The sequence below is a fragment of the Lynx canadensis genome, chromosome X (assembly GCF_007474595.2).
Source record: "Lynx canadensis isolate LIC74 chromosome X, mLynCan4.pri.v2, whole genome shotgun sequence".
Lineage (NCBI taxonomy): Eukaryota > Metazoa > Chordata > Mammalia > Carnivora > Felidae > Lynx > Lynx canadensis.
Window position 1 is genome coordinate 12188216 of NC_044321.2, and position 144179 is coordinate 12332394.

A 144179-nucleotide genomic window follows, 5' to 3' on the forward strand; every position below is an offset into this window, starting at 1 on the left:
GGTTTCTAAAATGCAATTTATAGAAAACTTCTTAGTTTCACAGGGCATAGCTAAGTTGAATTGGAACATGGCAAACCCATTTAATTTTGCTGAAAATGCATTTAGAAACTGAGTCTTTCTGCTAAATGCTTGTGCATAGTCCCAAAGGTCATTTTTTCTCTGTTGAGATAAACTCTCAACGTGGCCCTAACGATGTAGATGAAATGGGGATTTAAATCTCAGTTTTCCATTTCAGTTGAGATCTGTACCTTGTTTCCCTTTGGCTAGAAAGACAAAATGGAAAGCCCATATTAGCAAATGCTTTCCTCTTTAGGTACTGCTTTGCCATGAGGGATCTGGCTTAGCCCTTTTCAAACATTTTAAACACTTCTGAGACTCATCTATCTCAATGCTGTACTTTTATGCTGAACTCTCTTGAAAATTACTATCTTCTGTATATATTCACCAACCAAAGAGATAAAAGCAAAAAAAATTTTTCTTTTCTAAATATAAAATCATACTCTATTAAGTATGGTTTTACCAACTGTGCATGCCTCCCAGGTATTGTGATTCACCCATGTGGAAATGCACTGCCCTTCCTCAGTCATTTTTTAAGCCCTGTCCCAGACTACCACTGAAGCGGTCACTGTCTGTGCCTCACCCATGTCTAGTTGGGTCTAAGAATTTTAGTGGATGGATCTGATTTCTAGCTGACAAGATCTCATCTCTTTTCCTGAGAACTGTCTCTGGCCACTGCAGCCCTCTCTGACAATTCACAAGGCAGGCCAAGAAATTATCACCCCTCCAGCTCCCCTAGCAGTCTTCAAGCAATGTCACATGGGAATTGGTGTGTAAATAACACAGCTCCCTTGCCCTTCCAGTAGGATAATTCTGAGCCATGTGTTCTACACTGGCTCCCAGACTTCCCAGTGTGATTGAGCTCGTCACCCACGGTGGAAAGTTGCTTGGTAGTGTACCCTTTATTCATTCCTTCCCTTCCCTGACACACTTCCCCACTCACCTGCCAGAACTTGCTTAATTATCTTACAAACAAATTATGTGCACTAAAATTCACGTCTCAGGGCCTGCTCCTGGGGAAATTAAACTAATCAGGTAAGATCAAGAAACACATTACATCCTGATAACAGCATCGAGTAGGATATTCTGGACACTGGGAGTACAAAGATATAAAGGATATGGTCCCTACTCTTATGTTGTTTAGAGTCAAGTTGGGGAAAGATTTGATATATATTAATAGAGGTGTTATATAGGGTCTAGGGACAGTTTCATTTCAGCTCTGTGACCTCAGTTTTGCCATCTGAAAAATGGGGCATTGTGAGGATTAAATGAAACAGTATATATAAAATGCCAAGATGGTACCTGTCAAATGGCAATGATTAAATATTGAATTCCTAAGTCATGCACTAAGGTACCCTGGCACACTGCAGTAAATTCACGAGAGTACAGCAGGATAGTTTGTCTATTTGTTTCCAAGTTTATTGAGGATTCATTGACAAATATAATTGTATATATTTAAAGTGCACAATGTGATGATTTGATATACATATACATTGTAGCATGGTTACCAAGATCGAGAGAACTAACAGATTCATCACCTCACATAGTTAACTCTTTCACGTATGCTTGTGTGTGAGTGGTGAGAATGCCTTATATCTCTTTTCCACAACTTTCAAGTATACAATACCATTTATTAACTGTGGCCACCATGCTGTACATTAGATCCTCCGAACTTACTCATCTTATAACTGGAAGTTTGTACCCTTTGACCAACATCTCTCCATTTGCCCCTTTCCTCGGCCCCTGACAACCACCACTCTATTATGTTTCTATGAAATTAGCCTCTTTTTTTTTTTTTGGTTCTACATATAAGTGATACAGTATTTGTCTTTCACTGTCTGCCTTATTTCACTTAGCATAATCCCTCCCAGTTTCATCCATGTTGTCACAAATAGCAGGCTTTCCTTCTGTTTGATGGCTGAATAATACTTTCGAGTGTGTGTGTGTGTGTGTGTGTGTGTGTGTGTAGTATGTGTATACATTATATATAACCACATTTTGTTTATCCATTTATCTGCAAAAGGACTTTTAGATTGTTTCCAGAGCTTGACTGTTGTGAATGATGCTGCAGTGAACATGTGACTGCAGATATCTCTTTGAGATACTGATTTCTTTTCCATTGGATATATACCCAAGAGTGAGATTAGTAGGATATTTTAAATTTTTGAGGGAAACTCAGGGCTGTGCAACATCTTTTGGACACTATGCAAACTAGTACCTTGAGTTAGTTCACAGTTTCAACATTAGATCTGGTGACATCACTGTTGAAAACATGATGTCTTTGCAAACCTGGGTGTTCAACAGTTGTTGTGGTAAAAACCAAATAAATACCAAGTGAAAATCAATGTAGAGGGTGGTGATAGCCAATCCGATTCCAAAGTCTGAGAAATTGTACAGTGCCCAGCAGGTGCACATATCCCATTTGGAAGTAATTGTGGTTACTTAATACTGAAATTTTCAAAAAATTATTTATATGCATTATTTTTTTTCCAAACAGCTGCTAAATTGTTAGGATACAAGTATTTAATAAGTTATTTGGACTTAACTACTTAACAAATGGAATTGTTAGGTGTTTCTTTTGGCCTAGAAATCCCATGAAAAATTACAGAGACACAGAGTACTGTGAACTGAAAATATTTTGGAACCTCCAGTGTATTATATTTTAGCTATTTAAATACCTAATTGAAAACTGAAGTGAATTAAAAATATTTGGCACATGTAACTCTAACTGTATCAGTCTACTACTTAAAAATCTCAGTGTCTTTGCATGCTTACCAAGAAAACACCAAATTTCTCAGACCATTATTGTAGACCTCCCATGTTCCCCACCCCCCGATGTACCTTTTAGGTTTAATCTTCCATCAGTATCATCTGGCTAAACCAAAATATTCATCATTCCTGGAGTTATGACTTGCCCTCTCTACTACCCTCTTTGCCCAAAATGCACTCTCTTTTCTGCTTATGGTATTCTGCCAATTATTCAAGAATCTTCAAACCCAAAATAAATTCTGTCTCTTGAACTGAAGAAATTCATCTTTCTCTTCTGCCAGAAGAATTTCTCATGCTTAGAACATCTATAGTCATATTATACAGCTCTTGGGAACATTTATCTCATATTCCCTCTTATTTTCTTTTCTCCCTATTAAATGGAAAGTTCCCATATGGTAAGGACCATTTATTCCATGTGTTTCTATGCACTGTAATGTTACTACCTCTCAAGGTATCATTGGAATGTATTGGTGAATGGAAGGATGGATGCATGGGTAGATGAATGGCTGGATAATAAACTGATGGATGGATAAAAATATTGATGCGTAGATGGAGGATGGTGACTAGTAGATGGTAGATGAACAGGTAGGCGGATGAATGACTGGATATGTGAATAAATGTTACAGCAGTTTGAAAATCCATTTTTCCTAATATTTTAGTCCCTCATAGCCATAAATTACTGAGGGATTATAGTCAATTAACAATCCTTTTACCATTCCATGCCTTATTAGAACTCTAACATCTCTTCTCATCATATCATGAATTAGAACAAATCTCTCCTACTCACCAATAAGATTTACTTCTCCCAGTCAGATTTACACATCTCCCAGTCAGTTCCTTTATCAAATCATTTGATTTGTCTGTCCAAAAAATAAGTATATAGATTATACATATAATTTTTATTATATATAATGTATTTTGTATTATAGCCACATAAAGGCAAGGTGATTATAGAGAAAAATCAAGTCTCCCCCTAAAATGTGGGAATTAGCTAATTTCATACAAATATGGTTCAAGAGACTATAATGGAGTGGACGATAAATATCAAACACAAAATTTGACAATGATCTTGGGAAAGGGAACCACTGTTTATTGAGCCTCACTATGTGTTATTTCATTCTCACAACTATCTTGTGAATTAGAGGTTATTATTCCTATTTTCTAAATGATAAAATAGAAATATAGAGAAGTGGTGAATCTAGCGCAATGTCACACATTTTACATATGGGGGAAACAGTTTTGAGAGTTGCACAGTTATTACCAATTTAACATGGCTTAGACCCATGCTTTTGACCCCTCGCCATGTCGGGGTGCATACATGGATACCCAACAGTGAGAACTAGGAAGAAAGCTTTAAACAGAGAAAAATTGGTATAGATTTGTCCTCTATTCCCCAGTCTGTACACCCTAATAACATCGACAGCTTGAACCCAGGAGCCATAACAATTATAGTTTTCCACTTTGCATTTCAGAGAATCAAGGAGTAGAAAGGGGAGCAAACTGAGGCGAGAGGAAAATGAAGAGAATGGAAGACAAGAGGGTCCTGGGAAATCTGCAGAATTAATGTTACCAATGGCAGAAGCAAAGAATCATTCCTTGTCACCTTTCCCCCACCAGGCCTGTTGAGTATATTGATCAGACTTTATTCCATGGCCTCAGTTCCAAAGTTAAAGTGGATCTTGAAGGCACTTAACAGCTGGAGGTTCTCGGCTAACCATACTCCTTGTAGCTGAACAACACATCTGAGAAGTTCATTTCCATGGATACCATGGTTCTTCTGATGAAATGTCTCCTAGGAAAATGTCATGGTTGGGAAATGGAAGAAGAGAAATAGGTAAGCTCATAGGAGACCTGATTTCTGACTGAACCCCAGTCAACATTAGTTTACTGTGACCATCTCTTAACCTCTCTGGGTCTCAGTTTTCTCAGCTAAAAAAGGGCGGGATTCTATTTTAAATCTAAGAAATATTTGATTCCAGGTAGCACGAATTCTCATCTGGAAATCCCATGGAACTAACATGGTATTAAGAGCCTGGACTCTAAGGCAGATTGCCTGTGTTTGAAATCTGGTCATAGCACTAATCTTGGGTGAATTATGAAAATCCCTCTGGGCTTTGGTTTTCTCCTCTTTAAAATGGGACTAATAATAGTGCATACCTACCTAATAGGAGTGAAAATCAAGAGAAGGAAGCATTTAGAATAGTGCCTGGCACATAGTGACTACTCAGCAAATGCTAGTTATAACTCCCATCCCCTAGCTGCACATGTACCCACATACAAAATCCTCGTAAAAGGACCCGAAGCTTAGGGACGCCTGGGTGGTTCAGTTGGTTGAGTGTCTGACTTCGGCTCAGGTCCTGGTCTCATGGTTGACGGGTTCGAGCCCTGCATCGGGCTCTGTGCTGACAGCTCAGAGCCTGGAGCCTGCTTTGGATTCTGTGTGTCTCTCTCTCTGCCCGTCCCCAGCTCGCACTCTGTCTCTCTCCGTCTCAAAAATAAAATAAACATTAAAAAAAAAAAAAAAAAAAAAAGGACCCAAAGCTTAGAGTGAGAATTTAAGGAGCAAATGGTTCCAGGTTAGGCCCAGCAGCAGCTGCATCCAAGGAAGAACTTTAGCCCTGCTTTTTGTATACCCTTGTTTCTGAGAAAGGATAGAAAGCATTTTTCTCCCAGAGTACAGTTGGTGTTGCTTCTGGATTGCCTAGTAACAAAAGCTTCTCCTCATTCGTTCTCTGATCTGATTGTTTTCACCTCAGTGATTTTTTTAATTGAAGGTTTTTAAAAATTGTTAATTGAGTTCTGCTCCTCTAACCATCTGAAGTCACTGAATCTCAAAGAAAATGCTTCAGAAGCCCGTAAACGTCATCATCTGCTACAACCTGCTCAGAGTTATTAAATTTCTATTCTTTTATTTTTTGGATGCATGACAAGCAGGCTTTCTTTGCTGTGGCCATAATGAGGTATCACCAGTAAGTCAGCCGCACAACCTGGCAGGGGTGGGGGGAGGGGAGCGGGGAATCTGGCCAATCTTTTATCAAAGGTGAGTCCCCATATTTTTAGGCCTTTGATTAACGAAAGAGAATGTGCTTCAGAAATTGAGTCCCGTGATCCAGACCCCAAAGAGCAAGTCTATTGTCCATCATAATCATCAAACGTGGAGTTTACAAGTGAATGAATAGTAGCGCATGTTTGGATGACTGGAGTGAGGTCTTTCTAATCCCAATAGAACAGCCGAGCTGTTCCTTTTGAAAGGTGGCATCCCCCCTGTTGGCAAAGGGATGCAGAAGTGGAATTAGGACAGGAAGGAGGATGTGTGAGGAGGAAATAGAAAACAACACATCAAGCCTTGCTCTGAGCCTACAAGTAGCCTCTTTGCCATGATCAGAAATGGGGAATGTTTGTTGTTGTTAAGAGTCAAATAGAAGGCACCTGCCTGGCTCAGTCAGTAGAGCTTGTGACTCTGGATCTCAGGGTTATCAGTTCGAGCCACACATCGAGTATAGAGCTTACTTAAAAATACAACCTTTAAAAAGAGAAAGAGAGTCACCAGGAAGCATGGCAGTGCTTTCAGCAAAATGGTGCATAATTTGCTTTCTGTTTCCATGAAGATGTTTCATCTTGCTTATTGAAAGAGGAAGCACAGTTGAGGTCCTGATATTAAAGAAATGTGACTGTAGACATGAGACAGGAACTGAGCATCCTGTTTGTTTCCCTAGAGGCAAAAAATTAAAAACCCCAAAACAGAAAAACAAAATACAGGATGCCATTGCTGAGGAAGAAATAGAAACCATAGCTGCTGGACTCCGTGTTTTTTCCCCCTTCATGTTTCAGCTCCCTAATTATTTATCCCTGGTTTCAGCACACTTTTCCCCCTTCCTATGTGTCCTTTCACCTCCCAGGAGAACTCTGAGGTCTCTTTGGTTCTATCCTTTGTCCCCCCAAATGCATGCAGTCTTGTGAAGTACCCAGTTACCAGAACACACTTCCTAGCCATGTAAGTTCAGGCAAACTGTTCCCCCTCCTTGTTTCCTCATCTGTAAAAAGGATGTAAACAGCCCTATATCATAGAGTGGTTGTAAGCACTTCTTGGGGGCACACACACATAAGGCATCTTAATGACTATTAGCTCTTTCTATTAGATATCCCCTGTCCTCACTCCCTCCCATAAATCTGGAATCATTCATTAAGCAGCAATTTAGAGGAAAAGGAAGGGAAAACTGGAACAGAACAGAACAGAAAATTGAGTGCTGGTAGTAGTTTTCAAGCAGGGGGGAAATGGGAGTGTTTAGCTGTCACTGAAGTATGAGAAAGCCCTCTCTAGAATTTTTGCATAACGGTGTAGAACAACCATTTGAGCCTATATATGTCATATAAGAAAAGAGGGATATAGGCAAAGCCATTTCTAGGTTCTCTGAGCCCATGATAGAGAGCCGTGTTTAGCACACCTCGTCTTAGAATTTGGATGAAACATTGATCTCACTCTTTTGGCTTCTATAGGACACAAGCAGAATTTAAAATACACTAATACAGCTTCAGGGAGGAATGGTAAAGGATGAGACAGAGAGGATAGTAAACAAAGCAAATCGGTCCATCTCCCCACCACATCTAAGAGACATTCTCCTAGGCTGACAATCCACTGAAATCAATTCCACCCCAAATCATGCGCGCCCCTTGGCACTTCAATCTCGGGCCTCCAGATTGATGCAGAACAGAAAAAAGGCATATGTGAATGGCCAGAATCATGCTGCCAGCCTCCCAGGAAGCTCCAGTTTGTGCCACACAACCGAGGCCTTAAAGATACGTGGGGAGTTACTTGCTTGGCATCACGAATCCTGTCAATACTAGATTCAATTGTAGACATTGTACAAGCTTTTAATAGTGGAAGATTTAAGACATACAAAATAGACACATGCAAAACATGAACAGCCACATACCCTTTCTCTGTCTTCTGCAATTATCAGCTCAGGACCGATTCTGTTCCATTTTTACCCCTACCCACTTCTCCACATTCCATAGGATTTTCAAGCAAATCCTGGCTATCATATCGTTTCATCAACTTATTTCAGTAATTTTCTCTGAAACAGAATTTGGCAAACTCTGGCCCATGGATCGGCCTCCTGTTTTATCAATAAGGTTTATTGGAATGCAGCCATGCCCACTGATTTGCCTATTGTCCACTGCCTGCTTTCCCAGAGACCCGATGGGCCATGAAGCCAAAAATATTTACTATTTGGCTCTTTAAGAAAAAGTTTGGGGGCGCCTGGGTGGCGCAGTCGGTTAGGCGTCCGACTTCAGCCAGGTCACGATCTCGCGGTCCGTGAGTTCGAGCCCCGCGTCAGGCTCTGGGCTGATGGCTCAGAGCCTGGAGCCTGTTTCCGATTCTGTGTCTCCCTCTCTCTCTGCCCCTCCCCCGTTCATGCTCTGTCTGTCTCTGTCCCAAAAATAAATAAACGTTGAAAAAAAAAATTAAAAAAAAAAAAAAAAAGAAAAAGTTTGATGACCCCCCCCACCCTCCCACTCTAAAACATAAAGACTTTCGGGGGCGCCTGGGTGGCTCAGTCGGTTGAGCGGCCGACTTCGGCTCAGGTCATGATCTTGCAGTCCGTGAGTTCGAGCCCCGCGTCGGGCTCTGTGCTGACAGCTCAGAGCCTGGAGCCTGTTTCGGATTCTGTGTCTCCCTCTCTCTGACCCTCCCCCGTTCATGCTCTGTCTCTCTCTGTCTCAAAAATAAATAAATGTTAAAAAAATTTTTTTTAAATATAAAGACTTTCAAAAACATAACTAGGATACTGTTATCACACCTCAAATAGTAATAGTAGTTTACAACACAGTGACTTAAAATTATTTAGAACTTTATACCTTTTGAAATGCCTTCATATTTGCTATCTCATTTGAATCTGCAACAACTCTGTAAGATAAAGATGGCAAACTTTAATGTCATTTAACCTTTTATATATGAAGAAAAATGTAAGCATAGAGAACTTTAAAGTGATCTCATCGAGGGGCACCTGGGTGGCTCAGTCAATTAAGCATCTAACTCGGTTTCGGCTCAGGTCATGATCTCACGGCTTCGTGGGTTCAGGCCCCACATCGGGCTCTGAGCTGGCAGCATGGAGCCTGCTTGGGATTCTCCCTCTCTCCCTCTCTCTGCCTCCCCCCCAATCACGCTGTCTCTGTCTCTCTCTCAAAATAAATAAATAAGCTTTAAAAAAGTGATTTCATCGAAGGCAGGCAGCTAATAAGCAGTTTGAAGAGGATTCTGCCTCTGATACGTTGGAGTAGACACAAGGGGAAGTGTGATTTGTGCAATACGTGAATGATAAATCCCCTGTGTACTTCTCAGTTGTTCTATTTGAGCAAGCACATACTTGAAGAACCTGCTGTGGAATATATATTTCAGACGTGACTTGGAGTTAATTTAAGGTGAACCTCCTTCAAGCAGTAGAAATAACAGAGTTTTTATGCCGAGTGTGAGTTCCCATGGAACCACTCTGAGTTTGAAGTGCTCCAGTGGCGTCTGGAGAAAAATCTACGGGTAATCCTGTTTCCTAGCATCTTCCTTAGAGAAGAACATGGTGTATTATTTTACAGGCCAAAGAAAAAGGGCGAAATGTGAGGTGTGGAAATCCACTTTCGTTACACGAGCACCCAGCATCTGGGGGTGCTTCTCAGCTTCTTCTGTCCCATAAAACTAGCTGGAAACAAAATAAAAGCCAGACTTTCTCATGAGAAACCTGATGCTGTATTTATTGATTTGCTCGTGAGATAATACTCCACCTTTGGGAAGAAAATCCAAGAGAGCATATAATAGTGGAAAATAGTCACAGAAAACTCCAATTATACTTCAAATTATTTTCCATTTTCACATGACCTGAAACTCTCTATATAATCAAAGGTCATCACTCAAGCACTGTCCAGATTATTTAAAATGAAAGCTGGTTTATGTTTATAAACTCACTTTATTTAAGAAATCAAAAATGTTGTCCTAGTTAGACAATTAGCTCCTTAAGAGTAGGGACCATTACACTGCCTAGAACTGGGTCTGGCACCTAATGTAAGTGCTGTTGAATGACTACACAATGTCAACATCATTACATTATGAGCACTTCTGCTCATACTTCTGGTCGTTAAAAGGAACCCATTCCCCCAAATAATAACTTTACGGTGGAGACTCCTGGTAGATACCACCTTAACCAAGCAATCAAGGTTAACATCACCACTGATAAATCATGTGGATATCATATAGCCTGTGGTAGGCCAAATAATGGCCCCCAGTGATATCCAGGTCTTGATCCCTGGATCCTGTGACTATGTTCCATGGCAAACCTTATGTGACAAAAGGGACTTTGCAGTTGCAATTGAGATGGGGAAATTATCCTGGATTACCTGGGTGAGGCCAGTGTAATCATAAAAGTCCTTATAAGAGGAAGGCAGAGAGAGGTTTGACTATGGAAGAAGACAAGGCAATGTGATGACAGAAGCAGAGATTGGAGTGCTGTAGCCGACTGCCAAGGAATGCTGGGAGCCTCCAGAAGCTGGAAGAAGCAAGGAACAATTCTCCCTGGAGCTTCCCAAAGGAACCAGACCTGTCAACTTTGATTTTAGCCCTGTAAGACTCATTTCAGACTCCTGGCCTTCAGAATCATAAGAGAATAAATTTCTGTCATTTTAAGCCTCTAAATTCATGGTAATTTATTACAGCAGCAACTAAGACATACTCTTAGATATGATGCGATGAGAAGAGCACCTCACCTCCGTAAGTTTCTCTCCCCTGCCTTATAATGAAAAGACATCAGACAAACCAGAATGGAGGGATGCTCTATAAAATGCCTGACTAGTACCCTTCAAAAGTGTCAAGGTCATGAAAAACAGGAAAGTCTGAGAAACTGTCACAGATAAGAGGAAACTAAGGGATCATAATGACTGAATGGAGTGTGGTATCTTGGACTGGAGCCTGGAACAGAGAATGACAGTAATGAAAGACTGGTGATATCTGAATAAAGTCTGTAGTTCAAATAGTAGAATTGTATCCATGCTAATTGTCTTCATTTTATAGATGCTGACAAGAGGAAGCTAGGGGAAGGGTATATGAGAACTGTTTTTTTTTTAATATTTTTTTAAGTTTATTTATTTATTATTGAGGAGAGAGAACATGAGCTGGGGAGAGGCAGAGAGAGAGAGAGAGACAGAATTCGAATCAGGCTCCAAGTCCTGAGCTGTCAGCACAGAGCCTGATGCAAGGCTCAAACCCACAGACCCACAGACCACGAGACCATGACCTGAGCCAAAGTCAGACACTCAACCGACCGAGCCACCCAGGTGCCCCATGAGAACTCTTTGTACTATTGTTGCAAATGTCTGTAAACCTAAAGTTATTTCAAAATAAAATGTTTAAAAAGGAATCCATCCCAGTAACATTTATCATGTCAGATCTGCTATTGGAGGGATAGTACAGGGATGTGTTTTAAGGAGTCTAGGGTTATGCTGATTGGATTCTCCTGGAAGAAAGGAAGAAATAACAGGAAAGAGAGATGACTGAGGGTAGCGCGAAGCTGCCACTCTCCATTGCATTAGGTGCCACTGGGTGGTACTAATACCTCAGGTTTTCCTGGAGCACAGGCAAGGGGAAAGTGTCCCTGTATTTTACGGAGGGAGAGTTAATGACACAGAACAGTTCAGTGGCATATAATGTTCATTGAATTAACTTGACTTGCCCAAGCTCACTGAGCAAATAGGAAATGGAATATAAATTGTCTGATTTCCAGGTATATGGTGGCTAGATAAGAAAGTACAGTTCATTTACAACATTTAAAAAATACATATATTTTATCCAGATAAGAAGCTTTGGTGTTACCAAATAACAAATGGATTTTAGTCTCCATAACTTTTTTAGATTTGACCATAATTTCTTTTTCCCTCATACCCTGTCTGACCACTCAAGGTTCAATTCAGGTTTATAGCACTTGCCTTTTCTGGTATTTCTTTTCTGTTTTATTTTGTCTTTTTGGTGGTTTTCTTTTCTCACCTTCTCTATCCATTCTGCTTACCAGGTGTTTCCTATTGCTACATAACAAATTACCATAAAACAGTGGATTAAAATGAAAAAATTTATTAATTCACTGTCTGCATAGGTCAGGAATTTGGGTGTGGCTTGACTGGGCAGTTCTGGCTCACAGTGTCTCATGAGGTTGCAATCAAGATGTCGGCCAGGGCTGCAGTCATCTGAAGGCTCGACTGAGGCTGGAGGATCCACTTCCAAGAGAGTACACTCACCTAGCCCTAGACAGGAGGCCTCAGTTCCTCACCATATGCACCTATCCATAGGGCCACTTGACACATCCTCACGACATGGTGGCTTCCTTCAGAGCAAGTGATTAAAAGAGAGTGAACAGAGGAAGCTGCAACATCCTTTGTCATCTAATTTTGGAAGTTACACACTATGACTGCTGTTTCGTTCTGTTTCCTAGAAGCTAGTCACTAAGTACAGCTCACACTCAAGGGGAGGGAAATTGATCTTCACCTCTTGAGGGAAAAAGTACCAAGAACCAAGGATATATTTTCAAACCACCACACCAGGTATTGCCTTGGCTCTGAGTTGGAGTTTGATATTCTCTGCTAGGCTTTCTCTGGGTTAACTGTGTTTCCTTCTGCAGCTTTGTGTGGCTCAAAATGAAATTTGACTCCTTTCAGTAGACTCCCCCCATCTCCTAGGTTTCCAAGCCCCATGAAAAGTCACAGAATGCTAAGAAAAGAGAAGGGAACTTGAAATGATCCCAACCTTTCAGGATCTGGATATAGTCATCTGTCTCTCTGGTCCTTGCTGCAGCACTAAAATGTGACATCTCTGATTCTTTTTTTTTTTTTTTTTTAATTTTTTTTTCAACGTTTATTTATTTTTGGGACAGAGACAGACAGAGCATGAACGGGCGAGGGGCAGAGAGAGAGGGAGACACAGAATCAGAAACAGGCTCCAGGCTCTGAGCCATCAGCCCAGAGCCCGACGCGGGGCTCGAACTCACAGACCGCGAGATCGTGACCTAGCTGAAGTCGGACGCTTAACCGACTGCGCCACCCAGGCGCCCCGCCATCTCTGATTCTTCTCAAGCAAGGGTTGCTGCAGCCTTCATCAGCTTCTCAATGGTGCTGCCACTGCATAACATTGAAGTTGTGTTCAGTACCCACTGACTTTCACCATGTGACCTTGTCCTTGAAGCCTAAGTTCACTTGATTCTTGGCAAGTCTTTTTCTATACACTTGTACTATTTGGCATTCAGCGTGTTAGTTCTCAGGAAATCCTCTTAATTAGTTAATTCTTTGACTTCAACCTTCAGCTCTCATTTCTGTTGACGTCCTTACTTTCCCTTGTTCAAATAGTGAATTCAGTATACCTAAAACCAGATTCAGCATTTCTCTCCACAGTGGCTTCTCCCTGACCCTTGCTCTTTATTCCCAGAGTCACAAGACTAAAAAGAAAAATTCACCATCTTGGGCTTCTCCATTGCCTATATTCCCTGTATTTGTGATGAGATTCTTGCCCCTGTATTGTGGCAAAAAGAGCTTATCTGCCATGAAGTCTGGGACAGTTCCTAGCCATCCTCAGCGGTATCAGAAAGCCTCAATTCAGTGGTTCTTCATTCAGCTTCAGATTGGTCTCATTGCTGGTTCCATTCTGAACTTGAGATTCCAGTTTCCTATCTGTTACCACCTCCTGCCCTGATTTCTTAACCTTTTCTGCCAGATCTCCCTAACACCTAGATTAGCACTTCTCAGACTATTATAATGTGCACGTGAATCCCTGGGGTTCTTGTTAAAATTTAGATTATGATTCATGAGGTCTGGGGTGGTGCCTGAGATTCTGTATTTCTTTTTTTTTATTTTTTAATATTTATTTTTGAGAGAGAGAGAGGGAGAGAGCACAAGCAGGAGAATGGCAGAGAGAGAGGGAAACACAGAATCCAAAGCAGGCTTCAGGCTCTGGGCTGTCAGCAGAGAGCCTGATGTGGGGCTCAAACTCACAAGCCATGAGATCATGACCTGAGCTGAAGTCGGACACTTAACTGACTGAGCCACCCAGGTGCCCCCGAGATTCTGTATTTCTAACAAACTCTTGGGTGATACTCATGCTGCTGGCTCAAGGACCACACTTGGTAGCAAGGGCTCATGGCAAAAATCTCCTGAATGTGCTTCCTCACTCACCTTCTCCCTCTTTCCACAAAGTGGAAAACACAAGTGTTGTCATGTTGCCAGCCTTTCTGGATCTCACACTACCAGCATCATTGGTCCCCAGCATAGGAGAGTGTTCAGATCCCCTGGAGACCTCATACTGATTCTTAATTTATCCCCCTGGAGATTCTTACTCAGTAGGTCTAGGGTAGGGGCTCAGAATCTCTATTTTTTGAGAAGTGCCCCAGGTAGTCCTGATGAGGACCAGTGTCTTATAGGCTAAAGTCCAATCTGCAGCCTTAAATACAAAGTCTTCCCCAGCAGATCCAGCTCCTTTATTTCTCATTTATTACTCCCCTCCAAACCTTTGTTCCAGGCAGGCTGTCTCTTAAAAAGACTCAAAGCATTCCCTTCTCTTTACTCTGACTCCACCTACAAATTCTACCCACTCTATAATTACTTTATCTTGTCTGTGTATGTTCATTGTCACTCCACCAAGAATACCAGCTACTGGAAGACAAAGTGCCATGCACATAGCTGGTAGGAAGACTTTGTCTCCACTCTCTTTAGCCCTGTCAAGTCCATCCATCCACCCGAATTCTACCAAGTCACTACTCCTACTCCCACTTGACATAGTCAAGTCCCATGGGAAACCCACTTTTCTGGAAGAATGGAAAATATGACTCTCTTGACTTAAATAGAAGTGACACCCTGCCCTGACACATACAAAGGATGCTGAGTCACACTCCAATTCTATCTGGAAACAAGTGTCTGAGGACAGGGACTTTGTATTATATTTGTTCTGTGTCCTTTTCCTAAGTCAAAAGCATCTCATGTTTGCCATTAAATGAAATGCTAAGTAAATGTCTGAGTATGTTTGGTAATCTGCCAGAAGGTGACACATAATGGTAGGGATGGAAAGAGTCATTATGGATAATTAGTTGAAATGACATAAAAATTCTCTAATTAGCTTTTTAAAAATCCTTGCTCCCAGAGAATATTAGGTGTTGAACCTCAATACATATTTACTCCTATAATATCATTAGAACAGCCTGTAGTGCCATGGAACACATAAGGCTACCATCAGCCATGCGAAATTGTATCTATCAACATCAGCTTAACTTATATGGGAAGAAACACTAACAGCTCAGTGGAATTAAGAAGTGAGGCTAACTCAGCACCCAGGGGTGTCTAAAGAAAGAAAGAAAACAACACCCAGGAGTCCTCCTTGTGAACCAAAAATATATTCTCTGTACCAAACTTATCAAGAATATACAATTTATCATGTTGCCACCCAAACTTGCCTCTAGCTCATTCCCCAGCCCCTCTCTTCTGATCCAGGAGAACTTTCTGGACCTAAAGCTGTCTCCTGCTCATTGCCGTGCTCCTTCTTTTATACCTTTATTCTAGGCACACTGTAATTTCTTTGTTCAAAAGACCCTGCCACACACTTACTCCACCTTTAAGATCAGATGTCACCTCCGGAGAAAAGGTAGTTGCTTCATTCTAGGGAGGGAATGGGGTCTAAACGGATGCGACTTTTTTTTTTTTTTTAAGAAGCCAGAGTTTATTTCTATTTAAACAATACTCAAGCAATTTTCGGAAGGTAAAAGGTCCCAAAGATAAGGTTTAGTATAATATTATAGTCAGGCACTGACTGTTGCTGCCTGTTTAGAAATCTTCAGGACAACTCTGAGCACTAAGGTCTGACTAATTCTCCCAGTCAAAAAGTGGTGAATTCCTCTGAATTTTGCATAGTTCAAGGCTATCCCTACAGTAATGATGACCAAAACCAATGCCAAAAGTAATCATTGGCATCGAGAGAAAGAAAGGTAAAGGATGAGAAAAGAAACCCACCATAGCAATTTCAAGAAGAAAAATTATTTTTTATAGTATAATTTATTGTCAAATTGGCTTCCATAAAACACCCAGTGCTCATCCCAACAGGTGCCCTCCTCAATGCCCATCCCCCATTTCCTCATCTTCCCCACCCCCCATCAACCCTCAGTTTGTTCTCAGTACCCAAAAGTCTCTTATGGTTTGCCTCCCTCCCTCTCTGTAACTTATTTTCCCCTTTCCCCTCCCCCATGGTCTTCTGTTAAGTTTCTCAAGATCCACATATGAGTGAAAACATATGGTATCTTTCTCTGCCTGACTTATTTCATTTAGCATAATAGCCTCCAGTTCCATCCACATTGCTGCAAATGGCCAGGTTTCATTCTCTCTGATTGCCAAGTAGTATTCCATTGTATATATAAACCACATTTTCTTTATCCATTTATCAGTTGATGGACATTTAGACTCTTCCCATAATTTGGCTATTGTTGAAAGTGCTGATCTAAACATTGGGGTACAAGTGCCCCTATGCATTAGCACTCCTGTATCCCTTGGGTAAATTCCCAGCAGTGCTATTGCTGGGTCATAGGGTAGTTCTATTTTCATTTTTTTGAGGAACCTCCATACTATTTTCCAAGGTGGCTGCAGCAGTTTGCATTCCCACCAACAATGCAAAAGAGTTCCCCTTTGTCCGCATCTTTGCCAACATCTGTTGTTGCCTGAGTTGTTAATTTTAGCCATTCTGACAGGTGTGAGGCGGTATCTCATTGTGGTTTTGGTTTGTATTTCCCTGATGATGAGTGACATTGAGCATCTTTTCATGTGTCAGTTGGCCATCTGGATGTCTTCTTTGGAAAAGTGTCTATTCATGTCTTCTGCCCATTTCTTCACTGGATTATTTGGTTTTTGGGTGTGGAGTTTGGTGAGCTCTTTATAGATTTTGGATACTAGCCCTTTGTCCGATATGTCATTTGCAAATATCTTTTCCCATTCCGTCGGTTGCCTTTTAGTTTTGTTGATTGTTTCCTTTGCAGTGCAGAAGCTTTTTATCTTGATGAGGTCCCAATAGTTCATTCTTGCTTTTAATTCCCTTGCCTTTGGAGATGTGTTGAGTAAGAAATTGCTGCGGCTGAGATCAGAGAGGTTTTTTCCTGCTTTCTCCTCTAGGGTTTTGATGGTTTCCTGTCTCACATTCAAGTCCTTTATCCATTTTGAGTTTGTTTTTGTGAATGGTGTAAGAAAGTGGTCTGGTTTCAATCTTCTGCACGTTGCTGTCCAGTTCTCCCAGCACCATTTGTTAAAGAGACTGTCTTTCTTCCATTGGATATTCTTTCATGCTTTGTCAAAGATTAGTTGACCATACTTTTGTGGGTTTAATTCTGGGGTTTCTATTCTATTCCATTGGTCTATGTGTCTGTTTTTGTGCCAATACCATGCTGTCTTGATGATTACAGCTTTGTAGTAGAGGCTAAAGTCTGGGATTGTGATGCCTCCCGCTTTGGTCTTCTTCTTCAAAATTACTTTGGCTATTCGGGACCTTTTGTGGTTCCATACAAATTTTAGGGTTGCTTGTTCTAGCTTCAAGAAGAATGCTGGTGCAATTCTGATTGGGATTGCATTGAATGTGTAGATTGCTTTGGGTAATATTGACATTTTAACAATATTTATTCTTCCAATCCATGAGCACAGAATGTTTTTCCATTTCTTTGTGTCTTCTTCAATTTCCTTCATAAGCTTTCTATAGTTTTCAGTATGCAGATCTTTGACATCTTTGGTTAGGTTTATTCCTAGGTATTTTATGATTCTTGGTGCAATTGTGAATAGGATCAGTTTATTTCTCTTTCTGTCGCTTCATTATTGGTGTATAAAAATACAACCGATTTGTGTACATTGATTTTGTACTGCAACTTTGCTGAATTCATGTATCAGTTCTAGCAGACTTTTGGTGGAGTCTGTTGGGTCTTCCATGTAGAGTATAATGTTGTCTGTGAAAAGTGAAAGTTTGGCTTCATCTTTACCAATTTTGATGCCTTTTATTTCATTTTGCTGTCTTATTGCTGATGCTGGGACTTTCAACACTATGTTAAACAACAGCGGTGAGAGTGAACATCCCTGTCGTGTTCCTGATCTCAGGGAGAAAGCTCTCAGTTTTTCCCCATTGAGGATGATATTAGCTGTGGGCTTTTCATAAATGGCTTTTATGATGTTTAAGTATGTTCCTTCTATCCCGACTTTCTCGAGGGTTTTTATTAAGAAAGGATGCTGAATTTTGCGAAATGCTTTTTCTGCATCGATTGACAGGATCATATGGTTCTTATCTTTTCTTTTATTAATGTGATGTATCACATTGATTGATTTGTGAATGTTGAACCTGCCCTGAAGCCCAGGAATGAATCCCACTTGATCGTGGTGAATAATTTTTATATGCTGTTCAATTCGATTTGCTAGTATCTTATTGAGGATTTTTGCATCCATATTCATCAGGGATATTGGCCTATAGTTCTCTTTTTTTTTGCTGGGTGTCTGTCTGGTTTGGAAATCAAAGTAATGCTGGCTTCATAGAATGAGTCTGAAAGTTTTCCTTCCATTTCTGTTTTTTGGAACAGCTTGAGAAGGATAGATATTAACTCTGCTTTAAATGTCTGGTAGAATTCCCCAGGGAAGCCATCTGGTCCTGGACTCTTATTTGTTGGGAGATTTTTGATAACTGATTCAATTTCTTCACTAGTTACGGGTCTGCTCAAATTTTCTATTTCTTCCCATTTGAGTTTTGGTAGTGTGTGGGTGTTTAGGAATTTGTCCATTTCTTCCAGGTTGTCCAGTTTGTTGGCATACAATTTTGTATAGTATTCCCTGATAATTGCTTGTATTTCTGAGAGATTGGTTGTAATAAATCCATTTTCATTCATTTTTTTTTTTTATCTATTTGGGTCCTCTCTCTTTTCTTTTTAAGAAGCCTGGCTAGAGGTTTATCAATTTTGTTTATTTTTTCAAAAATCCAACTCTTGGTTTCATTGATCTGTTCTACTGGGTTTTTTTTATTCTATATTGTTTATTTCTGCTCTGATCTTTATTATTTCTCTTCTTGTGCTGGGTTTGGGGTGTCTTTGTTGTTCTGCTTCTAGTTCCTTTAGGTATGCTGTTAGATTTTGTACTTGGGATGTTTCTTGTTTCTTAAGATAGGCCTGGATTACAATATATTTTCCTCTCAGGACTGCCTTTGCTGCATCCCAAAGGGTTTGGATTATTGTATTTTCATTTTCATTTGTTTCCATATATTTTTCAATTTCTTCTCTAATTGCCTGGTTGACCCATTCATTCTTTAGTAGGATGTTCTTTAACCTCCATGCTTTTGGAGGTTTTCCAGACTTTTTCCTGTGGTTGATTTCAAGCTTCATAGCATTGTGGTCCGAAAGTGTGCGTGGTATGATCTCAGTTCTTTTATATTTATCAAGGGCTGTTTTGTGACCCAGTATGTGATCTGTCTTGGAGAATGTTCCATGTGCACTCGAGAAGAAAGTATATTCTGTTGCTTTGGGATGCAGAGTTGTAAACATATCTGTCAAATCCATCTGGTCCAATGTATCGTTCAGGGCCCTTGTTTCTATATTTATTCTCTGTCTAGATGATCTGTCCATTGTTGTAAGTGGAGTATTAAAGTCCCCTGCAGTTACCACATTCTTGTCAATAAGATTGCTTATGTTTGTGATTAATTGTTTTATATATTTGGGTGCTCCTGAATTCAGTGCATAGACATTTATAATTGTTAGCTCTTCCTGATGGATAGACCCTGTAATTGTTATATAATGCTCTTCATCATCTCTTGTTACAGCCTTTAATTTAAAGTCTAGTTTGTCTAATATAAGTATGGCTACTCCAGCTTTCTTTTGACTTCCAGTAGCATGATAGATAGTTCTCCATCCCCTCACTTTCAATCTGAAGGTGTCCTCAGGTCTAAAATGAGTCTCTTGTTGACAGCAAATAGACGGGTCTTGTTTTTTTATCCATTCTGATACCCTATGTCTTTTGATTGGCACATTCAGTCCATTTACATCCAGTGTTATTATTGAAAGATATGGGTTTAGAGTCATTGTGATGTCTGTAGGTTTCATGCTTGTAGTGGTGTCTGTGGTACTTTGTGGTCCTTGTAACATTTCACTCACAGAGTCCCCCTTAGGATCTCTTGTAGGGCTGGTTTAGTGGTGATGAATTCCAAGAAGAAAAATGATTAATCAGGATAAAACAAACAGAAGCATTTGCAGAATCTATATGAAAACACTTCTTGCATTATTCTTTGAAACCAGGTGCTCTGACTATGAGCTAGAGTACCTGGGATCGTGAAGGATCTTGTAATAACATGTATCTTCATATTCTTTTTCTCAGGCTCTTGCACAATGCCTGAAAACTGGCAGATGTGTGATCAATGTCTTTCAAGTAAATGGAAGGGTTGCTGATTCACCTGTATGAATAGGACCTTTTGCCAGTTGATCCGAGGTCGATCACTCTTCTGACTTTATTGGGCTTTTCCAAAGGAAAACCACAACAATCATCTCTCTCAATCACCACAGTAATAACAGTGATAGTACTAGCAGCTGTTATTAATTGAGCACTTACTGTGTGCCAAATACTATGGAATCTTAACATGGATAATTTCAGTTAACTTCACAAATTATCCCCACTTTACAGATTAGGAACTTGAAGTTTAAGACACCCAGTAACTTGCCTACATAACTTGTTAAAGCATTACCTGAAGGAGCCAAGATGGAAGCACAGAAACCATATACTATATAAGGTATACTGCTAGCAACTAATCAACACCACTAGGCTCATGGTCATTGACTCATTACTGGTGACACTGATGTCCACCGAGTAGCTCTTCCTACTCCAGGCACGCAGCAGCAGATTCCGACTGCTGGCTGAGAGGAACGCCAGCCCTTTGGATTGTGGAGGAGCATGGCAGGCATCTCAATGTTGTTACCTGCCCCTGGAAGTCGCCATGACAACGTGCTTGGAGTCTTTCTTGGTGCACTCCGGCCTGGTGTTAAGTACAAGCTTCTTTACTCCTTATGGATCCCAAAAAACCAAACCTTCAATGACAGTGCCTGTTGGTAACTGGCTTCCTGTAATGTACCTGGAGAGCAGGCTCCACCTAAGTCTTAAAGATAAACCCTTGTGATGGATTTGTAAGTTGTTGGCTAAAGGTCTAAACTCAAATCTAGTTGTACCTCCTCAGTAAAGCCTTTTCTGGCCCCCCACCAAGTCTAAGTTATTTCTTTCCACTCCCCAGTTCCTTGGTACTCTATCTGTAAGTGCTTTTCAGTTAATTTCCTACTCAGGACTTAAGAGGAAAGTTGCTATTAAACATGGCAAGCATTCAAATAAAAAAACTTCAAATAACTGCATCAAAACGCCAGTTCATGTAATTTTTAGATCCAGTGAGAAAAATCCCGTTTTTCTGGAAAAGGCTACTGATATTTAAGAATGCAGCTGGCTCCTGATCTTATTTCCCCCTGGTAAAGGGAACAATAATGGCTTGCGAAAGCTATGGGAAAGGGCGCGTGTGTGTTCTGCTTCTGCTTTTCCCAGATGTCAGTTACTGAAGGTTTAAGGCACAAATCCTATGCCGACTGTTCCTCAGTGGCAGTCCCCATTCAAAGAGGCATTGGGAAGGCTGGTGGGACAGCTCACACGGGGACATCCTGTGCATCTGTGTGCATTTAATTCAGATACCGACCTCATTTTATAGCAACCCTAACATGTCATTCTAATGTATTGGTAAAGATGAGAAAATGGGATGTGAGTTTTATCTAGATTCACGGGCATGGATAGTATCAGCAAGATTTGCGGGGCCCCGCAGAGGGCTAGCAATGCTTATTAAATAACTGCCGTAGGTGCTGTATCATAAATGAGAAGCCAAGGGTGTCCGTTAAAGTCTGCAGGTGGATTCTCATCTGGGGAGCGCAGGCTACTGGGCAGTGATTGAAGTGTCCAGCAGGGGGCTGGCATTCTCTGTCTGTACTTAGCCCTGGTTCCTCTTCAGAGCCTCAGCTCAGCAGAGCTGCTGTTTGCTGGTTAAGTCAGTGACGTGCACAGCATCCTGCCTATAGGATTTGAGGCTTTCTCTGTGCAGTTTTTTTTCTACCCACTTTAAACCTTCAGGTTCTAAATATCAGGAAAGATAGGAAATGCCGTATGAAAATAGCCGGCCAAAAGTTCTTTGTAAACTGCAGCCAGGGAGACTCAGACTAGAATGGAGGTAGAAAGGGTTGGTACAGAGTGGGTTTAATTCTGAGCCCTTTCTGGCCGAATTTTTGTTGTTGTTTTGTTGTTAACTTACTGAATAGAGACATGTAGTACATTGGTCAAGTGAAGACCCCGGCAGCACCAGCGTCAAAATAGTGCCAGACAGTTCTGAATGCTATAGTGTATATGTACTCTGTTTTTATGAAAGAAGATAAAGAGCCCAGCATAGATTTTTATCCTCATCTTCACCCAACTGCAAAATCAAAGTTAAGCAACAGCATCTAAGAGCACTTTTCAGGTGGGAAAGAATCTAGAGGATGGCTCTAAGTGATTGTTTGCTTTTGAACTTGGAAGTGGACCACTTCTTGCACTGCAACATCTCCAGTCACAGTGCAGATGTCCCCATGAACGACGACTGGTTCCACCCGGGGATCCTGTATGTTATCCCTGCAATCTATGGGGTCATCATTCTGATAGGCCTCATCGGCAACATCACGCTGATCAAGATCTTCTGTACTGTGAAGGCCATGCGAAATGTGCCGAACCTGTTCATCTCCAGTCTGGCGTTGGGAGATCTGCTCCTCTTGGTAACATGTGCTCCCGTGGATGCCAGCAGGTACCTGGCCGACAGATGGCTGTTTGGCAGGATTGGCTGCAAGCTGATCCCCTTTATACAGCTCACCTCGGTGGGGGTGTCTGTCTTCACCCTCACGGCTCTCTCAGCGGACAGGTAAGTTCTGGAGGAAAGTCACATTCTCTCTGAGGGTGATAGATGCCTTGGTAAATGAGCCACCACCGTGGGGCAGACAGAGCTGCTTGCACAAAGGGAAGTTCTACTCACACTCCGATTCCCTCCCAGGAATGTTTTTCTTCTGGAGATTACTTCTCGAGTTTGACATACTGGTTTAAGAAAGAAAAGTCAGTGAGTGGTGGGACAGAAGGGGACAAATGAGAAAAAAAATATTCTGAGCATAAGATTGACGTTCATTTTCAGGAGACAAATCGATTTAGTGTTGCTTTTTCCTAATCTCTCCCTCCCTGCAAAATTAATTGAGTGGTGAGAAGAAAAAAAAAAGTCACACCTAATAGAGTTTACACCCCAGGCAAATGTTTCTTAGGAGCAATTCAACGTCATCAGAGAACAGAAAAGTCTCACTGAATTTCTTCCTCAAAATAGGCTTTCAGAAATAAACAAGAGGAGAAAATAAGCAGCATTTCCTTGAAATTTATTTTCCTCAGACTATTCAACTTTTCTCACAGCTGATTTTGTATTTGGCTCTCTTTGTAACCAGAGAGCTGGTTTTTCTAAGTATCTCTTTAGTGAAATAAGCATGATGTGGATTTTTTTTCTCCTTGAGAAAGCTCCATTCAAGTCTGATTTTGAATTTTAATATCTTTAGTGATGTACTTCCATATACGGTGCCTTTGGGGTTTTTTTTTCAGTGGGGGGAGGGAGTCCAGTGTTTTATTCTGGGAAATACTCATATCTGTGAACTGCATTTCTTGTGTGCACATGTTGCTTTCAAATTCACATGTATTCATTCTTAAAGATTCATCATCAGTCTTTGAACATTTACCAAGCATCTATTCTGTAAACAACTCTTGCTTGAATGAACCAGTCAGGAAATATCTGCAGGTTGTTCACATGTGTGGCTGCATATATCTTACATACCTCTGAGCTCTAGAAATCGGACCCAGTGATGGATAGACTCCAGAAACATCATGGAGCATATGGTCAAATGAAGAAAAACCGGAACATTGAGCCAGAGCCTATACATTTTTATTTTAAAATCCACGGGATGATATGGTGTTAAAGATACACACGCATTTGAGAGTGTACCAGGAAAGACAGAGAAGCAGCTCTTGAAAGTTTATACTCTGAAGAGAATGTCCTACATTTTAATACATATGATAGTGGATTCTCATTTTGTAGAGGAACAAACAGTCCCCAGGTGATCTGGCTTTGTCAAGTAATGGACAAATAAAGATAGTGTTATCAGTATTTGTAGACATGTGTTTAGACTTAGCTGCCTGAAGTACACTGTTCATTTTCAAAGGTGGAAAAATAACAGCCCAGAGACAAGGTTTGCACATCGGACTGGCCAGACAGGGTTTCTCCGTTCCTGCCGCTCACGTCCAGCTTGCTCTAACCTGAGCGTTTGCCCACCAGGTGCTAATGGCCACAGGCAGTTTCACACGTTGATCCAGGGGCAGGCAAACTCCCCAGCCGGCAGAAGGTCTGTCTGTGGCTCATGACCAAGGGCCCAGGGCACCTCGGGATGAGGGCCATTTTCTTGGAAAGAGGAGATTTTGCATTCTGGGTTGGTGGGTGCGGAGGTGTTGGGGGGGGGGGTGGGCAGGGAGAAAAGTGAGGGCGTGGAATGTACAAATGCAGCTGCAGGGAGCTTTTGAAGCAGACCATCGGCAGAAAGGCTCTTTCAAAAGCCGGTTTGCACCCTTTGGCAGCTCTAGTGTGCTCTCAGCAACTTTATAGTTACTGTGTGTCCAAGTTCGGAAATTTCCAATTTCCAAGTTCAGAAATTACTATAAGCTTCTGTGTAACTAACTTTTTGTGCTTTGGTAAAGGCTTGAGAAAGCTGATGGCTCACCTGAATCACAGGTACTGCATCTAACCAATTTCAACAAGAATAAGTATTGAGTGGGGCGCCTGGGTGGCGCAGTCGGTTAAGCGTCCGACTTCAGCCAGGTCACCATCTCGCGGTCCGTGAGTTCGAGCCCCGCGTCAGGCTCCGGGCTGATGGCTCGGAGCCTGGAGCCTGTTTCCGATTCTGTGTCTCCCTCTCTCTCTGCCCCTCCCCCGTTCATGCTCTGTCTCTCTCTGTCCCAAAAATAAATAAACATTGAAAAAAAAAATTAAAAAAAAAAAAAAAAAAAAAAAGAATAAGTATTGAGCTAGTTAAATAATATAAAACTATACTTGTCTATCTCGTTTTAAAAAGCTATTGGATGGAGTCTTATAATAACGTCATGAGGTTGGCAGGGCAAACACACACACACAATCTCTATTTTTTCTCAACAAGGTATGATCTATATACAGTAAAGTGAACAAGTGTATAGCTCAGTGTATTTGCACTGTCTTCATAGCAACGTAACCACCACCCGGCTGGAGATATAGAATATCTGGCACCCCAGGAGTTTCTTTTCTGTCTCTTTCCAGTTAATACCCACCCCCGGAGAGAGGCAATCACTATTCTGAGTTCAGTTAACATAGATTATTTTTGCCGGTTCGTTAATCTCATATAAATAGAATCATACTTCTTATGCTTCTCATGTCTGTGAGAGTCATCTATGTTGGTGCACATAGCAATGGTTTGTTCTTTTTAATTCTTGTGTGGTATTCCACCGTATGAATATATCTCGGTTTGTGTATCCATTCTAATACTGATGGACATTGGGTTGTTTCCAGTTGGGGGCTGCTAATAGCCTACTCTGGATATTCTTATTCATGCCTTTTGGGGTACATGTGTGTTTCTTTCTCTTGGGTCTCAGCCTGGGAATGGAGTCACTGGATCACTGGTGGCATATATTTAGTAGATATCATCAAAGAGTTTTCTAAAGTGCTAGTCTGTATTTGACAGGTTGGTAAAAGGATGAACCAGAGGACCCTCCACACTGGATGATCATCACCAATCATTGGAGAGCTCAAAAAACATACAGCTTCTTGGCTGCTACCCTAAATCTACTGAATCAGGGTTTCTGAGGTGTGAATGGGCATAGTGATAATCGTCCGTCCCTGCCCCCTGTAAGCTCACCAGCAGTGCCAGCGCTCGTTCCAATCTCCCTTCTACAGTCCTCCCTTCCCCCAGGCAAACTGGAATCTTTGTTAATATGAAAGGAATAACAGTTTTCTGGAAAAGTTGATACTGCTGCCACTGTGTCAAAGGCAGACTTCAAGGCAGTCCCAGAAACCAGAATTCTGGGTTTCACACAGCTGACCATTTGCAGATTTGCATTCAGGCCCCTTTACTTTTGGTCCCTGCCCTACCTCTCCTTTCATGGTTTTCTCCCCTTACACATGCACCTGGTGGTTAAACTGACGAGTTCCTGGCTCTGCTTCCTTGCTTATGCTTTTGTGCACATTCTCCAGAATGCTTTCTCCTTTCCTACATAGAAGATTCTACTCCCCGTGTGATGTATGGGCTGGGAATGGGTGTCAACAGTCCTGCCTTTTAGGCTTTTTGCTGCCATTACTGCCCATTTCAGGGAGTCGGACCAAGTCACTAACACTCTGACCTTAGTTGAATCATCTGTAAAGTAATAGAGTTGAGCTAGATTATTTCTAAGGTCTCTCCAAAGTTTTTCAATTCTGTCATCTTGCCTATCATTTGGAATTTGGCAAGCTTCCCCCTTAAAGCCCTAAGTGGGACCATTCTAGCCCAAAGTTCCTGACCCTACTGTAAACACAAAGTTCATTATCTGAGACATGAACTATCTTGTGACTTCTTTCATCTTCCTCTTTTGAAGTATTTCACTCATTTGTCTTTTTTTAGCCTCTTATATATTCATTGCTTTAACTTTTCAAGTAGATTATTAAGGATGCTGAGGGCAGAGATTTCTTACACATCCTTATATCTTCCACAGTACCTCACATGGTTCTTTGCACCAAATGTATGATCAGTAACTATTGGTTAATTAAAATTATGGTTAATTAATGCACACTTTTCTTCTCATTCTTATTATTCTTGTCTTTTGGAATTCATCTGAAAGCATACTCCTTAAAATGTTTAAAAACACGGTCACCGGCTTCTTACCTCTTCCTCTCTACTAAGCTGTCATTGTTTGAGTAAATGAGAGAAAAACCTTTCTTTCTGATTCTATAAATAGATTTGGGGGATGAAGAGATGGGTGGATGGATGGACACATGAACAGACAGGTGAATGGCTGAGTGGATGGGCAGATGGATGGACAGTGGTTGGATGGATGGATGTATTTTTCTGCATACTGCTCTTTCCTATCAGATGCCCATTTCTGTACTAGGCACGTCAGTATTATGTACATGGAATTTAAGACCTGAATTGGACCCTCAACAGGAGAAGGATGAGGAGAGTTCGTGTTTTCTTTTCCAGTAAATGTAAAGTTTAAAGCTATATTTAATGTTGACAGCATATAATGCCCACGTTATATTGTGCCTGCTTCAGTATTATTTTTCAGTGCTATTTCTGCTAGAATGGAGCTGGCAGAATGAATCCTAAGGGTAGATGTATACAGGAGTTCCAGTGTAATTGTGATCCTTCTTTGATCCCATGGAAAAGACCGTTCATAAGTTTTCCCCTCCCTTGTGATTTGGAATGTGGAAAGAAACAGGGAAGTGTTGCATTTATGCAAACGTCTTGAAGTACAGATTCTTCGCATTCATTGCAAGGAATTTATGAGATAATGTAGTTTTCAACCTTTCCTGATATCTCAAGTCACATGGTTGAACATGTTAGCCACTAATCACAGTGGTTATTCAAATTTAAATCTAGGGGCGCCTGGGTGGCGCAGTCGGTCAAGCGTCCGACTTCAGCCAGGTCACGATCTCACGGTCCGTGAATTCGAGCCCTGCGTCGGGCTCTGGGCTGATGGCTCAGAGCCTGGAGCCTGTTTCCGATTCTGTGTCTCCCTCTCTCTCTGCCCCTCGCCCGTTCATGCTCTGTCTCTCTCTGTCCCAAAAATAAATAAACGTTGAAAAATAAAAAAATTAAAATAAATAAATAAATTTAAATCTAATTTAAATAAAACTAAAAATTCAGCTCCCTAGTCACACCAGCCACGTGTGACAGGCTCAGTAGCCACATGTGACTCTACTGGACAGTGCAGATACAGAACATTTCCATCACTGCAGAAAGTTCTTTTGGAAAGAAGAGAGTTTGCTCTATGTCTTGGGGTCCAAATCTCCTTTCCAAGATCCATGCTAGCTGATCTCTCTCATTGAGAGTATCAGGGATTCCTCAGATGGGCAATTATCAAATGCCTCCTAGCTAGCTTACTAGCTCCTCTAGTAAGAGGACACTAACCACAGCTTGGGTGATGGGGTGATGTTTGAGCAGCAACAAGTAGAAGTCATCTTGAAGTTCAAACCCTTGTTTGACAGAGACCGAAAGATGGAATTTGACCTTGTCACAACAGGTTCAGAGTACAGACTATAATCCTGGCTTTCCTCGTTCTAAGTCCCAGTTCCTTCGGGGAAAATGGAACCTTTTCTTCAGAAACCATCAAAACACAGAGTCTGATTCCATTTCCCTTCCCTGGACAGCGGGAGCTACTGATCTCAAACCCTACTATTCTGAGGGAAGATAACCTGAGTGACTCCACGGTGGTGCCCTTCTAAGGGGATCCAAACGCTCCACTAATGTTCTAGAGGCCCAGCCTCATGGATTCCAGGGACATTGGCCTTTTTTTGCACAAGAGAAGAAAATTTAATTTCTTGCAAAGCATCTTTTCCAGAAAGTCCCTCTGTTGGGGTTTACATGAGCCAGCAGTCCATAACTTCTCCACAGTATGACTTTTCTGAAGCATACACTGCCTCTCTGGAAAGGAGACTCAACTTGTGTGTTCCCACAGTGACAGATCTGTGGCGTCTCCTGGCAGACTCTGGAGTGCCCGGGGCAGATGCAAGGCTCTTTGAACTGGAGTGCTGCAGATAGAAGGGCAAAAAAGAATTTTGACCTTGTCTCTTACATGTTATCTTTTAAAGTGTTAGACTTTTATGCGATTAATTATTATTTCTGGCAACTCAATATGAATGGAGGCAAAAAAAAAAAAAAAAAAAAGAAAAAAAAAAGCACAAACTTGATCATGAAACATACTGCATAGCCTGAAAGGGCTTCCTGGTGAGGTTTTTTGAACTGTACTTGTCAATAACATCCTTTGAAAATAGACTAAATTAGCATTTTTGCACTTGTAAACCCTCCTGGTATGTAGGGTTTGCATAAATTCTCTCTTATTTAAAACACGTTTTGCAGAATAAAAGAAAAAAATTTCTCCATTCCTCTCTTTCTATCTCCCCGTAATGGAACAAGGGATTTTGTTTACTACAGTCAACTTTGAAATTCTGCTGATTAGTATCTGATATTTGCTGCTACTTGAAAAGATCAGATTTGCCTAGGAACCTCTAAGAGGCTGCTGGTTCATTTTACACATTAAACATCAGTTTCTATAGGAGGTCTTCATTGGTCACTCAGTCTAAGGAATGACCAATGCTATTCCATCATCCGGTTTCTTTTTTGGGGTTGACTGAGGTGTAACTCACAAACAGTAAACTTTTAGGTGTACATTTCTCTGAATTTTGACAAACTTACACACCACCAGCACTACAGTCTAGATGTAGAACATTTCCATCACACCCAGATACTCTCCTGTATCTGTGTGGTCTACCCCCTTCCTTCCTCCACCCTCAGCTCCTGGAAATGACTGATCTTTTCCAAAATATCATATAAATGACATTATACAGTGTATAGTTGTTTAAGTCTGGCTTCTTGCAACTCATGTTGTTGCATGTATCAGTAGCTCATCCCTTTTTTTTTTAAGTTTATTTATTTTGAGAGAGAGAGAGAGCAGGAGACAGAGAGAGAGAGAGAGAGAGAGAATCCCAAGTAGGCTCTGTGATGTCAGTGTGGAGGCTGACATGGGCTTGAACCCATGAACTGTGAGATCATGACCTAAGCTGAAACCAAGAGTCAGACACTCAACAGACTGGGCCACCCAGGCACCCCCATTCCTTTTTATTGCTGAGGTAGTATTAAACTGCATGGATATACCACAGTTTGTTTATCCCTTCTTCAGTCAATGGGCATTAGGATTGTTTTCAGTTTTGGGTGATTATGAATTGAGGTATGTCTTCATTTCTCTTAGGTAAATATCATCCAGTATTATTTTCTTGAGAATTATTTTGTTCATTTATTTGCTTACTTGTTTATTGTCTATCTTCTACCACTAGAAATATAACCCCCCACACAAAATGGGAGGCTATCTCATTCACTGGCATATTCTCTGATACTAAAACAGTCCCTAACCTGTAGTAGATGCTTGATAAGTGTTTGTTGAATACCTGAGTGGATGGAAAATGAAGGAAGGAATAAAGAAATGAATGAATTCTGGTAGGTCTTACTCAGAGAACCAGAAATGCTGGATTATGGTTTGTGAATCATGTTCATTCCCTTTGATGGTTAACAAATGACTGCAGTAGAATAGTTATTCTAACTCTAGATGACAAGACCTTATCCAGGTTTTATGGGAACTGTTTGGAGGATGGTTTTTAAGAAAAAACAAGTAAAATTATGAACAAAAAGTTAAGTAGAGCAGTGAATGTTTGAAAATATTTAGAAACATGTTAGATTTGGAAATCACAGTGTTACAAATTTAAATAAGTTGATAAACTCAACAAACATCACAAAATCCAGAAAACATATCTATTAATTAACTGCCTGATACATGTCCATCACACTTCTTTTCTCAGATATTTTGACTTCATCCTCATTTGTCTCCTTTTAAAATCACAATGGTTTGGTGATATTCTTTCCTTTTTTTTTTTTTTTTAAGTCTGTTTATCTATTTTGAGAGAGAGAGAGCATGCACACATGAGCAGGGAAATGGCAGAGAGAGAGGGAGAGAATCCCAAGCAGGCCCCATGTTGTCAGCACAGAGCTCCACCTGGGGCTCAATCCCACGAACCGTGAGATCATCACCTGAGCTGAAACCAACGAGTTGGACACTTAACTGACTGATCCACCCAGGCGCCCCAGTGATAATCTTTTCTATAGAGAAATTAGAAAGACAAGTCAGACTTGTCACATGGTTGATTAAAATTGACTTTTTAAAAAAAATTTTTTGTAATGTTTTTATTTTATTTTTGAGAGAGAGAGCACTAGCTGTGTAAGGGCAGAGAGAGAGGGAGACACAGAATCCAAAGCAGGCTCCAGGCTCTGAGCTGTCAGCACAGAGCCCGACGCGGGGCTCAAGCTCACGAACTGCGAGATCATGACCTGAGCCGAAGTTGTCCACTCAACTGACTGAGCCACCCAGGCGCCCTGTAAAATTGACTTACTATTAATGAGAGGTTAGAAAAGTTTCTGGGTGCCTCGGTGGCTCAGTCAGTTGAGCATCTGACTCTTGATTTTGGTTCAGGTCATGATTTCATGGTTTGTGGGTTTAAGCCCCACAGTGGGCTCTGCGCTGACCCTGCGGAGCCTGCTCGGGATTCTTGCTCTCCTTCTCTCTCTGCCCCTCTCCCCTTTTCTCAAAATAAATAAGCAAACATTAAAAAAAGATAAAAGTTTATTTCAGCTCCATAACTCATTACTGGTTATGTCATGTATGTTTAGATTATTATAAAATGTTTAAAACTATTTGAGAAAGCCAGTATCAAATTTCTTTCCTATATGGGCCATACAATTTCACAGTATTTAAAGTTTTGTGCCTTGAGTAATCTTATAATACTCATTTAATTGATGATCCCCATTAACCTATTTGCCATGGATGCCTTTGTATTATGTTTTAAATTTTCTTCATCCATGTTGGTATTTTGTGGGTATGCATAACATGTGTGACTTTAAACAAATGTCTTTGCTCTTTGTAATTTGGCTACAGGTTTCTGTTCTATGAACACAGACACTCTGATAAATTTGACTTTGCTGATGTATCAGGATTTAAATCTACCTTGTTATTTGTTTTTTATTGGTCTCACCTGTTTCATTATCCTTTTTCCCTTCTTGCCTTCTTTTAAATTAATGAAATATTTTAATTATTCTACCCCTCCCCATAAGTTGAATTATATAAACTCTTCTTAGCATTCTTTTAGGAGCTACCCTACAGTTTACAACATGTATCCTTGACTTATTCGAATTTGCTATAAATTAGTACTTTCCCACTTCCTGGAGAATTCAGGGATTGCAACCCAGGGACACTTTATTTTAATTCCCTCCTGCCTTTTTGGGGGGGGGAGGGGAGGGACTATTTCTATTTTATATTTTAATTCTCTTTGTATTTTAAAACCCACAACTCATTATGTTTACTGTTTTACATACTTTTTGTTAGTTTTTTTACATTTACTTACATATTTATCTTTAAATTTAAATTTATTCCTATATTTACCTTTTCTGTTGCTATTTCTTCCTGCATCTCTGTGACTTCATCTGAGATCATTTTACTTCGGTCCAAAGAATGCCTTTCAATGTTTCACTCAGTGTTAAGTCTAATGGGGATACATTTTCTACTTTTGTGTGTGAAAATGCCTTTATTTGATGTAATCTGGGGAGGATATTTTCACCGGGCATAGAATTCTAAGCTGGCAGTTCTCTTTCACACTTTGAAGTTGCCATTTATTGTATTCTGATTTCTACTGTGATGACAGATGTCAGTTTTGTTGTTGCTTTTCAAAATTATTGATTTTTCTTTGATTTTAAGATTTTTTCCCGTATCTTTGGTTTTCAGCAGCATTGCTGTGATGCACTTAAGTGGTTTTCTTTGTATTTTTCCTGCTTGAGATTCATAGCTTTACTTAAATCTGTGGCTTGAAGTTTTAGCCAGTTTTGTAAAGTTCTCAACCATTACAACTTCAAATATTGCTTCTGTCTCATTCTCTTTTTCCTCTCCTTTTTTATGCTGTCTTCATATAAATAGGATACTGTAGGTTAACTTCAAGCTTTTCAAGTTTTCTTCCTCCTTTGGTTGTTTTTGCTTTTATTGAGGCAGAAAATTTCATACTAGGGTCAGGCCTCAGTTACTGGGAACTATTTTAATCACATTTTCGTTTCACCGTCTCACCATGTCCCATAAATTTCCTTCTCCTTTTTCCTTATTTTCCAGCCTTTTTTCTCACTGTACTTCAGTCTGGCCATTTTCAGCTCACAAATCCTCTCTTCAGCTGTGTCTAGTCTGCTTCTGAAGCTCCCATTTAATTATTAACTTCAGTTTGGGTATATTGCAATTCTAGAATTTCCATTTTAATTTCTTGAATTAGTCCCAGTATATTTTGAAATCCCTCTCTGGTAACTCTAGAAGCCTGTTTCTATTATTGATTTTCTTCTCCTGTGTTTTGGCCATCTTGTTTTGCCTCCTGGTATATGAGGCAATTTTGTTTGACTACCTGATTTTGTATATAATGAATTGTAAATAATTTGAGGCTCTGGATGTTATTATCATCCAGAAAAGATTAGCTCTTGCTTCTTGCAGGCAGTTAGGTGGCAGTATACCTGACCCAACTGGGGACCATGCAGATTGGAGGCAGAGCTTTGGTCTTTGTGAGAATTGGTTCATCCCTCCTCCTGGGGTCTACCCCTTTGGGAATCTGAACTGAAAGCCTGGGGTGTTTACCTGGCCTCCTCTCCTTGGTGGCCCTTGTACTCCATTTATTGACCTCCTTCCTTCTAAAACTGCTGGAAGCTCCACTCAGCTTTATGTCTCTGCTGCTGATTGAAACTTAACAAATGCTTTAAGGGGAAAATGATGCTGAACAATAGCTTCATTCCTTTACCCTCCTCTCCAGGATTTTGGCCCCTTGAATCCTTACTGCCTTGGTATTTCTCTGATGTTTTCAAAGAGATTTTCTAACTTTTATGTTAGGAGAGTTGCTCAGCAACAAGCTAGTCTGCTGTTATCAGAGGTGGAAAATCCCATACCACCTCTCTTAAAGACCTGGTCTGCTGCCCTCAAAACTCTCCATATCCCAGTTCCTCTAAAGAAGAGTACAGAACTCCCTAGCCAGACCTGTAGGATCAGCATTCGTAGCCTCAAATTAACTCAGCAATTTAGATTCAGAGAAGTGAGCTCTGGCTAACTTCAAAGTGAGTAAGTGAGGAGTCTCAGCTGAGGCCTGCAGCAGTGGGCCCTGCCAAATATTGTAGGGACATCAAAGCCTCTGGGATCTTTCAACCAAGCCAGGACTCTTAGCCCCAATATGCGGGAGCTAGAGCCAACATTTAGTTATGCAGTGATTGAGAACAGCTAAAATTTCGTGGGAAGGCAAGAGCCAAAATGTTCCTAGGTACATTTCTTTAAACTTCACTTCTTTATTACTTTTTCTTTTTCTTTCTTTTTTTCTTTTCTTCTTCTTCTTTTTTTTTTTTTTTCTTTTTTGGTATTGTACGCAGACCAATTGGCCAGTGGTAATAGGAAAGAGGTAGGGAGAAAATGCGAAGTGCAGCACATAAAGACATTTATTTCCAGTGTGAGAAGAACTTATTGTGACAATAATAATATGTCCATGTGACTCACTTATTTCTTTATGTTGTGTACATATAAATAGAGTAACTACAGGTTAACTTCAAGCTTTTCACGATTTCTTTTTTTCCCATTGGTGGTGTTCTTTGTTTGTTTTGTGTTGTTTTGTTTGATTATCAGGCAGTTTCATACCAGGGTCAGGCCTCTGTTATGAGAAATACGTTAAACACACAAAAAACAATACAAAATTGATGTAAAAACAAAATTACGGTTGTTTCTCCATGACAGCATATGGGAAATGCTTATTTCTTTCGAAAGAAATGGCAATCAAAACAGATTTTTAAGAATTTCATTATTTTCTTTTCCCTTTCCATGTTAAATGATTGGCAACACCACAGGAGAACAGAAAAATCAGAATTTGGCATCTTTTCTTTCCTAGCTTGTCAGCAGAGGTGAAATTAAAGGTTAAAATGATGGTTTGAGGAAAACATGTCATATGGGATGAAGAGAAGTGTAGTAAACATTTAGTTTTAAGCATCCTTTACTGGTGCTTTAAAAAGACCTGAGACTCTGAAGTGCTATCGTCAAGTATAACTAACTTGGGGATCCAGAGACCCAGGTTCTAGTCTTGGTTCTCAGCTAACCAACCATGGGACCTCTGTGGGCACTAGTTTCCTCTTCCATATGTGAAGGAAATGGGACTTGATGACTCCTAAGTTTTCTATTCCATAATTATATAGAAAACAGCTTCGTCCTTAAACATGTACTCATATGTCTGACCATGATAAAAGCACTTCATAGACTGACCCAGCATCGTCTATTCTGAGAGTGCCTCACAAAGGGGAATGTAATAGGTAAATATCATTCTATTGTTCTTTGAGGGCTTTACCTGAGTATAGCCTGCTTCCCCAACCAGAATTTTAAATCCTTAATGGTCACGGACTTTTATATCCATAGTGTCAGGCAGAGCCTGAGATACTAAATTTGTACTTACCTTGCTGATAAGGTCACTAAGCATCCTAAACAATGAGTGTTTGATACTGGAAAACCAACAGCAAAGGTCAGTGGCCTATTGTCTTCATTATCACAAATTAATAAGCCTAACAGGCAGAGTGCCATGCGAAATGGAAGACAGGCTCTCTCCTCCATTTAAAGAAGGAACCAACAATTTTGGTATGAACAGGCAAGAGAACAACAGAATGCTAGCCATGTTCACACATTCAGTGCACATAGGCCAGGTGCCAGTAAACATTTTTTTTTTTGTCAAGGGCCAGATAATATTTTCAGCTTTGTGGGCCATAAGGTCTCTGTTGGAACCACTCAACCGGCCATTATAGCATGAAAGCAGCCATAGGTATTATGTAAGTAAATGGGCATAGCTGTGTTCCAGTAAAAACCTATTTATTGACACTGAAATTTGAATTTCATGTACTTTTCACATGTCACAAAATGTGATTCTTCTTTCTTTTTCAAGTGTATTTATTTATTTTGAGAGAGAGAGAGACAGAGAGAGAGCAGGTGGTGGAGGGGCAGAGAGAGAGGGGCAGAGACAATCTCAAGCAGGCTCCGCACAGGTAGCACAGATGTGGGGCTCAAAATCACCAACTGTGAGATCCTGACCTGAGCTGAAACCAAGAGTGGGATGCTCAACCAACTGAGCTACTCACTCACTCCTGATTTTTCTTTTGATTTTTTCCCCAACCGTTTAAAATATAAAAACTAGGGCGCCTGGGTGGCTCAGTCAGTTAAGTGTCCAAATCTTGGTTTCGGCTCGGGTCAGGATCTCACAGTTCGTGAGATCAAGCCCTGCATTGGGCTCCGCACTGACAGGGCAAAGCCCGCTTGGGGTTCTCTTTCTCTCTCTCTCTCTCTCTCTCCCCCCCACCCCCCGCTCCTCCCCTGCTCACGTGCTCTATCAAAATAAATAAACTTTATAAATAAAATGTAAAAAGTATGCTTAGCTCATGGACCGTATGAAAACAAGCAAGCAGAGGGACAGATGTGGGCAGTAGATCCTTAGTTTGATGTCCCTGACGTAGAAGTGTGTGGGTGTTTGCTGAGGCAGTCACTCAGCAGTGGGTGTTTACTATTTTTTTTTACTTGAGTAGAGTTGGCACACAATGTTACCTTAGTTTCAGGTGTACAGCTTACTGATTTGACAAGTTTAAACATTATGCTGTGTTCACCACAAGTACAGCTACCCTCTGTCCCATTACGTCACTATTACAATATCAAAGCAGGACCTAGGGGAATCCATGACCCCTGTCCAGTCAGCCAGGACAGATTTCCAAGGGGATTTAATCAAGACAATATAATAAGAATCAGACAGCTGTGTGGTGCTTTAAAGTATGAGGCATTGTCATATCATGCACATTTGCTTTCAGATCAAAAATTGATCAAGATATGTGGTCAAACCAACCACATATCTTTAAGATATGTGTCTTTTCCAGTGTGCCCTGGGTCCTCTGTGATACTAACAGTTGTGTAAATGAAGAAAATGAGAGAGTTTAAAATCAAGGCTGAGCTGGATTCCAGCTCACATGGATAGTGGGCATGGGGGCAGAGGCTTCCCGCTGCTCACGGGGGAGTAAAGATGTGACCAGGCTCTGCTCTTCTCCCTACCTCCTCCGAATGTTTCACCGTCGCGCCTGGTGCTGCCTCCTCTAAGGTCTTTTCATGTAAGCAAGTGACTTCATGTTAAGCAAGTCCCTTTAAAAGTATTCAAAAGGGGAATTGTGCTCAGGGAGAATCATCTCCTCAGTACCTCCAGCAACTCTTCTGGGCTTGAAATGGTTAGAGAAATAGGAAGTGTTTGGGCCATAAGAGATCTCTTGGGAAAAGGCTGTTAGCACTTTTCTACTAAAATGTTTAACTGAAAAAAGTCATTCAAATGAACTGTCTAGACCACCTTCCTTGATGATATCTTTGCTGACTCAAAGCAAACTTTTTCAGTTGATTCTTAAGATGCCCCCAAAGTTGCATGGTGACAAACTTACAAATTTTTCTTCCCTCCTTCCGTCCCTCCCCCCTCCTTTTGCCTTCCTTCCTTCTGCTTGTTGTGGAAAAATATACATAAAATTTACTACTTTGATCATTTTGAAGTGTACAGTTCTGTGACATTAAGTACATTCACATGGTAGTGTGACCTTCACCACCATCCATCCCCAGAATTTGTTTCATCTTCCCAATCTGGAACTCCCTACCTATTAAACAGCAACTGTCCTCCCTCCCTCCCTTCCTTCTTTCTTTCATTGTATTTTTTTCTCTTTCTTTTAATTTTTGAAGGTCACATTTAGTGGAGCACTAGTCATAGTGAAGACAAATTCAAAAGCATTGAATTTGAAAAGATGTCTGAGGGGCACCTGGGTGGCTCAGTCAGTAAGCTTCTGACTTCAGCTCCGGTCATGATCTCACGGTTTGTGAGTTCGAGCCCTGCATTGGACTCTGCACTGACAGCTCAGAGCCTGGAGTCTGCTTTGGATTCTGTGTCTCCCTCTCTCTCTGCCCTTCCCCCACTCACACTCTGTCTCTCTCTCAAAATAAAATAAACATTGGGGCGCCTGGGTGGCGCAGTCGGTTAAGCGTCCGACTTCAGCCAGGTCACGATCTCGCAGTCCGTGAGTTCGAGCCCCGCGTCAGGCTCTGGGCTGATGGCCCAGAGCCTGGAGCCTGTTTCCGATTCTGTGTCTCCCTCTCTCTCTGCCCCTCCCCCGTTCATGCTCTGTCTCTCTCTGTCCCAAAAATAAATAAACGTTGAAAAAAAAATTAAAAAAAAAAAATAAAATAAACATTAAAAAAAATTTTTGGAAAGATGTCTGAGTTTGAGCCCTGGCTCTTCTAATTGTCAACTGTGTGACTTTGGGCAAATCACTCTATAGGTCTCAGTTTTCTGATCTGTAAAATGGGGATAAGGGTATTTACTTTTAAGATATCATATGGGACTATTGTAACTTTTGAAATGGTGAAATGAAATAATGTGTTGGCTTCTTTTTGAAATGTTAGAATTCCTAGTCAAAAGAGTGAATGTAATTAGCATGACTGTTATTTAAAGTTCATAAGGTTGCTGAGAGGATGTTGTTGAAATCTCAACCAGTTGATAATCAGTGGACAGTCCTTTCTTTTCATGAAATGCAGTAGCCTTTCATTTTGATAGTGCTTCTGGTTTTCAAAGTGCTTTTGAAACACCTCATTTAGCCCCTCCTTACAGCGAGCAAGGTTGATATCATTAGTTCCATTTCACAGATGAAGTAAACAGAGATCTGAAAATCTCATAGTTTAAGATCTGGACTCAGGACCTCTGTTCAAACCCTGGCTCTGTCACTTGGTAGCTGTGTCGCCTCAGGTGACTTCACTTTTTGTGCCTCAGTTTCTCCACCTGTAAGTAGAGGATGACAGCAGTAGTACCTACTTCCTTACACTGATATAAGAGATTCAGAAAGTTAATCCGCGATAAGTGTTCAGAGCTATACCCCGAACATAGTGCTGTATAAGTTTTTCTTAAATAAAAATAAATAACATTAAAGAAAAGGAAACTGAGACAGAACGCTATGCAAAAATAGCTAATTATCAAAGTGGATGTAGAATGCAGGGCTCCCAGTCTCCATCCCGTCCCTCTCTCTCTCTGTGGTGGGCTCCTTCACCACACGGGTATAACTCTCTAACACTGCCAGGATCAACCTTCTGGGCCAGGGCACCCAATAAGCTACAAAGCTGAGTCAACATTTCACCATGTACAAAGCCTCTCACAAAAGGTTATTTAAATATAGTGCTGTTAAATTTTTATAATTAGACACAATGACTCATGTGCCATGATGGTATTTTTGAGCTTTAATAATTCTTATTTAAAAAAAAAAGAGGGGTGCCTGGGTGGCTCGGTTGGTTAAGTGTCTGACTCTTCATTTCGGCTCAGATCATGATCTCATAGTTCCTGAATCTGAGCCCCACATCAGGCTCTGTGCTGACAGCACAGAGCCTGCTTGGGATCTTCTCTTCCTCTCTCTGTTCCTCCCCCACTTGTGCTCTCTCTCTCTCTCTTTCTCAAAATAAATAAACTTAATACAAAATTTTTTTCATTAAAAATTTTTTTTTAATTTTTTAAATTCTATTTTTATCTCCAGTAATTTGAAGTATATTTAAAAACTAATAATGTCCCTGATATTTCATTTTTTGTATATGTGCTTGAGAAACTGACAGGACCGGGAGAAGAATTTACATATCGGTCACTATTGGCGGCATACCCATATCCCTTGCACTCCCTGGAGGTCACTTACACAGCTGGGTTGGGTGTTTCTCTCTGAGTGAGAGTGATATCTGGCCATGGGAAGGTTTGGGGCAGGGGGAGCACTCCAGAGTTAACACTAGAAGACCATCCTCAACCAGAGAGGGATGGGAATCAATGGGAAACACCTCAGCTTCCTCACCCCTTGGTGGCACAGTTCTGGAATGTGCTCACCAGTCTCTCAAGGGGTCCCCATCAGGCCTGTGCTCCAGTTGCCCGGAGTGGTACTCGTTATTGGCTTCCATTCCCTCCCTGTCCCACTTCCCTATTCCCTCCCTGTGCTTCCTGGGATCCCCTCCCAAACAAACTACTTGCGCCTAAATCCCCGTCTCAGGGTCTGTTTGGGGGTGAATGACAATTTAGGAAGACAATTTATTACCCCGAGTCTACTTTACCTTCTACCCTAGAGCATGGGTGATTTTTCTCTGGCTTTGTGATTTTTCCCCACTCTCTGCTCTCTTTTGTGTTACTCAGTAGAGTAAATGCAGGTTATGTCTAACTACAGCTTGCAAGTGAGATTTATAAACATTCTTCAAACTTTTTGGCTCATAAATTGCTGAAAAAGTCTAACAAGTTAGAAATATATGTTCTTCCATCCATAACATTTTTGAGGAATGGCCTCCGAACAACTTGTGCCAGGATGTTTGCACACCTACTGAAATCTAACTGGGTTACTGCTCCTTGGTCAGTTTAAACATATCCACTGGCAACTGTAATATTTCATCCTGCTTTCACCCCTTCTGACGGATTCCCTTACAGGATTAGCCCTGAGCTTCGGAATTGGTCATCCTGCTGAAACCCGCTTTGGGCCCAAGGGTCAATAGTTGCCCAACTGCTTCTGCCAGAGAAGTCCAATAATTGTCTGCTTCTCTCTTTCATTTTATACTCCAGCTTCTCCATCCGCCATATGCCAACAGTACCTGCCCTTCCGAACCTTTCCACGACAGCGCCTCTTCCCCAGCCTAGTGCCAGCCTCTGGATTGTAGAGCTTCCCTGACGCCGTTTTCAGCTTGGTTCCAAAGTCTCATTCGGATGGCCTCTTTAGGCCCTGAGGTCTCTGAGTTTATGAGAGAGCTCGGACCTCACTCTAGGCGCAGGCCACAGGGAATGTCAGGGTGTGTATACAGCAGTGAAAGAGTCCCGAGATTCAGTGTAACAGACTCAAGGAAGAAAGGACTTTTGTGCCTGTCTGGAAACACGGTGCTTTCACCATGGACGGAGTAGGTAGGGAACAGACATTCTAATCATTTCTTTGCTTTTCTCCCTTAATTTCAATGCCAGCAAAAAGGAGAAGAATTTGCTACCCCAAAATGTGCCTCTTTGGCATGAGGATTATTTTAGGCAGATTATTTAAGAAACAGCAGGCACAGGACAAGCTCTGAAAACCCTAATCAAAGTTATCCTTTTGGTAAGAGACATTTCCATTTATAAGGGAAATCTCCATCTGTAAGGGTGTCTCTGTCTTTGTACCAGGGAGAGGATGACTCTAAATCTCTAGGAGCTCCTATCTCCTATGGAGAAGGCCAAGATTTAGATCTGCATGACAATCTTACTCTTGTTTACTATACTTTTCCTGGTTAACCTCCCATACCTGTCCCCCCATCTTCCTTTGCCTTTAACTGGAAATGGTATTTAAGATGGAGGCTTGGGTCATTTGGGGGAGTTACTCCATTTTCCTGGGCCTCTCCTATGGGTATAGGAAGTATATAGGATATTAAACTTCTATTTGTTTTTCTCCTATTAAATTGTCTTTTGTTATGGGGGAGTGGGTGGGTCTCGGCCAAGAACCTAGAACAGCAGGGAGAAAATTATTTTTCCTCCTCTACACCAGAAAGCCCAGGCTGCCTGGTCAACCACAGGATCATCATGATAGGAAGAAGCCTGCGTGGGCTCAAATCTTGTCTCCAATGCTTGGCACTAATGGCCTTGGAACAGTTACTTTGCCTCAGTTTCTTCATCTGTAAAAGAACAATAATATTAGTACCTACTATAGAGAATTGTTATGAAGATAAAACAGTGATAATTTAAACAAAGCTCATAACATAGTTACCTGATCCATAGTAAGTCTCCCACAAGTTTTAGCTACTGTTGTTGTTAACAGAATCAATCTAATTGAAACCCAGGTACACAATACTCTTCCTCTTCAATCTGTTGCAAGAAAGAACTTCCCACATGGTAGTTGCAAAGTAAGCCTTTGAAGAAGTAAATAGAAGTGTGGCTGCCTGCAGCCCTTGCCCCTCCAGTGGCTCCTCCATCTGCTGGAGGAATAAACAAAACTTGTTTATTGGAATAAACAAAAGAGATCCTTCTTTCTACAATCAGAGGTCGGACTTTCCATGCGGGGAAAGTGATCGCATTGACGTCAAGCCAAACTACAGAGGGAATGACTGCTATGCACGCCCCTCCCCAAAGCAGGGTTTGCTCTCAGGGAGACCATATGTGCCTACAGGGAAAGAACACAATAGAGGGGGAATTGCAGTTCACAAACTTCAGGGCTTTACTCAGAGATGGACCTGTGTGGATCCACGATCTGTGTCTTGATCTGTCTCTGAAGAAAATGAGAAAAAGAAAAAGTATGACTACACTTTATAATATGGATCATGACCCTCTGCCTTCACCTGAGTTTAAAGCTCGCTTCCTCCCAGGGCAAGGAGAGAAGTCTCAGCTGCTGACTCTTAGAAAACTCCCTGAAACATTTGCTAAATTTTCCGGAAAGTATCTTATTGGATAACGGACCACAAAGTGGGGTTCATGCCCTCTAGGAGAGGTGCAACCTGATCTAACAGGTAAGGAGGAAAGCTTCAAAACTTATATTTATATTGATTTTTTATTTAAAAGAAAAGATGAACTAAATATTGGTAATATGTAGTGTCCAAACTGAGGCTCACTCTCTCCCCGAGTCCACATCAGAGGATCCCTTATCACGTGCAGCTCGGGTGGCAGGAGAACAGGTCCCACCATATAGAAGGCTCAACAATGGCACCCTATTCTTCCCTGCACTTTCAGGTTTCGGAGAGGTTTGGCAGATTGCTGTGTATTTTGTTTTGTTTTGTTTTTTTGTATGATCTAGTTTTAATTAAACTAACCTCCCCAAATGGACAAGTGACCTAAAAATATTCCTACAGAACAAAACAGAGCAAAACAAAACCCCACAGATTATAGATGATACTAAAATTGCAAGCCCAAGAGAACAATATGAATATAACAAAAAAGACAATTCCCTCATTCCTAGTATAGGCACTAATCAGACATGACACATTCAGTCACATTATAATTATAATAAAGTTTTTCTGATGACAAAAGGGCTTATAGTCAATAAAATATATAACACGTTGTTTTAAAATTGTTATGTTACTCTTTTATCTTTTTTAAAATTCTGTATTTTAGCATGTTTTCTCCCTTGTTTATGAACTTCTGCATAATACCCACCCACATTCAACAATTAGCATTCCCTAGACATTGTTCTTGCTCTCCAGTGTGAGACATACACATATTTGTTTGTTTTGTTTTATTTTGTTGAATTCTGGAAAGTAAGGTACAAATATCCTGACCTTTCACTCCTATTTCAGTGTGTTTCCTAAGAACACGGACACTCTTCTGCACAACCCCAATTCCATTATCACACCTACTGAAATTAACAATAATTCATTAATAGAATCTAATATGTAATCATATTTCCCACATTTTCCAAAAAAAATGTAATTTATTACCTTTTTAAAAAAAATCCAGGATCAAATTACGGTATATACATTGCATTGGGTTGTTATATTTTGTTTTTCTGGTGTCATTGAGATATAATTGACACATAACATTGTATAAGTTTAAGAGGCATAACATAATGATTTGCTGTATGTATATATTGTGAAAAGGATTACTTATTATACCTCTTTAATCTCCTTTGAGGTATAACAATAACTCTCCTATATTCTTCTAAAAAATGATGTGGACTGTTTTGATGACTCTAAGCCAGTTATCTTGTAGAATGTGCCAGAATTGGATTTGTCTGATTGTTTCTTCATATACAGATTCAGATTAAAAATTTGGAGCAAGACAACTGTATTGGCAATGTTGTGTTTATCCCATTGCATTATATCAGGAGGCACATGATCTCAGATGGTCCCATTATTGGTGATGCTAAATTAAATCAGGGCCAAATTATGAATTTCATGGGCCCTTGGTATTTTTACCTTTATAGGACCCTTTCTCCGCAAAAAAAAATATTAAGAATTCTATTTTATAATTATTTCAGCATAAAGATAAATATAATCCAAGATGCATTGTATTCATTTTTTTCTTCTGGTTTTTAAAAGAAATTAAAACACTTTTCTAAACTCCTACAAGTATCATGGGCCCTAGACCTTGTGCCTACTTGGACTATCAGAGAAGCTCACTCTGGATTTGACCACTTGGTTAAAGGGGTGACTTTTGGAGCTCCCCAACATAAAGGTACATTTTCCTCTTTGCGGGTAGATAGTAGTCTATAGGGAGACTCTTTGAGACTATGTGAACATCCTATTCCCCTAAAACCTCTTCCTCAGCAGTTTAATCACTTTTGCCAGAATCATTGAAGGTTGTGGTTATGATCTTCTTTTAAGGGATGAGAATATTGAAGTGCAAAGAGCCCATGATTTGTCCAAGACCGTAAATCTAGTTGGTAGAATCACCATTAGGAAGCCCTGCTCCCAAGTCCACATTAGAGCCCAGAGAAGACTGGAGTATATTAAGAAGGAGTGAAAAGAGCATTGGAGTTATTTGGCCTGGAGAGAAGAACAGGAAAGAATAACTATAATCTGTTACACACTTAAAGATAATGGCTGGATGGGCACCAAGGATCAGCAAGTTCTCCATTTGCAAAAATGCTCAAAGAGAGAGAAGATTCCATGACTCTGGATTATAGTCATTTTACAAGTCAGCTAATAATTGCCTCACATTTCTTCAGAAAAGTCCCTGGTGTTATTCTCAGGAGAAAATAGAACCAATGTTTAATACTCTTGTCAAATCTGATTAGGTATTAGGATTCTAATTTAAATGCTGCTGATGTGCCAATTACCTAGAGACCGTTTAATTACTTTAGTTTTCTCTTCACCTCAGTCCGCCACAGGTGGTGTGCATCAGGAGTTGAAAATAGTGTTGTTCAACAACTCCTACAGACCTCAATAGGTAATTACAAATGAAGGCTGAAATGCTGGGTCCCTAAAAATAAACAAAGTGCCCATATTTGAACAAAAGACATACTTTTCTGTGGGCAAAGGTTTCCAACCTGGATGTGGGAGCTGGCTACTTCTACTTGCCAAAAATCTCTTTGAGACATTACTCTCATTCCACAGAATGTTTTTGACCTTTCCAATGTTTGCATAGGAAAAATGGTGCACAGATGTTTTCAGGAGTGGGAAGCAATTGTCTTGAGGCCCATGGTATCAGGAGTGAATCTGTCAGTCTGTGGAAGAATGAATTTTACTAAGTATGTAAAAGTGAATCTACTCTCATTTTTGAGAAGTTGGAAATAAGAGACACACCTGCAAGACACATATTATTATCAATTAATTAGCAAGTATGCACTGAGCCTCTGCTTTGAAGTAAGTGGCATGCAGAACAAGGGACCTGGAACATTTTTAGTGACACGGAAGGAAGAGAAGAGAAAAAGATGTTCTAACCTCAGGACATTTATTAGAAAGTCAGATAGAAAAGACATACCCACGGAAAGCTAGCAAACAATTCAAGATGGTGCATAGCAAGCATTATGTGAAAGGAATCAATAATCCTGTCATGAAATTAGACAGGTTAGGAGAAAGAACAGGAATCATGGAAGCCTAGATTGGGCAGCAAAATCTTTATCAAGATGATACTTATCAACTGGAATTTGAAAGGACAGGATTCAGATGTATGGAGACTCTGGGATTGGGCAGAAAGAAAGGAGGAAGGCAGGAAAGCAGTGGAGACTTTAGGAACAGACCATGGACTAGTCTATCTCTTGGGTACAATTAAAGTTGACAGCTCATTCTCTCAGAGGGCAGCAAGTAGGGGGTGATGTATGCGAAACGATACTGGAAATAAATCTGATGATAACTTTATTTTTTTTTTAATTTTTGTTTATTCATCTTTGAAAGACAGAGAGCACAAGCAGGGGTGGGATGGAGAGAGAGGGGGACAAAGATTCTGAAACAGGCTCCAGGCTCTGAGCTGTCAGCACAGAGCCCGACGTGGGGCTCGAACTCACAAACTGCGAGATCATGACCTGAGCCTAAGTCGGACGCTCAACCGACTGAGCCACCCAGGCGCCCCTGATGATAACTTTAAATGTCCGTCATGTCTAACTGTTCTAGATAAGGCTCTTTTGTTGACAAAGAACAGAAGCCACTCAGACTAACTCAGGTGAAAAGGGAATGGGAGAATTGTAAGATTGTAACAGGAGACCTCTCGTACATTCCAAAGCAGTTCATGTGCCAGAAACCAAGGACCCTCTGTTTGACTTAGGGCCACATCATCTCAGCTTCTGCTTTTATGTCTGGCTCTTTCTTTCTCTTTCAGTCTACCTATGCTGCTCGTTCATCTTGCACACGGTTAAAATATGCCCAATCCCTTCCCTGGCATCAAAATCTTTTATTTCCAGCATCTGTTATTGACTACATGACTACATCCTCTCATTTTTTTCAGTTTAAATGCTCAAGAGAAAGAGAGGCTCTTTAGTAGCTGGACAGGCAGTTCACTGGCTGCTTTAGATTAAGTAGCCACCCCAGTTCAACCAGCCATCACTCCTAAACAAGAACCGCCCCCCCCCCCCCAGTGGTGTCTCCTGTCTAAACCAGAAGAAGAAATAGACTGATATGTTGCATGTTCTAGAAAACCATTAGACTTCCAGGGAACATTTGGTGTGTTCCAGACGCATTAGGGAAACCTCTGCTGTTTCTCTGCTTCTAAGAAGGATTTACCCAAAGCTTTCTTCTAAAAGAGCTGTGACACCCTGAAAGGAGTTGATCCTCAATTGAATGCTGATTCCACCACCTCTAACAGTGAACTTCGGTTTGTCCCCTGTAGAATGAGGATAATAGCACCTATCTGTTGTCTGGAATGTAAGTGAGATAATGTAGATGGTATTCTCTGCTTGGCACATAGCAAGAGCTTAGTAAATGGGATTTCTTTAATTACTGTGATAATTTATGAATATTCTAAAACCGAAAATTGTTTGCGGTGCATTTTTACTTATTTAAAAAAAAATTGTTTTTAGGTTTATTTATTTATTTTGAGAGAGACAGAGTGTGAATCAGAGAGGGGCAGAGAGAGAGGGAGACCGAGAATCCCAAGCAGGCTCCAGGCTCCGTGCTGCCCGCACAGAGCCCTACGCAGGGCTTGAACTCACAAAACCATGAGATCATGACCTGAGCTGAAACCAACTGAGCCACCCAGGCACCCCTTTACTTATTTTTCCCCCTGATAATGATTTATTTTTTCTACCTGGATACAAGAACTCTTTTTATAACCTTGAAGTTTATAAATTTGCCACAGTATATCTCAGTGTGGAGCTTTCTTTTTTTTTTTTTTTAATATAATTTATTGTCAAATTGGCTAACATACAGCATATGCAGTGTGCTCCTGGTTTTGGGGGTAGATTCCTGTGATTCATCGCTTACATACAACACCCAGTGCTCATTGCAACAAGTGCCCTTCTCAATGCCCATCACCCATTTTCCCCTCTCCCCCACCCCCCATTAGCCCTCAGTTTGTTCTATGTATTTAAGAGTCTCTTATGGTTTGCCTCCCTCCCTCTCTGTAACTATTTTTTCCCCTTCCCTTCCCCCATGGTCTTCTGTTAAGTCCCTTTACTTGTTTTTTAATTGTACAAGTGAAATATGAACGTATCTGAATATTTAAAAGCAATTCCTCGACATTATAGTATTTCACTGTAAATATACTCATGGTAAATATTTTAAGGCATGTTTTTAATAAATAGTCTTTTTAAAACCACAGAACTGCAATGCCATTATTGCACCCAGTATATTAAAAATAACTCCTTAATATCACCAGTACTAAATCTGAATGATTTTCTGATTTGATTTTCCTCAATAGTCTCAAAAATATCTTTTTATGGTTGTTTGGTTTGAATCAAAATCTAAAAGGAGTCTACACTTTGCACTGAATTGATATGTATGACACATCTCAGTAGGTCTATAACCATTTTCCCTCCTTTTTTAAAAACTTTTTTCTCCCTCCTTTTTTATGCCATATATTTGTTGAAAAAAAAATGGAGTCATTCCTACAGAATTTTCCAATTCAGGATTGGACTGTATCTTCATGGCATCATTTAGCAGATTCTTTTATCTTCATATTTCCTGAAAACTGGTACATAGATCTAGAAGCTTATTTAGATTTAGATTCAAACTATTTTTCTGGCAAAACTATAAAAGTAATGCTTTTATACTATCTTTTATGTTTAAAAGTTATGAATTTGAAATAGCAGCTCAACAGTTCCCGTGGCATTTTGTACTTAGGAGTACAAGATTCTCAAGAGGGAAGGAGGTAAGCCATTCACTCTGTTTTCTGCCTCATGCAGGAGTGAATCAGCTTCACTTCACTTGGAGTAACTTAGATTACTACTTTATCTCTAATTGATTTATTAGAGATATCTTTGGCTAGAGATGTTCATGTACCTTTAAAGATATTAATTCCTTACCTACATACTAGGAATAAAAGTGTTTGAGATGAACAGTAACTAGAGAAAGTGCCAGAAGAAAACTGAACTTCCTTTGAAGTTTTTATGTTAGTGTGTTAATTGTTTACAATGAACTAATTTATGGATGGAAAAGCAAACCCAGGTACACTAAAGTGGGGCTATAGTATTGTTCTAGAATGCTGGGGATGTCCATTAAGTAAGAGCCCTCTCTTTTCTACCTGAGCTGGGAAGAGAGAGCTAGATAAAGAAATAGAGAATGATAAAAATAATTGCTTCTATGCCAGATAAAGCTGTTTGGAGATTGTGACTTAGGTCCACAGCAATAATGAACTTGCAAACACCTGATCTCCTATATTACATGTGCCATTCCCCTAGTCAGGGGCAATTAGACGACCATGGGCCTCTCTGAGCCCAGAGTACATGCCAGGTTCTTTTTCTCAAACTCACCTCTTAATAACTCACTCCCCTTTCCCTGGAGGGAGGCAGAAAGTGAATAAGGAATCGGGGTGCAGCAAAGAGTGGTAACCCAACGGGAGCTTAATCAACATGGAAGCAAGTGGAAATAAGTGTTTCCCCCATCACTGAAGTCTATCATATAATAGAGTATCAGTGGTAGAACCAGTTTTAACACAGCATTTTCAGCAATGAACACCCTCACATTTAGTTGGTCCCAATTCACATCAACTTCCACACTATAGCAGCTCATGTGCTAGGTGTTGTGTTGTATGGGGAGTTGTGGCAGATATTGAGTTGCTCTGCTCAGACCTCCCTTGAACAAAAGATTCACTACTCAGCTGCAGGGACAGTAGTTATCTGATGGCCTGTGGCTGTCAGTCCCTTCAGGGTCCACTTCAGCTTTCAAGCTATGGTCATGCTCTTCGTGGACAGTTCCCACCCAGTGACTATACCAGAGAGTAACTGAGGTCACACTCCTTTTGGGTGGCCCCAGCCCATGACTAGGCAAGGTGGTGATACAAGGGCCTGGCAATTTCTACCCAAGACAGGACTTCTCCACTGGACAATCTTTGGTACCATTAGGCTGGCATAGGGTGACCAGCTGTCACGGTTTGCTGGGACTGAGAGATTTCCTAGGATGTAGGATGTTCAATGCTAAAGCTGGGAAATTTCCAGACAAATTAGGATGGTTGGTCACTTTCACTGGTGTAGACCTTGTCAGGTCTGCGTTGGGGTCTGACAGCTACCCTCCATCTAATCTTGCTTCCTTCCCTTTTGCCTTTCACAGGTAAGACTCCCCACTAAACCTCTTATCCTTCTGGTTTCCTCTCAATGTCTGCTTCCCAGAGCATTCAGCCCAAGTCCGGGGCACATATAGCACAGAAACCAGGAGGAACCTAAATACTGCAAGAGGGCAGGGGAAAGATTAATTTGACACTTACAGGGATGCTTCTGGTATAACATTTTCAGTGGGCTATTTGTTCTGCACCCTTTGAAAAAGAGAAGAGGCATGTGTAAATACTCAATGACTTCAGGTTCCCTGAACTGCACTCGAATACTCAAAATGAAGGCTTTGCCGAAAAAGGACTCAAACTCCTTGTCCTCGTGTCCTTCTTTAAACATGCCTGCTATTAATTTCTGTGAGTTAAGAAAAATGAAAGGAGTTTCAGCTTTTCTGAGAAGTGTTCTTAAAATCAAGAGAGATTGTGGGTGAAGAAACAAGAACGCATCCTTCAGAGCCAGGACTAGGATAAGGAAAGCAATGTGCTCAGGGTATAACATTTAGGGAGGCACTCACTGTCATGGTAGTATGAGTTCAGAGTCAGCACTTGCATGAACCTGAGCGTGAGCGCTTCCTTAAATATTGCACCCAGTTGCCTGGCTTGCCCCATCCTTGGGGCATCCATAATAATATTAGCCAACTTACACAGAACATTCCATCTTTCCTGCCCCAGGTACAAAGCCATCGTCCGGCCGATGGATATCCAGGCCTCTCATGCTCTGATGAAGATCTGCCTCAAAGCTGCATTGATCTGGGTTATCTCCATGCTTCTGGCAATCCCGGAGGCTGTGTTTTCTGATCTACATCCCTTTCATGAGGAAAGCACCAACCAGACCTTCATTAGCTGTGCTCCGTACCCACATTCTAATGAGCTGCACCCCAAAATTCACTCCATGGCTTCCTTCCTGGTCTTCTACATCATCCCACTGTCGATTATCTCTGTCTACTACTACTTCATTGCTAAAAATCTGATCCAGAGCGCTTACAATCTGCCTGTGGAAGGGAATATACATGTCAAGAAGCAGGTAGGTGCTGAGGATTGATTCGTTTCCTCCTTAAGGATCTGATCCCTTTTGGGCTCCACTGACAAGCACACCTGATTCTGCAATTAGAGGAGGTGGGTGATCTGCGGCCAGATGGTAAATGGAAACTCCTAGCCACAGAAGCCCAGGTTTTCAGGTGTTTTTTATAATCTTGTTCTCTTATTAAAGACCTAAGCTAGGGAGGTATTGAGAATCTGGAAGACTTGAAGTATGGGTTTCCTCTTGAGGAATATCTGAAGAAGTGGTGTTGGTAACAAAATAAAGTGTTAAGGCCCATAGAGATGTGACTTCTTTAAATTCCAATCACATTGTTTGGATAGGAAGAGTGTCACCACATGGGGACAAAGCAGAGGGAGCGGGGGAAAAAGGAGCTGGTTGAAGAAAAAGAAGTCGTTGGACTAAGATAGGCTCACATTGATTTGGGTTCTTATCCAGACTTCATGACTTAACTCACTTACTTTCTCTGAGCCTCAGTTCCCTTACCCATGATACAGGGTGATAACCCACATATTGTAAGGCTGGAAGATTAAAAGACAGAGCATATATATGACCTAGAGTACCCAGAATGCAGAATGCCCTCCACATGTGTTAGATTCCCTTCCCTGTCCCCCATAATCCTACAGAATTCCAGATTTGATATTCAGATATGAATAGAAACCAGGGACTCTGGCTTTACCCTCTTTGTCAGTTCTTGCTTTCTAGTCCAAATGTAGATCTTGTGGCATTTATGATGCAAAAGCAGAAAGACTCCCCATCCATTTAAATGTACCGCTGACTCGGTGGCTTCACCCTTTAAAGTGTTGTTGTTGTTGTTGTTGTTGTTGTTGTTGTTGTTGTTTTGCCTCAATTATGAGGAGAGAGTGGCAGTTCTCAGTGAAACCGTCTCCATATTTGAAAGGCCTCTCAATAGTGAACATCCATTGTACCTCTGGTTCTTTAATGAGAGCGACGTTTCCCCCTGCAGTGGTACCAGAGGGTGTTGGGAGCAAACGATCCTCAGCCCACTTTGTCTAAGAGCCTCCCTATATTAGTATAGCCCAAAAATAAGTTGAGACTAAAAATAATAATAATAGGAAGTTATTTTGATTTGGCCAATGAGGAAGAACAAAGCTGGCTGCTCTTTTGAGCATCAGGGGGAATAAGAAATTATTAACTGTGGAGCCCAGAAAGACATGAAGTCATATGGCCGATAAACGGCACCAGAGCTCTCTGGAGGAAAAAGAGGTCACTTACTAGAATTTCATTGAGCAATCCATTCAAGCATGTAATCAACTTTGTTTAAAGATCTGTTCTCAGTGGCACGTTCTAACTATATTCTACCTCATGGATTTCTGCTTCCTGGCTTTTTCATGTCTGTGTTTCTGACCCCCCCCTCCCCACACACACCCTTTTTCCATCTGTTTCTGTTGCTTTTCTCCCATTTTATTGGATTCTCTCTTGTCCCCTTTCTCCCACTGAACCCTTTTTCTGTGGCTTTGTGAGCTCATCTATTCCCACAATTCTTTTTCCCTGTTTTTTTCTTTTCTCTGTCTGAATCTTTGTCGCTCTGCATCCATCCAACACTGTCCCTTGGTCCCTCTGGCTCTGTGCGTGACTCTCTCCTTAGATCGAATCCCGGAAGCGCCTCGCCAAGACAGTGCTGGTGTTTGTGGGCCTCTTTGCCTTCTGCTGGCTCCCCAATCACATCATCTACCTGTACCGCTCCTACCACTACTCGGAGGTGGACACCTCCATGCTCCACTTCATCACCAGCATCTGTGCCCGCCTCCTGGCCTTCACCAACTCCTGTGTGAACCCTTTTGCCCTCTACCTGCTGAGCAAGAGTTTCAGGAAACAATTCAACACCCAGCTCTTCTGTTGCCGCCCTGGCCTGTTGACCCGCTCTCACAGCACCGGCAGAAGTACCACCTGCATGACCTCCTTCAAGAGTACCAACCCCTCTGTGGCCACCTTCAGCCTCATCAACGGAAACATCTGTCATGAAGGGTATGTTTAGGCTGATCCTTGACCCTGTCCCCCTAGGGGCCCCTAGTTGTGCTTTATGGCTAGGAAAGAACCCTCACACCTGTTGTTGTCTCTGTACCCTCCAAAGACCCTTTGGAAGGCTCATGACTGGTATAGACAGGTTGCAGAGAGGCCCAAATGGATTGCTCTTACGTTTGAAAGGCCCGTCAAGATTTGTATTTTCCATTTCAACTTGTGAATGCTTCTTCTGATGTAGAGCAAACTTTCCGTATTTTAGAAAAGGGAACAAATAAGAAAGTATTATTTTAAGCATCAAGCCCTGATATACAGTTATGGCCAATTAAGTCACAGAAACTACATGAACAAATAGATTTATATAGCAGAAAAATTATACGTTAAATGTCCACTTTGTGAAAGACTTCACCTTGTCATTTCTTTAAGCAGAAACTAGTGCTTTAAAAATATGATTTGAGTGATTTTTCAGGAACCTTTATGATCACAAACCAAGGAACTGTTTTTTTACACTTGTAACCTGAAAGTCAGCCCTATGAAAAATTCCCATGTATGATGGACCATCCCCAAATTGATAACACTGGAAGCCAGTTTAGGACGAATCCCTGAGTGTTGATTATTTTTAAAAGATGTTACTGGGGACACAGGAGAAACACTCGACACATCATTTTAAGGCAAAAACACAGCCAGACACATAGACACGTATACAAAGATCCACATGAGGCTGTGGATTGGTATCTCGTGCTCTGAATTCTAACTCAATGGAGATTCTTTTTGCTGTTACCCCATTTCAATCATCCATGGTACACTCCTACCACAGAAGAGAAATCCTTTTGGGGGAAAACTGATCTTGCTCGCAATTCATCATTTATAAGTGCATAAAGTATAGTATTTATTTTTGGTATACAGGTTTTCAGCCAAACATATTTACTTAGATTTGGCTCTTTGCTCCAGTGAAGCAGTTAGTTCATATGAAAGAAAAAAAAAAAGATCACACCTGAGTGGAAAGAGAAACATGTTTACGTTTAACATATGCTTACCTAAAGTCTGTGAGAGGAAATGAATAAAATTTCAGTAATATATATTTCTGTTTGAATATGCATAAATAATTTGCAGGGGGCTTAGCATTAAGAATGGATTATAAAACAGCCACAGGTTCATTAACTTTCTATGTAAGAGGAGTATTTATGAAACAGCCCACGTGCAGAAAAGAACTGGACTGAAATATTTTTATTTTCCTGAGTAAAGAGACTTGACTATCCTACTTTAGAAGCCCTGAATCAAGTTTTTCTTGACTCCATGATAGGCCAATTCTGCTGGACTGCAAACACGTTAACCCACTTTCAGATAAGTCCAAATTCCGCAAATGTGCCATAATATGTATCGCTTACATCTGAAGACGATTTTCATTCCGGTTTTCTCTGTCCAAGCGAGAAAGAACCGTTGGCTCTCTTTCCCACATGGCACGTACTGAAAGATTTTCATCTCTTGTTACAAGGAAGTGCTCACCGTCTGCAGAGCTCGAGAAGTTAGGACCCAGACGGTTGTGAACATCTGTGTTTACAGTTGTATTAGCTGGAGTGAGACCTCTTCGCTTCCTTCCGTGAGCCGCATGCCCTTCTGTACTGTTCCTACCTGCTCTCCTGGGAGCCCATAATGACACTGGACAGTTTGAAGAGCAAGTGTAGCAGAAAGAATGAAGATTTTTAGCCGGTCATCCCAGCTTAGTCTCTAGCTATGTAAGCTTGGCTATCAACCCTTCTCTAGACTCATTTTCTCATCTGTAGAATGAGAGGACAGTGCTAAGATCCCTCTCTTGCTGAAATCCTCTGAGTCCTGTCATTGCTTCCAGTTTGGTTTCTAAAGCATTTGTACAGCCAGCCTGCTCACAGGTGCCCCACTTCTGTTACCTTTGCAACAACTCGTCTGGGGAAGTCCTTCAACCAACATCCTACACTCATGTTCATGTTAGTGGAATGGAAGGAGACTAGTCTATTGCTCTCAGGGGCTCCCTGGAATAACTCGTATGAATGGTGTCCCATTAGCTTGTTATGCTGTGGGATTAAAGCTGAAAAACACATAAGAAAACATATTGCTCAATCTCCTCATTATACGAAGGGTACTTTCCCTACTCACCTCTGACCTCCATGCACCTGTTATCTCCAACTACTGCTCCACAACTTTACCCTTGGGTTTCTTCAAAACTCTTGAGTATAAGTGACTTCGTACCTCGTTAGGGGCTACATTGTGTAGCATTCTGGGTAGTTGTGTGACTTGTTCAAGCATCTCTGAACTACCTGCCTTCAAAGACATTTTGGGAGTAGGACTCATCTTAATGTCTCCTTCAGGTAACATCATGGCATGGATTTCAGGAGACTGAAATCTAGGTCCAGCTGTGTGTCCTGAGGCAAATCCTGTCACCTCTTTGAGACTTCTAAACAGAAGGGCTGTAGAAGGCGTGTGCCAGCCAACGGCCCAGGACTGGTAAAACTGGGAATCAACAGATGGACGGACGCGAACCTGCTTATTGGGACGGACTTACCCGGGCCCTTCTCCGGGGAAGTCAACTTCTTCTTCCACCTCAAGACCCTAAAATTCCGGTGAGAGAGACCCAAGCCCCCATGTGGTATCACCTCTCTGCTAGGGCAGAGTGTGGCAGGGGCTGGAGCTAAGACATTTCACGCCTGGCTTCCAAAGATAATCACGTTTAGCGCTTATGTCTTTGGTGAGGGGGGAAAAAATCAATTTTTTCTGTGGAAAACCATCTGTGTTTATTCAATTGACAGACACTACCTTTCAATCTATCTTAAATTGAGCCTCCCTGAGGCAGGCAGCTCAACAGTGATAGATTAAGCAATAAACAAGGCAGCCTGCCCACCATCGGCCGCCGCTGGCAGGGAGGGCGCAGCTGCTGTTAGGAGTGATATTCCACAGCAAGATGGTCCTCCCTGCTTGGTGCAGGCGAGGCCCCTCCCTGTCGGTGATGATTCCCCATAAATGTGGATGGCTAAACCCCTTCTTCTGGCTGCCCTCACCCCCCCACTAACCCTGGCCTTCTGCCTCATTAACAAGCCCTCTTGTTTCCCTCTTTGCCACACAAACAATTTGGTTTCATCTTGAAGAATGGAGAAGTGGGGAAGGATGGTAAATACACAGTTTAGAGGCTGCTTCAGATGAACCCGAGCTCAGCTTGTTATGAAAAGGCTCACTGAACAGAAATAAATGAACTTGTCCAAAGGACACATGCACATTGAAGTTGTAAAGTCTTTGTTTATGCCAAAAGTAGCAGTTGGTTATTGGTTTCAGAGTCAATGCATGTACCAAATGTCTTCTGGTAAGAGAGATGAGCTTTGCTTGGGAACTACGAGTTGAATGACATCCTCAACCTGTGGACTAAAAGGTGGCTAAGTCACTTTCCTGAAAGCTAGATAGGAATGATCGCCCTGGAAACCTGACCACGTGAGAAGTGAGTGAATAGTACACACTTCTGTGGAGGTGAGATGCGAGAGAGGCCGACTTTCTGGACATTTCCGCCCTTCACATCCAGGCCCCGAAGCAGCTGTTGTTAGAGAGTGCCATTGCTAACCCTGGCTTGCTGGGAGGAATGGGGCACATTTTGCACATTTGTCTATGTTTGGCTGCGTTTTCATAAAACAGATGAACAGCTGGGGCGCCTGGGTGGCGCAGTCGGTTAAGCGTCCGACTTCAGCCAGGTCACGATCTCGCGGTCCGTGAGTTTGAGCCCCGCGTCAGGCTCTGGGCTGATGGCTCAGAGCCTGGAGCCTGTTTCCGATTCTGTGTCTCCTTCTCTCTCTGCCCCTCCCCCGTTCATGCTCTGTCTCGCTCTGTCCCAAAAATAAATAAAAAATGTTGAAAAAAAAATTAAAAAAAAAAAAAGTTAAAAAAAAAAAGACAGATGAACAGCTGAAAACAAGACATTATTCTATTCACTCTCCTGGGTCCAGGCTTTGTGTGAGCTATTCAAAGAAACCAAGCCCTAGTTTATCCTGTATTCCTCTCAGCACCCACCTTGACAAACCTCCGGCAGCCCTCCACCCCCAACACAAACACAACTTTAATATCCAGCAACCTCTTACCATAATTTTGGCCTTCAAAGACACCCTTCCTTTAGGTAGGGGCCAAGCGTGAACTCCAGCTCAGTATATCCAGAGCAATCAACAAATCACAGAGAACAGACTTTTCTTTTGTGAGACCACGTTAGAAATGCACTCAGTGGAATTTATCTAATTTTTTAAAAAGTTTAACAGCCCCTGGGTTCAAATATTATGTGTCCACGATTAATTCATATGGTTCAGTGAACTCTGATTTCATTTATACTCATGGACGTTCCCAGTTTACGGGATAGTCTGTGCCTGCAAAGTGAGTCTGTTTAACTTGGCCCAAAGCAGGGAATGATGCCATTGTTGGTTGCACCAGGGAGGCATATTAGCCAGAACAGCATTCCATGTCACACGGAAGTGGAAGCCTAAGATAAGAAGGGACGGGATCATGGGGAGCAAAACCACAAGTCATAGATCACACATTTGTGTGAAACCTTAGTGGAGTTCTATGACTCTAGAAGTGCTGGAAGGGGGCACCTGGGTTGCTCAGTTAAGCGTCCGACTTTTGATTTCAGCTCAGGTCATGATCTCATGGTTTGTGAGTTTGAACCCCGTGTTGGGCCCTGCACTGACGGTGTGGCACCTACTTGGGGTTCTGTCTCTCCCAATCTCTCTGCCCTTCCCCCTCAAAATAAATAAACTTAAAAAAATGTTATTAGAAGTGCTGGAAAGGAAGGTGCTCGATTTCACCAAGCAGCAATGATGTGCCAAATGCAGTGCTGCGCACATTTCTATTCTTCCTCACAAGCACCTTGACAAGTATTCGGATGATGAAGCTGAAGCTCAGGGAGATCACTTCACCATCCCGAGGTCACACGCCACAGTTGAATGGCAGAGTATTAATGTGGACCTGGATCCCTCTTAAGACAATCCTCCAGCAGCCCTCCACCCCCAACACAAACACAACTTTAATACCCAGCAATCTCTTACCATAACTTTGGCCTTCGAAGACACCCTTTCTTTAGGTAGGGGCCAAGCATGAATTCCAGCTCAATATATCCCATTCCACTGCTCAGCATTGCTTCCCAAATCCAGCCCCATGTGAGAAATTAAGTTCACAGTGACTGATAGATAATCCCATTCCCTACTCTAGCTTTTGTCCAAAGGCCTGAACCACTGATGAAGTCGAGGACTGTACACCAAGGGCATGGAAGATGTTTCGAAGCACCTAAGGACTCACTGCAGGCAGAGGCTGAAATGTAGCACAGAGTAGGTGGACAAGGAAGTCCCTTAGTTCACTTGCCCCCAGAGACACAATTCGGTGGCAAATGGAAGCCCTGGGAAGAATTTCCCACCTAGTTCTGTGACCGAGTGGAGAAAACCCTTGGCGAAGGGCCATATACAGAGGATCCAAGTGAGAACAGTCAATCCAGGCACCTTTCTGTGAAGTGGGATTCGTTGGAGAACAGGTATCAGGAAGGGGTGAAACCCTTCCCCCATCACCCCGCCTTCCCCCCTCCCCCAAAAAACCCAGTAAGACATGATAGCAGATGATTTCCCTGAGCCTGGAGACCCAGGCTACGTGAATAGCCTTTAACAGAAAAATGTCTCCTGGACTAAAATCCAAGTTCAGGTATGGACTTAGTGCCCTGTTACAAACCCAGAAACCACTGTCTGCCCATTCAGAGCTCACATTCTGGAAGATAAGATTATTTCTCTTTTGTTCCCTAAATTTAAAATTCATTCCCAGAGCCATAGAATGACATGGAAGGACTTACATAATTTTATGGTCTTTCAAAAGGATCATTTTAATGGGACAGTAAAACTTCACACATTCAACACCTCATTAATTCCTAGACGAGTTTGAAAATTTTGGTATAACTCGAGATTTCAGTGTGCAAGGTACACATATAATTTGGGACTGTTTTGAATCCAAATTTTTCATCAATTTGCTTCAGTTTTAGCTAGTGCTATTGACATATTGATATTGATAATGAATAACATTAAGAAAGTAAAATTGATTTAAAAACAATTTTTTCCCCTCTGTAATCTGGCCTTGACTGATTCAAACATAACCTTTCTTGCATCCAAGTTGGCAGAGTTTGAGGTAATAAAATTTGTTGAAAGGGTTGATTCGGTGAGTTGTAAAAATACATGGCACAAACTTCTTTATGTCATTTTCTGTTTTGTTTTAAATATTAGACTTATATTTTGTAAATTATAATTGTACTTGTTACTATTAACTGTAAATATTTATTGTATCAAAAATGTGCTCTGTGTTAAAGAAGTCAGAACAAATTCCAGGTGTGGTACTTAGTATAAATAATGTCATGGCTTGGCTTTGCCCAGACTCCTTAGACTAATGAATTATTTATAAGAAATTCACAATATTAATATGAATGATTCAGGTCCTTTTAAATGTGCAAACTGTGTGACCATGTAAAATTCTGTGAAGTGTGCTCATTGATTGTATTCTTATTTTTCAAGAAATGTTTCCAATGCTTCTATTACATTGTACATGGTCTGCGTGACATTAACTCAAAGCCAGTACAGTAAGCCGAATATTTAAGTCATAGAATGTAAGAAATGTGTTTTATTTCTTAATACAATAAAGCATAATTTATGAAATGGACACATGCATGTAGTCAATGTTCAGTAAAAAGAAAGCTGTTGCATGGATGTAGTGTATGGCCATATGCCCCACAGTTGTTCAATTCTGGAACCATCTATGTCAGAATCACCCAGGCTGCTGGCTGCAAAATGCAGGTTCTCCAATTTCCAATTGACTCAGAACATCTGGGGATTTGGCCTAAAAATCTGCATTTTAAAACAAGCTCCCCATGTGATTCCTCAGAACACAGGGGTTTCGTTTCATTAAACTTTTAAAAGATGTATTTAACTTTTGAATAAGGAAGCTTTTCCCATGAGTCAAAATCGAAAGCATAAGAAAGGCATTCAGGAGCGCCTGGGTGGCTCAGTCGGTTAAGCTACCCATTCTTGATTTCGGCTCAGGTCATGATCCCACGGGTCGTGGGATCCAGCCCGGCGTCCATCTCTGTGCTGACAGCGTGGAGCCTGCTTAGGATTCTCTCCCTCTCTCTCTGGCCCTGCCCTGATCATGTGCATGTGCTCGCTCTCGCTCTCTCTCTTAAAATAAATAAATAAACTTTTTTTAAAAAAAGGCATTCAGTGAAAAGTCACTATACTACCTCAGAGTTCTCAGCATTCATCACCACTTCCTCCAGTGAGTGACCATCGCTGTTAGATTCTTACATGTACATGCTTCTGGACATTTCTTATGCACTGGCAAATAAATACGAATGTGTGTTTTCCTGCAGTCCACCAGCATTTTACAGATATGGTAGCATATTATATGCATTGCTTTGCCCCTTGCTTGCTTCACTACACACTATATCTTGGAGATCTGTCCATATCATTATAAAAAATTCTTCTTCACTCTTTCTTATACCTGCATAGTACTTTATTTATTCAGTCCCCCACTGATGAACATTTAGGTGGTTTCCAGTGTTTTGCTATTATGAATCATGTTGCAATGAATAACATATATAATCTCATACATGAGCAAGTGTTGCTGTTGGAAAACATCTTAAATGTGGAATTGCAGACCATATACTTTTATAATTTGACAGCTATTGCCAATTGTTCTCTTTAGGGCTTAAATACCAAAGTTTGAGAGTTTCTGCTTTCTGGGGTAACCCTAGCCATCAGAGACCAGGAAAGCACTGAAGAAATAACACATTTGGTCACAAACAGGAGCCGTCTAAGCTCCCCGCACTCCAGATGAGAAGAGGCAACCAAGCATGCCTTTCAGATACAGTGAACAAATTCTTTGAGAGGCACACAGACAGCCATGCCAAGGAGGCCCCAGAGTGTGGGGTTGTATATGAGCACTACCATGGGGTTACCTTGGGAGAAGGTTCTCTGGTCTCAGTATATCTCACCACGTCCCCTGCCATGCACCCCAGCCCTGTGATGTATGGCATGTAGAGCCCACCATTAGACTGCAAATGCTCTCTCAAAGTGTCAATGCTTTAAATAGCTAAAAGTGGTGATTCCTAATTGTGCATCTCTAGTTCTCCTGGATTAGATGGGAAGATGAGCAGACTAAAATCTCTGAGACACCCAGGGTATAAAAATCCAATTGACATGTAAGGTTGGTCTGTGTTAATTGCTGAGAGCTCTACCCAAAGCCCGGGTGAATTTGCCTATCAGAAACTCTAAACTCTGGGGTGCCTGGGTGGCTCAGTCGGTTGATCGTCCGACTTCGGCTCAGGTCATGATCTCACAGTTTGTGGGTTCAAGCTCCGCATCAGGCTCTATGCTGACTGCTTGCTCAGAGCCTGGAGCCTGCTTCAGATTCTGTCTCCTTCTCTCTCTGCCCCTCCCCCACTCACACTTTGTCTCACTCTGTTTCTCAAAAATAAATAAAATGTAAAAAAAAAAAAAGTAAAAAAAAAAAAAAGAAACTCTAAACTCTTTGCAAGCATGCTGCCTACCACATCAGAAAAAGAAGTTTCATTGATACGTAGATTGTAATATTGAGAATTCAATAATCTCCTTTGAGTCTTGGATTATTGAAGTTGAAAGATACCCCAGAGAATGCCCAGACACAACCCCACATCTCACAAATGAGGAAGTTAAAGGAAAGTGTTGTGATTTGGGTTTCCACATGGTCGTGAGACATTAGAAAAATGAAAACAATTGGCTTGGAGATGATGTGGATGAGGAGAGGTTCAGCAGACCCTTTTGCTAGAGGGCAGGTAAATCTGTGCAGGGACATCTTGTAACACATCAGGCAGAGAACCTTCCTGTTCACTGGGTGCAACATTGATAAACATTGGCTTCTGATACAAGAGATAATGGGTAACATCTTACCAAGAAGATGACACAAAAGCAGGCATCCCTTGAATATGGACTGGACTGTGTTCAATATTATAAAAGTGAATTTTAAAGGCACATCTCCCCCTACTTCCCAGAACTGAGATCAGTGAAGTCAAGCATTTTGCTCCAGGTCACCTGTCAACTTTGACGCATACCCAGTGTGTTTCTCAGGGTCCCTTCCCACCTCCTATGACAGCCCAGTGCTCCTCAGTGCCTCTCAGAGGGACCGGACTAGCTCTGACTCACCAAAGGGCTATTTGCTAGAACAGCCTATGTTCGTGGGTTCACTCTTGGGGAGCTTTCCAGGATATTACTACTTAAAGTATGGTCTGTGGACCAGCAATGTTGACATCACCTGGTCAAAAGTGCAGGGTCTTGGGCCCTGCCTTAGACCTTCTGCATTAGAATCTTAACAGATCCCCAAGGGAATCCTATGATATTAAATTTGTGACCACTGACAGAGGACGCCATTTACTGTGAAGAAATCCATAGTGGGCCTGATACTTTTTGCTATGCCATCTGGTGGCGTCTACACATTTCCCCCAACCTTCTTGCTTGAGAGTCTTGGAATCTCTTTTCTCATGGGGCCTATGTTTACCACCTTGGTCACTGGGACCTAAATTCTGTCTATACAGAGTGGCCAGATACCCCAGTGTCCCGTCTCTGCTCTCCAGGGACTGGGAGTAGATGAGTTCATGACATCAGTCTTGCGGGCCTAGAATCATCGTAGAACTCACCACACAGTTGATTATTTTTCCTTTCTTGTGGTACACTCGTGAGCTCAACCAACAGTGGCTGTTATCTGTTGTACTTACATCATGCCTTGCCCAGAAAGACTAATTTTACCTGACAGTAATTAATGGGACACGCCATGCTCCCCAAATTCCTATGAATTTGTCCAAAAAAACCTTTTTTTTTTTTTTTTTTGTCCAAACTGTTGGACAAAACTTTCTTAAACTTCTGCCAAAAAATAAAAAATAAAAAAATGGTGTCTGCTTGTCGCTTAGTGATTAAAAAAAAAAAAACAAAACCCGAAAACTATATGCCCATTAACCCACCTCAAAGAAGGTACTGGGTTTCTGTTTAGATGTTCTAATTTTTTGTAAGTCAGAAGAGTGTACCTACCCTCTCAGAAGCAGAATCCAGATTTTAGGCAAAAACTTCTTTGCTCGATTTAAAGCCGGAAGGTGTGCTTTGCTTAGATTAATGAAAAAGGCTGGGGCGCCTGGGAGGCTCAGTCGGTTAAGCGTCCGACTTTGGCTCAGGTCATGATCTCACGGTTTGTGGGTTCAAGCCCTGCACTGGGCTCTGTGCTGACAGTGGGGAACCTGCTTGGGATTCTCTCTCTCTTCCTTTCTCTCTCTCTCTTTCTCAAAATAAATAAATAAACTTAAAACAAACAAACAAACAAAGGAAAACATCTCACAAGCCAAGGGTGAAAACTTCTTAGGTCCTACCTGAATTCTGTGAAGAGAGCAAAGGGGCATCAACTCCCCCCCTGGTCTCTAGCTCCCACGGGGTCTTGAAATTTCTGCTTTGTTGCGCATTTTAAGAGAACATAGAAAAGAGGTCATTCCAAATTGTGCAGGTGCCTAATAATAAAAGCCAGCCCCACTTAGATGCTAACTGGTTCTTTATCTTCAAAACCAAAATTGCTCTCTCCCAATATGCTTCACCTCTTTGTGTGTCCCCTTTGCCTTCGAAGGGTGGTCAAAATTCTCCCATTTGTCTAAACTCAAAACCTTACCATCACCTCTGGCTCCATCCTTTCAGCATCACCCACATCCAGCTGGACCTCAGCGTCTGCAAGTGTCCCTCTAAAATGTTTCAGGTACGGGCGCCCTGCTGGGCTCAGTCGGTTAGGTTAAGCATCCGACTCTTGATTTCTGCGCAGGTCATGATCTCACGGGTCGTGGTGAAGTCAGGCTCAGGTCATGACCTCAGAGCCTTCTTGAGATTCTCTCTCTCTCGAAATAAGTAAGTAAATAAACTTTAAAATAAAGTAAAATGTTTCAGGTATGAGAATCCATCTCCCAAAGGCAATGTTTACCCAGTGAAACACGACTTTCTCCCCCACAGGAAATCAGCGGCGAGTCTGAGGACCCAAGTGTCGCCCTGCAGCCTCAGCTTCTCCTCCAGGACCCCGTAATTCTCCATGATCCAGAAACTAAAGCGTTAAGCCTCCAGAGCAGAGGCCTCCTGGGCCAGATATCGGACCCCATTCTGACGGTTGCCGCCCACGTCCTGCCCAAGTTGTTACCATTTCTGTCGTCACCGCTGCATCTGCCGAGCCACGCGTCACTGCCCTAGATAAGACATGCTCCTTGTGTTGCTAAACTCCTACAAATAGTCCCTAACAGGCTCTTATTTTTAGTTATTCCTCACATTTCCTTTAGATTATGCTTCCCTGTGTACCCGTCTGAGCGTGTTGCTCTCATGCCCACATTCTCTTACTGGTTTTTTTTTCCTATGACAAAACCCAATTTTCCCAGCCTGGATGTCAACTCCCTACTTCCTAAGCTTATGTCCCACTGACTGCCCCTAGACAGATTGTCCATTCACACCTTGCTCCTAAGTTTCCCTGACACCTTTTGGGCTCAGTGTTTCTTACCCTGAGCTGTCCTTAGAAACACCTGGGGAGCTTTAAAAACTCCTGACGGCCAGGCCCGGCCACAGAACAACTGAGTCAGAATCTCTGAGAGGGGAGAACCAGGCATCCCTATTCGAAGCTCTCCAAGTGACTGCAATGAGCCGACAAGGTTGAAGGCCACCTCACCTGAAATGTCCTCTTGTACGTCGGCTGGCCTGAAACCTACCCAACCCTCACAGTTCAGCTCCAGTGTCCTCTCTCCATGAAGCCGTCCTGCTCTCCTGTGCTCAAGCAGCACTTTCTGCACGGGTCCTAGCTTTTCTCATAAACTGCCTTGAAATATATTTACTTGTGTGAATACTAGACTCTCCCACTAGATCAGGGACTGACAAACACTTTCTGTAAAGGGCCAAGTAGTAAGTATTTTAGGCATCGTGGGACAGACAGTCTGTGTCAAGACTACCCAACTGTTGTTGTAGCATAAAAGCAGCCACAGATAACATGTAAGTGAATAAACGTGGCTGTGTTTTAACAAATCTGCATTTGCAAAACCTGACGGTGGGCTAGATTTGGCCTGAGAGCTGGAATTGCTGATGTCCCAGCATGAGACTAATAGAGCACTTTAGGGGCAAGGATTTTTTTTTTTTTTTAAGAGAGAGAGAGAGAGAAAGAGAGAGAGAGAAAGAGAAAGAGAGAGAGAGAGAGAGAGAGAGAGAGAATCTTAAGCAGGCTCCACACTCGGTGCAGAGCCCAACACAGGGCTCCATCCCACGACCCTGGGATCATGATCTGAGCTAAAATCAAAGGTTGGACACTCAACCGACTGAGCCACCAGGTGCCCCAGGGGCAAGGATCTTTCAGTCTCTCTCTCTCTCTCTTTCTCTATTTCTCTCCCTCTCTCTGTCCCCCTGTCTCTCCAGCCCTAGTGTCTATCCCAGTGCTTGAATCAGTGACAGACACCCACAAAACTCCCTTTGTGAGGGTCAATGCAGTCAGACTCTCACAACCAAGCATAGGGCATGGGTAAGGCAAAGTAAAGCAGGAAGAGTCAGAATTTGTCAATCCTAACTTTTAGGCAAAGACATTAACATTTTACCTTACTTATCATTCCCAGCAGAACTGTCGAACAATCTCCGTTTGCGGCACAGAGTCACTCATGAACGGTGACCACGCATTCCTATGCAGGGACTAACTCTCCAGCTGCACAGATCCCCTTCTACCCTGCCATAGGCTGGGGAGCACCTTGAGAAGATGAATGAGGTGCAAGCATTGGAGCAGAGGCCAGTGTCTGTAAGAGGTAGCTCTCTAAATTTGCAAACCCACGCTGTACGACGCTGATTAGCATCACCAACCAATGTTGACATAATTCACCATTACTGCAAAATTATGCCCGCTCCAGACATGAGTGAAAGGTACCAGGGCTCCTTGGCCTGTAACCACAGAAAGGTGAGCCTTCAAGTGGCCCTTCATGTACATCACGGTGGGCGGTCAAATTTGTTTCAAGGTGTCTTAGTCCATTCGGGCTACTATAACAAAAATACTGTTGACTGGGTAGCTTACAAACAACAAAAATCTATTCCTCCAAAAAATAAATAAATAAATAAATAAATAAATAAATAAGCAAATAAATAAGCAAATAAATAAATAAAAAATATAAATGTTAAAAAAAAAATCTCGGGGCGCCTGGGTGGCGCAGTCGGTTAAGCGTCCGACTTCAGCCAGGTCACGATCTCGTGGTCTGGGAGTTCGAGCCCCGCGTCGGGCTCTGGGCTGATGGCTCAGAGCCTGGAGCCTGTTTCCGATTCTGTGTCTCCCTCTCTCTCTGCCCCTCCCCCGTTCATGCTCTGTCTCTCTCTGTCCCAAAAATAAATAAATGTTGAAAAAAAAAATTAAAAAAAAAAATCTATTCCTCCCAGTTCTAAAAGCTCAGAAGTCCAAGATCCAGGTGCCAGCAGATTCGGTGTTTGTTGAGAGCCCACTTCCTGCTTCAGAGATGGTGCCTTCTTGCTGTGTCTCACACGGTGGAATAGGCAAGAGAGCTTTCCTGGGGTGCTCTCCGGAGAGGACTAATCCTACTCATGAGGACTCCACCCTCATGACCTAATCACCTCCCCAAGGCCCCTCCTCCTTAATACCATCACCCTGGAGGGCTAAGATTACAGCATATGAATTGGGGGCAGGCGAGACGCAAACATTCAGTCCACGGCATAGGGGCTCATTTTCATTACGAAATATGTGGGTTAAAGGCACGTAGAGACAAAACAACTTTCTCATGCACAGTCCCCAAGTCTGGCTCGTTAAAAAGAAAACCATCCCCACGGTCTCCCACTCATCCCAGCCTGTTATCTCCTAATTCACGCGTCTTCTCCCTACGCCAAACTGTATCTCCGGCAGTAAGAAGAAAGGCTGTGTACAAACTCCTGGATTGGAATACACTGCCAGAGCAATAAGAATAATAAACTAAATGAAGAGTATGAATAAAGAAAGCAAAGAGATAATATTTGGCAATCCCATGCTCATTTACAAATGCAGTGTCACATCACCTCCGAAGAACAGGGGCTCAAAATCCTGAGGCTCTGCCCCTTCCCTGTAGAAAGTTAACAGAACTGAAGTCACCTAAGAGACTAAGTCTGGTGACTGCACACCACCTGTCCTACGCCTCTCATCTCGAGTTACAGCTTCCTTGTCTCCATAACTATGGGGCAAAGAACCGTTTTCTGCAAAATTTATAGCCGGGAAACCGCTCGAGAGGTTGAAGGGATGTGGCATTTCCCAGGAAGCCTGTAATCAAGGAGACAGGAGCTGAAACGAGGATCCCTATGTAGGAGGACTGGGGAGATCAACATTCCAGAATATAGACAACCCCCAGAGACTGGCTTATGGCTGCTCAAAGACCTATAGGGTTGGAGGCAGGCCTGTGAGGTGAAGTATCCCAGTTACCCTTCAGGGCTGTCAGGAACATGAGAGCCTTGGTCTAAGAAGGGCGACCTCAGGTAGTAGAGGGAGGAATGTGAGCCTCTAACAGGCTTCAAGGGGAGGACCCAGCCAGAACAGTGGGGTCCCATCGAGTCCTGACCTATCAGTCGTTGGAGGTGGGGAGCTGGCTCCCCTTGACTTCTAATTCTGTAGTCCCAGGAGAAAAGGGCCTCGATCTGAGGGGGGCAGTCCCAGGATTAGCCAGGGGTCAAAGTGATGACATTTAGGGAGGAAATCAGGGAATTACCCACACTCTAACGGAGGAGACACCACAGACCCCCCTTCCCCACCCCACCCCACCCCCCCGACTCCCGCAACCTGGGAGGCCCAGACTGGGCAGAGGCAGAGTTGTCAGGCTGAGGAGCCCCCTCATTCCTGCCTGCAGGGTCCTGGAAAGAGGAAGACCTTGATCTAGTGGGATTGGGTCCCAATCCTACAGAACGAGGAGACCCGGGAACTAGCAGGAGCCAAGGTGAGGACCTAGGATAAGAGAGAATCCCGGCCAGCAGAGAGGGTCACACATTCCCAGCGCCCTGTTCTTAATCGTGGGAAGCCAACCGCTCAGCTCAGGAGCTCCTCACTTCTGTCCGGGGCTCTCGTTCGGGAGGCCCTGGGAGAAAGGGAGCAGTGCCAATTACAGAGGAAGGGGTTCGGGTCCTAACTGGAGCTCAGGTGGGGACCCGGAATCCTAGCGAGGACCTCTCCCCAAAAGAGGAGGTGCCCAGAGCCCCGCCCCTGCTGCCCGGCCTGGCAGCCCGTGGCAGGGGTAGTTCGACGTGGAGCACTCCGACTCCCCCCTTCTAGGGACTCAGGGAGCATCTGAGATTGGTGGACTCAAGTGGGTAGAGGGAGGAGTCGCTGGCTCGGATTGAGATCTTTGGGTTGCCGTAGATCCTCCCCTGCTGACAGCCCTCAGAACCCCCTAACAGCGTTGGCCGTTTGTGGCTCACTCTGACTTCCGCCTTGGAAGTTTGGGAAGCGAGGGAGTTCGTCGGAGCGACAGGGCCTCGGATTAGTGGAGGGCGAAATTCCAGGCCTGCTCAGGTTTCAAGGTAAGGACTCTGAATGTGGACTGAGGCCACCACCACACCCAGCACCAAGGAAGCCCCACAGAGTGCTGCCCTAGCGTCCACACCGGGAGCCCCGGCACACTTGGGTGTGGACGGCACCATGGAGCGGAGGGCCTAGGCCTACGTGGGGAGGCCACGGTTTTGCCACGGGAAGAAGCCTGGGCCCTAACTGGAGTCCCGGTGAGACCTTGAGTGCTTATGAGGGGACCTTCCCCTGAAAGGGGGTGAGGGTCCGACCAGATCTAGGAGAAGCAGGCAGGGATGGCCAGATGCCGTGGGCCTGAGTTTCCTGTCTAGTGGCCGAGGGAGGTGAGGACTTGGCCGTGAGGCTGATGGACCCCGATCAGTAGAGGGAGGAGCCCAGGTTTTGTTGCATGTCAGTGGGGTCCCAAACAGCCCTTCCCCCACTCTTAGCTCCCGAAGGCCCCATACAGCCTTAGATGTACCGAGGGTCCCCTGACTTCAGCCTTGTGGAACTCGGAAAGTGAGGACCTTGGCCCAAAGGGTGTGAATTTAAGTGGAGGATGGAGATCCTGAATATGGACTGACACAACCATCCAGTGGCCTTGCCCCCCACCCCCCACCCCGTTCTGGGAGGTTCCAGCAGAGCTGTGGGGCTGACCTGCTTGAAATGTTCCTGGGAGAGGAGGGTGTTGTCTAGGGGAGTGGCCCCAATTCTGCAGCAGGAGGAGACCAAAGCCCTAACGGGAGTCCAGAGTGAGAACCCTGAGTGCTAAGGAGACGACTTCAGCCCAAAAGAGGGGGCAGACCAAAACTCTACCCATGCTCTCAGTTCCAGGAGGCTCTAGGTAGGTGTCCCCCATGTGGTTTGTCCGGGCTTCCCCTCCAGCGACTCAGAGTGTAGCAGGATTCTCGCACAGAGTCGTGACACCGAGGCTTTTCTTTCCAGGAAGCAACTTTATTCCTGCAGGCACCGCTCAGTTGGGTTCGTACCAAAGAAATGAGCCCCGAACGCCACATGGCATAGTTTTTAAATATATTTTCTACTTCTTTGTCTCCCATACATGGGAGCACACAAACATGCAGTGATTAAGTGGTCTCATGTTACAAGGTCGTGAGGGATGTTGTCACGTACCCGTATAGCCAAGTTGCCTTGAGGTTTTTGTTTTGTTTTGTTTTGTTTTGTTTTTCTCTCCTTAGGGAGGGGACCCTACTACAAGAGAAGTGAGGACCTTGATCTGGGTCTGGTTCACTCAGTTCATTAGAATGAGGAGTCAGGAGTCCTACTCTGAGCCAAAATCAGAACCCTGGGTGAGGACTGAGCTAATGACCCAGTGGAGAACTGTGGGATCCCATAGGGTCCCCTCCTTGTTCTCAGGCTTTGTAGGCCCCCAGCAGCCTTGGTAGGATGTGGCTCACCCTGGCGTCTAACGCTGGGGTCCCATTTAAGCAAAGACCTTGGTGTAAAAGGTGTGGACTCAGGCCCACTGAAGGTGGAGGCCCAGGACCGGTCACGTGGCAAGGTGAGGATACTGAGTGAGGAAATGGGGACCAGTTAACTCCCAGTGGTGACGCTTGCACCGAGCCTAACCCCTAGGAGGCCCAGGGCAGAGCTGACAGATTCAGATGGCCCCTGACTTCAGCTTGCAGGATTTCAGTAAATGAGGGCCTTGGTTTAAGGACTGGCTGCCCCAGTCCGGCAGAGAGAGGAGTCCCAGGCCCTACAGGGAGTGAAGGTAAAAATCCCGTGTGAGCACTGGGGGAAAACCACTTCAGAACAGAGGAGGCTGCGCGAAGTCTTCCCTGTGGTGTCAGCCTGGACGGCTGTGTGCAGCGTTCTCGGGGGGGATGACTCATTTCTTAGGTGGCAGGGAGCTGTTTCAGACAGGAGCAGAGAAGCGAGGGTCTTGGATGCAGGCAGGACTAGCAGGCTGTGGCCTATGGCAGCTCTGACTTCCTCCAGCAGGTCCTCAGGGGACAGATTGAGAGAACAGAAGCCCTGCGGAGTCCTACAGCAGCGCCCTCAAGGACACCAATGGGGGGGGGGGGGCATTCTTAAAGCCACAATGACATCTCCCTGCTGAAGGGACTCACACCCTTTTATCCTCGTCCTCCAGGTGCCCACAGCACGGGCCTTCCAGTGACACTCGGCCCGCCATTCCTAGGCACGGTCATGCCTCGAGGTCAGAAGAGTAAGCTCCGTGCCCGTGAGAAACGCCAAAAGGCCCGAAGTGAGAGCCAGGGTCTCGTGGGAGCTCAGGCCACTGCAGCGGTGGTAGAGTCTCCCTCCTCCCCCTTGCCTGTTTCTGAGGGTGCTCCCCCGCGCCCCCCTGCAGCAGGTTCTCCCCAGAAGTCTCCCAGGGCCCGGTCCACCAGCAGCCCTGCTGCAGCCATTTCGGGCTCCAGTTCTGATGAAGGTGCCAAGAGCCAAGGGGAGGAAAGCCCAGGTTTGTCCCATGCCCCGCCTTCCTCTGAAAGCGCTCTCAGAGATCATCTGAGCAAAGAGGCGGGCCTGTTGGTGCAATTTCTGCTGCACAAGTATAAAGTGAGAGAACCCATTACAAAGGCAGAAATGCTGCAGATTATCAGCGAAGAGCACCAGGAGCAATTCCCCGAGATCCTCCGGAAGACCACTGAGCGCATGGGGCTGGTCTTTGGCCTTGACCTGAAGGAGGTTGACCCCAGCGGTCAGTCTTATGCCTTTGTTAGGAAAGGGGATCTTCCCGTCGAAGGGCGTCTGAGCGATGGCGTGGGCTTTCCCAAGAATGGGCTCCTGATGCCCGTCCTGAGTGTGATCTTCATGAATGACAACCGTACCACCGAGGAGGAGATGTGGGAATTCCTGAATGTGTTGGGGGTCTATGCTGGGAGGAGGCACCCGCTCTTTGGGGAGCCCAGGAAGCTCATCACCAGAGATCTGGTGCAGGAAAAGTACCTGGAGTACCGCCAGGTGCCCGACAGTGATCCTCCTCGCTATGAGTTCCTGTGGGGTCCGAGGGCCCACGCTGAAACCAGCAAGATGAAGGTCCTAGAGTTTTTGGCCAAAGCCAGCGATACTGTCCCCAGTGCCTTCCAGGCCCATTATGAGGAGGCTCTGCGAGATGAGGAAGAGAGAGCCCAGGCCAGAGCTGCGGCCACAGCTGCCGCCGGGGCCTCGTCCAGCAGCACTTCTCAGCCCTAGTGAAGTTCAAGACAGGGCCTTCACTTTGTAGTCGGGAAGTGCTGTCAACCTTAAAGCAGCGGGGAGTCAGGTAGAGCTGGAGACAGCAGAGTATAGTTCTTCTTTGTGTTCCTGTTGTTTAGAAATAGCATATAGATTTACCTCTTTGTTTCTTAGCTTTCCAGTGTGTTGTTTTTTAAAAAGTTGATGTAAGTTCAGAATGTACGTTTATGAATGACGTGGCTCGCATACGTATTGCTGGTTACCACATTTGAGAGTAACGTTTTTGTATTTTGTAAGACAAATTGAAAACCCTTGCATCTTCTATTGTGATCCAATACAAGAAACACATAGCACTGGAATAGGGAGTTTCGGTAAAATGTAAGAGAACCCCACAGTGACACAGTTGAGGCAACAAGATAGTGAAATAAATAAAAAGTGGTTAATTCTTGGTTTTTCTTATTTCTTTCACTCTTTCTTTTGGTAAAATTAAAAGGTATATACCTGGATTTGCTTAGCTTTTCAAGAATGTGGGAGAAATCAAACTGTCGTAAATTAGAATTCTTGCTCACTATCCCTTTTGTTCACCAAGCATGAATGGAGCACCTGCTCTTTGGAAGGCTTCCTGTGAGTTCTAGGATGTGTGCGCCAGGCCCAAACCCTGCCAATGACATTTCAGAGTCCAAGAGAAGCTATCACATAAGGAACATGGTGAGATACATCCCTAATCCTGAAGGGCAGTGAACAGAAGGGAGAACAAGGGAGGAGATTCTACGTGGAAGCAGTCCGGGATACACACCCTGAGCCAAGGCAGGCTGGGAGCCTGGGAAGCTGCCGGTCCCTTTGTGGGAGGGAATGTTAAGTTTGGCTGCATGGAGGGTTAGCTGAAGCTGTTGAAATGGTGAGCGGGGACCAGAACCCCAGATGGCGGGTCTCTCAACGGACAGACTAGGTCGGCCATGGAAAATGGCTCCTAACAGTTCCTGAGGGATGTGGTGAACTAGAGACAAGTGCCCGCCCACCTGGGACGGGTGGAAGGACTGCTGTGCTGTTCCTGAGCAGGTGCACTAGCCAGGTGTTTTGTGCACTCAGTGTCCAGAGAGTTTCTTAGAATAAGGGTGATTGTGGGGGGCATCTGGGTGGCTCAGTCAGTTAAGCATCCAAGTTCGGCTCAGGTCGTGATCTCACAGTTCGTGGGTTCAAGGCCCACACTGGGATCTGTGCTGATGGCTCAGAGCCTGGAGCCTGCTTCAGTTTCTGTGTCTCCCTCTCTCTCTGCCCCTCCCCAGCTCTCTCTCTCAAAAATGAATAAACATTTCTTAAAAAAAAAAAAAAAAAGAATAAGGGTGATTGTCAGCCACTTTGCCCTGGCTGGGGTGGGGGTGGGGGTGGGGGGTAGGCGTCAATCACTCCATTAAAAAGAAACCTAAAAAGAAATTAGGCATTCTTCTGTGTAATATGGAATATTCCAAATGAGGTCTAGATTTTTGGTGGTGGTGAAATGAGTAAAAACAGAGATGGATCAGAGCACTTGGGTGGCTCAGTCGCTCAAGGGCCCAACCCTTGATTTCGACTCAGGTCATGATTCCAGGGTTGTGGGATTGAGTCCCTCCGTGGCACCTACTTAGGATTCTCTTTCTCTCCCTCTGTCCCTCCCCTGCTCACGCTCCCTCTCTGTCTCTCTAAACAAAAAAAAAAAAATAGAGATGGATTAAATGCAAGCACAGTTGAGAGGGTAGCAAGTCACTGCTGTTTGCACACCTGTAGTAGCTTCATGGCGTATCCAACTGGGAAGTCCACTACGTGCCCGCATCAAATGACTAAGCATTTTATGGAGAAATATTAGTTTTACTTAGTAAGTAGAATTTGGCTGATTTGTGTTTTTTGAGTTTTTTTCTAGAATATTGCATATTCTTTGACTTCCTCCTCAATTAAAAAAAAAAAATCTCAGCGTGGTATGTGATATTGTCTGGGTCAAAATAATCATGGGAATAATTGCTCTTCAAAAAAATCTCAGTACTTGTCAGGCTCTGAGCTGGATTTGCCACATATATTCTGTACATCCATCAGTCTTGGGAGGCGGGGCTTCTCACACTTGCTCCGCAGATAAAGAACCAGGGGTTCAGAGAGTACGCTAACGTGAGTGAGGTCACGCTGCTGCTAGGTTGCAAGGCCAGTGTGGATCCATGGCCTGAATTCATCTAGAGCCCACGCTATGCTGCGCCTCTCAGCCAGACTCAGATATCGTGTGTCATGATTCACGTTTCCTTTCACTACCCTGAGATATGTCTCAGGCGAGAAAAACAGGGCTCTGTGCACAAGCTACTGGTGTGGAATACACAGCTAGAACAATAAACTATCAAGTGGTGTGAATAAAGAAAAAGACATTTGGTGACAATATGATCATCTACATATGCAACGCCAGATGACCTCAAAAGATAGGGGCTCACAAAATCATCTCCATCCCTGCCTCATAGAAAGTCAGTGTGTTAGAACCAAAGTCACAGAAGAGGCTAAGTCCAGTTGGTGAAGAGAAGGAATAAATCAGCCGGCTTTTGCTCTGACAGCCCTACAGCCGCCCTGGGCACACCACCTTGAGCTACAGCGGCCCTGTGTCCCGCCGCCCCTGCCACACCGATTTCATCTGCAAGCTTCATCTCGAGTTTGCAGGGGCGTAGCATTTCCTAGGAAGGCTTTAAATTTTTTTTTTTTTAAGTTTATTCGTTTTTGAGAGACAGAGAGAGAGACAGAGCATAAGCGGGGGAGGAGCAGAGAGTGAGGGAGACACGGAATCCAAAGCGGGCTCCAGGCTCTGAGCTGTGAGCTCACGAACCGAGAGATCATGCCCTGAGCTGAAGTCAGATGCCTAACCTACTGAGCCACCCAGGTGTCCCTAGGAAGCCTTTAATACAGGGACAGGAGCCAAGATGTGGAACGCTCTGTAGGAGAACGGGAGATCAACACCCCAGGATATAGGTGGTCTCACACAGACTAACCTGTGGCTGCCCTCAGACCTATAGGCTTGTCAGGAACATTAGAGACTTGGTCTACGGAGGGTGACCTCAGGTCAGTAGAGGGAGTGGTGTGAACCGCTGATAGACATCAAGGGGGCGGGGGGGGGGGGGACCTAGAAGGAAGAATGAGGAAAGGACTCAACCAGAACAGTGGGATCACGTGAAGTTGTGCTCCAGCTGTCAGCTCTTGGGGGTCCAGAACAGTTGTGGCTGGATTTGGCTCACCCTGACTTCCAACTCAGTAGTGCCAGGAAGGTGAGATCTGAGGGCAGCAGCCCAGGTCAGCTGAGGGTGGCATCCCAAGAACGGGCCAGACACCACAGTGCTTGGTGTCAAGGTGAGGGCAGTGGAGGGGTGAGGGCAACACCCACCTGAGAACATAAGAGACCCCCCAAATCTCCCCTGCTCCTGCCCGAGCTGGTAACCCTGGGAGGCCTAGAGGAGACTTGTTAGATTGGGGAACCCCCCCCCCCCCGGCTTTTCTGCCTGCATGGTAGCAGGAAGAGAAGAGTCTAGTGGGGGTGGCCCCAGTTCTGCAGAGATGGGAGACTCAAGAACTAACGAATCAAGGTTAGGACTCAGTGATATGAGGGGACTCCCCTCAGCACAGAGGTTCCCACATGTTCTTATCTTGGGGTGCACAGTGCAGAGCCCTTCAGTTTTGCCTGGGGAGTCACAGGGACGGGAGGACCTCGGCGTAACGGGTGGCTCCAGTGTCACAGAGGTAGGAGTTTTGGCTCTAATTGGTGTCCAGGTGAGAACCCTGAGTAGTAATGAGAAGAACCCTCCCCAAACCATGGGGCTTCCCAGAGCCCCAGCCCTGCTCTTGGCATTGGGAGGCTGGACGCAGGGGTAAGCAGACTTATGCCCCATGTCCTAGGCACTCAAGGAGGTGAGGACTTGTGTGTGAGGCCGATAGACCCAGATCAGTAGGTGCAGGAGTCCCAGATTGTGATGCATGTCACTGGGGTCCCAAACAGCCCTTTAGCTGCTGTCAGCCCTCAGAGGTGCCGTACAGCTCTGGCCAGATGCAGCTCACCCTGACTTTCTCCTCGGGGAATCCAGAAGGTGAGGGTATTGGTCTGAGGGGCACAGACTCAGAAAAGCGGAGGATGAAGTTCCAGGACCTTGTCAGGTTTCCAGGCAGGGTCCCTGAATGTGGACTGAGGAACGCATTCTGTCCATAACCAAGGGCGCTAGCCAGTGATCCACGCTGCCCGTCCCTCCCCTCCCCGCCAGCGCTCTCTCCATACTGGGAGGGTGGACAGAGCTGTGGGCTGACTTCTGCCTGGAAGGTCTCAGGAAAGGAAGGGCCCTGGTCTAATGAGATGGTCCCAATTCTGCTGAGACAGGAGACTGAGACTGGGTCCTAACTGGAATCCAGGTGAGGAACCCAACTACCAACCAGAGGACCTCTCTCACGACAGGGAGGCCACCCAGAGCTCCACTGGGAGTCCTGGGAGCCCCAGGCAGGGGTGGTTCAGTGGCTGCCCTGAACTCTCCCTCTAGGGTGGCAAGGGGTAAGGGCTTTGTTCAGAGGCTGGTGGGCTCATGTCAGCAGAGAGACTTCCAGTGAGCCCAGGCCAGAGAAAGCTCTCGCTGAGCTGTCAGCCCCAGCTGCCCCCTGGCAGGGATGGTGGCTGAGGTGTCCCTTCGCCTCCTCCTAGGGATCCCAGGGAGGGGAGGGCCAGGTTTTAGGCATCAACTTCAGCAGAGCAGAAGGGAGGGGCTCAGGCCCTGCCAACAGTTGATATGATGGTGCTGACTGTATACTGAGAGGATCCTCACTACCAGCCCCTGCTGTCACCCCAGGCAAGGCCTGCAGGCTGTGGCCTAAGGTGAGTTTGTAAGGGTTAAATTGTAGTGTAGGGCTAACGCTTAGCTTGAAAAATAACAACTCTGTTCTGACACTGAAGGTCAAAAGATAACAGCCTTGCTTTTACTCTTGTAAATCATACTTCATACTCTTGTGAATCAGGCTTTACCAATGAAGGAAACAAAAGCTCAAAAAAAGAGCATCAGAGACAAGGTCAAGGAGATCCACTGGTTGCAACTTAGCGGCAGAAAGTTTAAAATAATCACCTCATTCGATAACTGTTTCTGACTCATCTGGCAACTGTTTCTAACTCACCTGGGAACTGTTTCTCTGTTCTGTTCCCAGATAATGATAAAACGATGTGATTGGCTTTAAAAACTCTGTACCCCGGCTGTTCGGAGCCACACTCTTATCAAGAGCGTTGGTCCCGATTGGTCGGCCTTGCCTCTCATTGTAATAAACTTTGTTGCGACTGTCACTGGTGCCTGTAGCATTCTGTTTCAGGAGTCGTGTGGATGCAACAAGTTCTAACTTCCCCAGGGAACCTCGAGGGACAGGCTGAGCAGGAGAACCAGGAAGACTGTCGGGTCCAACAGCAGTGCCCTGGTGAAGGGGCTCACAGCCTCTCGCCCTTCTCCTCCAGGAGCCACGCAATGCGCCCTCCCGACACACTCCTTTCTGCTGTTCTTAGCGACAGTCACCAAGTCACGAGGTCACAAGAATAAGTGCTACGCCCATGGGAAAAGCCACCAGGCCTGAGATGAGTCCCAGAGTCTCGGGTGCTCATGCTACTACGACAGTGGAAGGACAGTCCGTGTCCTCTCCCTCTTGTGGGCACATTCCCCGGGGAGAAGGGCGACATCAGGTCAGATAACATTCTCCATGAGCCTCAGAGAGCTCCAACCCACCACTGATTTCTGTGGCTGTTTTACGCACAGAATCTTATGAAGGTGCTAAGAGCAAAACTGAGGAAAGCACGAGTTCCTGCCAGGAAAATGTAAATATTTTTTTAATGTTTAAATGGGGGAGGGGCAGAGGGAGAGGAAGAGAGAGAATCCCAAGCAGGCTCCCGCTGTCAGTGCAGAGCCCAACACAGGGCTCCATCTCACGACTGTGAGATCATGACCTGAGCCGAAATCAAGAGTTGGACACTTAACCAACTGAGCCACCCAGGTGCCCCTAATGTGAATTAAAAAAAAAAATATATATATATATATATATATATATATATATATATATATATATATATAGTTTATTTATTTTTGAGAGACAGACAGAGCTTGAGCAGGGGAGGGGCAGAGAAAGAGGGAAACACAGAACTCAAAGCAGGCTCCAGGCTCTGTGCTGTCAGCACAGAGCCCAACGCGGGGCTTGAACTCACAAGCTGTGAGATCATGACCTGAGCCAAAGTCGGACGCTTAACCGACCAGGCCACCCAGGCACCCCAATATATTTGTATCATTGTTCACTAGAGAGGAGTCCCCTAAGTCAGCTATATGGGACCAGGAAAACCAGACACAGTATGAAATGGCTTTTCTTTTCCAATGAGATACCCATCGTACCACTCCTTAAATCAATCAAATATGCACACAAAAAAGTGGCAAAGATAAGTGGGCTTGGTCAACATCCCCGCAAATAGTCAAGAATGGGCAAAATGAAAACTGAGAAACAAGAATGTGAGGAGAACAGGGGAGGAAGTGTTGGCCTCAAACTAAGCTCTGAGAAGAACTCATAGAACGGTGAGGCTATGAGCAAGCACTTGAAGGATGGGCAGATGTGCAGTCTGGAGGTGGGGAGGACTGAGAAGGACCTCTAGGGTACAAGGAGTCTCTCGCCACACATCCCCACTGAACCCTTTATTCAATTCTCTGTGCAATTATTGGGGAGCCAGGGGGTTCCAGGCTGCCCAAGAGGAGAGCTAGCCTTGGCTTTGTGCACGACAATGGACAGGTGAACAAGACAGTCCCCCTTTCTCGTGGGCCAACAGACTAGGGATAAAAGATCTTAGTATGCTTTGACATTTAGATTCTCCGAAGTGTGAGAACCCTCGGTCACAAGCTAGCAGGAAAAAACAAGAGCTTGACAAAATCAGGAGTGCCTTTCTTTTCTGGGTTAAAGTTAATATTCATTCTTTTACAATGAGTCAGAAATTTCAGGACATCAATGCATTCAGCCTTGGCTTTTTATCTAGTCTAGTCATCCAGAGGGATTGTGATACAACTCCTCCCTTTTATTTTGTAACTCTGAAATCTATATTGCATACAGAAAAGCCTGTAAAATATGTGTGTAGAGTTTAAAGAATAATTACGTGAACACTTATGTGCTCACGTGAAAATTAAGAAATAGAACATTGTCGGTAACTCAGTAATCCCCAGTGTCCTTCCTTAATGATATACAACTTCCCACCTCCTATGGACTGAATGATTGGGTCCTCCCCTTCCATATGCTGAAACCCCAAGGGCATGCTATTTGGAAGTGGGGCCTTTGGAAAGGGAATTAGGTCATGAGGACAGAAACCCCATGATGGCATTAGTGTCCTTAGAAGAGGAGAGCTAGCCTTTCACCCACCCCTTGAGAAGACATAACAAGAAAACATCCCTCAACAAGCCAGGAAGAGGGCCCTCACCAAGACCTGAAGCTGTGGCACCTTGACCTTGGACCTCTCAGCCTCCAGAACTGTGAGAAACAAATGTCTGCTGTTTAAGTGACCCAGTCTATGGTAATTTGTTGTAGCAGCTGGAGCTAAGACACTACCCCAGAGGTAATCGCTATTCTGAATTTTGTTATTTGTTTTCTTTTCCCCCGACTTTGAATACATCTTTAAACAATCTAATCCTTTGTCCAGTTTTACCTGCCTTTGAACTTTATATAAATGGACCTACACTGTAGGCAATCACCTGAGACTTGCTTTCTTTGCTATTATGTGCGGTATTCACCCACGTTGAAGCACACAGTCCTCGTTCGCTCGTATTCATTGCTGCTATAAGATTTGTTTTGTGCCAGTCCCAGCCTATCGATAAGTAGTGTTACGGCTGGACGGGCCTTGTGGTTCTTACTATGATTGTAAGGTGCTCTTCAGCAATAACCAATAACCACCAGGGAACTTGGGAAAAAATGAAGGTTTATTACTTACGGGACCTGGAAATTACACAGCACACCTGGGGCTACACAATGAGGTTGCAGGTAGAAAGAGAGAGAGAATACCAGCTTAAGGGCCTGGTGTTCTGCTTTTATTGGGGTCAAGGATGGGGCCTAGGATTTCCGCAAGTTCACTCTTTATTTGTAAATTGAAAACATAAGGGCAGGAATTCAAAACACAGGAAGAGAAAAAAAATAGCCGCCCAAATGGTCATTTATGGAAATCAACCAAAATTTTTAAAACAAAGAAGCCTGGGGGTTAGGGAGTGGCTTGGCTTTTTATCTAGTCTAGTGTGGCGGGCAATGTGTTTATTCAAGATAGCCCTCTTTGAAGTAGATCCTGGGCAATCAAAACTTCAATCAGGCACTTGCATTACAAAAAGAAAAGCCAACTGTCAGGACTTACACTACACATTCCAAGGCATAAATATACCACAATATCTTTATCCACTTTTCTTTGGCTAATATTTGAGTTGTTTAATGCTACCATGAAAACTTTTATAGCTTCTCCTGGTTCACTTGTGCAAAAGGCTTTCTAAGTTTCATATCTAGTACTGGAATTACTGGGTCATAGGGCATGCACATGTTCAAGTTTACTAGGTGACTGCCTAACTCTTTCCAAAGTGGTGATACTAATTTTCACCACCGCAGAACAGAATATGTTGATCTATATCTTTCACCAGTATCTGTATTTTTCCACTTTTAAATTTTTGTCCATTTGATGTATAGCAACGTCTCACTGGGTGTTTACTTTACATTTCCCTGTTACTAATGAGGTTGATGGCCTCTCCATATGTTCGGGCATCTTCTGAGATGTCTATTTAAATTCTGTACTTATTTTTCTTTTTTTTTTTAATTTTTTTAATGTTTATTTTTGAGAGAGAGAGAGAGAGCCAGAACATGAGCAGGGGAGGGGCAGAGAGAGAGGGAGACAGAATCTGAAGCAGGCTCCAGGCTCTGAGCTGTCAGCACAGAACCCGATGTGGGGCTTGAACCCACAAACCGTGAGATCATGACCTGAGCCGAAGTCAGATGCTTAACCGACCGAGCCACCCAGGCGCCCCTGTACTTATTTTTCATAATTTTTATGCTGAATTCTTTTTTTTTTTAATGTTTATTTCTGAGACAGAGAGAGACAGAGCATGAGTGGGGGAGGGGCAGAGAGAGAGGGAGACAGAATCTGAAGCAGAGCCTGACGTGGGGCTCGAACTCACAAGCTGTGATCATGACCTGGGCCAAAGTTGGACACTCAACCAACTGAGCCACTCAGGTGCCCCGTTATCTATTTTTTTTAAATGTTTATTTATTTTTGAGAGAGAGAGAGAGAGAGAGACAGAGACAGAGTGTGAGCGGGCAAGGGGCAGAGAAAGAGGGAGACACAGAATCCGAAGCAGGCTCTAGGCTCTGAGCTGTCAGCACAGAGCCCGATGCGGGGCTCGAATTCATGAATCAGATCAGGACCTGAGCCGAAGTCGGACACCCAACCGACTGAGCCACCCAGGCACCCCTAGTTAGTTAATTTTTAAGTTCTAAAGGCTCTATTTCAAATCTATGTGGCCATTTCCCACAATTTCTTGTCCCCTGCATGTATTGTAAAAATTATCCATTTTTTTTCCTTAAGTATAATTAGTAATCATTAGCTATTTTACATTCTGTGACTAATATGTGAAATCTTTGTAAGTCTGTTTCTCCTTGCTCTTGTTTTTGTCTGCTAATTCTCCCTCATGGTGCCATATTTTCTTGCATTGTTTAAAATTTCTTTTGCTTCTTGCTTGTATTCCTTAAAAATTTTATTTGCTGGAATCCTTGGAGATTGGAATGAAGTTCCTAGTATAGAGAGAACTGGCTTTTGTTTTTGTCTGCCAGCTGTGGGCACTTAGCAAATCTGTCTAAAACCATTAGATTATTGGTTGCAGCTTTGTTGAACACTCAAGAAATATGAATTTGGGCTGGCTGGGCTCTTAAGAGGCAGTTTATGATTACATCTTCCCGAGGGCATCTCTTCCCTGTCTTCTCACTACAGAGATTCAGAGAGCGATGTTCATTGCAGCCCCCTGACACTATAGTCCTTTGGACTCCCAGTGTTCTGGCTGGAGCCTTCTGCTAGACTCTTCCTCTTAGGCAAGCCCTTGGTTGTTTTCTCTGAATCCATGCCACACAACAGTGTGACACTGAAGTGCAAGTTCACATCAGTTTGGCCGGTACTTTCAGTGTCAAAGACTCCTTCAGTTCACTATTTACCTCTCTGGGTTTCCATCTTGATTCCATCTATTAACTACATGTTCCTTTCTTTCTTCCCAAATATCAGCTTTTTAACTAATTTTTAACATCTAGTATTTTAGATGTTTTCAGCAGGAGGGTCAATCTGGAAACTGCCTGTCCTATTACTGGAAACTGAAGTCCAAAGGCAATATTTTTTATATAATTACTTTGTTACTGGTTACTTTTCTATTATAACACCTATCATGTAGTCAATGAATATAATTAGCAACCCTCAGGTGCAAACGTATTTATGTCCCTGGGCAAGCTGATGCAGAGAAATGGAGAGAATCAGATGCATTCTAGTAGTTAAGAAAAGACGGCATCCTGTTCCATACTGGCTCATCTCATATAGCAGTAATGAAGATCACAGCATTGACTTGGCATATTCCTACTGCCTCTTTATTCTCATCCCCAAACAATATTAAGCCGTATTCAGACTGTGCTCACCATGACTTAAGCCCTCCTTTTGTGAGATTTCTTTGCCCTCCAACCCGTGTCCAAGTGTGTCTGAATCAAAACGTTCCATGATTCTCAACCTAGGGTGATTTTGTCCCCCAGGACATGCTTGGCAATGTCAGGAAACCGTTTTGGTTGTCACAACTCCTTGTGGGGGTGCTACTGGGACGTAGCGGGTAGAGGCTTAGGATGCCACTACACAGTCCTCCAAAACAAAGAATTATCTGGCCCCAAATGCTATAGTGCTATGGCTGAGATATGCTGGGAAATGATGAACCCAGAAGGGCTTGCCCATGAGAGGATCAATTCCTCAGAAAGTGCCAATGGCAAAAAATGTAAACTACATTATCAGCCAAATGCAATTCTATGGCCTCACAAAAGGAAGGTCTAATTATTAGGCTCCTCTCTAATGTAAAAATGGCATCATTATAGTAAGCTGGCGCCATCTCTGCGCTGAGTGAAAACTTTCACAGAAATATTTAAGCAGTCCATGTTTCATTCATTGCAGTACATATAAGCTGTCTTTGGGGACACGCACACAGAGTGACTTAGTTAAGTACAAGGGGAAAAAGTTCCAATTTCTAGTCCCATTTGTTTCCAACAAGAGTGGACTCACTAATTGTATACTGAGTGTTATGATGAATCGGGGCAATTCAGAACAATTTCAACTTCCACAAGAGGGAATCTGACCAATGGTCTCCCAGGATAGCCATGTAATATTATAACTGAAATATGACTATTAGAGTTGGAGAATCAATATACATTACCAACAATTTCAGTGGCTTCCATTCAGGAGACCACCTCCCCTTAGAAAAAAATAATTCACTAGCACTTGAGAAATCAGGAAATTTTCCTCAAGATGATTCAATGACATTTTAATATTGATGTTTAACTGATGACACAAAATACATAAAATTTCAATGATTCTGTATGAAATAATCTTGTACCCAAAGACTTCCTAAAGTCACTAATGAGAAGGGGGGGTGAAATAATTTCTAGGAGAAAATCTGAATCAATCAGGGTTCAATGGAGAAGCAGAAACACAATGTGTGTAGAGTAATGCATGCAGAGTAAGGGATTTATCATAGGGTTTATTGTAGGGAATATTTTGTGTAAGAGTGTTTTCTCTGCACCTAGTGTTGAGCCAGAAGGCACTATAGTGCAGCCAGGCCAGCAATTGGAGTTGAGCTGGGTCTAGATGAAAGCAAAGACAAACCGGAACCTTCATCCGTCTCTTGCTACCTCCAGCTCAATGCCACGGTAACCTTCAGGAGGAGCCACTTTTGCCCTAGCACTGCACGTGCACCTGTCCCAGAGAACTCTAAAGAGGGAATCTAGAAGAAGCTGGATGAGCTATGTGTCCAGGTACTGCCCCCTGCTGACAAGGTCAGCCGGCTCATCAGTGACAACTTGCCTGGCACTACACAGTGGATTGTTACACGTAGCTGCTAAACATAGCTGCTGCTTAACTTCTTTCTTTTTTTAATTTTTTTAATGTTTATTTTTGAGACAGAGACAGAGTGCGAGTGGGGGAGGGGAAGAGAGAGAGACATACAGAATCCGAAGCGGGCTCCAGGCTCTGAGCTGTCAGCACAGAGCCCAATGCTGGGCTCGAACCCACAAACTGTGAGATCATGACCTGAGCCGAAGACAGACGTTTAATCGACTGAGCCACCCATGCGCCCCGATGCTACTAAACTTCTAAATCTCATGCAAATTTTCCTTTTGGCCACCCCCAAACTGGCAGCATACAGGGAAAGAAACCATGGGAGGGAAACACAATAAAAAAAGGCATCACAAATACCCTGCTTTCCAAAGGAAGAGCTAATACTCATGGATAAGCATTTCCCACCATGAAATTAGTGGATGATAATATGAGAGACTGGCAGTAGCGTTGGGAATGTGGATGTCAGAGAACAGAATTCCAGAGAATGAAAAATTAAAATGACACAGGGAATCTTTCTCAGGTAACCCTCTATCCAAGAGGATGTGAACTGTGGAACAGACCGTGGGCATCATGTTTAAGCTGACAGCTAAAATTACAATTCGAACCGGGCAACGGTGAGGACTGAAAGTTAATTTCTTAGACACTATGATTCTACCTGATAAACGTGGGACTATAAAAAACTTGTTTGAAAGATTAAGTAAGCTGAAGATTGGAAGGTTAACAAATCAAAAGAAAAGGACTTATGATACTTTCTATAGAATCAGAGAAGGCATTTGATATATTCAATATCTACTCGTAATTTTATTTTTTAGTTTTTTACTATTTATTTATTTATTTTGAGAGAGAGAGAGGGCACCTGTGGGGGCAGGAGGAGGGGCAGACAGAAAGGAGAGACAGCAGGTAGCGCAGAGCCCAACACGGGGCTCGATCTCATGAACTGAGATCATGACCTGAGCCAAAATCAAGAGTTGGATGCTTAACTGACTAAGCCACCCAGGCACCCTATTCATGATTTTAAATAAACTGTTGATAAAACAAATTGATTAATTTACTCCCTTTTCATGATAGAATATAACCAAAGTCAGTATTATGATTTATGGGAAAATGCTAGAAGCACTTCCATTAAAAGTGGACAGTACAAGGATAGTTTTTATTACCATTATTATTTAATAAAAAAAAAATTATCCAAAACAATTAGACTAGAGAAATAAAAAGGCATACAACTTGGAAAAGAGGAGATAAAGTTATCATTATTCATGGATAAAATGCTTTTTTTGGTAGAAAAAAAGGTATCTGATTTTCAAATCAGATCAGGAATTTTCAAATTCCTATCAGTCCTCAAGAAAATACCACCCCTTCATGATTAATCTCTGTGTGAAATCATTAATTACTTCCTATCAGAGGCCTCTTTCCATTAGTACTATTTATCTTATGCTAATCTCTTATTTTGATGTCAGCAATACATCCTGAATTTCAAGTTTGTCATCCATTAACTTTAAAAATGCACTTCTACCTTGTACTTCTGAGTTCCTTTCCTCAATGAAACAAAATTAGGGCACTTATTAAGTAAGTCATGGGAATACAGTCAATAATAAAAAAAAAAATCAAGGCATTTAAAATATGCATGATGTTTATACTAGTAAAACTTAAATATTTCTTCCTCTGATCTCAACAGATTAGATTTCAACTATGAGCAAGGGTTTTCCATCTTGCACTTGGACATTCTGGACCAGATGTTCTTCTTTGTCATGGGGACTGTCTTATGCATTTTAGAAAGTTTAGCAGCATTCCTGGCCTCTGCCAACTAGACACGTGTAACAATCTCCAGTGAAGAAAACCAAAAATGTCTCAATACAGTGTCAAGTGTCCTCTAGATGGCAAAATCTCAATTAAATTCGGTCTCTTATGTCTTCCTATTATTTTTTTTTTCAACGTTTATTTATTTTTTGGGACAGAGAGAGACAGAGCATGAACGGGGGAGGGGCAGAGAGAGAGGGAGACACAGAATCGGAAACATGCTCCAGGCTCTGAGCCATCAGCCCAGAGCCCGACGCGGGGCTCGAACTCACGGACCGCGAGATCGTGACCTGGCTGAAGTCGGACGCTTAACCGACTGCGCCACCCAGGCGCCCCTTCCTATTATTTTTTTTTTATCTGTATGGTTTTTGTAAAGATTCAACCATAACCTTTGACATTAGATACTTCCAGGAAAGTTATTTTACATCTTCAACTACTAAGTACAGTTTGAGAGCCTGCCCAAGAAAAACTTTTCATTGGTATCATAAAACCACACCACTTCACAGAACTACAGACAAGGTTACAGCTTCACCAGGCAGTGAACTGACAAGTACAATTAAGTTATCTTATCAATACTGATGTTGTCAGCCTAAGGAAAATCCTTGTACTTTGGAAGCATCATCCTAAAGCTATTTTCTGTTCAATTAACTGTAGTGGAAAATCACTTCCAGAGTAGTAGCATAAGGACCTCTGAAAATTCACTCTTAAAAAACATAAACAATGCTATAAACCAACTAGATCTAACATACATCCATCTAACACTCTACCCAACAAGAGCAGAGATAGTCATATCAAGTGCACACAGAGCATTCTCTAGGATAGACCATACATTGGGTCACAAAAACACATCTCAATAAATTTTTAAAAACTGAAGTAATACAGGGGCACCTGGGTGGCTCAGTCAGTTAAGTGTCCGACTTCAGCTCGGTTCATAACCTTTAGATTTGTGAGTTCAAGCCCCGCGTCAGGCTCTGTGCTGACAGCTCAGAGCCTGCAGCCTGCTTCAGATCCTCTGTCTCCCTCTCTCTCTGCCCCTGCCCCACTCATGCTCTGGCTCTCTCTCTCTCAAAAATAAAATAAACATTAAAAAAACTTTTTTTAAATTGACATAATACAAAGTGTATTCTCAAATTACAATGGAAAAACTTAGAAATAAAAAACAAGGAAATTTAGGAAATTCACAAATATGTGGACATTCAAGAACACATTTCTAAATTGCCAATAGGTCAAAAAACTAATCATAATGGAAATGAGAAAATAAATGAAAATACAACATACCAAAACTTGTGAGATGCAGCTAAAGCAGTACTCAGAGGGTGGGAAAGAAGAAAGGTCTCAAATTAATAACCTAATCTTCCATCTTAAGAAACTAGCAAAAGAAGAACAAACTAAATACAAAGCAAGCAGAAAGAAGGAGATAAGGAAGATTAGAGCAGGAATAAATAAAACGTGGAATAGAAAAACAATAAAATTCATGAAACCAAATGTGGAATCTTTAAAATATCAACACAATTGACAAGCCTTTAGCTATACTGATGGTAGAAGCTAAGGTCAGGCTGTCCCAAAGTACTCCACTTTGGTATATTGGTTATTTTAAATAAAAGTTACTTAAAAGACAGCCTGTGCAGGAAAGACACTCAGACCTTCCTCCATCCCTGTTAAAGCAGGAAATAAATCTCCCGTGTGAAAGTTGCCCTCTTTGTACCAGGAGGTAAAGAGATTTCCTTATCACCAGAGATAGGAAATTCAAGGCCAAGAAGGCTATATAAATAACCCTTGTTACTTTTTACCAATTTACTCTAACAGTTCAAATTCTGTTTAGAATTCCTTAGGGGCGCCTGGGTGCTCTGTCAGTTAACCGTCCAACTTCGGCTCAGGTCATGATCTCATGGTGGTTCGTGAGTTCGAGACCCGCATCGGGCTGTCAGCACAGAGCCCACTTTGAATCCACTGTTCCCTTCTTTCCCTGCCCACCCCCCACTTGTTCTCTCTCTCTCTCTCTCTCTCTCTCTCTCTCTCTCTCAAAAATAGCCATTAAAAAGAAAAAAAAATTCCTTACTAACTGAAACTCCCAAAGTGAAGTTTTCTTTGTTCTGTCAATTCCTCACAGATTTATTGTCTCTTTCTCTCAAGTCTAAAATTACCCTACCCGGAAGTCGCCTATCCCCAGGCAAAGTAAAAAAGTAGTCTGACTGGAACAAATGTACATTCCTTGAGGTGACACAGAGACTTCTGTTCTTTGGCACATGCTCATTGCAAAGCCCATGAAAAATAAGCCCGAGAAATGGAGAGGGGAAGAAGAACCAGGAAGTGAAGTCACTAAGGGCTTAGGACTCCACTGTGTGTGTGTGGGGGGGGGGGGGGTTGGGGGGGTTCATACATATTTCCAATAGGTTTGCAACCTATTGGTTGTAACTAGACAGCACAGCTTTTATTTGGTATTTCTGAAAATGAATCATCTCACTTCTCTCTCACAGGCAGAGAGAGAGGGAGACAGACTCCCAAGCAGGCTCCATGTTGTCAGTGCAGAGCCCAGTGTGGGGGCTCCATCCCACAGCCTTGAGATCAGGACCTGAGCTGAAATCAAGAGTGGGACTTGAGTGAGCTACCCAGATGCCCCTGTAAATTTAATTCCTAGTCCAGCTAGAGGGTAGAGGAAGAATTTTTCCTTCCCTTCACGATCAAGATAAAAGAGAACACTAACATAAAAAGTGTAATCTATCATAGGAATTAAAACTTGGTTTAACATGTGAAAATCAATATAATGCATTATATTAATAGAATGAAAGACAATCACCACATGAACGTCTCAATAGATGAAGACAAAGCATTTGACAAAATGCAACACTTTCATAATAAAAACAACAAATTAGGAGCAGAAGAAAATTTCTTCATGCTAAGGAAGGGCATTTACCAAAAAAAATGAAAGTTAAATCATTCCTAATAGTGAAAGACTGAACAGTTTCTCCTTAAGATCAGTGAGTCAATACAAGGATATCTGCTCTTGCCACTTCTTGTCAACCTTGTACTAGAAGTCCTCACCAAGGAAGTTAGGCAAGAAAAATAAAGGCATCCACGTTGCAAAGGAAGAAATAAAACTATCTCTATTAGCAAATGACATGACCTTGTATATAGAAAATCCTAAGAAATACACACACACACAGACACACACACACACACACACACACACACACACACACACACACACCACTATTAGAACTAATGAATTCAGGGGCGCCTGGGTGGCCCAGTGGGTTGAGCATCCGACTTCGGCTCAGCTCATGATCTCACAGTCTGTGAGTTCGGGCCCCCACGTCGGGCTCTGTGCTGACAGCTCAGAGCCTGGAGCCTGCTTCGAATTCTGGGTCTCCCTCTCTCTCTGCCCCTCCCCCACTCATGCTCTGTTTGTCTCTCTCTCTCTGTCAAAAATAAATAAGCATTAAAAAATTTTTAAAAAAGAACTAATGAATTCAGCAAGGTAGAATACATGATCAGTATACAAAAATCAATTGTACTTCTATACACTAGCAATGAACAATCCAAAAATGAAATTAAGAAAACAATTTCATTTGTATAGATCAAAAATAACAAAATACGTTGGAATAAATTTAGCAAAAGAAATACAAGACTTGTACACTGAAAACCACATAACATCATTGAAGGAATTTAAAGAAGACTTAAATAAATGGAACGACAGGCTGTGTTCGTGAATCAGAAGACTTAATATTGATAAGATGACAACATTCCCCAAATTGATCTACAGATTCAAAACATTCCCTATTACAACCCAGCTGCTTCTTTTGAAGAAACTGGCAACGTGATTCTAAAACTCATATGGAGGGGCACCTGGGTGGTTCAGTCAGTTGAGCGTCCAACTTCAGTTCAGGTCATGATCTCATGGTCTGTGAGTTCAAGCCCCGCATGGGGCTCTGTTCTGACAGCTCAGAACCTAGAGCCTGCTTCTGTGTCTCTCAGTCTCTGCCCTCCTCCACTTATGCTCTCTTTCTAAAAATAAAAATAAACATTACAAAAAATGTACAGGCTCTTGATAAGGGACATCTTGGAAGCCAAAGCCACAAAATTAATGGGCCCCGGGTCAAGCACTTAAAAGCTGTTAGAACACTTGCCACCTCAGGAAGACTCCCACGTTAGGATAAGTTGGTCACAGAATAAGTTAGATTGACAAGTTCACCCACCAACCTCAAGAAAACTTCTGTGCAACGCCATATGCTATAAAACAACACATAATCCCCAGCCCTGTGGCACATCCCTTAATACCTCCTAGGTATTAATGTGGCTCCAAGAGACCCAAGGCCTAGCCAAAAGGAAAAAGCAGATCAAGCCTTTCTTCTTGTACTATGTCCTAAGAACTTGGCTTTGTGACCAGTGAGAATATTCTCTTCAGTTTCCACCATTCAGAGGGTGCACTTATCAGGGTGCCCCTTGGTGACCAAACAGACTGGGAATCCAACTCTCTCTATGTCCAGCCATGCCAGCTCAGGAGTGTTTGTCATGAGAGTTTCCAGCCTTGTCGAATCACCCTTCATCACCTATCACCTGGTAGTGCTAAAAAGTCCCATCCCAGTAGCACCTGCCCAGTTGCACAGATGAGCAGGTCTGTGGCCAGAGGTATGTTACGTTTTTGTGGGGACCAGAGATACCATTTTCACTACACCATTCTTACCACCTGGGCAGCAAAGGCCTTTGCTTTCTTAGAGTAATTTTAGGAGTTGAAGGAATGCCAACAACACTGACTCCACCTTTGGCCCTCCACCTTGTTCAGAGCCACAATGACCTCCCTCAGGGCTACAGGTTCTAGGCCTTGTGGAGGTTAATATATGGCCTGAACAAGATGCAGAAAGGTTTGTTCTGATCCTCCCTAAAGTGGCAAACAGAAGACTCTACTCTAGATAACTAGTAGAGATGATTGGTGCACAGAAGGCCCCACTTTAGCTAACTAGTAGAGGGCCTCTGACAGATGACGGATGGCGCCACTTTACATAACTACCCTGTGACCTCACCATCATGCCCCTTAATCTTCGAAAGCTGGGGATTAAGGCCCAGAAGGAGCACAAGACGGGGGCAGAGAATGGATGCACACCACCTAGGTTGTCTGCCTGCTTGACACCCAGCCCAGCCCGTCAGTAAGTTACCCTGACTACAGCTTTGTAAACGGTATGCAGTGGCTTGTTTCATTTTTCAGTCTTAAAGTGTCTTCTCAGTCTGGAAAATACTTTATTGATCCTCCTGCACCTTCTAACCAGGAGTAAACTTTTGGATCATGGGGGCTGCGTTATCTATGCCTTCTCTGGATGCCTCTTGCATCTTTGGTTACACCGTTAAGAGGCTTATTGTTTTGAGGCGCCTGCGTGGCTCAGCCAGTTAAGCGGTTGACTCTTGGTCTCAGGTCATGATCTCACAGTTTTGTGGGTCTGAGCCCCACATTGGGCTCTGCGCTGGCAGCATGGACCCTGCCTAGGATGCTCTCTCTCTGCCCCTCCCCCACTCGCGCTGTCTCTCTCAGGATGAATAAGCTATACATTTTTCTTAATTAAAAAAAATAAACTTAAAAAAAGAAGCTTATTGTTCTAAGTCCCTATTAATAGATGCTACTCACCCATGGCCAGACAATGGACCGTTAAATTGGTTACACTTAAAAACATTCTCTATAGAGAGTTCTCAATTGTTTTATCAGTATCATGGCTAGCCTCAGGGGCTCCCTTGACACGATGAAAGAACAAAAATTAGACCTAAGACTTAAAAACAAATGTCCACATCCAATGTAAATTCCCCTTGAAATCTGGCCTCATCTGCCTGTTTTCCCTTTACTTACAAGATTTACAGAGAGCACTCAGGCCTAATCTCTGGATTCTAAGTATACAGGCTGATCACATAAATGCTGAAAGCAAGGAAATGAATTTAACAAAAGCATCTGACACTGGCGATAAAGTTTCCTTTGCTCCTACCTTCCAGGGATTGGTAACCTGGTTCTGCCAGAATCAGGCTTTCCTATGCCACGTACTTGACAGGTGTATCCTAGAAGGCCCAGTACAAAAGAATTCGTGTCCCCGGACAGCAGCCGAGCCTTAAATTGTAAAAGTTCTTTTGCCTCTACTTTTCGAAGATGCTACCAAATTTAGAGAAGAATTAAAAAGATTAATAGCGGGGCACCTGGCTGGCTCAGTGCGTTAAGCGGCCGACTTTGGCTCAGGTCATGATCTCACCATTCCCGAGTTGGAGCCCTACGTCGGGCTCTGTGCTGACAGCTCAGAGCCTGGAGCCTGTTTCAGATACTGTGTCTCCCTCTCTGTCTCTGCCCCTCCCCCTGTCGTGCTCTGTCTCTATCTCTCTCAAAAATAGATAAACATTAAGAAAAAAAATAAAATAAAATAAAATAAAATAAAAAGATTAATGGCTAGTCACAGCACCTCCTCACCTCCACAGAAGAAACAGAACGAAAATTTTTCCTAGCCCCTCCCGCAAACGATCTGTGAAAGGCCAATATTGAGGGGATAATAGAAGCTAATGTTGAATTGTGTACCCAGAAAGAATGCCTTCATTAAAATGCTTTATACAGACTTTACAGGGGCATAAGTTTTTTGATTTCCATTTTCGTTAAAAACCTCCCCAATATAAAGAAGCAAATTTAGTTTAAAAAGTGAGCTAGTCCCCTGATATTCGGGCTGTAATCTAGTTCTCTGGGGATTTAGAAACCATTCTTTGTCTTACAAGTATCTGCAAAAACAGATATGCAATTGTAGAAGCAAGTCCCACTGTCTTACCACTCCCCAAACCTCACTTATTCTTCTTAAAATGTTTGTAGATATTATAATAGATCAGGATATTGGAACACAATTGTCCTACACTTTAGAAGAAAAAAGTAAACTCTATTTTATTTATTAAAAAAAAATTTTTAAACATTTATTCATTTTAGAGACAGCTTGAGCAGGGGAAGGGGCAGAGAGAGAGGGAGACACAGAATCTGAAGCAGGCTCCAGACTCTGAGTTGTCAGCACAGAGCCCGACATGGGGCTCGAACTCATGACCCACGAGATCATGACCTGAGCTGAAGTTGGATGCTTAACTGATTGAGCCACCCAGGCTCCGCAAAAGTAAATTTTAAATAGCAATTACCCTGAAACATTGGGGGGAAATTTTTTTTGCATTCTTTTCCCCTTAACATTATAAATCTTATGTCTTTATTTTTTTTTTAATTAAAAAATTTTTAAGTTTATTTATTTGGAGAAAGAGAGAGAGAGAGAGAGAGAGAGTGAGGGAGGGGCAAAGAGAGGTAGAGGGAGAGAGAGAGAGAATCCCAAGCAGGCTCTGCACTATTAGTGCAGAGGCCGACATGGGGCTTGAACTCACAAAACACAAGATCGTGACCTGATCCGAAACCAAAAGTCAGATGCTTAGCTGACTGAGCCACCCAGGTGCCCAAATCTTATGTCTTTATATATTTATTTAAAAAAATTTTTTAATCATTTAATTTTTTAATTTTTGCATCTTGTCTGTGTATGTGTGGCCATATATGTTACAAATGTGAGATATTTTCTCTATTTCCAGATAGTATTGCTAAAATTAACTTATAAAAGAGTACTATTCAGTAGGATTGAAGGCAAGTATTTGTAAGGATTGGGCATTCCAAAAATCAGAAAGAAACTAACCCAAATGTTTTCCAAGTTCACATGATCTGGAAAAATATTTAGTATTCAAGTTAATTTAAGGTTGTTCGTTTAATTAACATGGATGTCTTTAGAGTTACCAGCATTACTCAGGTAATGATCCCAAGGTGGTGGGATCAAGCCCTGCATTGGGCTCTGTGCTGAACATGGCACCTGCTTAAGATTCTCTTTCTCCCTCTGCCCCTCTCCCCCACTCACGTGCTCTCTCTTTCTCTCTAAAATAAAAATAAAAAGAATAAAATAAAATAAAATGAGTTACCAGCATTAAATATAGAGGTGAGCAGGGGGATGAGTGAAATAGGTGATGGGGATTAAGGAATACACTTATCACAGGGAGCACTTAGTGATGTACAGAAGTGTTGAATCACTATATTGTATACCTGAGGTTAATATCGGGGTGGGAGGGAATATGGCAGACCAACATGGAACTTCTCAGCTTGTCTCATCCATGAAATGCAGCTAGATCAGCACCAAACCACTTTGCACATCTAGGAAATTGATCTCAGGATTGACACAACAATCTGCATAACCTGAGCCACAGAACTCGGCAGGTATGCTGTGCAGAGAGGTGAACTGAGGGACAGAAAAGCTGAGGAGGAAAGAGGGGCAGAAAGTTTATGTGAGCAAATTATAGCAGAAAACTTTCCTAATTTGGGGAAGGACACAGACATCAAAATCCAATAAGCACAGAGAACTCCCATTAGATTCAACAAAAACTGATCATCACCATGGCATATCGTAGTCAAATTCACAAAATACACAGACAAGGAAAGAATTATGAAAGCAGCAAGGGAAAAAAGTCCTTAACCTATAAGGGAAGACAGATCAGATTTGCAGCAGACCTATCCACAGAAACTTGGCAGGCTAGAAAGGAGTGGCAGGATAAATGCAACATGCTGAATCAGAAAAATATCCAGCCAAGAATTCTTTATCCAGCAAGGCTGTCATTGAAAATAGATAAAGAGTTTCCCAGACAAACAAAAACTAAAGGAGTTTGTGATCACTAAACCAGCCCTGAAAGAAATTTTAAGGGGGACTCTGAGTGGAAAAAAGATGAAACAAAACAAAAAGGACCGAAAGCAACAAAGACTAGAAAGGATCAGAGAACATCACCAAAAACTCCAACTTTACAGGCAACACAATGACACTAAATTCATATCTTTCACTACTCACTCTAAATGTCAATGGACTAAATGCTCCAATTAAAAGACATAGGGTATCAAAATGGATAAGAAAACAAGCTCCATCTATATGCTGCTTACAAGAGACCCATTTTAGACCTAAAGACACCTACAGATTGAAAGTAAGGGAATGGAGAACCATCTATCATGCTAATGGAAGTCAAAAGAAAGCTGGGGTAGCCATACTAAGTAAAACTAGATTTTAAAATAAAGACTGTAACAAGAGATGAAGAAGGGCATTATATCATAATTAAGGGGTCTATCCACCAAGAAGATCTACCAATTGTACATATTTATGCTCCCAATGTGAAAGCCACCCAAATATATAAATCAATTACTCACAAACATAAAGAAGCTCATTGATAATAATACCATAATAGTAGGGGATTTCAACACCCCACTTACAACAATGGACAGATCATCTAAGCAGAAAATCAACAAGGAAACAATGCCTTTGAATGACACACTGGACTGGATGGACTTAACAGATATATTCAGAACATTTCATCCTAACGCAGCAGAATACACATTCTTCTCGAGTGCACATGGAACATTCTCCAGAATAGATCACATACTGGGACACAAATCAGCCTTCAACAAGTACAAAAAGATCAAGATCATACCTTGCATATTTTCAGACCACCATGTTATGAAACTCTAAATCAACCATAAGAAAAAAGTTAAGATCATGAATACTTGGAGATTAAGGAACATCCTACTAAACAATGAATGGGGTAACCACGAAATTAAAGAGGAAATTAAAAAGTACATGGAAGCCAATGAAAACAAAAACACTACAGCCCAAAACCTCGGGGATGCAGCAAAGGCAGTCATAAGAGGGAAGTATATAGCAATCAGGCCTTCCTAAAGAAGGAAGAAAGGTCTCAAATACACAACCTAACCTTACACCTTAAAGCTGGAAAAAAAGAAAACAGCAAAGAAAGCCCCAAACCAGCAGACGACAGGAAATAATAAAGATCAGAGCAGAAATCAATGATATTGAAATCAAAAAACAGTAGAACAGATCAATGAAACCAGGAGCTGGTTCTTGGAAGGAATTAACAAAATTGATAAACCCCTAGCCAGATTAATCAAAAAGAAAAAGGAAAGAACCCAAATAAAGTCATGAATGAAAGAGGAGAGATCACAACCAACACTGCAGAAATACAAACAATAATGAGAGAATATTATAAGCAATTATATGACAATAAATTGGGCAATCTGGAAGAAATGGAAAAATTCCTAGAAACATAGAAACTACCAAAAGTGAAACAGGAAGAAATAGAAAATTTGAATAGACCCATAACCAGTCAATAAATTGATTCAGTAATCAAAAAATCTTCCAACAAACAAGAGTCCAGGACTGGATGGCTTTCCAGGGGAACTCTACCAAACATTTAAAGAAGAGTTAACACCTATTCTTCTGAAGCTGTTCCGAAAAATAGAAAGGGAACGAAAACTTCCAAACTCAATCTACAAGGCCAGAATTACCTTGATTCCAAAACCAAATACCCAACTAAAAAGGAGAACTACAGACCAATTTCCCTGATGAACATGGATGCAAAAATTCTCAACAAGATCCTAGCCAACCAAATCCAGCAATACATTAAAAGAATTATTCACCACGATCAAGTGGGATTTATTCTTGGGATAAAGGGCTGGTTCAATATCCACAAATCAATCCATGTGATACATCACATTAATAAAAGAAAGAATAAGAACCACATGATCCTCTCAATAGATGCAGAGAAAGCATCTGACAAAATACAGCATCGTTTCTTGATAAAAACCCTCAAGAGAGTAGGGACAGAAGTATCATACTTCAAGATCACAAAAGCCATATATGAAGGACCCACCACTAATATTACCCTCAATGAGGAAAAACTGACAGCTCAGGATCACAGGTCAGGATCACAACAAGGATGTCCACTCTCACCACTGTTATTCAACACAGTGTTGTAAGTCCTAGCCTCAGCAATCAGACAACACAAAGAAATAAAGGCATCCAAATCACCAAGGATTTTTTACCTTTTGCAGACGACATGATACTCTATGGGGAAAACCCAAAAGACTCCACGAAAAAACACTAGAACTGATACATGATTTCAGCAAAGTCACAGGATATAAAATCAATGTACAGAAATCGGTTGCATTTCTATACACCAATAATGAAGCAGCAGAAAGAGAAATCAAGGAATCAGTCCCATTTGCAGTTGCACCAAAATAGGAATAAACCTAGCCAAAGAGGTAAAAATATCTATACACTAAAAACTATAGAAAGCTTATGGAAGAAACTGAAGAAAACACACAAAAAAGGAAAAACATTCCATGCTCATGGATTGGAAGAACCAATATTGTTAAAATGTTGATACTACCCAAAGCAATCTACATATTCAATGTGATCCCTATCAAAATAACACCAGCATTCTTCACAGAGCTAGAACAAACAATCCTAAGATTCGTATGGAACCAGAAAAGACCCCAAATAGCCAAAGCAATCCTGAAAAAGAAAACCAAAGCAGGAGGCATCATAATCCCAGACTTCAAGCTATACTACAAAGCTGTAATCATCAAGACAGTATGGTACTACACAAAACACACATAGGTCAATGGAACAGAATAGAGAACCCAGAAATGGACCCACAAACTATGGCCAACTAATCTTTGACAAAGCAGGAAAGAATATCCAATGGACAAAAGACACTCTCTTCAGCAAATGGTATTGGGAAAACTGGACCACTTTCTTACACCATACACAAAAATAAACTGAAAATGGATGAAAGACCTACACATAAGACAGGAAGCCATCAAAATCCTAGAGGAGAAAACAGGCAACAACCTCTTTGACCTTGGCCACAGCAACTTCTTACTTGACATGTCTCCAGAGGCAAGGGAAACAAAAATAAAAATGAACTATTGGGACCTCATCAAGATAAAAACCTTCTTCACAGCAAAGGAAACAATTAGCAAAACTAAAAGGCAACCTATGAAATGGGAGAAGATATTTGCAAATAACATATCAGATAAAGGGTTAGTATCCAAAATCTATAAAGAACTTATCAAACTCAACACCCCAAAAAACAGATAATCCAGTGAAGAAGTGGGCAAAAGTCATGAACAGATACTTTTCCAAAGAAGACATCCAGATGGCAAACAGACACATGAAAGATGTTCAACATCACTCATCATCAGGGAAATACAAATCAAAACCACATTGAGATACCACCTCACACTGGTCAGAGTAGATAAAATTAACAACTTAGGGAATAACAGATGTTGGCAAAGATGCAGAGAAAGGGGAACACTTTTGCACTGCTGGTGGGAATGCAAACTGCTGCAGCCACCTTGGAAATAGTATGGAGGTTCCTCAAAAAATTAAAAATAGAACTACCCTATGACCCAGCAATTGTACTACTGGGTATTTATCCAAGGATACAGGAGTGCTGTCTCGAAGGGGCACAAGCACCCTACTATTTATAGCAGCACTATCAACAATAGCCAAAGTATGGAAAGAGCCCAAACGTCCATAGACTGATGAATGGATAAAGAAGACACACACACACACACACACACACACACACACACACACACACACATAATGGAATATTACTTGGTGAGGAAAAAGAATGAAATCTTCCCATTTGCAACCATGTGGAGGCAACTAGAGTGTATTATGCTAAGCGAAATAAGTCAGTCAGAGAAAGACAAATATCATATGACTTCACTCATACGTGGAATTTAAGATAGAAAACAGATGAACATAAGGGAAGGGAAACAAAAATACTATGCAAACAGGGAGAGAGACAAACCATAAGAGACTCTTAAATACAGAAAACATTAAGGGATGCTGGAGGGTTTTGGGGTGGGGGGATGGGCTAAATGGGCAAGGGGTTAAGGAGGACACTTGTTGGGATGAGCACAGGGTGTTATATGTAAGTGATGAATCACTAAATTCTTTTCCTGAAATCATTATTACACTATATGTTAATTATACATATACACTATAAGTTAAAAAAAAAACTTAATACAAAACTTATTCTAGCTGTGTTTGCCAAAAGTCATATAAGTTCATGTTATCATGAAAAATTTATCAGAAAAAAAACAACTGAGAATAATAGTTGACTTTTTCTAATGCCTCATAAAGTTTCATGGGTAATCTAAACAAAATTGTTAAGAAAAGTAAATTAAATAGATGGAAATAAGATAAAAAGTTTGGTAAGTAAATTTTTTTTTTTAATTTTTTTTTCAACGTTTATTTATTTTTGGGACAGAGAGAGACAGAGCATGAACGGGCGAGGGGCAGAGAGAGAGGGAGACACAGAATCGGAAACAGGCTCCAGGCTCTGAGCCATCAGCCCAGAGCCTGACGCGGGGCTCGAACTCCCGGACCGCGAGATCGTGACCTGGCTGAAGTCGGACGCTTAACCGACTGCGCCACCCAGGCGCCCCGGTAAGTAAATTTTTAAATAGCTTCAAAATCTTTGGTAACCTGAAACGTTAAAGTTTTGCTACATTAAATTATGAGTTAAGTTAAATTTATTGAATATATAGATCATTTCCACATAAGATAAAATAATGAAACAGTAAGAACTGAACATAGGTTTATCTACTTTTGTCTTGTTACAGAAAAACTGAAGATAAACTTGTTTCTGTTAATAAACGTGTTTTGTGCTTTATTGAAAGACTGTACTATGAAGAAAAAACATGATTCTAGAAGTTATGAAATATATTCATAAATTTGCCAATCTAAAGAATACCAGTATAACAGTTCACAATTGCTTAGTACTTAGTTTTCATTAGAAATTTAGGTTTCTAATGTTAAGAATTCTAATAAATGTAGTTAAAACAGGTCTTTCACCTTTTTGGTTAGATGTATTATTAAGTATCTTATTTTTGGTGCAATTATAAATAGGATTGTTTTCTTAATTTCTCTTTGTGCTACTTCATTATTGGTGTATGGAAATATAACGGATTTCTGTACATTGATTTGCATCCTGCAACTTTACTGAATTTGTTTATCAGTTCTAGCAGATTTTTAGTGGAGTCTTTCTGATTTTCTATATATAGTATCATATCGTCCGCAAATAATGAAAGGTTTCTTTCTTCCTTACTGATTTGGATGCCCTTTATTTCTTTTTGTTGCCTGATTGCTGTGGCTAGGACTTCTAGTACTGTGTTGAATAAAAATGGTGAGTGGACATCGTTGTCTTATTCCTGATCATAGGGGAATGGCTCTCAGTTTTTCCTCATTAAGGGTGATGTTAGCTGTGGATTTTTCATAGATGGCCTTTATTATGTTGAGGTATATTCCCTCTAAACCCACTTTTTAAAGGGTTTTTATCATGAAAGATGTTGTACTTTGTCAAATGCTTTTTCTGCATTTGAAATGATCACATGGTTCTTATCCTTTCTCTTATTGATGTGATTTATCACGTTGATTGATTTGCGAATACTGAACCCCCCTTGTGTCCAGGAATAAATCTCACTTGATTGTGGTGTATGACTTTTTAAAATATATTGTTGGATTCTGTTTGCTAGGTCTTTTGTTGATGATTTTTGCGTCTATGTTCATCAGAGATATTGGCTTTCCTTTGTAAGTTACTGTCTCCTTTTGTCTTGCTGCTTTAAAATTTTTTATTACTATATTTTGCCAATAATTACAGTATGTCTTGGTGTGAGTCTGCTTTTGTTGATTTTAATGGGAATTCTCTGTGCATCCTGGATCTGGATGTCTGTTTCCTTCCCCAGATTAAAAAATTTTCAGTTATTATTTCTTCAGATACATTTTTTTGCCCCATTTTCTCTCTTCTTCTTCTGGAACTCCTATAATAGGAACATTATTATGTCTGATGGAGTGACTCAATTCCCTAAGTCTGTTCTCATTTTGTATAAATCTTCTTTCTCTTTTGTTCAGCTTGATTACTTTCCATTACTCTGTTTACTAGATCACTAATTTGTTCCTCTGCTTCTTTTATCCTGCTGTTCATTCCATCAAGCGTGTTTCTCATTTTGTTTATTGTACCCTTTATCTCTGATATGTTATTCCTTATCTCTTTGTTAAGGGTCTCATCCATGTCTTCCAGTCTATTCTCCAGTCCAGTGAGTATCTGTATGATTATTACTTTAAATTCTCTACCAGGCATGTTACTTCTATCTGTTTCACTTAGGTCTCTGGCTGTGGCCTCATCCTGTTCTTTCGTTTGGGATAAATTTCTCTGTCTTCTCATTTTGTCTAAGTCTCTGTGCCTGTTTCTCTGTGTTAGGAAAGGTACCTCCATCTCCTGTTCTCAAGGGTAATGGCTTTATGAAGAGGTGCTATTGTGCCCTGCCATGTGGTGTCTCCTGTTCCCCAGGGTCGTTTCTGGGAATGTGTCTAGCGTGTGCTCTGTGTGCTCTGCTGTCATGTCCTGGCCATTTATCGTTAAGGCCAGCCAGCCCCAGAGGCTCTCTTTGCCTGTTGCAGGCAGTGTTGGGTCCCTGGCCTAAATGTGGTGCATTTTAACTAGGTGCGCTCTGGTCTGCTTGTGAAACAAGACCTGTCACTACTGCTGCCAGAACAGAGGCTCCTCAGAACTCCCAGGTTAAGAGACATGGCGTTGGCAAGGGTTTGGGTCGGTCCTCTGGGGGAGGGAGCCTGCGGCGCTGGGACTGAGGCAAGTGTGACTAGGAAGGGTGGTTCCACTGAGTGCAGGGGGGCGGGGCTTGGTGTAGGCAAGTTAGGTCATGAGTGTGGATACAGCACTCCTGTAGGTGGCCCTGTGCTTATGCTGAGGCGCAGGGGAGGGAAATGGCACCAGCCAGTTCCTTTGTTCCTGGAGAGGTCTCTCCAGGAATGCTGCTTCTCTGGGACATGCTCCGAGATAAGCAAATAACCTCCCCACTGTGCGCCCCAGTTGCTCTTCAGATAGCTGTTTCTATGCCGCATGTCTGTGGGTTGTTTGCCTGCCTTCTCTCCAAGAGCAGGCAGTCAGTATCCTCTGGGCTCTATCCCAGCCAAGCACATAGACCCCAGACCTTTAAAACTCCAGACTTCAAGACTGGTTGGCAGGAGTCACGAAATTCAGCCCCTCTCACTCTCCAAGCCAATTGCTATGGGGAGTCGTTTTCCCCATGTCGTCCCCTGTGCACTAGTCTGTCTGTCATCCTTCTCTGCAACCGCAGCTCCCTCCCCGCTGCAGTGACCACGATCCATTTCTCTCTCAAGCCACCTCTCTGCATGTCCTGCCTTCTTCCACGGGGCCTCTTTGCTCCCTCTAGTTGTGGGATTTGTTCTGCCGGTCTACAGGTCGATTTCTGGGGCATTTAGGATGATTTGATAGTTATCTAGTTGTGTTCGTGGGAGGAGGCGAGCCTAGTGTCCTCCTACTCCGCTGCCTTCTCCCCATCCTCTGTAATCTTTTGACCACAGTCTAACTTAGATGTTCCAGAAAGTTCCTGGACATTTCAAAGATTTTGTGAGATATTAAACTAAACAGACTTATTTGCTACATTAAATTATATGAGAAGCACTATCAAATAGGTGGCACTAAACCCTGTTAGATTATACTTATGTAGGTATGTTATTAAAATAAGTGTTCTAAAAATTATATAAAACTCTTAGAAATCTGATGTTCTGGTATGTTATTAGCTTAAAGTGTTGTGTGTCACATAAATAACCGAATTTCCTTCTCAACTGCATTGTAATGAACTTTAATCAGCCCTTTGACCATGGATATTTTTAAGTCTCATCATTTACAGTTACTGTCTTACTCTGATGCTATTTTGCAAATGTGTCTCCTCTTCAGTGAGACTCAGAAAAAATTTTGAGTACAAGTTTCTGATAAACCTTAAATTATAAAACTGAACTAGGTAAGAATATTTCTGAACTAGTAAAAACTGGATTCAAGCAGAATAAAAATCAGTAAGATGGGACTCAATGAACTGAGAATAATTAAAATTTTTATGACTTTTTGTTTGAAACATTGCTGACTCTTTAAAATGTTTTATTTTTCCAAATTTAAGGAAATTTTTTCTCTCCAAATGACTTATAGCAAGTTGTTAAAATGTACCTTTGTGAACAAATTAAAACATTTATCTTGTTCCCCCACCTGATCCCACCAAACTTCAGAAATTCAGTGAGTGTTCTTATATTTTCATGTCAATTTATTTATTTGTATAAGTTCAATAAGAATCTGTTCTCCTGGGGCACCTGGGCAGCTCAGTCAGTTAAGCATCTGACTCTTGATTTCGGCTCAGGTCATGATCTCATGGTTCATGGGTTCAAGCCCCACATTGGGCTCTGCGCTGACAGCGTGGAGCCTGCTTTGAATTCTCTCTCCCTCTCTCTCTCTGCCTCTCCCTCATTCATGCTTTCTCTCTCTCTCACTCTCAAAGTAAATAAATAAACTTTAAAAAAGGAATCTGTTCTCCTTATGACATGACACAATTGGAAACATTGGTTATATTACCAAGATTTTGTCTGGAGTGTCATATCTGAGAAAGACATGGAAATACCCAGATATGACCAGACAGCTTTAAGGAGCTAAGGTTGATTTTATGGAGCCAATACAGTTCCCTGGAAAGAGCAGCCTGATACCTTGCTTACAGAGTTCCCAGCAGCCTCACCAGGTGAGTAAAGAAGGTCACTTCCTGGCAGGTGCAGGAACCTCAGGATATTCTGGGGACTTTGAGAAAAGAGGAATTCACGCAAATCTATAGAATCCAAAGAAGGAAAGATGGAAAAAAGGAAGGAAGGAAGGAAGAAAGGAAGGAAGGGAAGAAGGGAAGGATAAAAGGAAGGAAGGAAGGAAGGAAGGAAGGAAGGAAGGAAGGAAGGAAGGAAGGAAAAGGAAGGAAGGGAGGAAGGAAGGAGGGAGGGAGGAAGGAAGGGAGAGAGAGAGGAAGGAAGGAAGGGAGAGAGGGAGGGAGGGAGGAAGAAAAGGAAGGAAGGAAGAAAGGAAGGAAGGGAGAGAGGAAGGAAGGAAGAAAGGAAGGAAGGAAGGAAGGAAGGAAGGAAGGAAGGAAGGAAGGAAGGAAGGAAGGAAGGAAAGACTGACAAGAAAGACAGTCAAGAAAGGCAGGAAGAAGGAAGAAAACAATTTGGCCTCATTATTTACGTAAGTGCAGCAAGAATAGCAGTGACCATATAGGCTCCTGAAAACCTGCTTTGCTGGAACTTTTATAAGGAATCTCCAGATTGAACTTTTAACATCCTCCAGAGGCCAAAAGCCAAGCTAAATAGTTGCCATCCCACTTGGCCTTTTCATTATAAACTGGACTAGATCCTGATTTCTTCTGGTTTCTGAAAGGGCGGGCCTATGCTGGCTGACTCCATCTTGTTCTGTGTCCTTCACCTTGATCACGCCTCCTCCCCTTGAGTAACCTCCCCCTCACCCGTTCAAACTTCCCGATCAAAACACACCCGGCGACCTGCGCAACAGGACTCCGACCCTTCCCCAGCCAATCGGCTGAGGCCACAGCCATTACCTCACCAACTGCCCCTAGGCCCCAATAAAACCTTTGTCCTTTTGAAACTCGCTCTCTCTGCCCGGTATCTCACCTCTGCGTCGGTGCAGGTAGGGGATTGAGCTCGAGCTAGCTCGAATAAAGGCTCTTTACTTTTGCATCGGACTCGGCTCCCTGGTGGTCTTTGGAGATCACGAATTCTGGGCATAACAGTTTCCTCCAATGTCTAGCTATAACTCTCCAAACTAATGTTGATTTTTCTCCCTCTTTTCTGAGGTGGATTCATTTGAGAACAAAAACTTCCCTTTTCCCAAAGCCCTGCAAACTAAATATGAATGGCTCGATATAAACTTCAGAAAAATCATCACTAAAGCTCATGTGTACACAATCTTCATGCCTCCTGTTCTATTGGCCAAAGATCACCAGAGACACTCACAACTACAAACCAGGAAGTTCTGTCACACTGCTTCTGCCTGCTCTCACTCTATCTGAAGATATACTTCCGAGCTTGACATCTAGAAATCTTTTCCACTGGCTCTCCTCAGCACTCAAAAACTGGTTTATAATTTGATCCAATCATTAACCATTGTTTTTCTTTTGTTTTCTTAAACAACAGGCATTTCTTCTTTTTTTTTTTTTAATGGTTATTTATTTTTGAGAGAGAGAGAGTGTGAGTGGGGAAGGGGCAGAGACAGGGAGGGAGACACAGAATCGGAAGCAGGCTCTGAGCTGTCAGCACAGAGCCTGATGTGGGGCTCAAACCCATGAACCATGAGATCATGACCTGAGCCAAAGTCGGACGCTTAAACAACTGAGCCCCCCAGGTGCCCCAACAGGCATTTCTAATACTGGATTACTTGAACCATAGGCCTAAATTTGAGAACATAGCTGTATGACCACCTCCTGAAATGAGTTGAACTGAACTTACATATTGTCAGGAGTGGTTCGGCAATATGCCACAGTCTACCAGCTCAACTTTCAATGTGTGAAACTTCAGGGAAGTTTCAGAAGAGGGCACTATAGGGGCCAAGGGCAGGCTGCCCCAAGATGGGCCACTTTGGTATGAACATTATTTTGAGTTAAAAGCAAACGAGCCCCAGAAGATTCGGAAAAAGCTCTTTACCTCCCCCTCTACTCTGTGCCTGTACCAGGAAGAACTCTATTAGATTTCTGGGGTAAAGAGGAATCTGTTATCTGCATACTAGGGCAACCTTTGTTTCCCAAACATCTCCTCTCACCTTCCTTCTAATGGTCTTTCTCCCCTTTGTGTCCTCAGACCCGTACCCCTCTCCTGAGCTCATATAAACTTCATGTTGTCTCACTGTCTTTGGAATTTCATTGTCTGTGTGGATTCCCCTTATGCATGCTATTAAGTTTGACTTTCTTCTGTTAATCTGTCTCTTGTCAATTTGATTCTTAGTCCAGCTAGAAAGACCTTGAAGGGCAGAGAAAGGTTTTTCTTCCCAACGAAAACATAGGAATCAATCTTTAGGACGTTGGATTAGACAGCAGTCATATCTTAGATATGATACCAAAAGTATAAGGAGCAAAAGAAAAACAGATACATTACACTGCATCAAAATTAAAAACATTTATGCTTCAAAGACTTCAAGAAAGTGAAAAGACAACTCACAGAACGGGAAAAATATTTGCAAATCATATATCTAATACGGGACGTGTATCCAGAATATACAAGTGATTTTGCCAAGTACAGTGTTTTTTTGGGGGGTGATAAAGATGTTCTAAAATTAGGTTGTGGTTATGGTTGCATAACTATGTGAATATACTAAAACCCACTTAGACTTTCAAAATGTGAACTTTATGATGTGTGAGGTATATTTCACTACAGCTGTTATTAAAAAAAAAAAAAAAAAAAGCGGGCTTTCTTCCCTATCTTTCCAGCTGCCCACAGCCAGCTTGTCCAAACACCTATGATTACCCCTTCTCAGAGGTTCCAAGGTGAAGATGCAGATATGCTTATTTTCAAAATTTCTGCAAAAGGACCCTTTCTTTATCCCTTGATTGGGTGCTAAAATCAGCTACCTAGACTGAAAAGATGCCAGATGTCTTAAAGTTGTGACATTTGTGCATCGGAAATACCAGAGTTGCTACTGTTGGGTTTTTTTCCCCCTCCTTCAAAAATCAATGCCAGAGGCAGGCATTTGTAGCTTTTGTCTGCTCTGCTCCTATGTCCCAGTGGCAGAAAGGTAGATAAGGATTGGCTGTCCCATGACAGTTCCTTTCAAGGTGTCTCACAGAGTGCCTGGGCTGGGACAAAAGAGACAAGGTCTGGATCTAATACCAGCCTCCCCACTCAAGTCACTCCTGGGGCTCTGTGAGGTTACTAGAACCCAGGGTAGAGGAGGCCTTGATATTCAAACAAACAAACCCAAACCACACACACACACAAATGTAGTAGATTAACTGCATATTCGAGAAATCTTTGTAATTGGCAATTTTATAAAATATGACATCTCCTCTTTCCTGCCAGAGTAATGGTTCAGAGAACAAAACTCAAAAGCCAATAACTCTTTCTCAGCTCTGTGTTTCCTGGTTTGCCGGCCTCACTCTGTGTTTGTGGAATGATTTAACTATTAGTCTAAATGTTCATCACCAAGCAAACAGAATACTATACCCACTTCATAAATTCAGAGGACTAGATAGATCAGGCCATTCTGCTTCTCCAAAGATTTCTTTCGATAAATGCAAATACCCAAAAGGCATAGAGCTTACTTTTGGTGGGTCGACTGCTGTTAATTCAAACTTTGGGAAAGAAAGGCTTCTCAATGATTGGGTTCTCAGTATTGCAAGATCTGGAACAGCAACTTCTTCAAGATCCTTATTCCCCACAATCTGTTGAAAAGAAATGTAGTGGTTAATATAACAGGATTGATAAGTGTGAGGGTTTTGATTAGGCAGACCTGGGTTTGAATTCTCAATCCACCACTTACTAGCTGGATGACCTTGGATACATTACTTAATCTCTCTGTGTACAATCCCTAATTTACAAGGTTATTGTAAGACTGGAAAATGACATGAAGAGATGCACACCTTAACTCATCATCAAGGAATGGAAAGACAAGACTGCAAAGTCCATTGTATACCCAAATGATTGCAAAAAAAATAGGAAACCTGACAATACCAAGTGTTGAAAAGAGGGGAAGAATGGATCTCTTATGTAATATATCTCTCATACAATATATATTGATCTAAATATGTTGTTCAACTTTATGGTATGTTTTATTGTTTTTCATTCTCAAACTCTATGCACTAGCAATTCCACGCCTAGGTATATACCCAAAGGAAACTCCTGTACATGGTTATCTGAAATATGTACAACAATGTTTATCTAGCGCACTGTTCAAAATTACAAGACACTTGAAACAACCCAAATGCCATTGACAGAAGAATGGGTAAAGTAATTATGGTACGTTCCCACAATGAAATATCAAACAGAAGTGACAATGATTGAACCACAGCTGAGCAACAATACTCAGGGTGAGAGTAAAGTACGACATCCTGTCACAAAGTTGACTGCAAGTCAAAAAAGAAATCCTACATTGTTAAAGCCTATAACTTGCATGTTATGAAATAAAAAAGGCAAACAAGCAATAAACAGAGTCAATACAGTGACTACCCCTGAGAGGCAGGATGGGAGCGGGGCGGAACACACAGTGGAGTACTATGATTATTAGCATTATAAATGAAGGTTGGGGTGGACCCAGGTTTTGCGGTGCTAATCTTTAGTAAAATAATACAAAATTACAAAAATAACAATGTTCCTGGCCACTCCAGGGTTCCTTAACATGAAAAGAAAGTGTGATGGGGAGGAAATCAGAATGGAAAAAGTGGTCTTAACGGATCTCATTTTCAACCTCTTTTGCAGATTTTACAAATACCTGGGACTATGCCAATACATCTCTCAGGCGCTGGTAGAGATGTGGAAGAAGCCCCTGCAAGGTAGGGTCCCTAAAGCTTAAGCTTCACTGGCTTCATGGTAAATACACCACTGCTTGAATGAGGGGGTTCAATGTAAAGGGATAAACTAGATCAGTTATATAATACCTTCGCATCGAAACATCCTGAAACTTTATTAGTGAAGATCTGCAGAATCATTTAATAGACACAAACAGTATGAACTCTGTGTCATCAGCATAATGTGCTCACAATGGGTTATGAGTTCAAACTCTACCATCACCTGTGTAGACTGTAATAATAGAATTTATCTTGAGGAGGTTAGCGGTAACACAAAAGAGAGTTCTTTGGCACAGAATTTTTATTCCCTCAGGATGTAGACATTTTAAGATACAACATTATGAAAGTGTAAGGCCATTAATGAGACAGATAAAGGAAGTTATACATGAAAAGAAGGGACAAAATTAAAGTTAACCCCAACTATCATGACTGTTTTTTTTTTAAGTCAAGACATTATAATGTATAATTGAAGGAACTAAAGAAAGGTTTCAATAAGAATGAAGGATAACAAACACAGACAAAAATTAATCACTTTTCTTTAAATTCCAGATACAGAAATTTGAGTTCTTTTATTCCTCAGACAAGAGGATTTTATCACCATGGGGTGGTACATAGTCACTTTCTTCTTTCATTTTCTTTTCTTTTTCTTTCATCACCAATTACCAGTCCTGTGGCTCCATTTCCACTCCAACCAGAAGCTCACATGAATGTGTCTGTTGTATCTCCAATGACATACATATGTCAACTACCAACTGTTGTGTGTTTACATTTATACAGTAGTATTGTAGCTCTCATCTGTTTCTTTTTCTTTTACTTGAGAGTGTATTTTTAAGGTCTTTCCATACTGCAGCTGCTTCTAATTCCTGAACAGTATGCGTTTTATGTATCCATTCCCCCACCAGTGGGCGGCTGGTTTACCTCCAACCGCTTGTGTTTCCCAAATAATGCTGCAATGAGCAGACCTTGTCAGATACCATGGTGGGTCTGTGTGCAGGTGTTTCTACATCCTGCACAAAGGAGTGGGATTGCCGACTCATAGGGCATGTGCCTACCTTCACTTAGGACACCACCATTTTTGTCCACAATAGCTGTACCACTCTAAACCCCTGCTGGCCATGCAGAAGTGTTTCTATTTCCTCACCTCTTCACAAACACTTGGTATTTTTGACCGTTTTTTTTGGCAATAAAATGAGAATAAGGTGTACTGTTGTTTCACTTTGCATTTTTCTGATTACCAGGGAGGCCGAACATCTTTTCTTGTTTGCCCATTTAGAATTTTAGTTCTGTGACTTGCCTTTTCATATAATTTGCCCATTTTTCTAGTTCCCCTTTTTCTTGCTTATCTGGATGGTTTCCTTGTATACTTAGATATCAGTCCTTTGACTCTAGTTTTTGATGTTGCAAAAATCTCCCATTAAGCCATTCGCTTATTAATTTTATATGTGATGTCTTTCATTCCAAAAAAGTCTTTAGTGTTGATGTAAACAAATAATAACATCTGCCAACTAGACAATAACTTTTTTAATAATTGAAATATCCATTTACCAGTAGAAAAATCATATGAAGTGTGTGATGTTGAGATTTGCAAAGTGAGGTTCAGCCCATGTTTCCTTAAATTAATTTTGAGCTACCTTCAGGTTTCTGTGAAAATCAAATACCATATCTAAATGCAAACACCTAGTGAAATAACCATACATTCAGGTCTTATGACTATGACAAAAGAGCAAGATTCTGTTTAAAAATGATGTTAAGCTCTCTTTTAAAAACTTTTTTTAATTTCTACATATTTAATTTGTATGTATATTTTATATACAATGTTTATGATTCATATCACACAATAATAAAAATAGATGTGATGTTTTTGTAGGTATTTAATAGATCTTTATCAGATTAAAGAGTCCCTTTTTTGTCCCCTTTTGTTTCTGGTTGTTTTTTTACAGTTAGTATAATACTATGTTTTTCACTATTTCTGGCAATGCTTTTGAATTAAATTCCATTTTATGTATTGCTATTACTGCCCAGGTTTTAATTTGATTAATATTAATCTGATGTATTTTCCTCTGGATCTTTATTTTACCTTGTTACATGTGGTTTTGTTTTAGGAGTTTCTTTTTAAAATTAAAGGTCGCAGATTTTGGTTTTGTTTTTAATCCTGTGTAATAGTCCATGTCTCTTATAGGGTGAATTTAATTCTTTTAAGTATATTTTTATTATTTTGCGCTTGGATTTATCTTTTTATATATATTTTTGCAGGTTATCCACCCACTTTTAAAAACATATTTAAGTATAAAATTTTCTAAGCCAAAGTTATTCAGTTTTACTTATCCTCCTTGCTAAGGCAAAGATTTTAGCATGCTCTCACTCTATGCATTGAATATCCCCCTCATTTTATTGTTGCTTTGAGGTTTAGTTTCACTCTTGTTTCCAAAAACGTTCTTACTCTTCTCAGTCACTAAATAAACTTACAGATTTTATAAATTTATTTGTTCATTATTATTTCACACATCTTAAGCATTCCCTCTGCATTAATGTCTCTTCTTGCCAAAGTATATACTTTAATATTTCTTTAAGGGTCTATGAGTCATAAATTCAGCCTTTGTTGACCCATAAATATCTTTATTTTCCCTCACTTTTGAATAATTATTCATACACACATAAATTTCTAGCTCACATATATTACTCCACTGTATTCTTGCAAGTATCATTGCTAATGAGAAGTCTTCTCTCTTTTTAATTGTTCTATTAGTCTGTTCCTATTTGGTAGCTTTTAAGATACTTTCTCTTTATCCTTGTTCTTCTTCATTGCCACTGCAACATGTGTCTAAAGGAGGTATAATTTTAATTATCCTTCTCAGTCTCAAAGTGAGCTTTGTTCTCCAAACTCAAGTTTTTTCTTCGATTAAGGGAAAATTTCATCAATATTTCCTTAAGATTTGCTACTTCAACTCTACCCTTTTTTTTTTCTGATGGAACTTGTATTATGCTTATGTATTTTTCAATCTTTCTCCATTATAACTGTTCTTTTATATTTGGTATCAGTATCTATGCACTATATGCTGGATGAATTATTCAAAACTGTTTTCCAATTCACGGATTCTCTATTCAAATGTGTCTAGATTTCATTTTATCCTATCTATTGAGGATCTTTCCTATCCTATCTTTAATTCCCATAACTTCATTTTTCATTCTAAGTTTTCTATTTGGTTCCTTTCCTATCTACCTACTCTGATTCTTTTAAGTCTGCCTTGCTTTATAATTTCCTGTTCACTTTGTGAAAATTTACTTTTTTAACCTATCATCTTAGACATACTTATGAGTCTTTTACAGGCTGTTCTATTAGCTGATCATCCATGAATTCATGTTTTGACTGATGATTTTGTCAACTCTCTTTCTTAGCATATGATTTATTCACTTTCTTTGTAATTTTAGTTTGCAAGACCATTTTGAGACTTTGAGAGGGCATTTTCTTTCTCTCCTCTCACTGTTTTCCAGCAGGTTCTTAGTACTTCTGCCTTTGGGCTGAAGACAGAAAATCAGGAGTTATTTGGAAGTCCCGGGTCTCAGTCTTGTGATAACATCAGGAATATCTCAGATCCAGTCAGATCCAGCCTGTGGACATCTTGGTTCCATTCAGGGGTGAAGGCTGTGCCTCTCTTCTCTCTTCCCAGGCCCACTCATGAACTGTAGCCAATAAGCCACAGCCCCAAGTGGCAGTGAACAGCAGACCACAGACACGTACAGCTGCCTTTCCCCAGTTACTACTTTTTCTCCTGCCTCTCCCTCTCGAGGCAAACAGAGGAGGAGACAATACTTAGAACCTATTTCTAAAGATGGCTGAACTTTGTGCTCCCCCACTGCCTGGGTAATGTTTAGCACTGACAGCAGGGCTTCAGTAAAGACAGAGAAGCAGTCTATCCAGATGGGGAACTTTAGGAGTCAGGCTTTTAAAGATCATAAGGGAATTTTACTTGAGAATGAATCTAACTGATTTTATGTTGGGTTATTTGGCCACAAATGACATAGAAAGATTGTAACCGTAACTGCTTTTCTTTGGGGGATTATATCAAGGATTCAATGAATGAACCTATTTTTAAGAATGCCAGAACATGAGAAAGTGTCCCAGGGACCCCCCCCCCTTCCCCCAAAAAAGGGACCAGAGCAGAGGAAGGGGGTTGGGGCACAGAAAGAGAATGTAGGAAAGGGAATCTAGAGAGAAGCACATAGAAAAACGAGGGAGAGAAAGATGAGGCAGCATTGCAGGGGAGAAAGAACCCATGGGAGAAGGAAGAGAGAAATACAGCCAGAGAGACAAAAGTAGCCATAAAAGGAAAAAGTTTGCAAAAAAAAAAAAAAAAATACTGTGAATACATTGAAAGGATTCAATTTTCTCGCTTTTAAAAAAGAGAACATGACCACAACCATAGGAGTACATGTACCCTATTTGCTTGCTGAGTCTGTTGAGGGGATAAACCAGAAAAGAGGAAGTAGTAAAAATGACTAATCTTCCTATCAGTGGAATGACCCCTTCGAAGCCCGAGGCAGAAGGCTGCTCTACACTAGCTGTTGCCTGGCACAGACAAGGAGCACTCCCACTGCCTCTGGTCGCTTCTTACAGCCAGGCTGATTCGCTTCTTACAGCCAGGCTGATTCGATAGTCTCTTCAATAACCCATTCATCCACAGCCTTATATTAGTTTTCGTCCTGAGTAACACTAATTGCCCTTCGGCTGAGAGCATGTGTGAGGCATTGATTGATGACATTGTGCTATTTTTCCACTAAAGCAGCAACCGCATGTGTCTTGGCTGACGCACACATCCCTCCCCACGTGGCGGGTGGAGTTATTCCAAGACCAGTGACTGCAGGGAAAGTGAGCCCTCATCAGCAAACTACTAGTGGGGTTAATAGAATGAACCACAAGAGATTAACCCCATCTTAATGACTGATCTTCCCCCTTTGAAACAGCATGGTCAGCTATCAGCATGAGGCCAAATATTTGCTTTTCTCCAGGAGTGCTCCCATTTATCCCAACCTGTCTTTCCTTGGGTTTCCCCAGAAGCAGAAGCTGAGAGAAGGTTGTGAGAGCAAGTAGTTTATTTGGGAGGTGCAGATAACACTGGCAGGAGAGAGGGGAAATGAGAAGAAGAGGGAGAGAAGGCAGCCAAGAAAGGATGCGTTATTAAGCCAACTTCCACTGTAGGCAAATAGAGCCTAATCCTACAGGGAAACTCAAGGAAGTGGTGTAAACCCATGCCTTAGGTTATTTAGCTGAGGAGGGTTATTTAGCAAGGGAGCTGGGGTATTTACCCACCGACTCTTGTCAGACATTTGCTGCTCCTGGAAAGTATTCTTTCCCAGAAATTCCAGCCTGTCCTATATATGAGCAGAGTGGCCTTGCACTTAAAGACATGTAAACACTGGCAGTTAGAAGTTAGCTGGAGTAGACTAACTGGTAAGGCTTGAGAAATGTATGGGGCTCCTACCACACTTGCCCCAAAGCCTTAGTGGATACTGTGAGGCTTGCTTCATTTAATGAATTCACCTGAGCAAAGCTTTTCATGTCTAAAATTTCATAACACGGGCTCATTTATAAGTAGTTTAGCAGCCTTCATTTGTGGTACACCTAAATTACTCCCAGCACTCAGGATCAGCTTCAACTCTACTTGCTGTGTAACTAACCAGGCAACAACATTTAACCTCTCCAGATCTGTTTTGTTTTTCTTTCCTACTGTCAAGTGGAAATAATAATACCTGACTTCCCTCACAGGAATGAAATAAAACTCAAAATCAAAATATGATCAAATATGTCAGGAGTCAACAAACGTTTCCTACAAAGGGCCAGAAAGTAGACATCTTAGGCTTTACGGACTATGTAGTCTCTGCCGTTGTAGCAGGAAAACAGGCTAGACAATAAGTAAACAAATGATTATGGCTGGGTTCCTATAAAACATTACTTTAAACATTTTTATGTTTATTTTTATTTTTGAGAGAGAGAGAGCACAAGTGGGGAAGGGGCAGACAGAAAGGGAAACACAGAATCCAAAGCAGGCTCCAGGCTCCGAGCTGTCAGCACAGAGCCCAACGTGGGGCTGGAACCCAAGGAATGTGAGATCATGACCTGAGTCAAAGTTGGACGCTCAACCGACTGAGCCACCCAGGTACCCCCCTATAAAACATTATTTACAAAAACAAGTGGTGGGCTAGATTTGACCCACCATTCCATGAGCTCTGGTTTACCAAACTCTAACATATAAGAAAGGCCTTTGCACACTTCCGGTATCATTTACTCCTCCCTCAATAAGTCACTGAAGTTCACCATCCCTGTCTTCCTGGAATTAGAATTCATATTTTCCTTCTTCATGAAGCACAAGTTTACTATGAACACCTCTTCTGTGAAAGGCTTCATAGTGGCCCTGGGGATTTGGTGCTAGCTAATAAGACAGACATTGACCGTGCCCAACACCTGGGAAGGGAATCCTAACTCTGTTCTCCCACCAATCCGCACTGCTAGAGAGCCATTCGTTTTTGATCAACAAGTGACAACTGCAATTGAAACTCTCTTAATGCCTGCGAGCAGGGGGGCAGAGGAAGCATTACTAAAGAAGCTTAAGCTTCTGGGTGCCACACTTGCAATGACTCCTTTCAAGGTCCTAGAAGGGGCCCTAGTAATGATTCATATTGACATAAATACTTGTCAAACTCACAAATGCAAGCAATTTCAATCACAATTGGTTAAGGCCAGGCTACTCTCTTTCCACTCTAAAGTCTTCCATCGTGCCTCCCCTGTGTTAGATGGTTTTTCTGATCTTGTCCTTTGAAAAAGCACAATAAACTAATCAACAGCCATTTTAAGCTACTTTTAATGAAAAACATTATCGCTGTTTGGACTTAGAAGTTATGGACTATTGGGACTTCCTTAAAAGAGTCCGTCTTTTAAGAAGCAATAATTAATAATAGATAAATAGGGGCGCCTGGGTGGCGCAGTCGGTTAAGCGTCCGACTTCAGCCAGGTCACGATCTCGCGGTCCGTGAGTTCGAGCCCCGCGTCAGGCTCTGGGCTGATGGTTCAGAGCCTGGAGCCTGTTTCCGATTCTGTGTCTCCCTCTCTCTCTGCCCCTCCCCCGTTCATGCTCTGTCTCTCTCTGTCCCAAAAATAAATAAACGTTGAAAAAAAAATTAAAAAAAAAATAATAAATAATTATTCACTGTGGTTCTTTGGTGCCCCTAGTGTCAGAGCACTGCTGGGGAGGGCATGATTACTTCTGGTCCAAGAACTGGTGAGAAAAAATGACAAGAACAGCTGTCAAATTCTTTTTTTTTTAATGTTTATTTTTGAGAGAGAGTATGAATGGGGAAGGGGCAAAGAGTGGGGTGGACAGAGGATCTGAAGCAGGCTCTGTGCTGACAGCACAGAGCCTGATGTGGGACTCGAACTCATGAACCATGAGATCATGGCCTGAGCCAAAGTCATACATTTAATTGACTGAGCCACCCAGGCACCTCTGAAATTCTTTAAAGAAGCAAACTACCGACTGACAAATGAATATATATATATATATATATATATATATATATATATATATAAACACACACACACAATGGAATATTACTCGACAATCAAAAATGAAATCTTGGGCCGCCTGGTGGCACAGTTGGTTAAGCGTCCGACTTCGGCTCAGGTCATGATCTCACAGTTCGTGAGTTCGAGCCCTGCGTCGGGCTCTGTGCTGACAGCTCAGAGCCTGGAGCCTGTTTCAGATTCTGTGTCTCCCTGTCTCTCTGCCCCTCCCCTGCTCATGCTCTGTCTCTCTCTGTCTCAAAAATAAATAAACATTAAAAAAAAAATTTTTTTAAATGAAATCTTACCATTTGCAACAGTGTGGATGGAATTATAGTGTATTATGCTAAATGAAATAAGTCAGAGAAAGACAAATCTCATATGGTTTCACTCATATGTGGAATTTAACAAAACAGATGAACATAGCAGAAAGGAAGCAAAAAGTAGACAAAAACAGAGAGAGAGACAAACCATAAGAGACTCTTAAATACAGAGAACAAACTGAGGGTCGCTGGTGAGGTGCTTGGTGGGGGATGGGCTAAACAGGTGAGAGGCATTAAGGAGGACGCTTGTTAGGATGAGCACTGGGTGTTATATGTAAGTGATGAATCAGTAAATCCTATTCCTGAAATCATTATTACACTATTTGTTAACTAAATTGGATTTAAATTTTTAAAAAAGGAAAGAAAAAGAAGCAAACTACCTATGCTTAGGAAAACAGCTTGAGAAAAATCCAAATAAAAATTATCATTACTGGGGCGCCTGGGTGGCGCAGTCGGTTAAGCGTCCGACTTCAGCCAGGTCACGATCTCGCGGTCCGTGAGTTCGAGCCCCAAGTCGGGCTCTGGGCTGATGGCTCAGAGCCTGGAGCCTGTTTCCGATTCTGTGTCTCCCTCTCTCTCTGCCCCTCCCCCGTTCATGCTCTGTCTCTCTCTGTCCCAAAAATAAATAAATGTTGAAAAAATTTAAAAAAAATATATCATTACTAAGATTTATAAATTTACAAGGTCACTTGCAGCACTTTCCAGGTTTCTATTCCTTCCTGAGCTAACCTGGGCCCTGTAATTTGATTGCATTTGCCCATCTAACTACCAGTATCTATGAAAAATCATATGTATGAAGTATTTGTGGATGGATATGGACACATATATATTTGAGTGTATACATATACACACATCTACATAAGTATATATGACATCTATGTAAAACTCTCCAAAAACAAAATTTAAATTTTAGGTCTAGATAACATTGTGTTTCCAAATACAGACTAACAATAAAAACAATGACTACATTTTATTGAAAGCTTACCAGGTGCCAAGCGCTATGCAAACCCTCTAAATACACAAAACTCTACAGTTATTATCGTCTCCATTATTCTGATGAAGAAACTAAAACACAAAATGTTAAGAAACTTCCCCAAGATCAGCTTGTAAGTGATGGAGCAAGGATTTAAAAATCAGGTATTTCTGACTCCAGAACCTGATTTTTAATTACCACACGGTTAGCATAAATGTAAGTGTAAATACCATGTCAAAAAGACAATGTCTTGGTAAAACTGTCTAGAGCCTTGAGAATAGAGCTGTTCACCAAGAGTCTGTACGAAGTTAGTATTTGTACGTCTGAGCTGGGACAGGGTACAGGTACACATCACATGTTCTCGTGTAAATGATAGGGAGGGGTCCCAGGACTCAATCTTACCCTGCCTTTCTCTTACACTTTTTTTCCATTATGGCGATCACCTCAGGGGTGGTCTACTCATCCTTCTCCAGCTTCTGTGAGCCTCAACTTCTGATAATGATATCTGTGCTCTCAGACCTATCAAAGGCTGGCACCTAAAACTTCTTCCCTGGGCATCTTTATCTAGAATAGACACATAATCTGTACAAGGTTTCTATATGAGGTAGACAAGGTTTTTTTTGTTGTTGTTGTTTTATTTGTTTTTGCTTCTAGTAGCAAGAAGTCTCATTAAGTGGCACAAATTTGACTTTGGGTACTGACCTATATGCAGAAAATACACAAGATGTGATTTTTCTTGGTATATATGTTGTCTTAGCAATTCCACTCAATTTCTTTATACTTCTGTTAATATCCATCAGCTAAAGACCACCAGGAACATACCTATAGTCAAGCAAAGTTGGCGTTACTGACTTACCACAATGAGAGTGAATGTACATAGTGGGGAACATAGGGTATCTCGATAAGAGGATGTTAAAAAGGATTTATTACAGTATGTGGTTGGAGTAGGTGATTTGGAGAAAACTTCAGGAAGTAGACACTATTCTGGGTTAGATGCTGTCAGGAAATGGGGATAATTCTATGACTGGGTATCTTAATAAATCTTATCTAAAGGAGGGAAGACTAGCATGAGGCTAAAGTTATAATTGATAATGCAGCAGAAGTCACTTATATTAGCCAAGGTAAGAGGACTTTTGGTCATTTCTGTGGTTTGAACAATGCTCATGTTTTTGTCTGTGTTCAGACATGATTACTGGGTGGTCTTGTTTTTTTTTTTTTTTTTTTTTTTTTTTGTCTTAACCCATCATGGTCTCCGAGTGGGCTTGTTTTATAATATTGCTAATGTTCAACAGGAAAGCACCGTGGCCTACCTGTGCCAGGATAGCTCCTGGTGACACCAAGGATTAGCTGATAGTTCCAAGCCAACTTCTGGCCATAAGGGATGCATTACTCTTTCTCAGTTTTTGTATCTTTAAGCTAATATTCTGAGTTTTACCTTTTGGATGAATAAGTCTCCATGACCACTTCCTCTGCATGTAGACCTCAGAGGGAAAGAAAATATCTCAAACATGCTAAAAATGGGCCTTAGGCTTCCTAAAAGATCTTTCCACACTGCAGTGGAAAACAGAGATACCACACTTTCCTTTCCTTAGTTTCTTATTTCCTCATAACATGGAAATAATTCCATCTGTAGTTGTACCTAGAACAGACCAAAAGATGATGCACCAAGGCCTATGGTCTAATTAAAGTATATTAAGAAATGGGAAATAAGCATTGATATAAGCTGAAACCTGAAGTGTAACTGTTCAAAGGTCTCACGATGACACACTAACAACGGTCAATAAGGAAGGGGTAGATTAATCTGTGTCATAGCGGCGATTGTAACTAAGTGGTAAGGGAGAATGCAGAAGACTACTTAAAACTGTTCTCAGAATTCTGGCTTTGGAAGCCCTTTCTAACTTGCCTCTCCCTTAGATAGTAAAGGGGACCCTCCTCCTTCCTTTTATCTTGAGCTCTGCCCCGTCTCCAGCCCTTTTACCCTCTTGACTGTCACCTCTTACCCATACCTTTATCTCCCCAGTAGCCACACTTACTGGTTTTCTATGAGCTGTAAGCTCCAACTGGTCTTCTGTGCTGAAGAATAAAGCATCTGACAAAGACACACATGGCTGATATTTTCTGGGCTGCTAATAATAACAGTCACTGTCTTGATACTCTCAAATAGAAACTGAAGCTGCCTGCCAGTAGGATTTGGGTTTGTGTTTCAGACAATACACTTTTTCTCTCTGCATTGTCCCTATTCTCCATAGTGTTTTCCTTGCGTGAAAAATATTTGCTTGAACTGTAAATTGTTTGCTTATCCTGATTTCTACTACCCTATATTAATTTGCAAGTTCTACAACTTCATATAAATGAAATGATGCAGTGTGGTATGTGTTCTTTGTGTCTGATATCTTTCACTTATGTTTATGAGACTCATGTTATTACTTGTAGTATGTAGTTTATTACCATTTTTTTTATTGTTGAGTAGTATTCTATTGTATTAATTTACCATAATTTGCTTATTTAGTCTGTTGATAGATATTTGAGTAATTTCTAATTTGGAGCTCTTACAGATAAAGCTGTTATAAACATTCTTGGGGCGCCTGGATGGCTCAGTCGGTTGAGCATACAACTTCGGCTCAGGTCATGATCTCACTATAAACATTCTTGTACAAGGCTTTTTGTGGACATATGTTCTCATTTAAGTATATACCTAGAGATAGAAATTTTGGGTCATATGATGGGTGAATGTTTAACTTTATGAAAAACTGACAGATGGATTTCCAAACTGATTCTACTATTTTACACTCCAACCAGCAGTGAGACTTCTAGTTGCTCTACATCTTCACCAACATTTTATGTTGTTAGTCTTTTAAATTTTAGACATTTTAGCGGGTTTTATAGCACTTTAAAATTTTGATTATCCACATCAATAAGAATGCTGGATTCACTTCTTAAAATTTTTTGCTTATATTTTTCAATTCTTATATTATGTGAGTGAAACTAGAAAAGGTTCAAATTTTTTCTTTAAAATGGTATAAAACACCATATATAAAATGACTGAAGATTGATAACCATAAAATACTGATAAATTGGACTTCAATAAAATTAATAACTTATATTTATCAAAAGGCACCTTTAAAACAATAAAAAGATAAGCCACAGAGAGAAAAAGTTCACATATGCAAAAACATTACTTATACCCAGAATACATAAAGAGCACCTACAAATCAATACAAAAAAGATAAATGACTCAACTTAGAAATGGGCAGAAGATTTGAACAGGCATTTTGCAAAGTGAATATTCATATGGTCCATTAGCACATGAAAAGATACACAATTTCTTCAATCCTTAGGAAAAGGGGAACTTATACCACAATAAGATATTACTATTCACTAAGTAGAATGGCCAAAATTAATAAGATTGATAATACAAAGTATTGGCAAGGATGTAGAACAACTGAACATTCATATACATTACTGGTGGGAATGTAAATTGGTAAAGCCACTTTGAAACACTGACAGTATCTAACTAAGCTAAACATGCATCTACTATATGAGCCAGCAATTAAACTCCTAGGTATAGAACCAAGAAAAATGAGTGCGTATGTGTTCCAAAGACGTGGACACTTGTTCATAGTAGTTTTACTCATAATAGTCCAAACTGAAAACAACTTAAATGCTTATCAATAGGAGAAAAATAAATTGTGGTATATTCATATAATAGAATATCATACAACAGTAAAAAGAAAATGAACTACAACAACATGCAATGACACAGATGCTTCTCACAGACTTAAGGATGAGTGAAAGAAATCAGACCCAAAATAGTACATACCATACATATAATTTCCTTTATATGAACTGTATGCACAGGCAAAGCTCACTGATACTGATGCCTGGCAGAATACTGATTATCTCTGGGGAGAGAGTATTGACTGGGAAAAGGCATAAGGCAGCCTTCCATGGTGCTGGGAATGCTCTATATCAGGTCCTGGCTCATAAAATTCACCAAGTTGTGCGCTTGTGATTAGTGAACTTTATTGAATCTATGTTATATTTCAATATTTTTTAAAAATCCAGCAAAGATTACAATAGACATATTTGAGAACTAAAAAGCAAGTAGTAAGGAATCCGTCCCTTAAAAATATCTAACTCTTAGAATGTTTGTGTTATCATTCCTCCTCAAAATAACAATTATTTATTTGTTTCCTAAGTTGAGATGGAAAATATCCTGAATGGAAACTATCTAGTTTGTAAACCATTGCCCAGCCATCTGGTTCTTAGGATCTTTTCAAGATGCCCTATTAGCTCTGATATGTCATGACCTCATTTGGAAAGATTAGAAGCTCTTAAATGCCATTAGCATACCAATATTAGATTATAGCCCCCTAAATTAACTCATATTTTTCTGGCCACTTGGTTTCACCAATATAAATTTGGAGCAAATTACATTATAAACCATACTTATGAGCTGTAACCACAATATTGAGATGCCAAACCAGCGAGAAAATGGCAACCTACTCAAGCAGTTTGCAGCCGCACGATTTGATGAGCATCTAGGTTCACAAGTGTGTTTATGTGCGTGGGGGAGGGGAGGGTGCGTTTCCATAGTCTTGCCTGAGGTAGTATGCTTTCCTTTTATAATCAGCGGTTCACAATTTTAAAAATACTTCAGTTTCTGTTGTCTTAGGTCCAAATAGGAGTAAAAAACAATCTTTAAAACTTTATTCAGTTTTTTTTAGCTATCATTGCTTGCACTTTCCCTTACATTACATTAATATTAATGTAAAAGAAACATACACTGACTTGGGGGTGGGGCATAAGGGGAAGAGGCAGGAACAAAATCTTACTGGGGTAGCAAAAAGCCCTTTGGAGGGATTAAAATGCCAACAAGAGGATTATGACTTATAAATTACAATAATACTCATATTTAGACACTCAACCATAGTATCAATATGAGACTGAATAAGTTTTACTTTTCCGTAGAGGAAAGGCTAAAGGCAAGAGAAATTCCACATGCATAATGAAATTTCAAAATCACTTTTTTAAAATGTAAATTTTCCTTCTCTTGTCACTAAGGCAGCTAATTCTGCTTGGATTAGACTGTTCACTTAAATTTACCATGTAAATCCTTTGGAGTAAATGTGGTACTAAGCAAAGCAGTTTCTACACATAATCGATAAGCTCATATTTGTGCAGAATAACATAAGATCTGGTGATGAAATATTCATTAGCTACGAACAAATCTTCCATCGAGAAATATATTCCCCTTTGACTTCTGACAGCACTTTCTTGGGATGCCGGACCAGAGAACACAGTATTGGTGTGACTGGCTGGGGTGCAAAAATTAAAAAGTGAATTGTCGCCCATGGGAATTACATCCATATCCTAGACTTTCCAAATTGAATAGCCAACCAAGCACAGAAAGTCTCAATTCTGGTGACTCTGCCTTGGGCATGCTAAGTGAACCCCCTTTATATCTGATGTAATTCACAGAAGCAAGGCTACTACTCAGCAAGAGAGAAAAGTAGACTTTGTCAACTGCCAACTATAAAAGCTGAGCTAAACTCTTTTTTTTTTTTTTTGCAAAATGTCCAAAGGTGCAGGATTTTGTAGGAAGAAACAAAACCCAAAATCCCCGTGTCATGGTAACCCTCAGAATACCCCTCAAAGCCACAAAAGAAATATGTTAACTAGTTGAGGGAGGGCTCCTCTCTTGGGTGGCCATCACCACTTACTGTGAAATGAGTATGTCTGACTTTATTATGTTTTGCTTTAAGTAGATTTCTTTTTAAGTTTACTTCTTTATTTTAAGAGAGACAGAGACAGCACAAGTGGGTGAGGGGCAGAGAGGGAGACAGAGAATCCCAAGCAGGGTCTGTGCTGTCAGCATGGAACCCAATGCAGAGCTCGAACTCATAAAACTGTGAGATCATGACCTGAGCCAAAATCAAGAGTCGAACACTTAACCAACTGAGCCACCCAGGAGCCGAAACTTTTGGTAGATTTTTAAACTCACTGCTTTGGCAATTTGGTGATGGGTTTTCAAGTGATACATGAAGGAAGGTTCACTTGAGGATCTTGTGGGACCCTGGAGTATAGTGATACCTGTTATAGAATGTCAAACAGTGACTGTGTTTTTAAAGTTTTTAATGAAATTTATTTCTGCGGCATACTGTTAAACTTACAAGTGCAGGAATTGATATTAATCATCTGGGCTGCCCAAAGGGAACATTTTGTCATATGAGACTGCGACACTAAAGTACAAGGCAGACATATACTTCAGTCCATAGTCTTATGGGTACATGATCTATCATTTCTTTATTATTATTATATTATTAATATTATTATTATTTTGTACTTCAACTTAATCTCTGAATCCAAATTCCCATTCCAACAGGCTAATGGATTACTAACACTCTGCACTTCCTCACCTTCTCCACAATGTATCAAGTTGTTTGTGTCTTGGGACAAAATATTGACTGGAGACAGGGATGAGGAGGATTTAGAATGACCATCTGATCTTCAGTTATGGTCCATGAAGTCTCCTGTTGAGACATCCCCCATCTCTGACACCATTACCATTGGGACAGGGACACAGTTTTCTACTCACATCTGTATGATGCACCATTGAGCCAATCAGCTTTGGGGTCTTCCAACAGAACAGTCAGGAAGCAGTTTATAGACCCAAGCTATTCCAAGACCCTGGGTTTCTCTTTTTCATCTCATTTTCCAACCTTAGGGAAATTAATTTCTAGTCCAGGAAGGAGGAAACCCTCTCTTCCTTCTGCTCTTCTGAAACTCTGAATATTCCTGAAAACTCACAGTAACTCCTTTTTACCTTATCTGGTAACTTCTAGGATAGCCTCAGGATATCATAGAGACCCTAAGACTTAAGCTCCTGGAGAATTAAAGTCAGAAAAGTGTGTGGACGACTTCTGTTTTTCAACTCTTTCCATACATATCCGTCAAAGAAAAGAACACATGGCTGCCCATTTGACTGAATGGGGAAGAGAAAAATGGGAATTAAAAAGAAAACTTTTATAAGTTAATATGTAGAAATATTATCCATCCAAATTACATGGATTTATTTATTTTTTTTTCTGGTGCAATTGCAAGTATCAAGGGGGTAGGAATCATGTTGTCCAGTCTTTCCTACTTTTTATCCATAGAGTTAGATCAGCACCTGGAATATAGCAGGGAGTCAATGAATAAGTAAAAGGATCAATAAATGAATGAATGAATCAAGAAATAATGTCTCATAAGCTCAATTTCCTAGTTAGTCTGTCTTGTACCAAAGGGCAAGTTCACTCTATCATCTCTGCTGTTCTGTGACCTTAAGCTAAACCTTACAGGTGTTTTCTAATTATTACCAAATTCAGCTTTTTATACCGGATTTGTGAGTGTCATAAAAGAAGCTACTACCATCCTTTTTGCCCCCAAGGAGGCTCTTGTCTGGTTAAAGACAGGACTTATATCCATATACGATTGGAAAGCAGTACAGTCAAGGATGAAAGAAGTATTCTGCCTGCTATGGGAGCATCAGACACGAGGAGATCACCTGCAGACTACGGTAGATGGCAGATGCTACGAGGAAAGAAGAGGTCCCGAGATGGACCACAAATGCCTTTGGCAGGTAGAAAGAAAAGGAGAGAAACAGCATGAATAAAGATGCAAAAGGGACAGGGCTTGGCATGCTTGGGAGCAAGGAGTCTGGGCTGTCTTGAGAAAAACATGAGTCAAAAGCAATACGATATGGTAGCCTAGCCTAAGTAGCAGGATATATTTGAATGTGGTAGAAGAAGCATAGAATTGTGGACATGTGATCAGTAGATACCCATAACTACCACAGTGGAAGGTGTTGTGAAATGTAAGTCCCACAGGCTTGAGGGCTAAAAGTAGAACGTAGGGTTAATAAAATTATTTCTCATTTCCCTTGCTGTATCATAGCTCCATAATAGGCTGTACCCCCAAACTGAAGATATTCAATAATACCTTGTTAATTGATTGACTAAGGCATAAAGGTTTTTAAATCTGGAACGAGGAAACATGGACTCAATTGAGCATGTAAACGATTATCAGTCCAACTAAAGAATCAAGTTACAAAAGATTTTCTGGAAGAAATGAAGCCTCAGAGGATATTAAAAGGAAGATAAATATCAACAAAGATGAAAAAAGGATTGATGGGTCTTCAAATTTAATTACAAGAGTAATGCATTAATGAAATTACATTGTAAGCTAGAATTTCTATTTTAAACAGAAGTAGGGAAATGTAAAAAATATGTTAATTCCTAACTGAAGATGGGACTTTTGTGCATTGAGCCATTCTCCATCCTCACTCCAGAGTAAATATGTTCTCAGTGATCTGGATTTTCTGCTGTGACTTCCATTTTAAGTTGGGAAGTCAACATGAATTTATCAAGTTCCAATTTCACTGAAATCAACCGGAAAGCTGAAAATCAACTGAAAGTCTTGGCTGCTGAAATCAGTTGAAACCTTCTCATGAAAGATAACTCAGATAATTCTTTGCCCAGTATACTTCTCGTGGGGGAGGAGGGTCAGAATGTCAGTTTCCAAAATTCATCAATAGAACAAATCACTCAATACATTTGAGTTAATTTTTCTTGTTCAGATTTCTATCTTACTATAGAGTCTAGGGCACAGATAACATATTTGCACTCCTTCCTACATTTTTTCCCCCTCATTGTGTACTATTTTTTCTTTTATCCATGAGAAAAGAGAAAAAAAGCTAAGATGGAAGTGGAAGCATTTTGGACATGTCAGAGGTAATCTTTGGATTTGTTCCTCCATATATAAGGTATTCAAAACACCAGAGGATCTGTGTAAAATCACTTACAGTGAGCCTGTCTTGACCTTCCAGGAAGCTTGTCACGAAAATATGATCTGGAACGATACAACTGTCTTTCTCAGGAATTTACACTGGGAGATGTGGAATGCATCAGTTGTTTAAAGGACACATAGAGGAAATGTCAGAAAGTAGGATGATGGCAAATTAAAATAGGGAGAAAAGAGAAACTGAGTAAGTAAAAGATATGTGTTGAGGGGAAGAAAGAAGACTGAGGAGAAAAGAGACTCTCAGAGCAATGTAAAAATGCCACGATAGGGGTGCCTAGGTGGTTCAGTTGGTTAGGCGTCCAACTTTGGCTCAGGTCATGATCTCGTGGCTCGTGGGTTCGGGCCCCACGTTGGGCTCTGCACTGACAGCCCAGAGCCTGGAGCCTGCTTCAGATTCTATGTCTCCTTCTCTCTCTTCCCTTCCTCCACTCACGCTCTGTCTCTCTCTCTCTCTCAAAAATAAATACACATTAAAAAAAAAAAACTTTTTTAAAATGCCATGATAAAGGCCCCTCAGAGCGTCTAAAAGGAGTAAGTTTTCCGAATCACCTATCACCTCCCATTTCAGTTCAGACCACCCAGGTCCCAACTATAGATGATCACTTTCCTTGCAGTAACTTGAAGAAGACCTGACTCCTTGAAGCCAAAAAGCTTAATCAGCACAATAAAAAATGCCTTATACTTATATGCAACAAATCAATCCCAGAAGTAGGATATACTTATATGAACATTTTGTGAACACAAATGGCAACTCAGCCCAACCCCTACCCTCCATTTTACAAATGAGGAAACTAAGGGCCAAGCAGCAAAATAATGTAGTAACTGTCACAATGCTAATTGCTGTCACTTGACTGAAATCTAAGTCTCCCATGATGGCAGCTTCTAAAATGGTTCCAAAATGATCCTCACCTCCTGGCACTCATGTCCCTATGTGGTCCATTCTCCTTGAGTGTGGGCTGAACCTAGTGATTAGTTCCTAATAAGTAGTATGTAGCAAAAGTGATGCAGTGTCACCTTGGTGATTAAATTATAAAAGGCTGTGACTACCATCTTGTTTGCATTCTCTCTTTGGCTTTTCCTCCTTGCTTGCTTTGATGAAGCCAGTTACCACACTGTAAGCTGCCCCAGGGAGAGGCCCGCACGCCAGGAAAATGAGGGCCGCCTCTGGTCAATAACCACGGAGGAACTGAGACCCTTAGTCCAGCAGCCCATGAAGAAATGAATCCCATCAACAGCCACGTGAGTAAATTTAGAAGCCATCAAGCCTGGAGATGACTGCAGTCTCAGTCAGCACTTTGTTTTTGACCTTGTGAGTGACTGTGAACAAGAAGACCCAGCTTAACCGTGCCTGTATTCCTGATTCACTGAAGTTACAAGGTAATAAATATTTGCTTCATTAAGCTGCTTAGTTTGGGGGTAATTTGTTAGGCAGCAATAGAGAGTTGATACATTCCCAATGCCCCAAAGTTTTTGCTCCTCAGCAGATGCCTGCAGAGTCAACAGTGGTCACGCTTGCCTCCACCTGAATGAAAGCTATGCCTGTAATGAATCTTCGATCCTAACACCAAGTGATTTTCACTGCTCACCTTGGCAAGGAAACAATACTAAAATGACATTGGAGCCAGTAAAGCTCAGCTGTGAGATTAAGACAAACAGAAACAAAATAGAGTTGCTGTCTCTAAAGCGACTGCAGATTTCTGTGATCCGGAAGCACAAACGCAAATTATCTACAGCTGCCCCTAAAACATTTCATCAGTAAATGCACAGCAACAATCTTGTTCCTGGTGATGTTCACAGTGAAAACAAACACTCTTGATTGATTTTTCCCTCCCATAGAATGAATTATCCATGTTCTTTGTCAATATGGGCAAACACGCGTGTTTGTTTGTATGGGGAAAGTGCACATCTTTATCACTTGTACAGTAGAGAGAGTTATGGGGAACTAAGATTTAGATTCCATATTAAAAGACTTTGGTGGCTAGCAATACCACAGTATAAATTAAGGGGATGAAAATTGCTCAGGGAGAATAACTATCATCCCTTATTCATCCATTTACTCGTTCATTTATTCCCTCATTTATTCAATAAATACGACACATCTGCTACGTATCAGGAGATGTTTAAGGTCCAGTGGATCAAACAATGGATAAGATAAATTCCCTGACATCAAAAAACTTGTGGCTCAGAGGGGAATGTAGATAAGAAATAGGTTCTCCCTGTCACAAACCTGTAAAACATGACCAAATAACCACTGATTTTTTGGATTGCTGTAGTTTTCCTGAAATCTAAACTAGCTCATTGAAATTTCACAAAACATTAGTTCTTGTCTTTCTGGATAAAATTCTGGATCATATTGTGTAGGATGCACCTAGCCATTCTGTCAAAGCTTCCATGAAGCTTGGTGATTTGAGCTTGAGATCTGCAGTCAATTTACCTTGTACAAACTTTGAATTGGGGTAAATTATTTGAAACCTCCATGCCTCCATTTGCTCACCTACAAAATGGTAATAACTATACCCACTTCATAGGGATGTGATGAGGAGTAAATACAATAATATATATTAAAAATGCAAAAATAAACCCACCCCACAATGCATATTTCAAGTACTTGACTAAACTACTTATTAATAAAAACTCTGCCAGTCCCTGACAGCATCATCTAGGAAAGGATTTCAAAAGCTTGTCACTGTTGACATTTGGGGCCAGGCAATCCTTTGTCATGGGGGGATATCCTGTGCACTGAGAACTAGCATCTCTGGCCTCCACTCACTAGATGCTAATAGCATCCTCTCCTCACTCTCACGGTTAAACAACCAAAAATGTCTTCACATATTGTCAAGTTTCCCCTGGGGGTCAAAAGCACCCCCAGTTAAGAACCACTGAACTAGAGTTCTTAGGGCCAAGGAAAAAGGAAACCAACATCCCAGAAGTGTTTTAAAGTCTCACATTAATAAAATTCATCAAGAAAATATAGGTCTTAGTACTCGGGATCTCTGAATTCAAATATGTCCATACTACTCTTTTATGGTATTGTTAATATAGAAAAATCCAGATTTTATAGAATAAATAAATCTCTAAGCAAATTTAGACTTGGTTGTGACTTCCAGAATGTAAAAATTCTGAAATGTTATCCCAGAGCTGTTCACCTTTCTCGGTCTACTTAAACTTTCCCATGTCAACCTCAGCCTGTTCAGTTTACTGCACTAGAAAAACCTTAACAATCTGTAAATGCACATGCTCTTGTGTTATCTGTCTCCTTTTGCTTTATGAAAAATGATCTTTTTTGGTAGCAAACTTCCAAATATTTCTGAAGAGGTGATGCATTATTTGATTATCTAATATGAAGATTTATCTTCAGAGATACACTCATGAGTCTTTAATATTCACTTTCTTTGTATTTTGATCTTAACCTGTCAATGATAACTTTTTTTCCCCTTTAATACCTCTATTCTAGGGGTTCTCAGTCTTGGCTTTGTAGGAGTCAAGTTGTATGCATTAGTTAGAGGGGGCTTGGGACAGGAGGAACGCAAAAAAAAGACCCTGGATAGGCAGTAGGGATACAAAGATGAGAAAATAAACCATTGAGTTAGATGTAAATGTGGCAAAAGAGAAAACAAATGGCCTACAAAAGCATCCCAGTGAACTTGGCACACCCTTCCTTCCACACATGAACCTTTTGGTATTAGGCATCTGGGCTTCCAGCCAAAACCAACCCTGGGTAGCTGGTCTTTCATGATGTCTTGATATAATCTCAAGAAACTTCAAAACTTGTACAAATCTAGAAATATTTTTCCTTGGATCACATACTCATTAGCAAGGTTATTTCTTCTTTAAATCCAGGAATCCTAAGTATATGTATTCCCTCATTAATTCATAGCCTGAAAATCCCTGCTGCTAAATGAAAAGCTATTAAATTTTTTTTAATTTAAATTCTATTAATTTTAATGAGAATTATAATGCCTTCCATCCCAATCTAAGATACCCAAATACAACTTCACAGATGGAAATATATATTAGTTGAATAACAAAAACTTTATATAAGTAACAAACGATTTGAAAGCAAAAATATATGGTTTGTATATAAAATGTTGTAAAATGAAGATTTATTCAAATCTGTTCTTAATGAAATCTTCTCACTATAGAAACTATAGTATCAAATAAAATTAATGAGTGTGTCTTTGTCTGAAATGTATAATGCTGAAATGTACTTGTAATGCACTTTTTATTTATTGTTATTTTCGATTTTTAAGTGTCATTATCCTGGGGAAAAAAAGAAATTGTCTGAATGGTAGTATAACTGAAGAAAGGCCACTATGGTGTAACGTGAACAGTCACTTATGTGCTGTAAGTCTGCACATAATCTTCCCCATTTATGATCACATAGGTGCTACTCAGGGCTTCTAGGATGTAAAGTAAGTGGACCCAAATCTTTGGCCCATGGCAGCCATCTATGGGGGAGGGGGTTTCATCTGCTTTGGTGAGATGTATTTGACCTTGCCCTCCACACTTCATCTGATTACCTGCTGCTTAATAACCACCAAACTACTCAAAAGGTTAACACCATAAGTATATTTGGCCTCCTGTAGAGTCATCACAGGTATGATTATAAAATCATCATAGTTAATTATCTCATCCAGGAAATCAAGATAATTCCAGTTCATGCCTCTGATAATTTTTCAGCAGAAATCTGACACTAGATAAAAAGTGATCAATTTTGAGTTGTAAATGTCAAAGCAACTTGAAAATCAACTTGAGGGATAGCTTCCTTCTCTCATAGATATTGCTATTACCTAAGACAGACTTTGTAACCATGACTGTTCCCCCTCTTCTTTCTTCTTCAACTCTCTTCCATTCACTGAATGCATTCTATTAATGGACATAGTGCAAAGTATTTGACAGTTACAGGACCTGGATTTTTCCAGCCTTTGCCATTGGATCTAAGATGTCATTGATTATAGGATGCACCATTACTTGTATAACACTAAAAAAGAAAAAAATGGCTCAAACTAAATTATGATACAACACTTCCTAATTACTTAGAAATTTTATTATATAACTTTTTAAAGAACTTTTTAGGCTTAGATTTTAAACATAGATTTTAATCATGGTTCACTATTATGTACACATCAAAAGAGAAATGTGCATGAAATAAATTGGTTTAATTCCTAGGAGGTTTTCAAGTTCCTTACCCAACTCTGGAATTAATTTTCAACACAAAATTTCCTATGTTTTGTTTTTGTATCTGTGTTATACTGTAGGCTACATATGATCCTGTCCTCTGAGCCACTGAGAACTCTGTAGGTAATACAACATTTCTTAAGATGGTGCTCCACTGTTATCCTTGAGATTCTCTCCCATGTGGCCAGCACCCATTCTGCAAATGCTGATACTGTACGGTCTTGCTTGGGGAGGTATAGGCAAAGCTTTTTGCATAAACAGGAATAACAAAATGTAATAGAGTTTTATCTACTTGTGATCATCTTCCCTTCCTAGATGCCATAAAGCACTTGGTCACTGCACTGAAGAAAAATGTGAAACTGTCATTATTTCCGCAGTGACCGCTATGTGTTTCACTAATGTTGGAGAGGAAGAATTTCCTCTGCCCTTCAAGATCCTTCTAGCTGGACTAAGGATCAGATTGATACGATAGAGATTAACAGAAGAAAATAAAATTTAGTTTTGTACATGAAAGGGCGGGCCTACGCCAGCCGACTCCATCTAGTTCTGTGTCCTTCACCTTGACCACGCCTCCTCCCCTTGAGTAACCTCCCCCTCACCCGTTCAAATTTCCCGATCAAAACACACCCGGCGACGTGCGCAACAGGACTCCGACCCTTCCCCAGCCAATCGGCTGAAACCACAGCCATTACCTTATCAACTGCCCCTAGACCCCAATAAAACCTTTGTGCTTTTGAAACTCGCTCTCTCTCCCTGGTATCTCACCGCTGCGTCAGTGCAGGTAGGGGATTGAGCTTGAGCTAGCTCGAATAAAGGCTCTTTTGCTTTTGCATCGGACTTGGCTCCCTGGTGGTCTTTGGGGATCACGAATTCTGGGCATAACAGTACATACAAGGAATCCACATAAACATGAAATCCCAAAGACAACCAGGCAACTAGAGGCTTATATGACATCCTGAGGAAGGAGAGGGGTAGGGGTTTGGAGATACAAAGGGGAGGAAGACCATTAGCTAGAAGGTGAGAAGAGACATTTGGAAAACAAAGGTTGCCCTGTTATGCAGATAAGTTTTTTAGGTAAAAAGAAATCTCTGTTAATAGCTCTCTTCTGGGTTCAGGATCTCCTTTCCAAAGTAAATTTAAGCAGTGGAGGGGAGGTAAAGAACTTTTCCTAAATCTGCTGAATTTTGGCTGCTTTTAAATCAAAATAATGTTCATACCAAGGTGACCCATCTTGGGGTGGCCTGCCCTTGGTCTCTACAAGTAATATCTAAATTTATACCCTGATGCTGTTTCTATGCCAGTCTGATTCACAAAATCTTGATTTTTTTTAATGTTTATTTATTTTTGAGAGAGACAGAGACAGAACGGGAGTGGGTTGGGGCAGAGAGAGAGGGAGACACAGAATCCCAAGCAGGCTCCAGGCTCCGAGCTGTCACCACAGAGCCCGACGCGGGGCTCGAACTCACGAGCTGAGATCATGACCTGAGCCGAAGTTGGATGCTCAACCGACTGAGCCACCCAGGTGCCCCAAAATCTTGATGTTTCAAGACCACATCATGAAATAATCCATGAAATATATTTAAACTGCCTGTTAAATTCAACACGTGTGGTAATAACAGTGTAAATAAGTCAGCTGAAATGACAACATAAGCACAATGATCAAGCTGCCGCACGCGCATTCATGCAACAACTCATTGACAATGACCACCTGGCTGCCAATGATTGTAAGACACCACCACACATCAGAGACATTTTGACTTCAGAAATGTTAAAATGGGGAGGGGAAGGGGCATGTTGGAATAGATGAAATATGCAGACTGCCAATAAAATCAAGAATGAATTTAGATTGGGGTGCCTGGGTGGCTCAGTCGGTTAAGTGTCCGACTTCGGCTCAAGTCATGATCTCACAGTTCATGAGTTCAAGCCCCGCGTTGGACTCTGTGCTGACAGCTCAGAGCCTGCTTCAGATTCTGTGTCTTCCTCTCTCTCTCTCTCTCTGTTCCTCCTCTGCTCACGCTCTGTCTCTCTCTCTCTCCCTCTCTCAAAAATAAACATTAAAAAAAAAAAAAAGAAGAATGAATTTAGATGATCTCACTTAAAACTCACCTCCAGTTTTCCCTTTCCTCTATGTGGGATCATAAGCAGTTGCAAAATGAGACCAAGGAGGAAATCTAGGGGTTCTACCCACATTTTGCATAATTTAGATCAAACTACTCAGTGTAACTGCGCTTGCTGATTACTGCTTCCTCTGGAAAGCGGCAAGGTTTTAAATCCAACTTCGTCCTAAGTTTGGTCTAGGGAGCTTGATTTGAAAAGAAATATCTCATTTCAGAACTCTTTTCCCCGAGTTCTGTTTCTTTATTACAAGAGCACATCAAGGGAGCCCGTCTCTTAAGGAAAACCCCTGAAGTATTAGCTAATAACATCTGAAATGACTCAAAATGATGCTTTAGGATTATGTGCATTTTAATAGGGAATTCTGAAAGAATGAAGCCTTCAGTACCCAAAAGAGTTAATCTCCCAAAAAGGATATGTACAGGGTGATAGTTTTGTTGGGAGAGATTGCCTAGCACACCTCCTCCTTCTGCCTACTCTTGAGAATGGCTCAGGTTCCCAACAAGCATGAGTGTATAAGCTACAGATGCCCTCAGTGATTCACCTCACCTGGGTCAGTCCTTTGGCCTAGAGATTCGCTGAGGTACTTTTTACTCTGAGATTTAAAAAAAACAAGCCGTCCCCTCTGGGATGTTTATTGGAAGGCCAAGAATACTACTTGATGAAGTTTTTGGGGGTGATGGTTGGGGGTCCAGAGCCGACGACCAAGAAAGAATTCGTGAAGACATCTTTGGTGCGAAAGGTGATTTTATTAAAGCACGGGGACAGGACCTATGGGCATGAAGAGCTGCCCTGGGACCATGAGGAGAGACTGATTATATACTATGGAGCTGGGGGAGGTAAAGTCCAGGGTAAGTTTCCAAAGAGATTTTCATATGCTAACGAAGACTCACAAGTGGCTTCGGCTCAGGTCATGATCTCCTGGTTCTTGAGTTCGAACCCCACGTCGGGCTCTGTGCTGACAGCTCAGAGCCTGGAGCCTGCTTCGGACTTCTCTCTCTCTCTCTCTCTCTCTCTCTCTCTCTCAAAAATAAATAAACATTAAAAAAATTTTTTTTCAAGAAGACTCACAGGATACTGGAGGCCTAGTCAAGGTTGTTTTTCCCTCTAGCAAAGCATTAGCATTAAGACAGTGGGCAGTTCCTGGAGAAATGTTTTACTCTGCCTGCCTCAAGAATCTGTCAATGGGATGCAGGTTATAAGGAAATTTAATTCTATCTGCCATTTCCTTCTGCCTTTGTTTCCCACATCACTACCGTCACTTCAAATGTCCAAATTTCCCTGGCATTGGTTTCTTGTTTTTAAAATAATATGGTTAAATAGAGTGATCTTTGACACCTCCTCCTGCTCTCCCATTTGTCACTCTGTGGCACTCTGTGACATGGTACAGTAGAAAGAGAACTGGGAGGGAAGAAATGGCTATTAAGTCCTGGTCCTAACTCGGCTACCACCTAGTTCTGTAACCTAGGGCAGGCCGCTTCACCTCTTTCAATCTCAACTGCAAAAGGAGAAATGTCGAGAAAACTTATCTAAAATTCTATCTAGGTCTACGTTCTGTTTGCAATCTTCATTTATAAGTAGCCATATCATTTCTACTCCTTGAAAACCCTGCTCAGAGACACGTATCAAAAGTTATTCCACCTCAGAGAAAGAGAAGCCAGAAAAAGAGCAAATGAATAAATGGTAACCAATTTTAGATTCTTTAGATGAGTATTGGATGAGTATTAAAGAGAGGGAAAACTTTAGAAGCCCAAAAGAGAGAGAGGTTATGGACCTAAAACAATATGAATATGATGTACAATTTTGTTGTGAAAGCATTTTCATGACATCCTTGGAAGAAAAATAAATGACCATACCACTGACAAAGGGAGGGTTCAGAGAGCGTTTAATTAAAAAACAAAGCAAAACAAAACAAACAAACCAAAACCCACCATGAAAAAATTAACTGAAAAGCTCTCTGTGGCATCGTGGCGATGAGTGCGAAGAAGCAGCAGCAACCGCAGCAGCTGTACAAAGTCCAAGGTGAATGCGCTTTCAGGGCAGCTCATTTTGAGTGTGAGGTTCCAGGGCAGACATAGAGCTGAGAGCGAGCTCTTCAAACACAGCTGCGGTCACGAATGACGGGGCAGCACGACCACACACGCCTTGAGAAGCAGGGCCAAACTCTTCACGACACCAAGAGCCATGACCAGCGATGGTGGCCAAACCAACAATCATGTCTGAAATATCATGCCACCATTTCTACCAGGTACTATTGAAAGGGATTCATAACTTTACATTAAAGATATTCATCGAGTATGTATAAAATAATACAGAAATATAAAATAAAATTCAGGAAATAATTTCAATTGACCAAAGAATGTGTTAGTGCCTGCTGATGCTTCTTTGTGGTGTAATGAAAGTAATATCAACATAAGGATTAATGCAAGGAAGGACAGAGTTCTTCAATGTTAGTCAGTTATATACGAGGATGTGATGTGTTCTGTGACCCCAAACAGGAGAAAAAGATGGGAACATAAAATTAACTTATGATGGTTGCAGCCCTAGGAGCAGAGGCTATGTTTTGATTATCTGTTTTCTCTCTTCCCCCATAAATTCACCCTTTCAGCAATAGCTGGCTCACATACAAGGCAATCTTCTTCTGATTAGTTTTCACCTTCTTCCCCCAAAGCTACATCAAAAAGGTACCAATTTAGATGATGAAGCCAGACCTAATAGCCTAGCTGCATCATATAAAGGCTCCACACTGAATGAGCTATAAGGATTCAAAAAGCTAAGAAACCAATTCCTGGGGTTAGGTTTTCCATTAAGAGTTTTTGGGTTTTTTTTTTCTTTTAAAGATCAGACTCAAAATCAAGATTCTTCATAATATTATTCCTGTTCTGCTGTGTACCTGAAATGGTGAGTCACTTTGTAGCCCATTAGATAACACCTGAGCTAAACCTTCAGAGCAATCAGAAAAAGACCCCAAAGTTTGAGTAACAATTCATCTAAAAGTATATATTGAGCTCTTCTTATAATCTGGGCACTGGCACAGGGATATGGAGGAACACAAAATGTAGTAGCCAGGTTTTTTTTTTTTTCCTTCTGTATAACAAATAACTTCAAAAACCTCAACAGCTTAGGGGCGCCTGGATGGCTCAGTCGCTTAAGCGTCCAACTTTGGCTCGGGTCGTGATCTCACGGTTCGTGAGTTTCAGCACCACATTGGGCTCACTTCTGTCACCACAGAGCACACTTTGAATCCTCAGTCCCCTTCTCTCTCTGCCCTTACCCTACTCGTGCTCTCTCAAAAATAAATAAAACATTTAAAAAAATCTCAACAGCTTGCTGTTGCTGCAATGAACATGTATTTAACACTCCAGGACTTATAAACTGGCTGTCATTTCAATGGTCTCAACTAGGGCAAGCTCCACCTAGAGCTCATCTCTACCCTACATCGTAAGACTCAGTCTGAAAAAGAAATGCTTCCCTGGCCCATGATCTTCTCATGGAGAGCAGCAGCTCAAAAGAGCTACTGGAAACTTGTAATGCTTGTCAGTTATCAGTTTATTGCCTCTCAACTCCAACTTCACCATTCAGTACTGGCATCGCAATAGTAGACTGGACTTCTTAATTATTTGTCCTTTACAGTGTTCATGTTCTTTAAATTTTTTTAATGTTTATTTTTTGAGAAAGAGAGAGAAAGCACACGCGTGAGTGAGCGAGCGAGTGGGGGAGGGGCAGTGAGTGAGATGGAGACACAGAATCCCAAGCAGGCTCCAGGCTCTGAACTGTCAGCACAGAGCCCGACGCAGGGCTCAAACCCACGAACTGGGAGATCATGACCTGAGCTGAAGTCGGACACCTAACTGACTGAGCCACTCAGTGCCCCAGTATTCATGTTCTCTATAGTAAGCTTTGTCAGTAGAGGGACATTTCAGGAGGAAGGGAACCTCTTTGCCTTATTCCAGTGTGCCAAGTTTTTCTTTTTCTTGCTTCTGTTCCATGGTGTGGGGAGGGGGCAGGGAACATACAGCAGTGCTCTGTCCCAGCTATGTGCTGAAAGTGCACCATCACTGAACGATCTCACAGTCTGCCACAGGCCTAGTGACCCACAAGGCATGGCCCTCCTAATGTGGACACTGGTGCACTCTAGACCTCATGCTAGCACCGGTGCCCCAGCTCTCTCTGCATACCCATCCACGAGCTTTGGCTCACTTGTGCTCCAGAGGCTGTTTCCTGCACCCTTCCCAACACAGATACCACGAATCACAGGCTGCCTACCATCCTACTCCAGATACCTCGTCTCCCTCTGCACTGCTGTCCATCAGCCTCAGTTCACCTGCACCCCAAAGGATTGTTTCCTGATACCTGGTGACTGTGGACCAGCTCTGGCCAGGGTAACCCAGCAAACTTCTCCACTATCCAATGTGCTGTACCCATACCCTCTCCAGTGAGGTGTCAATGGGAAGGCAGCCCCCTTCCAAGTTTGTCCTTCATTGACTACTCTCTCTCTCATCCCTGCAGTGTTCTTTAGGGTTCCCTTTATGTCTATGTGTATCATAGTTTGATATAGTCATCATTATACCTAACTTTCTCTATTCAAAATACCGTGTGGTTTGTTTCCTGATTGGATCCAGACTGATGTACTATGCTTTTTAAAGCTTCAGTTCAGGAATGGTACACTGTCATTCCTGCCCATATTTCATTGGACAAATCAAATCATATGGCCAAACTCAAGTTAATGAAGCAGAGATACACCCTCCACTTACTCCACTGGCAGCTACCGCAGAGACATGTGGCCAAAAGCATGGATGTGTAATTCTATTACAGGGAGTTGCTAAAGAATTGGAAGCAATAATCCAACCTGCCATTTGGAACCTGCCTCAAGGAGAATATTGAGAAAGAAAGATATTAAGAAATTTCTGGAAAAATAAGTTACAAAAGGAGAATATACAGCATTTTGGGAGAATATAATCTACAGCATCATAGAAGATTTCTTAAGCAGAATCATGATCTCTTAGCTGAGTAAGGAGCTGGGAGACAAGAGTTATTAACAGAAAAAGCAGCATATATAAAGACCTGAAATCAAGAGAACAATTCAGCAATGTTGAAAGAAACTGTATGTCACTGAACAATTAAAGAGAAAAATTCAGATTTTCTGCAATTGCGGTTCATTGATAGATGGTGATAAGAAATTGCAAAAATGTTTCTGAGAAACACTGTTTTTAGAATGTAATGAGATTTTAAAATTCCAACTAAATTATTTTTCATGACAGTTGAAGCATATACTCAAGCAAGATATTAAGTTATAACTAACCCTACAACTCCCGTGCACGCACAAGAGGGGGAGGGGCAGAGAGAGGGAGAGACAGAATCCCAAGCCAGTGCAGAGCCCGACACAGGGCTCGAACTCACAAACCATGAGATCATGACCCGAGCCAAGATCAAGAGTCAAACACTTAAATGACTGAGCCACCCGGGAGCCCACACACCTTTTTATATCAGTTGGGTTACTTGAAACTATAAGTAACAGAAAACTGAATCCAAACTGGTTCAAATAGCAAAGTGGATTTTTTGGCTTATATGACTGTACAGTCTAGAGTTAGATAAAGTGACCCCATGACATTGGTAAGGACTGAGTGTCCTTCTGTTGATCCATTCAACTTTATCTTAAGGTTTGCCATGATTGCGGTCATGGAATGACTATTAACAGGTCCTGCCTCCACTGCCATCAAATTAGAAAGCTGCATGTCCAAACTTAATCTTATATCAACATAAAAATCATGAGAGGGAGTGTCATTTATAAATTGCTGTATTTATTTCCTAAACTCAATGATAAAAGAAAGTTTTCTGGGATTTAATTATTTTAAGTAGATCATTAACATTAGCTGCTATTAATAAATTAATTTCCCAATATATTACACTTTGGGGTGTTGCTTTGGCATAAGTCTATAGGAGAAACACATTCTTTTCCAGGAGTTTGTTTAGCTAGAAATGTTAACACTCTATGACAATAATGCCCAAACCAGATTTAATAAAGGTGACTGGGCAGAGACCAAAGCCTGTTTAGCTAAGTGATTCGCTGACAGCCAGACCACAGTGTGACATTTCATCATGCATGAGCTAGTAATTCAATGGAAGTAGACCTGAAAGAAATATCAATCATAGATTGTGAGATATTATTATACTGCTAGAGTTAAATATATACCTTTTGTGAAATATTAATTTGAAGCACAAAGAAGGTAGTAGGAAGAGAAGCAAGAATAGGGTAGGATAGGTGGCTAGCTCCTGAGGCTACATAACCATTATAATGAAATACCAAAGGGAAATGTCTGTATCTCTGCTGAGATTTCCTATCTTTTAATTAATTGTGGTTATAGTTTTCTTTACCTTGTTGAGATTGATTATAAAGCTGCATTCAAGTTCTTGTCTGATAATTCCAACAACTCAGTTATCACAGGGTTGGCATCTATTGATTGCCTTTTCATTTAAAACAGAGTCATATTTTCCTAACATTTTGTATGTTGAATGATTTTTGGATTATAAGTTATGTTGCAGAGACTCAGAATTTTGTTCAATTCCTCCAAATGACATGGATGATTTTTTTTTTCTTTTCTTTTTTTTTTCTTTGAACAGACATGTAACGGAAAATTCTGTTTTGCCTGTGGTAAACTCCTATGTCAGTTCAGTTCCATTCACCTCAACGGCAAGCTTTGAATCTTCAGAATGTGTGTGATGCATGAAGTCAGATTGTGAGTAGGGTTTAAATGTAGAATGTGAAGTTCACCTGCCCTGGCTATCTCTTTTCTGGGCTTCCTTGCACTTTCCAGCAGCCCTGGCCTCCCTGAGTTCTGTCCTTTTGCTGCCCAGGCCAGAAAGAAAGCGGGTAAAGACGGCACTATGCTGTGATCACAGCCTGCCATGGTGCCAAAGCTGCAAAAACTGGTAAGTTGCAGTGTGACAGTCATTTCTTCCAAAGCTGAGCTCCCCTGCAAAATCTGCCCATCTTGGTTTATTCTCCACAGCACCCATGTACTCGTTTTTGTCATTTGACCAGAATTTATAGTTGTTATCCATAAGAGATTAGGTCTGTTAGGAGGTTTATGCCAACATACGGGAAATGAAACTCCAGCACCAGATATTCAAGTATAAACTTTAAAAGTCATCATTTGCCTCAAAGAGCTCAAAGTCTACTACATATAAAAAAATAACTTATAACACAAGGTTATAAAATGCAACATTGGACATATAATCAAGGTCTAGGGTTGACTAAAAAAAAACATCAAGAAAGTTTTGGAGTGAGGACGTCTGATCTGATTGGGGGTCAAGAAGACCCATGGTGAATAGGAAGGTTGTATGCAAAGTCAGAGTAAAGCGGGGAGGAATGGAGAGGCTGGAAGGATCCAGATTGTGACCTGATATTTGCATAGTATTTCCCACATTTTAAATTATAATCATATCTATCATCTCATCTGATTTTTAATGAACCCAGTAAAGTCAAACTAGTATGCCAACACATGCAAATATTTTCCATTTCCTTAAAATGAATCCAAGCTTAGTTTATTTCTACTCAATGTAGAGCAAGAGTTTAAAATTGACTTTATGTGAGAAAAGGAATGTATATATTAGCCCCAAGTGGGAATTGATAATATTCTATCCATTCAAATTGTTTCTAAACATAAATCAAATGTGACACTGGCTCCCAAGATATTATGAGCAGCATCATACCATCCTAGTTTCTAACAGAGAAATGTTATTGTTTTAAAATCCTGCCAAAACTCCCGAGAGAATAATACATTTTTCCTTTACTTCGCATTTTTGTTTCTCACTCTGGAAGGAAGTCATAATAACATTGTTTTACAGTCTTGTTTACACACACACACACAAATACATTGCCCTCATCCGGCAACAACTGAACCCATATTTTAAGGTTCAATTCAAGACATACTCCTCTGGCCATTCCATCCTCTTCTTGGAAGTCTCACTTCTCATACCCTGCGGTGACTCCCAAACCTGGCTGTGAACTGTGATTACCAGGGGGGCTCCTTCAAAATAGTTTTCTGGGCCCCACTTGAAATTTGCAATCTCTGGTGCTGAGTCTGCATTTTGAAGTTCTCTAGGTGATTTTCATGTGTCCCAGCACCGAGCAACTGGGGGCCATTAATTAATAAGCATCACACAATCAATACTTCATTGTCATCTCACTGATTTATGTAGTATGTTGGCCTGTGTTCTATATCAGGACATCTCAACCTTTAAAGTGCGCATGAATCACCTAAACATGTTGTTAAAATGCTGGTTCTGATTCAGTAGATCTGGGGTAGGGCCTCAGAGTCTGCATTTCTAACAAGGTCCCAACTGATGCTGATTGCTGTTGGTCCTTGCACCATACTTTGTGCAGCCAACTTGTAAGTGTCGAGCACTCCGGTATCAGGGTCTCTGATTTCAGATTTCTTTCCTATTTCAAATGATACAATCAATACACATTGGTCAATTTGAGTTCGTTATTTTAAATTATGTGCCCTTTATCATCAGTTCATTCAGTCCTTTTAATTAGTTCTTGTTCTCATGGATCTTGGGTCACTAATGTCATGAAATCATCTGCTTCTTGACTAAAAATTTCTGGAAATTCTGACTCAGTCCCCTGGTATGTTTACCAAGTTGTCTAAATGGTGCAATCAGAAGCCTATACCCAAGAATCTTTCTTTCAAAGTCTCAGTAATTTGAATTGCATGTGATGGTCATTTTTCACAAGGTTCTGAGATGGTCCTTTTTATTGAAGATACACACACAACCTGTAGCTTATAGCAGAGCCTTCAGGCAAGAATTAGAGTAAAACAAAACCTATCTGTAGAGCAAAGAGACTTGCACTGAAAGCAAACATTTACTGAAGGTTTTCATATGTAAAAGGTATGGTGAGAGCTCATAATAATAATGCAGCTGACAAATTAGATTGTTTCTGGGCCATGAAAAACAAGGATAATAAAGTCATTCTAAAAATATACACAAAATGTACATTCACACAAATGTTAAGAAAGACAAAATGTCTTTAAGCACAGTGATTATGCCTATTTTCAACAAAGTTGATGAATGTTAAATTTGATGTATAGAAATGGATTAGCATAACACCCAAAAAATGAATGAACATAATTATTCAAAAGGAAAATGTCTTGAAATACATAAAAATCCTGAAACATAATATGTAAAATATGCTAGGAATATTCTAAGCATATACTAAGAATATGTAAGGATATCAAGTATACCAAGTTAAAGAGATTCAGTAAGTCTGGATTAGGTTCTTGATATCTGTATTTTTACGAAACTCGGCAGGCAAATCCAATGTGCATCTCCAATTGAAATCCATGGGACTAAAAGATGCTAGATTCAAATTAAAGAAGTAAGGTTGTGACCTAGATGTGTAACTGAAAATTATGACTGAAATAACTGAAATTATGACTGATAACATTATACTGTTGTAATACTATCAGATGATATCAGACAAAGCACCATCAAAACTCTGAGAAATAGAAACATACCAGGGACAGTGAGGGCATTCATGAATCCCTAGGAACATCCCATAAACCCCACAATTTCTAAAATACTTATATTAATGAGTGACATTTACTTACACAGATTTAACCTAGGGAAAGCTGAGTATCTCTTCTTATTCAACTACTTTTCCTAGGCAACTCATCAATACTAACTAATAAGTAAACCTAACATTTCTCTTTTTGGAAGGTGAAAGAACAAAACTTTGTGATTTCCCTGGAGCCCTCTAAAAAATTACAAAGATAGTTTTAGGTGTTAAATATATTCTGAAAGATTTATTAAACTTTTAGGATCTGATTTGGAGAAGGCAAAATCAAAGAAGTTGTCATAGGAGATGTGAACACCTGATTAAAATGAGATTATGGTTGCCTAATGAAGGATACAAAGGCAAAAATAAACTATTGGGAAGACATCAAACTAAAAAGCTTTTGGACAGTGAAGGAAACCATCAACAAAATGAAAAGGTAACCTACTCAATAGAAGATATCTGCAAATGTTTTATTCAATAAGGGGTTAATATCTAAAATATACAAAGAACTTACACAACGCAGCACCGAAAAACCTCCAAATTATCTGATTAAAAATGGGCAGAGGAGCTGAATAGACATTTTTCCAAAGAAGACATAAACATGGCCAACAAGCACAAGAAAAGATGCTCAACACCACTAATCATCAGGGAAATGCAAAACTAAACCACAACGAGATATCATCTCACACCTGTCAGAATGGCTAAAATAAAAAACATAAGAAACAGGGGTGCCTGGGTGGCTCAGTCAGTTAAGCATCAGACTCCTGGTTTCAGCTTAGGTCATGATCTCACTGTTTGTGAGACCAAGCCCCACATCAGGCTCCATGCACTGACAGTGCAGAGCCTGCTTGGGATTCTCTCTCTCCTCTCTCTGCTCCTCCCCTGTTCATGCTCTCTCCTCTCTCTCTCTCTCTCTCTCTCTCTCTCTCTCTCTCCCAAAATAAATAAATAAACTTAAAAAAAAACAAACCGCAAGAAACAGCAAGTGTTGGTAAGGATGTGGAGAAAAAGTAACCCTTGTGCACTGTTGGTGGGAATGCAAACTGGTGCGACCACTGTGTTCCTCAAAAAATTAAAAACAGAAATAACATATGATCTAGTAATTCTACTAATGGCTATTTATCTAAAGAAAATAAAAACACTAATTTGAAAAGATACATGCACTCCAGTGTTTACTGCAGTATTATTTACAATAGCCAAGATATGGAAGCAACCCAAGTGCCCATCCATAGCTGAATGGATAAAGAAGATGTGGCATATACATACAATGGACGTTACTCAGCCATAGAAAAGGATGAGCTCTTGTCATTGGCAACTACATGGATGGACCTAGAGGGTATAATGCTAAGTGTAGTAAGCCAGAGAAAGAAAAATACCATATGATTTCACTTACATGTGGAATCTAAAAAACAAAACAAAGAAACAAACAAAAACAGACTCAAATACAGACAACAAACTGGCGATTGCCAGAAGGAAGGTGGATGAGGCAATGGGTGAAATAGATAAAGAGGACTAAGCGGTACAAGCTGCCATATAATAAATCATGGAGGTGAAAAGTACAGCATAGGGAATACAGTCAATAATATTGTAATGACGTTGTTTGGTGACAGAGGGTGACTACACTTATGGTGAGCACTGAGTAATGTTCAGAATTGTGGAAACCTTATGTTGTACACCTGAAACTAATATAACCCTGTATGTCAATTGTATGTCAATAAAAAAAGAAAAAAAGATTATTGGTGCCTGAGAACAACAATTGGTTATATATTTAATCAAAGTGTTAATAAACATTTTAAAATTTAAAAACAAGAAGTAACATGATTGTAAAGAATCTTAGTTCTTTTACAAGTGAGGAATGAAAAACCTTTTTTTTCTTAAGCATATAATGAAATCAACATAAAACACAGGAAATTATTTGGATTAGACATAGAATCCCTGCTATCAAGAAAGTAAAATATAACCCTTTATATTGTAGACAAAGGCAATAAGCAGTAAAGCAAGGAAACCAGGCCATCAAAATTGAGCACACTTTGCTAGAATTTTCACACTTTATAACTTTTTTTCAAACTCAAGTGTTATAAACCAGGGCAAATAAAATTCACTTTCCAAGTTTTGTCCTTCATTAGCTCTTTCATATTCTGGAACAAAGTGATAGCAATAATTTCATTATATTAAGATGTTATCAATATGCAATATGTTTATCACTGCTATCTTTAAATGAGTCAACAAATAAGTATTCTAAAATTTTCTGTTTTTATTTCTAATGC

The 144179-nt window shown here is 41.5% G+C and overlaps 2 protein-coding genes and 1 long non-coding RNA gene across 4 annotated transcripts; 2 read left to right on the forward strand and 1 right to left on the reverse strand.

Annotated features, from left to right (window-relative positions):
- Positions 1–21997: 21997 nt before the first annotated feature.
- On the forward strand, positions 21998–55755 carry GRPR (gastrin releasing peptide receptor). 2 transcript variants are annotated; one of them, XM_030305395.1, is made up of 4 exons: positions 21998–22798; positions 50084–50435; positions 52060–52439; positions 54779–55755. In XM_030305395.1, exons 1-4 carry the CDS (start codon positions 22386–22388, stop codon positions 54780–54782), a joined length of 1149 nt encoding a protein of 382 aa, XP_030161255.1. In that variant the 5' UTR covers positions 21998–22385; the 3' UTR covers positions 54783–55755. The 2 variants fall into 2 exon arrangements, with proteins under 2 accessions (XP_030161255.1, XP_030161254.1); XM_030305394.2 differs by having other exon boundaries at positions 52060–55755.
- Positions 39343–63316, reverse strand: LOC115507179. Its single transcript, XR_003966576.1, has 3 exons — positions 63141–63316; positions 41556–41763; positions 39343–41463 (listed from the first exon to the last, which is right to left on the reverse strand). It is a non-coding gene; the product is annotated as an uncharacterized LOC115507179 (long non-coding RNA).
- A 6847-nt stretch (positions 63317–70163) lies between these two features.
- MAGEB17 (MAGE family member B17) lies at positions 70164–71171 on the forward strand. The gene has a single exon (XM_030305396.1). It carries the CDS (start codon positions 70164–70166, stop codon positions 71169–71171), a length of 1008 nt encoding a protein of 335 aa, XP_030161256.1.
- Positions 71172–144179: the final 73008 nt, after the last annotated feature.

Excerpts from the sequence above, each read along its gene's own strand:
- GRPR (XM_030305394.2), top strand. The coding sequence starts at position 22,386 with ATGGCTCTAAGTGATTGTTTGCTTTTGAACTTGGAAGTGGACCACTTC. Across the intron at positions 22,799-50,083 it reads ACGGCTCTCTCAGCGGACAG|GTACAAAGCCATCGTCCGGC; the intron begins GTAAGTTCTGGA and ends TTCCTGCCCCAG. Across the intron at positions 50,436-52,059 it reads ATATACATGTCAAGAAGCAG|ATCGAATCCCGGAAGCGCCT; the intron begins GTAGGTGCTGAG and ends CTCTCTCCTTAG.
- MAGEB17 (XM_030305396.1), top strand. The coding sequence starts at position 70,164 with ATGCCTCGAGGTCAGAAGAGTAAGCTCCGTGCCCGTGAGAAACGCCAA.